This window comes from Coregonus clupeaformis, unplaced genomic scaffold, assembly GCF_020615455.1.
Source record: "Coregonus clupeaformis isolate EN_2021a unplaced genomic scaffold, ASM2061545v1 scaf1853, whole genome shotgun sequence".
In the NCBI taxonomy this organism is placed as follows: Eukaryota; Metazoa; Chordata; class Actinopteri; order Salmoniformes; family Salmonidae; genus Coregonus; species Coregonus clupeaformis.
The window spans coordinates 1-101166 of NW_025535307.1; the positions used below are offsets into that span (position 1 = coordinate 1).

At 38.2% G+C, this 101166-nt stretch overlaps 1 protein-coding gene, 11 non-coding genes and 3 pseudogenes across 12 annotated transcripts; all 15 read right to left on the reverse strand.

The window, feature by feature from the left end:
- Positions 1-43240: 43240 nt before the first annotated feature.
- Positions 43241-43359, reverse strand: LOC123487879. The gene has a single exon (XR_006659888.1). It is a non-coding gene; the product is annotated as a 5S ribosomal RNA (ribosomal RNA).
- A 4405-nt stretch (positions 43360-47764) lies between these two features.
- Positions 47765-47882, reverse strand: LOC123487880. Its single transcript, XR_006659889.1, has one exon. It is a non-coding gene; the product is annotated as a 5S ribosomal RNA (ribosomal RNA).
- Positions 47883-49041: 1159 nt separating this feature from the next.
- Positions 49042-49153, reverse strand: LOC123487885 (annotated as a pseudogene).
- A 1162-nt stretch (positions 49154-50315) lies between these two features.
- On the reverse strand, positions 50316-50434 carry LOC123487886. Its single transcript, XR_006659892.1, has one exon. It is a non-coding gene; the product is annotated as a 5S ribosomal RNA (ribosomal RNA).
- A 1163-nt stretch (positions 50435-51597) lies between these two features.
- LOC123487883 lies at positions 51598-51706 on the reverse strand (annotated as a pseudogene).
- A 1160-nt stretch (positions 51707-52866) lies between these two features.
- LOC123487884 lies at positions 52867-52975 on the reverse strand (annotated as a pseudogene).
- A 10195-nt stretch (positions 52976-63170) lies between these two features.
- On the reverse strand, positions 63171-63289 carry LOC121562272. The gene has a single exon (XR_005999469.2). It is a non-coding gene; the product is annotated as a 5S ribosomal RNA (ribosomal RNA).
- A 1203-nt stretch (positions 63290-64492) lies between these two features.
- On the reverse strand, positions 64493-64611 carry LOC123487877. The gene has a single exon (XR_006659886.1). It is a non-coding gene; the product is annotated as a 5S ribosomal RNA (ribosomal RNA).
- A 1155-nt stretch (positions 64612-65766) lies between these two features.
- LOC123487878 lies at positions 65767-65885 on the reverse strand. The gene has a single exon (XR_006659887.1). It is a non-coding gene; the product is annotated as a 5S ribosomal RNA (ribosomal RNA).
- A 1161-nt stretch (positions 65886-67046) lies between these two features.
- LOC123487887 lies at positions 67047-67165 on the reverse strand. Its single transcript, XR_006659893.1, has one exon. It is a non-coding gene; the product is annotated as a 5S ribosomal RNA (ribosomal RNA).
- A 1178-nt stretch (positions 67166-68343) lies between these two features.
- LOC123487876 lies at positions 68344-68462 on the reverse strand. Its single transcript, XR_006659885.1, has one exon. It is a non-coding gene; the product is annotated as a 5S ribosomal RNA (ribosomal RNA).
- A 1170-nt stretch (positions 68463-69632) lies between these two features.
- On the reverse strand, positions 69633-69750 carry LOC123487881. The gene has a single exon (XR_006659890.1). It is a non-coding gene; the product is annotated as a 5S ribosomal RNA (ribosomal RNA).
- A 1171-nt stretch (positions 69751-70921) lies between these two features.
- LOC123487882 lies at positions 70922-71039 on the reverse strand. Its single transcript, XR_006659891.1, has one exon. It is a non-coding gene; the product is annotated as a 5S ribosomal RNA (ribosomal RNA).
- A 1168-nt stretch (positions 71040-72207) lies between these two features.
- LOC121562261 lies at positions 72208-72326 on the reverse strand. Its single transcript, XR_005999458.1, has one exon. It is a non-coding gene; the product is annotated as a 5S ribosomal RNA (ribosomal RNA).
- A 332-nt stretch (positions 72327-72658) lies between these two features.
- LOC121563919 (serine/threonine-protein phosphatase 6 regulatory ankyrin repeat subunit A) lies at positions 72659-78932 on the reverse strand. The gene is made up of 5 exons (XM_045218852.1): positions 78923-78932; positions 78714-78784; positions 78386-78586; positions 73301-73388; positions 72659-72891 (listed from the first exon to the last, which is right to left on the reverse strand). Exons 4-5 carry the CDS (start codon positions 73386-73388, stop codon positions 72659-72661), a joined length of 321 nt encoding a protein of 106 aa, XP_045074787.1. The 5' UTR covers positions 78386-78586; positions 78714-78784; positions 78923-78932.
- Positions 78933-101166: the final 22234 nt, after the last annotated feature.

Sequence of the window (101166 nt, forward strand, 5' to 3'; positions counted from 1 at the left end):
TACAGTGGGGGAAAAAAGTATTTAGTCAGCCACCAATTGTTGCAAGTTCTCCACACTTAAAAAGATGAGAGAGGGCCTGTAATTTTCATCATAGGTACACGTCAACTATGACAGACAAAATAGAAAAAAATCCAGAAAATCCCACATTGTAGGATTTTAATGAATTTATTGGCATATGATGGTGGAAAATAAGTATTTGGTCAATAACAAAAAGTTTCTCAATACTTTGTTATATACCCTTTGTTGGCAATGACACAGGTCAAACGTTTTCTGTAAGTCTTCACAAGGTTTTTCACACACTGTTGCTGGTATTTTGGCCCATTCCTCCATGCAGATCTCCTCTAGAGCAGTGGATGTTTTGGGGCTGTCGCTGGGCAACACAGACTTTCAACTCCCTCCAAATATTTTCTATGGGGTTGAGATCTGGAGACTGGCTAGGCCACTCCAGGACCTTGAAATGCTTCTACGAAGCCACTCATCGTTGCCCGGGCGGTGTGTTTGGGATCATTGTCATGCTGAAAGACCCAGCCACGTTTTCATCTTCAATGCCCTTGCTGATGGAAGGAGGGTTTCACTCAAAATCTCCACGATACATGGCCCCATTCATTCTTTCCTTTCACGGATCAGTCGTCCTGGTCCCTTTGCAGAAAAACAGCCCCAAAGCATGATGTTTCCAACCCATGCTTCACAGTAGGTATGGTGTTCTTTGGATGCAACTCAGCATTCTTTGTCCTCCAAACATGACGAGTTGAGTTTTTACCAAAAGTTATATTTTGGTTTCATCTGACCATATGACATTCTCCCAATCCTCTTCTGGATCATCCAAATGCACTTCAGACGGGCCTGGACATGTACTGGCTTAAGCAGGGGGACACGTCTCGCACTGCAGGATTTGAGTCCTGGCGGCGTAGTGTGTTACTGATGGTTGGCTTTGTTACTTTGGTCCCAGCTCTCGGCAGGTCATTCACTAGGTCCCCCCCGTGTGGTTCTGGGATTTTTGCTCACCGTTCTTGTGATCATTTTGACCTTACGGGGTGAGATCTTGCATGGAGCCCCAGATCGAGGGAGATTATCAGTGGTCTTGTATGTCTTCCATTTCCTAATAATTGCTCCCACAGTTGATTTCTTCAAACCAAGCTGCTTACCTGTTGCAGATTCAGTCTTCCCAGCCTGGTGCAGGTCTACAATTTGTTTTTGGTGTCCTTTGACAGCTCTTTGGTCTTGGCCATTGTGAAGTTTGGAGTGTGACTGTTTGAGGTTGTGGACAGGTGTCTTTTATACTGATAACAAGTTCAAACAGGTGCCATTAATACAGGTAACGAGTGGAGGACAGAGGAGCCTCTTAAAGAAGAGTTACAGGTCTGTGAGAGCCAGAAATCTTGCTTGTTTGTAGGTGACCAAATACTTATTTTCCACCATAATTTGCAAATAAATTCATTAAAAAATCCTACAATGGGATTTTCTGGATTTTTTTTTCTCAATTTGTCTGTCATAGTTGACGTGTACCTATGATGAAAATTACAGGCCTCTCTCATCTTTTTAAGTGGGAGAACTTGCACAATTGGTGGCTGACTAAATACTTTTTTGCCCCACTGTATGTCCTTCTAGTCCTAGTGCTGAACGTTAAAAAAATATTTTAGACCCTTTTCATGCAAAATGTATAACAAATATTTTTCTCGTTTGTTATAAAGAACTTTGTATCCCGTCATATGCGAACTAGTTGCATTGTGGATTTTGCCTAAAACATGATTTTAGAAAATATTCATTGAAAAAAAGCTTTTTAAAAAACCACATTCGAAAACCTTTGTATTTTGAATTCTACATATGTCCTTCTAGTCCTAGTGCTGAGCGTTAAAAAAATATTTTAGACCCTTTTCATGCAAAATGTATAACAAATATTTTTCTCGTTTGTTATAAAGAACTTTGTATCCCGTCATATGCCGAACTAGTTGCATTGTGGATTTTGCCTAAAACATGATTTTAGAAAATATTCATTGAAAAAAGCTTTTTAAAAAACCACATTCGAAAACCTTTGTATGTTGAATTCTACATTTGTCCCTAGTGCTGAGCGTTAAAAAAATATTTTAGACCCTTTTCATGCAAAATGTATAACAAATATTTTTCTTGTTTGTTATAAAGAACTTTGTATCCCTTCATATCCTGAACTAGTTGCATTGTTGATTTTGCCTAAAACATGATTTTTTTGAAAATATTCATAGAAAAAAGCTTTTTAAAAAACCACATTTGAAAACCTTTGTATGTTGAATTCTACATTTGTCCTCGTGCTGAACGTTAAAAAAATATTTTAGAACCTTTTCATGCAAAATGTATAACAAATATTTTTCTCGTTTGTTATAAAGAACTTTGTATCCCGTCATATGCCGAACTAGTTGCATTGTGGATTTTGCCTAAAACATGATTTTAGAAAATATTCATTGAAAAAAGCTTTTTAAAAAACCACATTCGAAAACCTTTGTATTTTGAATTCTACATATGTCCTTCTAGTGCTGAACGTTAAAAAAAATATTTTAGACCCTTTTCATGCAAAATGTATAACAAATATTTTTATCGTTTGTTATAAAGAACTTTGTATCCCTTCATATGCCGAACTAGTTGCATTGTGGATTTTGCCTAAAACATGATTTTAGAAAATATTCATTGAAAAAAGCTTTTTAAAAAACCACATTCGAAAACCTTTGTATGTTGAATTCTACAGATGTCCTTCTAGTCCTACTGCTGAACGTTAAAAAAATATTTTAGACCCTTTTCATGCAAAATGTATAACAAATATTTTTCTCGTTTGTTATAAAGAACTTTGTATCCCGTCATATGCCGAACTAGTTGCATTGTGGATTTTGCCTAAAACATGATTTTAGAAAATATTCATTGAAAAAAGCTTTTTAAAAAACCACATTCGAAAACCTTTGTATGTTGAATTCTACATTTGTCCTAGTGCTGAACGTTAAAAAAATATTTTAGACCCTTTTCATGCAAAATGTATAACAAATATTTTTCTCGTTTGTTATAAAGAACTTTGTATCCCTTCATATGCCGAACTAGTTGCATTGTGGATTTTGCATAAAACATGATTTTTGAAAATATTCATTGAAAAAAGCTTTTTAAAAAACCACATTCGAAAACCTTTGTATGTTGAATTCTACAGATGTCCTTCTAGTCCTAGTGCTGAACGTAAAAAAAATATTTTAGACCATTTTCATGCAAAATGTATAACAAATATTTTTCTCGTTTGTTATAAAGAACTTTGTATCCCGTCATATGCCGAACTAGTTGCATTGTGGATTTTGCCTAAAACATGATTTTAGAAAATATTCATTGAAAAAAGCTTTTTAAAAAACCACATTCGAAAACCTTTGTATTTTGAATTCTACATATGTCCTTCTAGTCCTAGTGCTGAACGTTAAAAAAATATTTTAGACCCTTTTCATGCAAAATGTATAACAAATATTTTTCTCGTTTGTTATAAAGAACTTTGTATCCCGTCATATGCCGAACTAGTTGCATTGTGGATTTTGCCTAAAACATGATTTTAGAAAATATTCATTGAAAAAAGCTTTTTAAAAAACCACATTCGAAAACCTTTGTATGTTGAATTCTACATTTGTCCTTCTAGTCCTAGTGCTGAACGTTAAAAAAATATTTTAGACCCTTTTCATGCAAAATGTATAACAAATATTTTTCTCGTTTGTTATAAAGAACTTTGTATCCCGTCATATGCCGAACTAGTTGCATTGTGGATTTTGCCTAAAACATGATTTTAGAAAATATTCATTGAAAAAAGCTTTTTTAAAAAACCACATTGAAAACCTTTGTATGTTGAATTCTACATTTGTCCTTCTAGTGCTGAACGTTAAAAAAATATTTTAGACCCTTTTCATGCAAAATGTATAACAAATATTTTTCTCGTTTGTTATAAAGAACTTTGTATCCCTTCATATGCCGAACTAGTTGCATTGTGGATTTTGCCTAAAACATGATTTTAGAAAATATTCATTGAAAAAAGCTTTTTAAAAAACCACATTCGAAAACCTTTGTATGTTGAATTCTACAGATGTCCTTCTAGTCCTAGTGCTGAACGTTAAAAAAATATTTTAGACCCTTTTCATGCAAAATGTATAACAAATATTTTTCTCGTTTGTTATAAAGAACTTTGTATCCCGTCATATGCCGAACTAGTTGCATTGTGGATTTTGCCTAAAACATGATTTTAGAAAATATTCATTGAAAAAAGCTTTTTAAAAAACCACATTCGAAAACCTTTGTATTTTGAATTCTACATATGTCCTTCTAGTCCTAGTGCTGAACGTTAAAAAAATATTTTAGACCCTTTTCATGCAAAATGTATAACAAATATTTTTCTCGTTTGTTATAAAGAACTTTGTATCCCTTCATATGCCGAACTAGTTGCATTGTGGATTTTGCCTAAAACATGATTTTAGAAAATATTCATTGAAAAAAGCTTTTTAAAAAACCACATTCGAAAACCTTTGTATGTTGAATTCTACATATGTCCTTCTAGTGCTGAACGTTAAAAAAATATTTTAGACCCTTTTCATGCAAAATGTATAACAAATATTTTTCTCGTTTGTTATAAAGAACTTTGTATCCCGTCATATGCCGAACTAGTTGCATTGTGGATTTTGCCTAAAACATGATTTTAGAAAATATTCATTGAAAAAAGCTTTTTAAAAAACCACATTCGAAAACCTTTGTATTTTGAATTCTACATATGTCCTTCTAGTGCTGAACGTTAAAAAAAATATTTTAGACCCTTTTCATGCAAAATGTATAACAAATATTTTTCTCGTTTGTTATAAAGAACTTTGTATCCCTTCATATGCCGAACTAGTTGCATTGTGGATTTTGCCTAAAACATGATTTTAGAAAATATTCATTGAAAAAAAGCTTTTTAAAAAACCACATTTGAAAACCTTTGTATGTTGAATTCTACATTTGTCCTAGTGCTGAACGTTAAAAAAATATTTTAGACCCTTTTCATGCAAAATGTATAACAAATATTTTTCTCGTTTGTTATAAAGAACTTTGTATCCCTTCATATGCCGAACTAGTTGCATTGTGGATTTTGCCTAAAACATGATTTTAGAAAATATTCATTGAAAAAAGCTTTTTAAAAAACCACATTTGAAAACCTTTGTATGTTGAATTCTACATTTGTCTCTAGTGCTGAACGTTAAAAAAATATTTTAGACCCTTTTCATGCAAAATGTATAACAAATATTTTTCTCGTTTGTTATAAAGAACTTTGTATCCCTTCATATGCCGAACTAGTTGCATTGTGGATTTTGCCTAAAACATGATTTTAGAAAATATTCATTGAAAAAAGCTTTTTAAAAAACCACATTCGAAAACCTTTGTATGTTGAATTCTACAGATGTCCTTCTAGTCCTAGTGCTGAACGTTAAAAAAATATTTTAGACCCTTTTCATGCAAAATGTATAACAAATATTTTTCTCGTTTGTTATAAAGAACTTTGTATCCCTTCATATGCCGAACTAGTTGCATTGTGGATTTTGCCTAAAACATGATTTTAGAAAATATTCATTGAAAAAAGCTTTTTAAAAAACCACATTCGAAAACCTTTGTATGTTGAATTCTACATTTGTCCTAGTGCTGAACGTTAAAAAAATATTTTAGACCCTTTTCATGCAAAATGTATAACAAATATTTTTTCTCGTTTGTTATAAAGAACTTTGTATCCCGTCATATGCCGAACTAGTTGCATTGTGGATTTTGCCTAAAACATGATTTTAGAAAATATTCATTGAAAAAAGCTTTTTAAAAAACCACATTCGAAAACCTTTGTATGTTGAATTCTACATATGTCCTTCTAGTCCTAGTGCTGAACGTTAAAAAAATATTTTAGACCCTTTTCATGCAAAATGTATAACAAATATTTTTCTCGTTTGTTATAAAGAACTTTGTATCCCTTCATATGCCGAACTAGTTGCATTGTGGATTTTGCCTAAAACATGATTTTAGAAAATATTCATTTAAAAAAAGATTTTTAAAAAACCACATTCGAAAACCTTTGTATTTTGAATTCTACATATGTCCTTCTAGTGCTGAACGTTAAAAAAATATTTTAGACCCTTTTCATGCAAAATGTATAACAAATATTTTTCTCGTTTGTTATAAAGAACTTTGTATCCCGTCATATGCCGAACTAGTTGCATTGTGGATTTTGCCTAAAACATGATTTTAGAAAATATTCATTGAAAAAAGCTTTTTAAAAAACCACATTCGAAAACCTTTGTATTTTGAATTCTACATATGTCCTTCTAGTCCTAGTGCTGAACGTTAAAAAAATATTTTAGACCCTTTTCATGCAAAATGTATAACAAATATTTTTCTCGTTTGTTATAAAGAACTTTGTATCCCGTCATATGCCGAACTAGTTGCATTGTGGATTTTGCCTAAAACATGATTTTAGAAAATATTCATTGAAAAAAGCTTTTTAAAAAACCACATTCGAAAACCTTTGTATGTTGAATTCTACATTTGTCCTTCTAGTGCTGAACGTTAAAAAAATATTTTAGACCCTTTTCATGCAAAATGTATAACAAATATTTTTCTCGTTTGTTATAAAGAACTTTGTATCCCTTCATATGCCGAACTAGTTGCATTGTGGATTTTGCCTAAAACATGATTTTAGAAAATATTCATTGAAAAAAGCTTTTTAAAAAACCACATTCGAAAACCTTTGTATGTTGAATTCTACATATGTCCTTCTAGTCCTAGTGCTGAACGTTAAAAAAATATTTTAGACCCTTTTCATGCAAAATGTATAACAAATATTTTTCTCGTTTGTTATAAAGAACTTTGTATCCCTTCATATGCCGAACTAGTTGCATTGTGGATTTTGCCTAAAACATGATTTTAGAAAATATTCATTGAAAAAAGCTTTTTAAAAAAACCACATTCGAAAACCTTTGTATTTTGAATTCTACATATGTCCTTCTAGTCCTAGTGCTGAACGTTAAAAAAATATTTTAGACCCTTTTCATGCAAAATGTATAACAAATATTTTTCTCGTTTGTTATAAAGAACTTTGTATCCCTTCATATGCCGAACTAGTTGCATTGTGGATTTTGCCTAAAACATGATTTTAGAAAATATTCATTGAAAAAAGCTTTTTAAAAAACCACATTCGAAAACCTTTGTATTTTGAATTCTACATATGTCCTTCTAGTGCTGAACGTTAAAAAAATATTTTAGACCCTTTTCATGCAAAATGTATAACAAATATTTTTCTCGTTTGTTATAAAGAACTTTGTATCCCTTCATATGCCGAACTAGTTGCATTGTGGATTTTGCCTAAAACATGATTTTAGAAAATATTCATTGAAAAAAGCTTTTTAAAAAACCACATTCGAAAACCTTTGTATTTTGAATTCTACATATGTCCTTCTAGTGCTGAACGTTAAAAAAATATTTTAGACCCTTTTCATGCAAAATGTATAACAAATATTTTTCTCGTTTGTTATAAAGAACTTTGTATCCCTTCATATGCCGAACTAGTTGCATTGTGGATTTTGCCTAAAACATGATTTTAGAAAATATTCATTGAAAAAAAGCTTTTTAAAAAAAACCACATTCGAAAACCTTTGTATGTTGAATTCTACATTTGTCCTAGTGCTGAACGTAAAAAAAATATTTTAGACCCTTTTCATGCAAAATGTATAACAAATATTTTTCTCGTTTGTTATAAAGAACTTTGTATCCCTTCATATGCCGAACTAGTTGCATTGTGGATTTTGCCTAAAACATGATTTTAGAAAATATTCATTGAAAAAAAGCTTTTTAAAAAACCACATTTGAAAACCTTTGTATGTTGAATTCTACATTTGTCCTAGTGCTGAACGTTAAAAAAATATTTTAGACCCTTTTCATGCAAAATGTATAACAAATATTTTTCTCGTTTGTTATAAAGAACTTTGTATCCCTTCATATGCCGAACTAGTTGCATTGTGGATTTTGCCTAAAACATGATTTTAGAAAATATTCATTGAAAAAAGCTTTTTAAAAAACCACATTCGAAAACCTTTGTATTTTGAATTCTACATATGTCCTTCTAGTCCTAGTGCTGAACGTTAAAAAAATATTTTAGACCCTTTTCATGCAAAATGTATAACAAATATTTTTCTCGTTTGTTATAAAGAACTTTGTATCCCGTCATATGCCGAACTAGTTGCATTGTGGATTTTGCCTAAAACATGATTTTAGAAAATATTCATTGAAAAAAGCTTTTTAAAAAACCACATTCGAAAACCTTTGTATTTTGAATTCTACATATGTCCTTCTAGTCCTAGTGCTGAACGTTAAAAAAATATTTTAGACCCTTTTCATGCAAAATGTATAACAAATATTTTTCTCGTTTGTTATAAAGAACTTTGTATCCCGTCATATGCCGAACTAGTTGCATTGTGGATTTTGCCTAAAACATGATTTTAGAAAATATTCATTGAAAAAAGCTTTTTAAAAAACCACATTTCGAAAACCTTTGTATGTTGAATTCTACATTTGTCCTAGTGCTGAACGTTAAAAAAATATTTTAGACCCTTTTCATGCAAAATGTATAACAAATATTTTTCTCGTTTGTTATAAAGAACTTTGTATCCCTTCATATGCCGAACTAGTTGCATTGTGGATTTTGCCTAAAACATGATTTTAGAAAATATTCATTGAAAAAAGCTTTTTAAAAAACCACATTTGAAAACCTTTGTATGTTGAATTCTACATTTGTCCTAGTGCTGAACGTTAAAAAAATATTTTAGACCCTTTTCATGCAAAATGTATAACAAATATTTTTCTCGTTTGTTATAAAGAACTTTGTATCCCTTCATATGCCGAACTAGTTGCATTGTGGATTTTGCCTAAAACATGATTTTAGAAAATATTCATTGAAAAAAGCTTTTTAAAAAACCACATTTGAAAACCTTTGTATTTTGAATTCTACATATGTCCTTCTAGTGCTGAACGTTAAAAAAATATTTTAGACCCTTTTCATGCAAAATGTATAACAAATATTTTTCTCGTTTGTTATAAAGAACTTTGTATCCCTTCATATGCCGAACTAGTTGCATTGTGGATTTTGCCTAAAACATGATTTTAGAAAATATTCATTGAAAAAAGCTTTTTAAAAAACCACATTCGAAAACCTTTGTATGTTGAATTCTACATATGCTTGTCCTAGTGCTGAACGTTAAAAAAATATTTTAGACCCTTTTCATGCAAAATGTATAACAAATATTTTTCTCGTTTGTTATAAAGAACTTTGTATCCCTTCATATGCCGAACTAGTTGCATTGTGGATTTTGCCTAAAACATGATTTTAGAAAATATTCATTGAAAAAAGCTTTTTAAAAAACCACATTCGAAAACCTTTGTATGTTGAATTCTACATTTGTCCTAGTGCTGAACGTTAAAAAAATATTTTAGACCCTTTTCATGCAAAATGTATAACAAATATTTTTCTCGTTTGTTATAAAGAACTTTGTATCCCTTCATATGCCGAACTAGTTGCATTGTGGATTTTGCCTAAAACATGATTTTAGAAAATATTCATTGAAAAAAGCTTTTTAAAAAACCACATTCGAAAACCTTTGTATGTTGAATTCTACATATGTCCTTCTAGTCCTAGTGCTGAACGTTAAAAAAATATTTTAGACCCTTTTCATGCAAAATGTATAACAAATATTTTTCTCGTTTGTTATAAAGAACTTTGTATCCCGTCATATGCCGAACTAGTTGCATTGTGGATTTTGCCTAAAACATGATTTTAGAAAATATTCATTGAAAAAAGCTTTTTAAAAAACCACATTCGAAAACCTTTGTATTTTGAATTCTACATATGTCCTTCTAGTCCTAGTGCTGAACGTTAAAAAAATATTTTAGACCCTTTTCATGCAAAATGTATAACAAATATTTTTCTCGTTTGTTATAAAGAACTTTGTATCCCTTCATATGCCGAACTAGTTGCATTGTGGATTTTGCCTAAAACATGATTTTAGAAAATATTCATTGAAAAAAGCTTTTTAAAAAACCACATTCGAAAACCTTTGTATTTTGAATTCTACATATGTCCTTCTAGTGCTGAACGTTAAAAAAATATTTTAGACCCTTTTCATGCAAAATGTATAACAAATATTTTTCTCGTTTGTTATAAAGAACTTTGTATCCCGTCATATGCCGAACTAGTTGCATTGTGGATTTTGCCTAAAACATGATTTTAGAAAATATTCATTGAAAAAAAGCTTTTTAAAAAACCACATTCGAAAACCTTTGTATGTTGAATTCTACATATGTCCTTAGTCCTAGTGCTGAACGTTAAAAAAATATTTTAGACCCTTTTCATGCAAAATGTATAACAAATATTTTTCTCGTTTGTTATAAAGAACTTTGTATCCCGTCATATGCCGAACTAGTTGCATTGTGGATTTTGCCTAAAACATGATTTTAGAAAATATTCATTGAAAAAAGCTTTTTAAAAAACCACATTTGAAAACCTTTGTATGTTGAATTCTACATTTGTCCTAGTGCTGAACGTTAAAAAAATATTTTAGACCCTTTTCATGCAAAATGTATAACAAATATTTTTCTCGTTTGTTATAAAGAACTTTGTATCCCTTCATATGCCGAACTAGTTGCATTGTGGATTTTGCCTAAAACATGATTTTAGAAAATATTCATTGAAAAAAGCTTTTTAAAAAACCACATTCGAAAACCTTTGTATGTTGAATTCTACATATGTCCTTCTAGTCCTAGTGCTGAACGTAAAAAAAATATTTTAGACCCTTTTCATGCAAAATGTATAACAAATATTTTTCTCGTTTGTTATAAAGAACTTTGTATCCCGTCATATGCCGAACTAGTTGCATTGTGGATTTTGCCTAAAACATGATTTTAGAAAATATTCATTGAAAAAAGCTTTTTAAAAAAACCACATTCGAAAACCTTTGTATTTTGAATTCTACATATGTCCTTCTAGTCCTAGTGCTGAACGTTAAAAAAATATTTTAGACCCTTTTCATGCAAAATGTATAACAAATATTTTTCTCGTTTGTTATAAAGAACTTTGTATCCCTTCATATGCCGAACTAGTTGCATTGTGGATTTTGCCTAAAACATGATTTTAGAAAATATTCATTGAAAAAAGCTTTTTAAAAAACCACATTCGAAAACCTTTGTATGTTGAATTCTACATATGTCCTTTCCTAGTGCTGAGCGTTAAAAAAATATTTTAGACCCTTTTCATGCAAAATGTATAACAAATATTTTTCTCGTTTGTTATAAAGAACTTTGTATCCCGTCATATGCCGAACTAGTTGCATTGTGGATTTTGCCTAAAACATGATTTTAGAAAATATTCATTGAAAAAAGCTTTTTAAAAAACCACATTCGAAAACCTTTGTATTTTGAATTCTACATATGTCCTTCTAGTGCTGAACGTTAAAAAAATATTTTAGACCCTTTTCATGCAAAATGTATAACAAATATTTTTCTCGTTTGTTATAAAGAACTTTGTATCCCTTCATATGCCGAACTAGTTGCATTGTGGATTTTGCCTAAAACATGATTTTAGAAAATATTCATTGAAAAAAGCTTTTTAAAAAACCACATTTGAAAACCTTTGTATGTTGAATTCTACATTTGTCCTAGTGCTGAACGTTAAAAAAATATTTTAGACCCTTTTCATGCAAAATGTATAACAAATATTTTTCTCGTTTGTTATAAAGAACTTTGTATCCCTTCATATGCCGAACTAGTTGCATTGTGGATTTTGCCTAAAACATGATTTTAGAAAATATTCATTGAAAAAAGCTTTTTTAAAAAACCACATTCGAAAACCTTTGTATTTTGAATTCTACATATGTCCTTCTAGTGCTGAACGTTAAAAAAATATTTTAGACCCTTTTCATGCAAAATGTATAACAAATATTTTTCTCGTTTGTTATAAAGAACTTTGTATCCCTTCATATGCCGAACTAGTTGCATTGTGGATTTTGCCTAAAACATGATTTTAGAAAATATTCATTGAAAAAAGCTTTTTAAAAAACCACATTCGAAAACCTTTGTATGTTGAATTCTACATATGTCCTTCTAGTCCTAGTGCTGAACGTTAAAAAAATATTTTAGACCCTTTTCATGCAAAATGTATAACAAATATTTTTCTCGTTTGTTATAAAGAACTTTGTATCCCTTCATATGCCGAACTAGTTGCATTGTGGATTTTGCCTAAAACATGATTTTAGAAAATATTCATTGAAAAAAGCTTTTTAAAAAACCACATTCGAAAACCTTTGTATGTTGAATTCTACATATGTCCTTGTCCTAGTGCTGAACGTTAAAAAAATATTTTAGACCCTTTTCATGCAAAATGTATAACAAATATTTTTCTCGTTTGTTATAAAGAACTTTGTATCCCGTCATATGCCGAACTAGTTGCATTGTGGATTTTGCCTAAAACATGATTTTAGAAAATATTCATTGAAAAAAGCTTTTTAAAAAACCACATTCGAAAACCTTTGTATTTGAATTCTACATATGTCCTTCTAGTCCTAGTGCTGAACGTTAAAAAAATATTTTAGACCCTTTTCATGCAAAATGTATAACAAATATTTTTCTCGTTTGTTATAAAGAACTTTGTATCCCGTCATATGCCGAACTAGTTGCATTGTGGATTTTGCCTAAAACATGATTTTAGAAAATATTCATTGAAAAAAGCTTTTTAAAAAACCACATTCGAAAACCTTTGTATTTTGAATTCTACATATGTCCTTCTAGTCCTAGTGCTGAACGTTAAAAAAATATTTTAGACCCTTTTCATGCAAAATGTATAACAAATATTTTTCTCGTTTGTTATAAAGAACTTTGTATCCCGTCATATGCCGAACTAGTTGCATTGTGGATTTTGCCCAAAACATGATTTTAGAAAATATTCATTGAAAAAAGCTTTTAAAAAACCACATTCGAAAACCTTTGTATTTTGAATTCTACATATGTCCTTCTAGTCCTAGTGCTGAACGTTAAAAAAATATTTTAGACCCTTTTCATGCAAAATGTATAACAAATATTTTTCTCGTTTGTTATAAAGAACTTTGTATCCCTTCATATGCCGAACTAGTTGCATTGTGGATTTTGCCTAAAACATGATTTTAGAAAATATTCATTGAAAAAAGCTTTTTTAAAAAACCACATTCGAAAACCTTTGTATTTTGAATTCTACATATGTCCTTCTAGTCCTAGTGCTGAACGTTAAAAAAATATTTTAGACCCTTTTCATGCAAAATGTATAACAAATATTTTTCTCGTTTGTTATAAAGAACTTTGTATCCCGTCATATGCCGAACTAGTTGCATTGTGGATTTTGCCTAAAACATGATTTTAGAAAATATTCATTGAAAAAAGCTTTTTAAAAAACCACATTCGAAAACCTTTGTATTTTGAATTCTACATATGTCCTTCTAGTCTAGTGCTGAACGTTAAAAAAATATTTTAGACCCTTTTCATGCAAAATGTATAACAAATATTTTTCTCGTTTGTTATAAAGAACTTTGTATCCCTTCATATGCCGAACTAGTTGCATTGTGGATTTTGCCTAAAACATGATTTTAGAAAATATTCATTGAAAAAAGCTTTTTAAAAAACCACATTCGAAAACCTTTGTATGTTGAATTCTACATTTGTCCTAGTGCTGAACGTTAAAAAAATATTTTAGACCCTTTTCATGCAAAATGTATAACAAATATTTTTCTCGTTTGTTATAAAGAACTTTGTATCCCTTCATATGCCGAACTAGTTGCATTGTGGATTTTGCCTAAAACATGATTTTAGAAAATATTCATTGAAAAAAGCTTTTTAAAAAACCACATTCGAAAACCTTTGTATGTTGAATTCTACATATGTCCTTCTAGTCCTAGTGCTGAACGTTAAAAAAATATTTTAGACCCTTTTCATGCAAAATGTATAACAAATATTTTTTCTCGTTTGTTATAAAGAACTTTGTATCCCGTCATATGCCGAACTAGTTGCATTGTGGATTTTGCCTAAAACATGATTTTAGAAAATATTCATTGAAAAAAGCTTTTTAAAAAAACCACATTCGAAAACCTTTGTATTTTGAATTCTACATATGTCCTTCTAGTCCTAGTGCTGAACGTTAAAAAAATATTTTAGACCCTTTTCATGCAAAATGTATAACAAATATTTTTCTCGTTTGTTATAAAGAACTTTGTATCCCTTCATATGCCGAACTAGTTGCATTGTGGATTTTGCCTAAAACATGATTTTAGAAAATATTCATTGAAAAAAGCTTTTTAAAAAACCACATTCGAAAACCTTTGTATGTTGAATTCTACATTTGTCCTAGTGCTGAACGTTAAAAAAATATTTTAGACCCTTTTCATGCAAAATGTATAACAAATATTTTTCTCGTTTGTTATAAAGAACTTTGTATCCCTTCATATGCCGAACTAGTTGCATTGTGGATTTTGCCTAAAACATGATTTTAGAAAATATTCATTGAAAAAAGCTTTTTAAAAAAACCACATTTGAAAACCTTTGTATGTTGAATTCTACATTTGTCCTAGTGCTGAACGTTAAAAAAATATTTTAGACCCTTTTCATGCAAAATGTATAACAAATATTTTTCTCGTTTGTTATAAAGAACTTTGTATCCCTTCATATGCCGAACTAGTTGCATTGTGGATTTTGCCTAAAACATGATTTTAGAAAATATTCATTGAAAAAAGCTTTTTAAAAAACCACATTCGAAAACCTTTGTATGTTGAATTCTACAGATGTCCTTCTAGTCCTAGTGCTGAACGTTAAAAAAATATTTTAGACCCTTTTCATGCAAAATGTATAACAAATATTTTTCTCGTTTGTTATAAAGAACTTTGTATCCCGTCATATGCCGAACTAGTTGCATTGTGGATTTTGCCTAAAACATGATTTTAGAAAATATTCATTGAAAAAAGCTTTTTAAAAAACCACATTCGAAAACCTTTGTATTTTGAATTCTACATATGTCCTTCTAGTCCTAGTGCTGAACGTTAAAAAAATATTTTAGACCCTTTTCATGCAAAATGTATAACAAATATTTTTCTCGTTTGTTATAAAGAACTTTGTATCCCTTCATATGCCGAACTAGTTGCATTGTGGATTTTGCCTAAAACATGATTTTAGAAAATATTCATTGAAAAAAGCTTTTTAAAAAAACCACATTCGAAAACCTTTGTATGTTGAATTCTACATATGTCCTTCAGTCTAGTGCTGAACGTTAAAAAAATATTTTAGACCCTTTTCATGCAAAATGTATAACAAATATTTTTCTCGTTTGTTATAAAGAACTTTGTATCCCTTCATATGCCGAACTAGTTGCATTGTGGATTTTGCCTAAAACATGATTTTAGAAAATATTCATTGAAAAAAGCTTTTTAAAAAACCACATTCGAAAACCTTTGTATTTTGAATTCTACATATGTCCTTCTAGTCCTAGTGCTGAACGTTAAAAAAATATTTTAGACCCTTTTCATGCAAAATGTATAACAAATATTTTTCTCGTTTGTTATAAAGAACTTTGTATCCCTTCATATGCCGAACTAGTTGCATTGTGGATTTTGCCTAAAACATGATTTTAGAAAATATTCATTGAAAAAAGCTTTTTAAAAAACCACATTCGAAAACCTTTGTATGTTGAATTCTACATTTGTCCTAGTGCTGAACGTTAAAAAAATATTTTAGACCCTTTTCATGCAAAATGTATAACAAATATTTTTCTCGTTTGTTATAAAGAACTTTGTATCCCTTCATATGCCGAACTAGTTGCATTGTGGATTTTGCCTAAAACATGATTTTAGAAAATATTCATTGAAAAAAAGCTTTTAAAAAAACCACATTCGAAAACCTTTGTATGTTGAATTCTACATATGTCCTTGTCTAGTGCTGAACGTTAAAAAAATATTTTAGACCCTTTTCATGCAAAATGTATAACAAATATTTTTCTCGTTTGTTATAAAGAACTTTGTATCCCTTCATATGCCGAACTAGTTGCATTGTGGATTTTGCCTAAAACATGATTTTAGAAAATATTCATTGAAAAAAGCTTTTAAAAAAACCACATTCGAAAACCTTTGTATGTTGAATTCTACATATGTCTTAGTCCTAGTGCTGAACGTTAAAAAAATATTTTAGACCCTTTTCATGCAAAATGTATAACAAATATTTTTCTCGTTTGTTATAAAGAACTTTGTATCCCGTCATATGCCGAACTAGTTGCATTGTGGATTTTGCCTAAAACATGATTTTAGAAAATATTCATTGAAAAAAAGCTTTTTAAAAAACCACATTCGAAAACCTTTGTATTTTGAATTCTACATATGTCCTTCTAGTCCTAGTGCTGAACGTTAAAAAAATATTTTAGACCCTTTTCATGCAAAATGTATAACAAATATTTTTCTCGTTTGTTATAAAGAACTTTGTATCCCGTCATATGCCGAACTAGTTGCATTGTGGATTTTGCCTAAAACATGATTTTAGAAAATATTCATTGAAAAAAGCTTTTTAAAAAACCACATTCGAAAACCTTTGTATTTTGAATTCTACATATGTCCTTCTAGTCCTAGTGCTGAACGTTAAAAAAATATTTTAGACCCTTTTCATGCAAAATGTATAACAAATATTTTTCTCGTTTGTTATAAAGAACTTTGTATCCCTTCATATGCCGAACTAGTTGCATTGTGGATTTTGCCTAAAACATGATTTTAGAAAATATTCATTGAAAAAAGCTTTTTAAAAAACCACATTCGAAAACCTTTGTATTTTGAATTCTACATATGTCCTTCTAGTCCTAGTGCTGAACGTTAAAAAAATATTTTAGACCCTTTTCATGCAAAATGTATAACAAATATTTTTCTCGTTTGTTATAAAGAACTTTGTATCCCGTCATATGCCGAACTAGTTGCATTGTGGATTTTGCCTAAAACATGATTTTAGAAAATATTCATTGAAAAAAGCTTTTTAAAAAACCACATTCGAAAACCTTTGTATGTTGAATTCTACATTTGTCCTAGTGCTGAACGTTAAAAAAATATTTTAGACCCTTTTCATGCAAAATGTATAACAAATATTTTTCTCGTTTGTTATAAAGAACTTTGTATCCCTTCATATGCCGAACTAGTTGCATTGTGGATTTTGCCTAAAACATGATTTTAGAAAATATTCATTGAAAAAAGCTTTTTAAAAAACCACATTCGAAAACCTTTGTATGTTGAATTCTACATATGTCCTTCTAGTCCTAGTGCTGAACGTTAAAAAAATATTTTAGACCCTTTTCATGCAAAATGTATAACAAATATTTTTCTCGTTTGTTATAAAGAACTTTGTATCCCGTCATATGCCGAACTAGTTGCATTGTGGATTTTGCCTAAAACATGATTTTAGAAAATATTCATTGAAAAAAGCTTTTTAAAAAACCACATTCGAAAACCTTTGTATTTTGAATTCTACATATGTCCTTCTGTCCTAGTGCTGAACGTTAAAAAAATATTTTAGACCCTTTTCATGCAAAATGTATAACAAATATTTTTCTCGTTTGTTATAAAGAACTTTGTATCCCTTCATATGCCGAACTAGTTGCATTGTGGATTTTGCCTAAAACATGATTTTAGAAAATATTCATTGAAAAAAGCTTTTTAAAAAACCACATTCGAAAACCTTTGTATGTTGAATTCTACATTTGTCCTTCTAGTGCTGAACGTTAAAAAAATATTTTAGACCCTTTTCATGCAAAATGTATAACAAATATTTTTCTCGTTTGTTATAAAGAACTTTGTATCCCTTCATATGCCGAACTAGTTGCATTGTGGATTTTGCCTAAAACATGATTTTAGAAAATATTCATTGAAAAAAGCTTTTTAAAAAACCACATTCGAAAACCTTTGTATGTTGAATTCTACAGATGTCCTTCTAGTCCTAGTGCTGAACGTTAAAAAAATATTTTAGACCCTTTTCATGCAAAATGTATAACAAATATTTTTCTCGTTTGTTATAAAGAACTTTGTATCCCTTCATATGCCGAACTAGTTGCATTGTGGATTTTGCCTAAAACATGATTTTAGAAAATATTCATTGAAAAAAGCTTTTTAAAAAACCACATTCGAAAACCTTTGTATTTTGAATTCTACATATGTCCTTCTAGTCCTAGTGCTGAACGTTAAAAAAATATTTTAGACCCTTTTCATGCAAAATGTATAACAAATATTTTTCTCGTTTGTTATAAAGAACTTTGTATCCCTTCATATGCCGAACTAGTTGCATTGTGGATTTTGCCTAAAACATGATTTTAGAAAATATTCATTGAAAAAAGCTTTTTAAAAAACCACATTCGAAAACCTTTGTATGTTGAATTCTACATATGTCCTTGTCCTAGTGCTGAACGTAAAAAAATATTTTAGACCCTTTTCATGCAAAATGTATAACAAATATTTTTCTCGTTTGTTATAAAGAACTTTGTATCCCTTCATATGCCGAACTAGTTGCATTGTGGATTTTGCCTAAAACATGATTTTAGAAAATATTCATTGAAAAAAGCTTTTAAAAAAACCACATTCGAAAACCTTTGTATGTTGAATTCTACATTTGTCCTAGTGCTGAACGTTAAAAAAATATTTTAGACCCTTTTCATGCAAAATGTATAACAAATATTTTTCTCGTTTGTTATAAAGAACTTTGTATCCCTTCATATGCCGAACTAGTTGCATTGTGGATTTTGCCTAAAACATGATTTTAGAAAATATTCATTGAAAAAAGCTTTTTAAAAAACCACATTTGAAAACCTTTGTATGTTGAATTCTACATTTGTCCTAGTGCTGAACGTTAAAAAAATATTTTAGACCCTTTTCATGCAAAATGTATAACAAATATTTTTCTCGTTTGTTATAAAGAACTTTGTATCCCTTCATATGCCGAACTAGTTGCATTGTGGATTTTGCCTAAAACATGATTTTAGAAAATATTCATTGAAAAAAGCTTTTTAAAAAACCACATTCGAAAACCTTTGTATGTTGAATTCTACATACAGTGGGGAAAAAAAGTGTTTAGTCAGCCACCAATTGTGCAAGTTCTCCCACTTAAAAAGATGAGAGAGGCCTGTAATTTTCATCATAGGTACACGTCAACTATGACAGACAAATTGAGGAAAAAAAATCCAGAAAATCCCATTGTAGGATTTTTAATGAATTTATTTGCAAATTATGGTGGAAAATAAGTATTTGGTCACCTACAAACAAGCAAGATTTCTGGCTTTCACAGACCTGTAACTTCTTCTTTAAGAGGCTCCTCTGTCCTCCACTCGTTACCTGTATTAATGGCACCTGTTTGAACTTGTTATCAGTAAAAAATACACCTGTCCACAACCTCAAACAGTCACACTCCAAACTTCACAATGGCCAAGACCAAAGAGCTGTCAAAGGACACCAAAAACAAAATTGTAGACCTGCACCAGGCTGGGAAGACTGAATCTGCAATAGGTAAGCAGCTTGGTTTGAAGAAATCAACTGTGGGAGCAATTATTAGGAAATGGAAGACATACAAGACCACTGATAATCTCCCTCGATCTGGGGCTCCACGCAAGATCTCACCCCGTGGGGTCAAAATGATCACAAGAACGGTGAGCAAAAATCCCAGAACCACACGGGGGGACCTAGTGAATGACCTGCAGAGAGCTGGGACCAAAGTAACAAAGCCAACCATCAGTAACACACTACGCCGCCAGGGACTCAAATCCTGCAGTGCAAGACGTGTCCCCCTGCTTAAGCCAGTACATGTCCAGGCCCGTCTGAAGTGCATTTGGATGATCCAGAAGAGGATTGGGAGAATGTCATATGGTCAGATGAAACCAAAATATAACTTTTTGGTAAAAACTCAACTCGTCATGTTTGGAGGACAAAGAATGCTGAGTTGCATCCAAAGAACACCATACCTACTGTGAAGCATGGGGTTGGAAACATCATGCTTTGGGGCTGTTTTTCTGCAAAGGGACCAGGACGACTGATCCGTGTAAAGGAAAGAATGAATGGGGCCATGTATCGTGAGATTTTGAGTGAAACCCTCCTTCCATCAGCAAGGGCATTGAAGATGAAACGTGGCTGGGTCTTTCAGCATGACAATGATCCCAAACACACCGCCCGGGCAACGAAGGAATGGCTTCGTAAGAAGCATTTCAAGGTCCTGGAGTGGCCTAGCCAGTCTCCAGATCTCAACCCCATAGAAAATCTTTGGAGGGAGTTGAAAGTCTGTGTTGCCCAGCGACAGCCCCAAAACATCACTGCTCTAGAGGAGATCTGCATGGAGGAATGGGCCAAAATACCAGCAACAGTGTGTGAAAACCTTGTGAAGACTTACAGAAAACGTTTGACCTGTGTCATTGCCAACAAAGGGTATATAACAAAGTATTGAGAAACTTTTGTTATTGACCAAATACTTATTTTCCACCATAATATGCAAATAAATTCATTAAAAAATCCTACAATGTGATTTTCTGGATTTTTTTTCTCATTTTGTCTGTCATAGTTGACGTGTACCTATGATGAAAATTACAGGCCTCTCTCATCTTTTTAAGTGGGAGAACTTGCACAATTGGTGGCTGACTAAATACTTTTTTTCCCCACTGTATGTCCTTCTAGTGCTGAACGTTAAAAAAATATTTTAGACCCTTTTCATGCAAAATGTATAACAAATATTTTTCTCGTTTGTTATAAAGAACTTTGTATCCCTTCATATGCCGAACTAGTTGCATTGTGGATTTTGCCTAAAACATGATTTTAGAAAATATTCATTGAAAAAAGCTTTTTAAAAAAACCACATTCGAAAACCTTTGTATGTTGAATTCTACATATGTCCTTTAGTCCTAGTGCTGAACGTTAAAAAAATATTTTAGACCCTTTTCATGCAAAATGTATAACAAATATTTTTCTCGTTTGTTATAAAGAACTTTGTATCCCTTCATATGCCGAACTAGTTGCATTGTGGATTTTGCCTAAAACATGATTTTAGAAAATATTCATTGAAAAAAGCTTTTTAAAAAAACCACATTCGAAAACCTTTGTATGTTGAATTCTACATATGTCCTTCTAGTCCTAGTGCTGAACGTTAAAAAAATATTTTAGACCCTTTTCATGCAAAATGTATAACAAATATTTTTCTCGTTTGTTATAAAGAACTTTGTATCCCGTCATATGCCGAACTAGTTGCATTGTGGATTTTGCCTAAAACATGATTTTAGAAAATATTCATTGAAAAAAGCTTTTTAAAAAAACCACATTCGAAAACCTTTGTATGTTGAATTCTACATATGTCCTTTGTCCTAGTGCTGAACGTTAAAAAAATATTTTAGACCCTTTTCATGCAAAATGTATAACAAATATTTTTCTCGTTTGTTATAAAGAACTTTGTATCCCGTCATATGCCGAACTAGTTGCATTGTGGATTTTGCCTAAAACATGATTTTAGAAAATATTCATTGAAAAAAGCTTTTTAAAAAACCACATTCGAAAACCTTTGTATGTTGAATTCTACATTTGTCCTAGTGCTGAACGTTAAAAAAATATTTTAGACCCTTTTCATGCAAAATGTATAACAAATATTTTTCTCGTTTGTTATAAAGAACTTTGTATCCCTTCATATGCCGAACTAGTTGCATTGTGGATTTTGCCTAAAACATGATTTTAGAAAATATTCATTGAAAAAAGCTTTTTAAAAAACCACATTCGAAAACCTTTGTATGTTGAATTCTACATATGTCCTTCTAGTCCTAGTGCTGAACGTTAAAAAAATATTTTAGACCCTTTTCATGCAAAATGTATAACAAATATTTTTCTCGTTTGTTATAAAGAACTTTGTATCCCTTCATATGCCGAACTAGTTGCATTGTGGATTTTGCCTAAAACATGATTTTAGAAAATATTCATTGAAAAAAGCTTTTTAAAAAACCACATTCGAAAACCTTTGTATTTTGAATTCTACATATGTCCTTTTAGTCCTAGTGCTGAACGTTAAAAAAATATTTTAGACCCTTTTCATGCAAAATGTATAACAAATATTTTTCTCGTTTGTTATAAAGAACTTTGTATCCCTTCATATGCCGAACTAGTTGCATTGTGGATTTTGCCTAAAACATGATTTTAGAAAATATTCATTGAAAAAAGCTTTTTAAAAAACCACATTCGAAAACCTTTGTATTTTGAATTCTACATATGTCCTTCTAGTCCTAGTGCTGAACGTTAAAAAAATATTTTAGACCCTTTTCATGCAAAATGTATAACAAATATTTTTCTCGTTTGTTATAAAGAACTTTGTATCCCGTCATATGCCGAACTAGTTGCATTGTGGATTTTGCCTAAAACATGATTTTAGAAAATATTCATTGAAAAAAGCTTTTTAAAAAACCACATTCGAAAACCTTTGTATTTTGAATTCTACATATGTCCTTCTGTCCTAGTGCTGAACGTTAAAAAAATATTTTAGACCCTTTTCATGCAAAATGTATAACAAATATTTTTCTCGTTTGTTATAAAGAACTTTGTATCCCGTCATATGCCGAACTAGTTGCATTGTGGATTTTGCCTAAAACATGATTTTAGAAAATATTCATTGAAAAAAGCTTTTTAAAAAACCACATTCGAAAACCTTTGTATGTTGAATTCTACATTTGTCCTAGTGCTGAACGTTAAAAAAATATTTTAGACCCTTTTCATGCAAAATGTATAACAAATATTTTTCTCGTTTGTTATAAAGAACTTTGTATCCCTTCATATGCCGAACTAGTTGCATTGTGGATTTTGCCTAAAACATGATTTTAGAAAATATTCATTGAAAAAAGCTTTTTAAAAAACCACATTCGAAAACCTTTGTATGTTGAATTCTACATTTGTCCTAGTGCTGAACGTTAAAAAAATATTTTAGACCCTTTTCATGCAAAATGTATAACAAATATTTTTCTCGTTTGTTATAAAGAACTTTGTATCCCTTCATATGCCGAACTAGTTGCATTGTGGATTTTGCCTAAAACATGATTTTAGAAAATATTCATTGAAAAAAGCTTTTTAAAAAACCACATTCGAAAACCTTTGTATGTTGAATTCTACATATGTCCTTCGTCTAGTGCTGAACGTTAAAAAAATATTTTAGACCCTTTTCATGCAAAATGTATAACAAATATTTTTTCTCGTTTGTTATAAAGAACTTTGTATCCCTTCATATGCCGAACTAGTTGCATTGTGGATTTTGCCTAAAACATGATTTTAGAAAATATTCATTGAAAAAAGCTTTTTTAAAAAAACCACATTCGAAAACCTTTGTATGTTGAATTCTACATATGTCCTTCTAGTCCTAGTGCTGAACGTTAAAAAAATATTTTAGACCCTTTTCATGCAAAATGTATAACAAATATTTTTCTCGTTTGTTATAAAGAACTTTGTATCCCTTCATATGCCGAACTAGTTGCATTGTGGATTTTGCCTAAAACATGATTTTAGAAAATATTCATTGAAAAAAGCTTTTTAAAAAACCACATTCGAAAACCTTTGTATTTTGAATTCTACATATGTCCTTCTAGTCCTAGTGCTGAACGTTAAAAAAATATTTTAGACCCTTTTCATGCAAAATGTATAACAAATATTTTTCTCGTTTGTTATAAAGAACTTTGTATCCCTTCATATGCCGAACTAGTTGCATTGTGGATTTTGCCTAAAACATGATTTTAGAAAATATTCATTGAAAAAAGCTTTTTAAAAAACCACATTCGAAAACCTTTGTATTTTGAATTCTACATATGTCCTTCTAGTCCTAGTGCTGAACGTTAAAAAAATATTTTAGACCCTTTTCATGCAAAATGTATAACAAATATTTTTCTCGTTTGTTATAAAGAACTTTGTATCCCTTCATATGCCGAACTAGTTGCATTGTGGATTTTGCCTAAAACATGATTTTAGAAAATATTCATTGAAAAAAGCTTTTTAAAAAACCACATTCGAAAACCTTTGTATTTTGAATTCTACATATGTCCTTCTAGTCCTAGTGCTGAACGTTAAAAAAATATTTTAGACCCTTTTCATGCAAAATGTATAACAAATATTTTTTCGTTTGTTATAAAGAACTTTGTATCCCTTCATATGCCGAACTAGTTGCATTGTGGATTTTGCCTAAAACATGATTTTAGAAAATATTCATTGAAAAAAGCTTTTTAAAAAACCACATTCGAAAACCTTTGTATGTTGAATTCTACATTTGTCCTAGTGCTGAACGTTAAAAAAATATTTTAGACCCTTTTCATGCAAAATGTATAACAAATATTTTTCTCGTTTGTTATAAAGAACTTTGTATCCCTTCATATGCCGAACTAGTTGCATTGTGGATTTTGCCTAAAACATGATTTTAGAAAATATTCATTGAAAAAAGCTTTTTAAAAAACCACATTCGAAAACCTTTGTATGTTGAATTCTACATATGTCCTTCTAGTCCTAGTGCTGAACGTTAAAAAAATATTTTAGACCCTTTTCATGCAAAATGTATAACAAATATTTTTCTCGTTTGTTATAAAGAACTTTGTATCCCTTCATATGCCGAACTAGTTGCATTGTGGATTTTGCCTAAAACATGATTTTAGAAAATATTCATTGAAAAAAGCTTTTTAAAAAACCACATTCGAAAACCTTTGTATTTTGAATTCTACATATGTCCTTCTAGTCCTAGTGCTGAACGTTAAAAAAATATTTTAGACCCTTTTCATGCAAAATGTATAACAAATATTTTTCTCGTTTGTTATAAAGAACTTTGTATCCCTTCATATGCCGAACTAGTTGCATTGTGGATTTTGCCTAAAACATGATTTTAGAAAATATTCATTGAAAAAAGCTTTTTAAAAAACCACATTTGAAAACCTTTGTATGTTGAATTCTACATATGTCCTTCTAGTGCTGAACGTTAAAAAAATATTTTAGACCCTTTTCATGCAAAATGTATAACAAATATTTTTCTCGTTTGTTATAAAGAACTTTGTATCCCTTCATATGCCGAACTAGTTGCATTGTGGATTTTGCCTAAAACATGATTTTAGAAAATATTCATTGAAAAAAGCTTTTTAAAAAACCACATTCGAAAACCTTTGTATGTTGAATTCTACATATGTCCTTCTAGTCCTAGTGCTGAACGTAAAAAAAATATTTTAGACCCTTTTCATGCAAAATGTATAACAAATATTTTTCTCGTTTGTTATAAAGAACTTTGTATCCCGTCATATGCCGAACTAGTTGCATTGTGGATTTTGCCTAAAACATGATTTTAGAAAATATTCATTGAAAAAAGCTTTTTAAAAAACCACATTCGAAAACCTTTGTATTTTGAATTCTACATATGTCCTTCTAGTCCTAGTGCTGAACGTTAAAAAAATATTTTAGACCCTTTTCATGCAAAATGTATAACAAATATTTTTCTCGTTTGTTATAAAGAACTTTGTATCCCTTCATATGCCGAACTAGTTGCATTGTGGATTTTGCCTAAAACATGATTTTAGAAAATATTCATTGAAAAAAGCTTTTTAAAAAACCACATTTGAAAACCTTTGTATGTTGAATTCTACATATGTCCTTCTAGTGCTGAACGTTAAAAAAATATTTTAGACCCTTTTCATGCAAAATGTATAACAAATATTTTTTCTCGTTTGTTATAAAGAACTTTGTATCCCTTCATATGCCGAACTAGTTGCATTGTGGATTTTGCCTAAAACATGATTTTAGAAAATATTCATTGAAAAAAGCTTTTTAAAAAACCACATTCGAAAACCTTTGTATGTTGAATTCTACATATGCCTTCTAGTCCTAGTGCTGAACGTTAAAAAAATATTTTAGACCCTTTTCATGCAAAATGTATAACAAATATTTTTCTCGTTTGTTATAAAGAACTTTGTATCCCTTCATATGCCGAACTAGTTGCATTGTGGATTTTGCCTAAAACATGATTTTAGAAAATATTCATTGAAAAAAGCTTTTTAAAAAACCACATTCGAAAACCTTTGTATGTTGAATTCTACATATGTCCTTCTAGTCCTAGTGCTGAACGTTAAAAAAATATTTTAGACCCTTTTCATGCAAAATGTATAACAAATATTTTTCTCGTTTGTTATAAAGAACTTTGTATCCCGTCATATGCCGAACTAGTTGCATTGTGGATTTTGCCTAAAACATGATTTTAGAAAATATTCATTGAAAAAAGCTTTTTAAAAAACCACATTCGAAAACCTTTGTATGTTGAATTCTACATATGTCCTGTCTAGTGCTGAACGTTAAAAAAATATTTTAGACCCTTTTCATGCAAAATGTATAACAAATATTTTTCTCGTTTGTTATAAAGAACTTTGTATCCCTTCATATGCCGAACTAGTTGCATTGTGGATTTTGCCTAAAACATGATTTTAGAAAATATTCATTGAAAAAAGCTTTTTAAAAAACCACATTCGAAAACCTTTGTATGTTGAATTCTACATATGTCCTTCTAGTCCTAGTGCTGAACGTTAAAAAAATATTTTAGACCCTTTTCATGCAAAATGTATAACAAATATTTTTCTCGTTTGTTATAAAGAACTTTGTATCCCTTCATATGCCGAACTAGTTGCATTGTGGATTTTGCCTAAAACATGATTTTAGAAAATATTCATTGAAAAAAGCTTTTTAAAAAACCACATTCGAAAACCTTTGTATGTTGAATTCTACATATGTCCTTCTAGTGCTGAACGTTAAAAAAATATTTTAGACCCTTTTCATGCAAAATGTATAACAAATATTTTTCTCGTTTGTTATAAAGAACTTTGTATCCCTTCATATGCCGAACTAGTTGCATTGTGGATTTTGCCTAAAACATGATTTTAGAAAATATTCATTGAAAAAAGCTTTTTAAAAAACCACATTCGAAAACCTTTGTATGTTGAATTCTACAGATGTTGTCCTAGTGCTGAACGTTAAAAAAATATTTTAGACCCTTTTCATGCAAAATGTATAACAAATATTTTTCTCGTTTGTTATAAAGAACTTTGTATCCCTTCATATGCCGAACTAGTTGCATTGTGGATTTTGCCTAAAACATGATTTTAGAAAATATTCATTGAAAAAAGCTTTTTAAAAAACCACATTCGAAAACCTTTGTATGTTGAATTCTACATATGTCCTTCTAGTCCTAGTGCTGAACGTTAAAAAAATATTTTAGACCCTTTTCATGCAAAATGTATAACAAATATTTTTCTCGTTTGTTATAAAGAACTTTGTATCCCTTCATATGCCGAACTAGTTGCATTGTGGATTTTGCCTAAAACATGATTTTAGAAAATATTCATTGAAAAAAGCTTTTTAAAAAACCACATTCGAAAACCTTTGTATGTTGAATTCTACATATGTCCTTCTAGTCCTAGTGCTGAACGTTAAAAAAATATTTTAGACCCTTTTCATGCAAAATGTATAACAAATATTTTTCTCGTTTGTTATAAAGAACTTTGTATCCCTTCATATGCCGAACTAGTTGCATTGTGGATTTTGCCTAAAACATGATTTTAGAAAATATTCATTGAAAAAAGCTTTTTAAAAAACCACATTCGAAAACCTTTGTATGTTGAATTCTACATATGTCCTTCTAGTCCTAGTGCTGAACGTTAAAAAAATATTTTAGACCCTTTTCATGCAAAATGTATAACAAATATTTTTCTCGTTTGTTATAAAGAACTTTGTATCCCTTCATATGCCGAACTAGTTGCATTGTGGATTTTGCCTAAAACATGATTTTAGAAAATATTCATTGAAAAAAGCTTTTTAAAAAACCACATTCGAAAACCTTTGTATGTTGAATTCTACATATGTCCTTGTCTAGTGCTGAACGTTAAAAAAATATTTTAGACCCTTTTCATGCAAAATGTATAACAAATATTTTTCTCGTTTGTTATAAAGAACTTTGTATCCCTTCATATGCCGAACTAGTTGCATTGTGGATTTTGCCTAAAACATGATTTTAGAAAATATTCATTGAAAAAAGCTTTTTAAAAAACCACATTCGAAAACCTTTGTATGTTGAATTCTACATATGTCCTTCTAGTCCTAGTGCTGAACGTTAAAAAAATATTTTAGACCCTTTTCATGCAAAATGTATAACAAATATTTTTCTCGTTTGTTATAAAGAACTTTGTATCCCTTCATATGCCGAACTAGTTGCATTGTGGATTTTGCCTAAAACATGATTTTAGAAAATATTCATTGAAAAAAGCTTTTTAAAAAACCACATTCGAAAACCTTTGTATTTTGAATTCTACATATGTCCTTCTAGTCCTAGTGCTGAACGTTAAAAAAATATTTTAGACCCTTTTCATGCAAAATGTATAACAAATATTTTTCTCGTTTGTTATAAAGAACTTTGTATCCCTTCATATGCCGAACTAGTTGCATTGTGGATTTTGCCTAAAACATGATTTTAGAAAATATTCATTGAAAAAAGCTTTTTAAAAAACCACATTCGAAAACCTTTGTATGTTGAATTCTACATATGTCCTTGTCCTAGTGCTGAACGTTAAAAAAATATTTTAGACCCTTTTCATGCAAAATGTATAACAAATATTTTTCTCGTTTGTTATAAAGAACTTTGTATCCCTTCATATGCCGAACTAGTTGCATTGTGGATTTTGCCTAAAACATGATTTTAGAAAATATTCATTGAAAAAAGCTTTTTAAAAAACCACATTCGAAAACCTTTGTATTTTGAATTCTACATATGTCCTTCTAGTCCTAGTGCTGAACGTTAAAAAAATATTTTAGACCCTTTTCATGCAAAATGTATAACAAATATTTTTCTCGTTTGTTATAAAGAACTTTGTATCCCTTCATATGCCGAACTAGTTGCATTGTGGATTTTGCCTAAAACATGATTTTAGAAAATATTCATTGAAAAAAGCTTTTTAAAAAACCACATTCGAAAACCTTTGTATTTTGAATTCTACATATGTCCTTCTAGTCCTAGTGCTGAACGTTAAAAAAATATTTTAGACCCTTTTCATGCAAAATGTATAACAAATATTTTTCTCGTTTGTTATAAAGAACTTTGTATCCCTTCATATGCCGAACTAGTTGCATTGTGGATTTTGCCTAAAACATGATTTTAGAAAATATTCATTGAAAAAAGCTTTTTAAAAAACCACATTCGAAAACCTTTGTATGTTGAATTCTACATATGTCCTTCTAGTCCTAGTGCTGAACGTTAAAAAAATATTTTAGACCCTTTTCATGCAAAATGTATAACAAATATTTTTCTCGTTTGTTATAAAGAACTTTGTATCCCTTCATATGCCGAACTAGTTGCATTGTGGATTTTGCCTAAAACATGATTTTAGAAAATATTCATTGAAAAAAGCTTTTTAAAAAACCACATTCGAAAACCTTTGTATGTTGAATTCTACATATGTCCTTCAGTCCTAGTGCTGAACGTTAAAAAAATATTTTAGACCCTTTTCATGCAAAATGTATAACAAATATTTTTCTCGTTTGTTATAAAGAACTTTGTATCCCTTCATATGCCGAACTAGTTGCATTGTGGATTTTGCCTAAAACATGATTTTAGAAAATATTCATTGAAAAAAGCTTTTTAAAAAACCACATTCGAAAACCTTTGTATGTTGAATTCTACATATGTCCTTCTAGTCCTAGTGCTGAACGTTAAAAAAATATTTTAGACCCTTTTCATGCAAAATGTATAACAAATATTTTTCTCGTTTGTTATAAAGAACTTTGTATCCCTTCATATGCCGAACTAGTTGCATTGTGGATTTTGCCTAAAACATGATTTTAGAAAATATTCATTGAAAAAAGCTTTTTAAAAAACCACATTCGAAAACCTTTGTATGTTGAATTCTACATATGTCCTTCTAGTCCTAGTGCTGAACGTTAAAAAAATATTTTAGACCCTTTTCATGCAAAATGTATAACAAATATTTTTCTCGTTTGTTATAAAGAACTTTGTATCCCTTCATATGCCGAACTAGTTGCATTGTGGATTTTGCCTAAAACATGATTTTAGAAAATATTCATTGAAAAAAGCTTTTTAAAAAACCACATTCGAAAACCTTTGTATTTTGAATTCTACATATGTCCTTCTAGTCCTAGTGCTGAACGTTAAAAAAATATTTTAGACCCTTTTCATGCAAAATGTATAACAAATATTTTTCTCGTTTGTTATAAAGAACTTTGTATCCCTTCATATGCCGAACTAGTTGCATTGTGGATTTTGCCTAAAACATGATTTTAGAAAATATTCATTGAAAAAAGCTTTTTAAAAAACCACATTCGAAAACCTTTGTATGTTGAATTCTACATTTGTCCTAGTGCTGAACGTTAAAAAAATATTTTAGACCCTTTTCATGCAAAATGTATAACAAATATTTTTCTCGTTTGTTATAAAGAACTTTGTATCCCTTCATATGCCGAACTAGTTGCATTGTGGATTTTGCCTAAAACATGATTTTAGAAAATATTCATTGAAAAAAGCTTTTTAAAAAACCACATTCGAAAACCTTTGTATGTTGAATTCTACATATGTCCTTCTAGTCCTAGTGCTGAACGTTAAAAAAATATTTTAGACCCTTTTCATGCAAAATGTATAACAAATATTTTTCTCGTTTGTTATAAAGAACTTTGTATCCCTTCATATGCCGAACTAGTTGCATTGTGGATTTTGCCTAAAACATGATTTTAGAAAATATTCATTGAAAAAAGCTTTTTAAAAAACCACATTCGAAAACCTTTGTATGTTGAATTCTACATATGTCCTTCTAGTCCTAGTGCTGAACGTTAAAAAAATATTTTAGACCCTTTTCATGCAAAATGTATAACAAATATTTTTCTCGTTTGTTATAAAGAACTTTGTATCCCTTCATATGCCGAACTAGTTGCATTGTGGATTTTGCCTAAAACATGATTTTAGAAAATATTCATTGAAAAAAGCTTTTTAAAAAACCACATTCGAAAACCTTTGTATTTTGAATTCTACATATGTCCTTCAGTCCTAGTGCTGAACGTTAAAAAAATATTTTAGACCCTTTTCATGCAAAATGTATAACAAATATTTTTCTCGTTTGTTATAAAGAACTTTGTATCCCTTCATATGCCGAACTAGTTGCATTGTGGATTTTGCCTAAAACATGATTTTAGAAAATATTCATTGAAAAAAGCTTTTTAAAAAACCACATTCGAAAACCTTTGTATGTTGAATTCTACATATGTCCTTCTAGTCCTAGTGCTGAACGTTAAAAAAATATTTTAGACCCTTTTCATGCAAAATGTATAACAAATATTTTTCTCGTTTGTTATAAAGAACTTTGTATCCCTTCATATGCCGAACTAGTTGCATTGTGGATTTTGCCTAAAACATGATTTTAGAAAATATTCATTGAAAAAAGCTTTTTAAAAAACCACATTCGAAAACCTTTGTATGTTGAATTCTACATATGTCCTTCTAGTCCTAGTGCTGAACGTTAAAAAAATATTTTAGACCCTTTTCATGCAAAATGTATAACAAATATTTTTCTCGTTTGTTATAAAGAACTTTGTATCCCTTCATATGCCGAACTAGTTGCATTGTGGATTTTGCCTAAAACATGATTTTAGAAAATATTCATTGAAAAAAGCTTTTAAAAAACCACATTCGAAAACCTTTGTATGTTGAATTCTACATATGTCCTTCTAGTCCTAGTGCTGAACGTTAAAAAAATATTTTAGACCCTTTTCATGCAAAATGTATAACAAATATTTTTCTCGTTTGTTATAAAGAACTTTGTATCCCTTCATATGCCGAACTAGTTGCATTGTGGATTTTGCCTAAAACATGATTTTAGAAAATATTCATTGAAAAAAGCTTTTTAAAAAACCACATTCGAAAACCTTTGTATGTTGAATTCTACATATGTCCTTCTAGTGCTGAACGTTAAAAAAATATTTTAGACCCTTTTCATGCAAAATGTATAACAAATATTTTTCTCGTTTGTTATAAAGAACTTTGTATCCCTTCATATGCCGAACTAGTTGCATTGTGGATTTTGCCTAAAACATGATTTTAGAAAATATTCATTGAAAAAAGCTTTTTAAAAAAACCACATTCGAAAACCTTTGTATGTTGAATTCTACATATGTCCTTCTAGTCCTAGTGCTGAACGTTAAAAAAATATTTTAGACCCTTTTCATGCAAAATGTATAACAAATATTTTTTCGTTTGTTATAAAGAACTTTGTATCCCTTCATATGCCGAACTAGTTGCATTGTGGATTTTGCCTAAAACATGATTTTAGAAAATATTCATTGAAAAAAGCTTTTTAAAAAACCACATTCGAAAACCTTTGTATGTTGAATTCTACATATGTCCTTCTAGTCCTAGTGCTGAACGTTAAAAAAATATTTTAGACCCTTTTCATGCAAAATGTATAACAAATATTTTTCTCGTTTGTTATAAAGAACTTTGTATCCCTTCATATGCCGAACTAGTTGCATTGTGGATTTTGCCTAAAACATGATTTTAGAAAATATTCATTGAAAAAAGCTTTTTAAAAAACCACATTCGAAAACCTTTGTATGTTGAATTCTACATATGTCCTTGTCTAGTGCTGAACGTTAAAAAAATATTTTAGACCCTTTTCATGCAAAATGTATAACAAATATTTTTCTCGTTTGTTATAAAGAACTTTGTATCCCTTCATATGCCGAACTAGTTGCATTGTGGATTTTGCCTAAAACATGATTTTAGAAAATATTCATTGAAAAAAGCTTTTTAAAAAACCACATTCGAAAACCTTTGTATGTTGAATTCTACATATGTCCTTCTAGTCCTAGTGCTGAACGTTAAAAAAATATTTTAGACCCTTTTCATGCAAAATGTATAACAAATATTTTTCTCGTTTGTTATAAAGAACTTTGTATCCCGTCATATGCCGAACTAGTTGCATTGTGGATTTTGCCTAAAACATGATTTTAGAAAATATTCATTGAAAAAAGCTTTTTAAAAAACCACATTCGAAAACCTTTGTATTTTGAATTCTACATATGTCTCTAGTGCTGAACGTTAAAAAAATATTTTAGACCCTTTTCATGCAAAATGTATAACAAATATTTTTCTCGTTTGTTATAAAGAACTTTGTATCCCTTCATATGCCGAACTAGTTGCATTGTGGATTTTGCCTAAAACATGATTTTAGAAAATATTCATTGAAAAAAGCTTTTTAAAAAACCACATTCGAAAACCTTTGTATGTTGAATTCTACATATGTCCTTGTCCTAGTGCTGAACGTTAAAAAAATATTTTAGACCCTTTTCATGCAAAATGTATAACAAATATTTTTCTCGTTTGTTATAAAGAACTTTGTATCCCGTCATATGCCGAACTAGTTGCATTGTGGATTTTGCCTAAAACATGATTTTAGAAAATATTCATTGAAAAAAGCTTTTTAAAAAACCACATTCGAAAACCTTTGTATGTTGAATTCTACATATGTCCTTCTAGTCCTAGTGCTGAACGTAAAAAAAATATTTTAGACCCTTTTCATGCAAAATGTATAACAAATATTTTTCTCGTTTGTTATAAAGAACTTTGTATCCCGTCATATGCCGAACTAGTTGCATTGTGGATTTTGCCTAAAACATGATTTTAGAAAATATTCATTGAAAAAAGCTTTTTAAAAAACCACATTCGAAAACCTTTGTATGTTGAATTCTACATATGTCCTTCTAGTCCTAGTGCTGAACGTTAAAAAAATATTTTAGACCCTTTTCATGCAAAATGTATAACAAATATTTTTCTCGTTTGTTATAAAGAACTTTGTATCCCTTCATATGCCGAACTAGTTGCATTGTGGATTTTGCCTAAAACATGATTTTAGAAAATATTCATTGAAAAAAGCTTTTTAAAAAACCACATTCGAAAACCTTTGTATTTGAATTCTACATATGTCCTTCTAGTCCTAGTGCTGAACGTTAAAAAAATATTTTAGACCCTTTTCATGCAAAATGTATAACAAATATTTTTTCTCGTTTGTTATAAAGAACTTTGTATCCCTTCATATGCCGAACTAGTTGCATTGTGGATTTTGCCTAAAACATGATTTTAGAAAATATTCATTGAAAAAAGCTTTTTAAAAAAACCACATTCGAAAACCTTTGTATGTTGAATTCTACATATGTCCTGTCCTAGTGCTGAACGTTAAAAAAATATTTTAGACCCTTTTCATGCAAAATGTATAACAAATATTTTTCTCGTTTGTTATAAAGAACTTTGTATCCCTTCATATGCCGAACTAGTTGCATTGTGGATTTTGCCTAAAACATGATTTTAGAAAATATTCATTGAAAAAAGCTTTTTAAAAAACCACATTCGAAAACCTTTGTATTTTGAATTCTACATATGTCCTTCTAGTCCTAGTGCTGAACGTTAAAAAAATATTTTAGACCCTTTTCATGCAAAATGTATAACAAATATTTTTCTCGTTTGTTATAAAGAACTTTGTATCCCTTCATATGCCGAACTAGTTGCATTGTGGATTTTGCCTAAAACATGATTTTAGAAAATATTCATTGAAAAAAGCTTTTTAAAAAACCACATTCGAAAACCTTTGTATTTTGAATTCTACATATGTCCTAGTGCTGAACGTTAAAAAAATATTTTAGACCCTTTTCATGCAAAATGTATAACAAATATTTTTCTCGTTTGTTATAAAGAACTTTGTATCCCTTCATATGCCGAACTAGTTGCATTGTGGATTTTGCCTAAAACATGATTTTAGAAAATATTCATTTAAAAAAGCTTTTTAAAAAACCACATTCGAAAACCTTTGTATGTTGAATTCTACATATGCCTTTAGTCCTAGTGCTGAACGTTAAAAAAATATTTTAGACCCTTTTCATGCAAAATGTATAACAAATATTTTTCTCGTTTGTTATAAAGAACTTTGTATCCCTTCATATGCCGAACTAGTTGCATTGTGGATTTTGCCTAAAACATGATTTTAGAAAATATTCATTGAAAAAAGCTTTTTAAAAAACCACATTCGAAAACCTTTGTATTTTGAATTCTACATATGTCCTTCTAGTCCTAGTGCTGAACGTTAAAAAAATATTTTAGACCCTTTTCATGCAAAATGTATAACAAATATTTTTCTCGTTTGTTATAAAGAACTTTGTATCCCGTCATATGCCGAACTAGTTGCATTGTGGATTTTGCCTAAAACATGATTTTAGAAAATATTCATTGAAAAAAGCTTTTTAAAAAACCACATTCGAAAACCTTTGTATTTTGAATTCTACATATGTCCTTCTAGTCCTAGTGCTGAACGTTAAAAAAATATTTTAGACCCTTTTCATGCAAAATGTATAACAAATATTTTTCTCGTTTGTTATAAAGAACTTTGTATCCCTTCATATGCCGAACTAGTTGCATTGTGGATTTTGCCTAAAACATGATTTTAGAAAATATTCATTGAAAAAAGCTTTTTAAAAAACCACATTCGAAAACCTTTGTATGTTGAATTCTACATATGTCCTTCCTAGTGCTGAACGTTAAAAAAATATTTTAGACCCTTTTCATGCAAAATGTATAACAAATATTTTTCTCGTTTGTTATAAAGAACTTTGTATCCCTTCATATGCCGAACTAGTTGCATTGTGGATTTTGCCTAAAACATGATTTTAGAAAATATTCATTGAAAAAAGCTTTTTAAAAAACCACATTCGAAAACCTTTGTATTTTGAATTCTACATATGTCCTTCTAGTCCTAGTGCTGAACGTTAAAAAAATATTTTAGACCCTTTTCATGCAAAATGTATAACAAATATTTTTCTCGTTTGTTATAAAGAACTTTGTATCCCTTCATATGCCGAACTAGTTGCATTGTGGATTTTGCCTAAAACATGATTTTAGAAAATATTCATTGAAAAAAGCTTTTTAAAAAACCACATTCGAAAACCTTTGTATGTTGAATTCTACATATGTCCTTTTCCTAGTGCTGAACGTTAAAAAAATATTTTAGACCCTTTTCATGCAAAATGTATAACAAATATTTTTCTCGTTTGTTATAAAGAACTTTGTATCCCTTCATATGCCGAACTAGTTGCATTGTGGATTTTGCCTAAAACATGATTTTAGAAAATATTCATTGAAAAAAGCTTTTTAAAAAACCACATTTGAAAACCTTTGTATGTTGAATTCTACATATGTCCTTCTAGTCCTAGTGCTGAACGTTAAAAAAATATTTTAGACCCTTTTCATGCAAAATGTATAACAAATATTTTTCTCGTTTGTTATAAAGAACTTTGTATCCCTTCATATGCCGAACTAGTTGCATTGTGGATTTTGCCTAAAACATGATTTTAGAAAATATTCATTGAAAAAAGCTTTTTAAAAAACCACATTCGAAAACCTTTGTATGTTGAATTCTACATATGTCCTTCTAGTCCTAGTGCTGAACGTTAAAAAAATATTTTAGACCCTTTTCATGCAAAATGTATAACAAATATTTTTCTCGTTTGTTATAAAGAACTTTGTATCCCTTCATATGCCGAACTAGTTGCATTGTGGATTTTGCCTAAAACATGATTTTAGAAAATATTCATTGAAAAAAGCTTTTTAAAAAACCACATTCGAAAACCTTTGTATGTTGAATTCTACATATGTCCTTCTAGTCCTAGTGCTGAACGTTAAAAAAATATTTTAGACCCTTTTCATGCAAAATGTATAACAAATATTTTTCTCGTTTGTTATAAAGAACTTTGTATCCCTTCATATGCCGAACTAGTTGCATTGTGGATTTTGCCTAAAACATGATTTTAGAAAATATTCATTGAAAAAAGCTTTTTAAAAAACCACATTCGAAAACCTTTGTATGTTGAATTCTACATATGTCCTTAGCTAGTGCTGAACGTTAAAAAAATATTTTAGACCCTTTTCATGCAAAATGTATAACAAATATTTTTCTCGTTTGTTATAAAGAACTTTGTATCCCTTCATATGCCGAACTAGTTGCATTGTGGATTTTGCCTAAAACATGATTTTAGAAAATATTCATTGAAAAAAGCTTTTTAAAAAACCACATTCGAAAACCTTTGTATGTTGAATTCTACATATGTCCTTCTAGTCCTAGTGCTGAACGTTAAAAAAATATTTTAGACCCTTTTCATGCAAAATGTATAACAAATATTTTTCTCGTTTGTTATAAAGAACTTTGTATCCCTTCATATGCCGAACTAGTTGCATTGTGGATTTTGCCTAAAACATGATTTTAGAAAATATTCATTGAAAAAAGCTTTTTAAAAAACCACATTCGAAAACCTTTGTATGTTGAATTCTACATATGTCCTTCTAGTCCTAGTGCTGAACGTTAAAAAAATATTTTAGACCCTTTTCATGCAAAATGTATAACAAATATTTTTCTCGTTTGTTATAAAGAACTTTGTATCCCTTCATATGCCGAACTAGTTGCATTGTGGATTTTGCCTAAAACATGATTTTAGAAAATATTCATTGAAAAAAGCTTTTTAAAAAACCACATTCGAAAACCTTTGTATGTTTGAATTCTACATATGTCCTTCTAGTCCTAGTGCTGAACGTAAAAAAAATATTTTAGACCCTTTTCATGCAAAATGTATAACAAATATTTTTCTCGTTTGTTATAAAGAACTTTGTATCCCGTCATATGCCGAACTAGTTGCATTGTGGATTTTGCCTAAAACATGATTTTAGAAAATATTCATTGAAAAAAGCTTTTTAAAAAACCACATTTCGAAACCTTTGTATTTTGAATTCTACATATGTCCTTCTAGTCCTAGTGCTGAACGTTAAAAAAATATTTTAGACCCTTTTCATGCAAAATGTATAACAAATATTTTTCTCGTTTGTTATAAAGAACTTTGTATCCCTTCATATGCCGAACTAGTTGCATTGTGGATTTTGCCTAAAACATGATTTTAGAAAATATTCATTGAAAAAAGCTTTTAAAAAACCACATTCGAAAACCTTTGTATTTTGAATTCTACATATGTCCTTCTAGTCCTAGTGCTGAACGTTAAAAAAATATTTTAGACCCTTTTCATGCAAAATGTATAACAAATATTTTTCTCGTTTGTTATAAAGAACTTTGTATCCCGTCATATGCCGAACTAGTTGCATTGTGGATTTTGCCTAAAACATGATTTTAGAAAATATTCATTGAAAAAAGCTTTTTAAAAAACCACATTCGAAAACCTTTGTATGTTGAATTCTACATATGTCCTTCTAGTCCTAGTGCTGAACGTTAAAAAAATATTTTAGACCCTTTTCATGCAAAATGTATAACAAATATTTTTCTCGTTTGTTATAAAGAACTTTGTATCCCGTCATATGCCGAACTAGTTGCATTGTGGATTTTGCCTAAAACATGATTTTAGAAAATATTCATTGAAAAAAGCTTTTTAAAAAACCACATTCGAAAACCTTTGTATGTTGAATTCTACATATGTCCTTACTAGTGCTGAACGTTAAAAAAATATTTTAGACCCTTTTCATGCAAAATGTATAACAAATATTTTTCTCGTTTGTTATAAAGAACTTTGTATCCCTTCATATGCCGAACTAGTTGCATTGTGGATTTTGCCTAAAACATGATTTTAGAAAATATTCATTTAAAAAAGCTTTTTTAAAAAACCACATTCGAAAACCTTTGTATGTTGAATTCTACATATGTCCTTGCCTAGTGCTGAACGTAAAAAAATATTTTAGACCCTTTTCATGCAAAATGTATAACAAATATTTTTCTCGTTTGTTATAAAGAACTTTGTATCCCTTCATATGCCGAACTAGTTGCATTGTGGATTTTGCCTAAAACATGATTTTAGAAAATATTCATTGAAAAAAGCTTTTTAAAAAACCACATTCGAAAACCTTTGTATTTTGAATTCTACATATGTCCTTCTAGTCCTAGTGCTGAACGTTAAAAAAATATTTTAGACCCTTTTCATGCAAAATGTATAACAAATATTTTTCTCGTTTGTTATAAAGAACTTTGTATCCCTTCATATGCCGAACTAGTTGCATTGTGGATTTTGCCTAAAACATGATTTTAGAAAATATTCATTGAAAAAAGCTTTTTAAAAAACCACATTCGAAAACCTTTGTATGTTGAATTCTACATATGTCCTTCTAGTCCTAGTGCTGAACGTTAAAAAAATATTTTAGACCCTTTTCATGCAAAATGTATAACAAATATTTTTCTCGTTTGTTATAAAGAACTTTGTATCCCTTCATATGCCGAACTAGTTGCATTGTGGATTTTGCCTAAAACATGATTTTAGAAAATATTCATTGAAAAAAGCTTTTTAAAAAACCACATTCGAAAACCTTTGTATGTTGAATTCTACATATGTCCTTCTAGTCCTAGTGCTGAACGTTAAAAAAATATTTTAGACCCTTTTCATGCAAAATGTATAACAAATATTTTTCTCGTTTGTTATAAAGAACTTTGTATCCCGTCATATGCCGAACTAGTTGCATTGTGGATTTTGCCTAAAACATGATTTTAGAAAATATTCATTGAAAAAAGCTTTTTAAAAAACCACATTCGAAAACCTTTGTATGTTGAATTCTACATATGTCCTTCGTCTAGTGCTGAACGTTAAAAAAATATTTTAGACCCTTTTCATGCAAAATGTATAACAAATATTTTTCTCGTTTGTTATAAAGAACTTTGTATCCCTTCATATGCCGAACTAGTTGCATTGTGGATTTTGCCTAAAACATGATTTTAGAAAATATTCATTTGGAAAAAGCTTTTTAAAAAACCACATTCGAAAACCTTTGTATTTGAATTCTACATATGTCCTTGTCCTAGTGCTGAACGTTAAAAAAATATTTTAGACCCTTTTCATGCAAAATGTATAACAAATATTTTTCTCGTTTGTTATAAAGAACTTTGTATCCCTTCATATGCCGAACTAGTTGCATTGTGGATTTTGCCTAAAACATGATTTTAGAAAATATTCATTGAAAAAAGCTTTTTAAAAAACCACATTCGAAAACCTTTGTATGTTGAATTCTACATATGTCCTTAGCCTAGATGCTGAACGTTAAAAAAATATTTTAGACCCTTTTCATGCAAAATGTATAACAAATATTTTTCTCGTTTGTTATAAAGAACTTTGTATCCCTTCATATGCCGAACTAGTTGCATTGTGGATTTTGCCTAAAACATGATTTTAGAAAATATTCATTGAAAAAAGCTTTTTAAAAAACCACATTCGAAAACCTTTGTATGTTGAATTCTACATATGTCCTTCTAGTCCTAGTGCTGAACGTTAAAAAAATATTTTAGACCCTTTTCATGCAAAATGTATAACAAATATTTTTCTCGTTTGTTATAAAGAACTTTGTATCCCGTCATATGCCGAACTAGTTGCATTGTGGATTTTGCCTAAAACATGATTTTAGAAAATATTCATTGAAAAAAGCTTTTTAAAAAACCACATTCGAAAACCTTTGTATGTTGAATTCTACATTTGTCCTAGTGCTGAACGTTAAAAAAATATTTTAGACCCTTTTCATGCAAAATGTATAACAAATATTTTTCTCGTTTGTTATAAAGAACTTTGTATCCCTTCATATGCCGAACTAGTTGCATTGTGGATTTTGCCTAAAACATGATTTTAGAAAATATTCATTGAAAAAAGCTTTTTAAAAAACCACATTCGAAAACCTTTGTATGTTGAATTCTACATATGTCCTTCTAGTCCTAGTGCTGAACGTTAAAAAAATATTTTAGACCCTTTTCATGCAAAATGTATAACAAATATTTTTCTCGTTTGTTATAAAGAACTTTGTATCCCGTCATATGCCGAACTAGTTGCATTGTGGATTTTGCCTAAAACATGATTTTAGAAAATATTCATTGAAAAAAGCTTTTTAAAAAACCACATTCGAAAACCTTTGTATTTTGAATTCTACATATGTCCTTCTAGTCCTAGTGCTGAACGTTAAAAAAATATTTTAGACCCTTTTCATGCAAAATGTATAACAAATATTTTTCTCGTTTGTTATAAAGAACTTTGTATCCCTTCATATGCCGAACTAGTTGCATTGTGGATTTTGCCTAAAACATGATTTTAGAAAATATTCATTGAAAAAAGCTTTTTAAAAAACCACATTCGAAAACCTTTGTATTTTGAATTCTACATATGTCCTTCAGTCCTAGTGCTGAACGTTAAAAAAATATTTTAGACCCTTTTCATGCAAAATGTATAACAAATATTTTTCTCGTTTGTTATAAAGAACTTTGTATCCCTTCATATGCCGAACTAGTTGCATTGTGGATTTTGCCTAAAACATGATTTTAGAAAATATTCATTGAAAAAAGCTTTTTAAAAAACCACATTCGAAAACCTTTGTATGTTGAATTCTACATATGTCCTTCTAGTGCTGAACGTTAAAAAAATATTTTAGACCCTTTTCATGCAAAATGTATAACAAATATTTTTCTCGTTTGTTATAAAGAACTTTGTATCCCTTCATATGCGGAACTAGTTGCATTGTGGATTTTGCCTAAAACATGATTTTAGAAAATATTCATTTAAAAAAGCTTTTTAAAAAACCACATTCGAAAACCTTTGTATGTTGAATTCTACATATGTCCTTCTAGTGCTGAACGTTAAAAAAATATTTTAGACCCTTTTCATGCAAAATGTATTACAAATATTTTTCTCGTTTGTTATAAAGAACTTTGTATCCCTTCATATGCCGAACTAGTTGCATTGTGGATTTTGCCTAAAACATGATTTTAGAAAATATTCATTGAAAAAAGCTTTTTAAAAAACCACATTCGAAAACCTTTGTATGTTGAATTCTACATATGTCCTTCTAGTCCTAGTGCTGAACGTTAAAAAAATATTTTAGACCCTTTTCATGCAAAATGTATAACAAATATTTTTCTCGTTTGTTATAAAGAACTTTGTATCCCTTCATATGCCGAACTAGTTGCATTGTGGATTTTGCCTAAAACATGATTTTAGAAAATATTCATTGAAAAAAGCTTTTTAAAAAACCACATTCGAAAACCTTTGTATTTTGAATTCTACATATGTCCTTCTAGTCCTAGTGCTGAACGTTAAAAAAATATTTTAGACCCTTTTCATGCAAAATGTATAACAAATATTTTTCTCGTTTGTTATAAAGAACTTTGTATCCCTTCATATGCCGAACTAGTTGCATTGTGGATTTTGCCTAAAACATGATTTTAGAAAATATTCATTGAAAAAAGCTTTTTAAAAAACCACATTCGAAAACCTTTGTATTTTGAATTCTACATATGTCCTTCTAGTGCTGAACGTTAAAAAAATATTTTAGACCCTTTTCATGCAAAATGTATAACAAATATTTTTCTCGTTTGTTATAAAGAACTTTGTATCCCTTCATATGCCGAACTAGTTGCATTGTGGATTTTGCCTAAAACATGATTTTAGAAAATATTCATTGAAAAAAGCTTTTTAAAAAACCACATTCGAAAACCTTTGTATGTTGAATTCTACATATGTCCTTCTAGTGCTGAACGTTAAAAAAATATTTTAGACCCTTTTCATGCAAAATGTATAACAAATATTTTTCTCGTTTGTTATAAAGAACTTTGTATCCCTTCATATGCCGAACTAGTTGCATTGTGGATTTTGCCTAAAACATGATTTTAGAAAATATTCATTGAAAAAAGCTTTTTAAAAAACCACATTCGAAAACCTTTGTATGTTGAATTCTACATTTTAGTCCTAGTGCTGAACGTTAAAAAAATATTTTAGACCCTTTTCATGCAAAATGTATAACAAATATTTTTCTCGTTTGTTATAAAGAACTTTGTATCCCTTCATATGCCGAACTAGTTGCATTGTGGATTTTGCCTAAAACATGATTTTAGAAAATATTCATTGAAAAAAGCTTTTTAAAAAACCACATTCGAAAACCTTTGTATGTTGAATTCTACATATGTCCTTCTAGTCCTAGTGCTGAACGTTAATTTGATCAGGCAGGGCAGCACACACAAACTGCATTTAGTCCAATAACAATCCATGATATTATTAGGGTGATAAATAAAAGGCAGTTGCTCCATGACACAAGAGCACGCTCTACTGGGACAAAAAGCTTACAGCACCTGGTATTCCCAGGCGGTCTCCCATCCAAGTACCAACCAGGCCCGACCCTGCTTTGCTCCCGAGATCAGACGAGATCGGGCGTATTCAGGCTGGTATGGCCGTAAGCAAGTGAACAACTCTTGGTACACTATATAAAGTCAATGTGTCACTCACTCTGAAAGGGACACAGAAACGTATCCACTTTGTGACACAAACTGAAGAAGCTCAACCCTTGCTTACATTTCCAATATATATATATATATATATATATTGTGATGTCACGAGAGGCTACACAGCTTTCAGCGGGATTGCTCAAGTAGTGCAAGGAGACCAGGTTCAACCAAAACAAGGATTTTATTAAAGGTCTTGGGAAACTAACGAAAGTATAACACAATACTGTTCTCTGGTGGCTCTTAAGGGTTAACAGTTCAGGGATGTCTCTTCCACATCCAAAATCATAACTCTCCCTCGCTCAAATAACTTTTCCCCAGTCTTACTGTATTCCACGTTGCAGCTAGTGGCCAACCCAGCAAAACGTCCTTCCAAATGTCCCACACGTATTTCCACCGGTGCATATATCCAAAGGTGAGTATTTCCCCAAAGGTAAGTATCTCCAAATCCTTATATTCCTCATGGAAGTGGACGTGCAGCACTCTTGTCCTCCAGAGAGCCCAGCCTGGAGACTGTCTCTTCCCTTCCCAAACCTTCAGCTCATCAGCTCCTCATTTGTTTCAGCTGCGTGGGAAGATTGGCCATAGAGGGGTGGAGTTCCCGACCATACCAGCAGATGGAGCCATAGCTGTCTGGGTTTGCAGCCATCTCAGGGGATGTAACGTCCCTCCAGGACACAGCCTCTCGTGACATCACACATCCCCCTCCTCGGGACCGACGTCCTCGTCGGGTAAAGGCAGCGAAGAAGGCATCACGCCGGGAGAGGGCGTCCGCATTGCCGTGGTGCTTGCCAGACTGCTCTCTCTTCAACTCCTCCAACTCTAGGACCAGGGACTCAGCCTCCTGTTGTCTCTCCTTGAGTTTCTTACTGAACGCATCAGCCTTGGTTTTAGCAGAGTTTAGCTTCTGTTGAGCAGCTTTCAGTTCCTTCTCTCTCTCTGCCTCCGCATTCTTCATCTTGTTCTCCAACACCTTGTACTTCTCCTCTGCCTTCTTCTGGACCTCCTTACTACTGCGCAGGGTCTCCTCACACTCCTCGATGGTCCTGCGCAGCCTCTCCAGCTCCTCCTGTTGCTTATGGGAAGGAGCTCTGTTGGAGTTTAGCCTGGAGGATATCTAACTCTTCTGTCTTCATGTCTAACTGTTGCTTTAACAAACGATACCTCTCAGCGGTCGCCTTCAGACCAGACAGTTCCTTGTCCAGATTCTGTAGCTCCGTCTCTGTGTCGGTCTGGGCACCTGCCATCCCTATCAGAGCCCGGGCGGGAGTGAGTAATTCGGAGGATTGCACCGGAGCCTTCCCAGGATGAGTCTTGCCTCTCCGTTTCCGAGGTACTCCGGGTTATCCTCTCCTGAGACTCTCTCCAGAGTGGGTAAAAGGCTGGGCAGTCTCGTCCAATTAGGACAGGGACGGGGAGGGAATCAACCACCCCCGCCGTCGTGTGTATGGTTCCCGTGTGCTGGTCATTGTAAGTTCAGTAATGGGGTATTCTCTGGTGTCCCCATGGACACAGGAAACTGGGAGGACTTTCCCCGGGGTCAGACACGTTGGGCCCACCAAATCCTTACGCACCAGGGTGGCCCGGCTACCAGAATCCAGTAAGGCCTCCACATCATGGTGATTCACAGTTACCGGGCAGGTGGGGGTCGATCTGGGCCGCCATCTACGACTCCCAAGAGCGAGGCAAACGGTGTGTGGGTGCTGAGCTGGAGGACTCGCAGTGGGCATAGGTTCATCGGCTGGTTTCCCACACTGCCAGGAGATATGTCCCATCTCCCCACACCGGTAACACTGTCGAGTTTCCCCCTCCTGGTGTACTCTTCTTGGACCCGCCTGGTTTCTGGCTCCCCCTGGAGCCGGGATAAGTCCTGACGTGGCTGGGTTCGAGACCTTGGGGTCCTTTGGACGGGTTCTTCCCATTTGTGGTGGGGCCGCCCTCCTGGGGTCTTTTCGGAAGCATTCAGCATCTCCGCTGTGGCCTGGTACTTTTCCACAGCTTCCACGGTCAGATCAGCCGTGGTCAAGGCCTGTTGACTGATGAACCGTTTTTGCCTCATAAGGCAGGGCGCGTAGGTAACGATCCACCACAACGGCCTCCACCACCGCCGCTGCTGTATTCCTCTGCGGATCCAGCCATTTCCTTGCGATTCGGACAAGTTCATGCATCTGCGCCCGAGGAGGTTGGTCTGGTTGGAAGGTCCAACTGTGAAAGCGCTGGGCCATACCAAACTTTGTGAGTCCATATCTGCTGAGGATCTCAGACTTCAGGGCATCATAGTCAGTAACCTGGTCAGGGCCCAGGTCCCGGACAGCATTCAGCGATTCCCCGGTTAGAAAGGGGGCTAACAGACCAACCCACTGTTGCTTGGGCCAGGCTTCCCTAGTGGCCGTGGCCTCAAATGCATGCAGGTATGCCTCAATGTCATCGGTAGCTCCCATCTTAGATATAAAGTCACTTGCCTTTATTGGGCGGGTATTTTGGACAACCCTCTGTCTCTGCAACTGCAATTCCTCTGCCTTCAGAAGGTTGGCTTTCTTTTGCTCCTCCAAGAGAGCCACGTTTGCTTGCATCTGGGCTTGCTGGCCAGCAACAAGGGCTTTCAATATGTCCTCCATTTCAGTTGGCGGGGAGCCTACGGCCAACTTGGAAAACTGGGTGATCAAACCTTCGGTATCCTCCTCTGACATGCACTATTAACGCTTCAGCTTGCCTGTATTCTCCACCATCTGTGACGTCACGAGAGGCTACACAGCTTTCAGCGGGATTGCTCAAGTAGTGCAAGGAGACCAGGTTCAACCAAAACAAGGATTTTATTAAAGGTCTTGGGAAACTAACGAAAGTATAACACAATACTGTTCTCTGGTGGCTCTTAAGGGTTAACAGTTCAGGGATGTCTCTTCCACATCCAAAATCATAACTCTCCCTCGCTCAAATAACTTTTCCCCAGTCTTACTGTATTCCACGTTGCAGCTAGTGGCCAACCCAGCAAAACGTCCTTCCAAATGTCCCACACGTATTTCCACGGTGCATATATCCAAAGGTGAGTATTTCCCCAAAGGTAAGTATCTCCAAATCCTTATATTCCTCATGGAAGTGGACGTGCAGCACTCTTGTCCTCCAGAGAGCCCAGCCTGGAGACTGTCTCTTCCCTTCCCAAACCTTCAGCTCATCAGCTCCTCATTTGTTTCAGCTGCGTGGGAAGATTGGCCATAGAGGGGGTGGAGTTCCCGACCATACCAGCAGATGGAGCCATAGCTGTCTGGGTTTGCAGCCACCTCAGGGGATGTAACGTCCCTCCAGGACACAGCCTCTCGTGACATCACAACATATATATATATATATATATATTTGAGTCTTGTTGGGGGGGCATATCCTATGTTGATTTATGACAAGTTCATTGACTAGGGCCCTATAAAATAGGCGTTGCGGACCGAATCACGGAATCCAGACATTAAACCGAAATGCAACAATATTCAAACATTTATTGAACTTAGTAAGAAATCAACTAAATCTATTCAACTTGTTAGAAAACGCATTCATTCGCCCAAGTCAATCATAAGACATGAACAAAATGCATCAGTGATTAGTATTTCCATGAACTTTCTGAAACGGCACAGGAATGCCCCTGTCTGTGTGCATGTGTGCGGTGCGCGCGTATATCTACACTTTGTGTAGCCGTTAGCGATGATGCTAATGATAACCTTCTTCTGGTAGGGAAGGAATGGCTTTCCCCAAAACCTTCGCAAGTAAATGTTAACTACAAAGTAGCCTATGCCTGCCTGGCAGAATTATACCGTGATCATTTGCATCACTCCAGTGGCCATTTGTTCTACAGCAACACCGCTTAACCAAACAAAGGTCTCTTCCTGGTGCACTCTTGCATTTAAAGGTAACTACACCCCAAAATCTAAATGTCTTACATTTTTCCCAGACCTCACAAATGGTCACCTGATAGGGTTTAAACATTGTTGTGGACATAGAACATCCAATTGTGCTGTTTTGCTATTAAAAAGGTGTACTTTTGAGAGCGAAAACCTGCCAAAACAGGGACAAACGGTCAACGGGGAAATCTAAACGGAGAAAAGGGAACTTGGGAATTAACGGAATCAGGCAAAAACATTGAAGGGATTTTATAGTGCCCTAATGGACTACAGATATTGACTGTCTCCTAGACTAAAAACAAAGGCTGCTTGTACTGCCTATATTTTGAGGGAAACGCACTGTCCATTATTTGATTTGATCAGGGCAGGGCAGCACACACAAACTGCATTTAGTCCAATAACAATCCATGATATTATTAGGGTGATAAATAAAAGGCAGTTGCTCCATGACACAAGAGCACGCTCTACTGGGACAAAAAGCTTACAGCACCTGGTATTCCCAGGCGGTCTCCCATCCAAGTACCAACCAGGCCCGACCCTGCTTAGCTTCCGAGATCGGCGAGATCGGGCGTATTCAGGCTGGTATGGCCGTAAGCGAGGAACAACTCTTGGTACACTATATAAAGTCAATGTGTCACTCACTCTGAAAGGGACACAGAAACGTATCCACTTTGTGACACAAACTGAAGAAGCTCAACCCTTGCTTACATTTCCAAATATATATATATATATATATATTTGAGTCTTGTTGGGGGGGGAAGAGGGCATATCCTATGTTGATTTATGACAAGTTCATTGACTAGGGCCCTATAAAATAGGCGTTGCGGACCGAATCACGGAATCCAGACATTAAACCGAAATTCAACAATATTCAAACATTTATTGAACTTAGTAAGAAATCAACTAAATCTATTCAACTTGTTAGAAAACGCATTCATTTGCCCAAGTCAATCATAAGACATGAACAAAATGCATCAGTGATTCGTATTTCCATGAACTTTCTGAACGGCACAGGAATGCCCCTGTCTGTGTGCATGTGTGCGGTGCGCGCGTATGTCTACACTTTGTGTAGCCGTTAGCGATGATGCTAATGATAACCTTCTTCTGGTAGGGAAGGAATGGCTTTCCCCAAAACCTTCGCAAGTAAATGTTAACTACAAAGTAGCCTATGCCTGCCTGGCAGAATTATACCGTGATCATTTGCATCACTCCAGTGGCCATTTGTTCTACAGCAACACCGCTTAACCAAACAAAGGTCTCTTCCTGGTGCACTCTTGCATTTAAGGGTAACTACACCCCAAAATCTAAATGTCTTACATTTTTCCCAGACCTCACAAATGGTCACCTGATAGGGTTTAAACATTGTTGTGGACATAGAACATCCAATTGTGCTGTTTTGCTATTAAAAAGGTGTACTTTTGAGAGCGAAAACCTGCCAAAACAGGGACAAACGGTCAACGGGGAAATCTAAACGGAGAAAAGGGAACTTGGGAATTAACGGAATCAGGCAAAACATTGAAGGGATTTTATAGTGCCCTAATGGACTACAGATATTGACTGTCTCCTAGACTAAAAACAAAGGCTGCTTGTACTGCCTATATTTTGAGGGAAACGCACTGTCCATTATTTGATTTGATCAGGGCAGGGCAGCACACACAAACTGCATTTAGTCCAATAACAATCCATGATATTATTAGGGTGATAAATAAAAGGCAGTTGCTCCATGACACAAGAGCACGCTCTACTGGGACAAAAAGCTTACAGCACCTGGTATTCCCAGGCGGTCTCCCATCCAAGTACCAACCAGGCCCGACCCTGCTTAGCTTCCGGCGAGATCGGGCGTATTCAGGCTGGTATGGCCGTAAGCGAGGGAACAACTCTTGGTACACTATATAAAGTCAATGTGTCACTCACTCTGAAAGGGACACAGAAACGTATCCACTTTGTGACACAAACTGAAGAAGCTCAACCCTTGCTTACATTTCCAAATATATATATATATATATATATATATATTTGAGTCTTGTTGGGGGGGAGAGGGCATATCCTATGTTGATTTATGACAAGTTCATTGACTAGGGCCCTATAAAATAGGCGTTGCGGACCGAATCACGGAATCCAGACATTAAACCGAAATGCAACAATATTCAAACATTTATTGAACTTAGTAAGAAATCAACTAAATCTATTCAACTTGTTAGAAAACGCATTCATTTGCCCAAGTCAATCATAAGACATGAACAAAATGCATCAGTGATTCGTATTTCCATGAACTTTCTGAAACGGCACAGGAATGCCCCTGTCTGTGTGCATGTGTGCGGTGCGCGCGTATGTCTACACTTTGTGTAGCCGTTAGCGATGATGCTAATGATAACCTTCTTCTGGTAGGGAAGGAATGGCTTTCCCAAAACCTTCGCAAGTAAATGTTAACTACAAAGTAGCCTATGCCTGCCTGGCAGAATTATACCGTGATCATTTGCATCACTCCAGTGGCCATTTGTTCTACAGCAACACCGCTTAACCAAACAAAGGTCTCTTCCTGGTGCACTCTTGCATTTAAGGGTAACTACACCCCAAAATCTAAATGTCTTACATTTTTCCCAGACCTCACAAATGGTCACCTGATAGGGTTTAAACATTGTTGTGGACATAGAACATCCAATTGTGCTGTTTTGCTATTAAAAGGTGTACTTTTGAGAGCGAAAACCTGCCAAAACAGGGACAAACGGTCAGCGGGGAAATCTAAACGGAGAAAAGGGAACTTGGGAATTAACAGAATCAGGCAAAACATTGAAGGGATTTTATAGTGCCCTAATGGACTACAGACATTGACTGTCTCCTAGACTAAAAACAAAGGCTGCATGTACTGCCTATATTTTGAGGGAAACGCACTGTCCATTATTTGATTTGATCAGGGCAGGGCAGCACACACAAACTGCATTTAGTCCAATAACAATCCATGATATTATTAGGGTGATAAATAAAAGGCAGTTGCTCCATGACACAAGAGCACGCTCTACTGGGACAAAAGCTTACAGCACCTGGTATTCCCAGGCGGTCTCCCATCCAAGTACTAACCAGGCCCGACGCTGCTTAGCTTCCGAGATCGGACGAGATCGGGCGTATTCAGGATGGTATGGCCGTAAGCGAGGAACAACTCTTGGTACACTATATAAAGTCAATGTGTCACTCACTCTGAAAGGGACACAGAAACGTATCCACTTTGTGACACAAACTGAAGAAGCTCAACCCTTGCTTACATTTCCAATATATATATATATATATATATCTATTTGAGTCTTGTTGGGGGGGGAAGAGGGCATATCCTATGTTGATTTATGACAAGTTCATTGACTAGGGCCCTATAAAATAGGCGTTGCGGACCGAATCACGGAATCCAGACATTAAACCGAAATTCAACAATATTCAAACATTTATTGAACTTAGTAAGAAATCAACTAAATCTATTCAACTTGTTAGAAAACGCATTCATTTGCCCAAGTCAATCATAAGACATGAACAAAATGCATCAGTGATTCGTATTTCCATGAACTTTCTGAAACGGCACAGGAATGCCCCTGTCTGTGTGCATGTGTGCGGTGCGCGCGTATATCTACACTTTGTGTAGCCGTTAGCGATGATGCTAATGATAACCTTCTTCTGGTAGGGAAGGAATGGCTTTCCCCAAAACCTTCGCAAGTAAATGTTAACTACAAAGTAGCCTATGCCTGCCTGGCAGAATTATACCGTGATCATTTGCATCACTCCAGTGGCCATTTGTTCTACAGCAACACCGCTTAACCAAACAAAGGTCTCTTCCTGGTGCACTCTTGCATTTAAAGGTAACTACACCCCAAAATCTAAATGTCTTACATTTTTCCCAGACCTCACAAATGGTCACCTGATAGGGTTTAAACATTGTTGTGGACATAGAACATCCAATTGTGCTGTTTTGCTATTAAAAAGGTGTACTTTTGAGAGCGAAAACCTGCCAAAACAGGGACAAACGGTCAACGGGGAAATCTAAACGGAGAAAAGGGAACTTGGGAATTAACGGAATCAGGCAAAACATTGAAGGGATTTTATAGTGCCCTAATGGACTACAGATATTGACTGTCTCCTAGACTAAAAACAAAGGCTGCTTGTACTGCCTATATTTTGAGGGAAACGCACTGTCCATTATTTGATTTGATCAGGGCAGGGCAGCACACACAAACTGCATTTAGTCCAATAACAATCCATGATATTATTAGGGTGATAAATAAAAGGCAGTTGCTCCATGACACAAGAGCACGCTCTACTGGGACAAAAAGCTTACAGCACCTGGTATTCCCAGGCGGTCTCCCATCCAAGTACCAACCAGGCCCGACCCTGCTTAGCTTCCGAGATCGGGCATATTCAGGCTGGTATGGCCGTAAGCGAGGGAACAACTCTTGGTACACTATATAAAGTCAATGTGTCACTCACTCTGAAAGGGACACAGAAACGTATCCACTTTGTGACACAAACTGAAGAAGCTCAACCCTTGCTTACATTTCCAATATATATATATATATATATATATTTGAGTCTTGTTGGGGGGGGAGAGGGCATATCCTATGTTGATTTATGACAAGTTCATTGACTAGGGCCCTATAAAATAGGCGTTGCGGACCGAATCACGGAATCCAGACATTAAACCGAAATGCAACAATATTCAAACATTTATTGAACTTAGTAAGAAATCAACTAAATCTATTCAACTTGTTAGAAAACGCATTCATTTGCCCAAGTCAATCATAAGACATGAACAAAATGCATCAGTGATTCGTATTTCCATGAACTTTCTGAACGGCACAGGAATGCCCCTGTCTGTGTGCATGTGTGCGGTGCGCGCGTATGTCTACACTTTGTGTAGCCGTTAGCGATGATGCTAATGATAACCTTCTTCTGGTAGGGAAGGAATGGCTTTCCCCAAAACCTTCGCAAGTAAATGTTAACTACAAAGTAGCCTATGCCTGCCTGGCAGAATTATACCGTGATCATTTGCATCACTCCAGTGGCCATTTGTTCTACAGCAACACCGCTTAACCAAACAAAGGTCTCTTCCTGGTGCACGCTTGCATTTAAGGGTAACTACACCACAAAATCTAAATGTCTTACATTTTTCCCAGACCTCACAAATGGTCACCTGATAGGGTTTAAACATTGTTGTGGACATAGAACATCCAATTGTGCTGTTTTGCTATTAAAAAGGTGTACTTTTGAGAGCGAAAACTTGCCAAAACAGGGACAAACGGTCAACGGGGAAATCTAAACGGAGAAAAGGGAACTTGGGAATTAACGGAATCAGGCAAAACATTGAAGGGATTTTATAGTGCCCTAATGGACTACAGATATTGACTGTCTCCTAGACTAAAAACAAAGGCTGCTTGTACTGCCTATATTTTGAGGGAAACGCACTGTCCATTATTTGATTTGATCAGGGCAGGGCAGCACACACAAACTGCATTTAGTCCAATAACAATCCATGATATTATTAGGGTGATAAATAAAAGGCAGTTGCTCCATGACACAAGAGCACGCTCTACTGGGACAAAAAGCTTACAGCACCTGGTATTCCCAGGCGGTCTCCCATCCAAGTACCAACCAGGCCCGACCCTGCTTAGCTTCCGAGATCGGGCATATTCAGGCTGGTATGGCCGTAAGCGAGGGAACAACTCTTGGTACACTATATAAAGTCAATGTGTCACTCACTCTGAAAGGGACACAGAAACGTATCCACTTTGTGACACAAACTGAAGAAGCTCAACCCTTGCTTACATTTCCAATATATATATATATATATATTTGAGTCTTGTTGGGGGGGGAGGGGAAGAGGGCATATCCTATGTTGATTTATGACAAGTTCATTGACTAAGCCCCTATAAAATAAGCGTTGCGGACCGAATCACGGAATCCAGACATTAAACCGAAATTCAACAATATTCAAACATTTATTGAACTTAGTAAGAAATCAACTAAATCTATTCAACTTGTTAGAAAACGCATTCATTTGCCCAAGTCAATCATAAGACATGAACAAAATGCATCAGTGATTCGTATTTCCATGAACTTTCTGAAACGGCACAGGAATGCCCCTGTCTGTGTGCATGTGTGCGGTGCGCGCGTATATCTACACTTTGTGTAGCCGTTAGCGATGATGCTAATGATAACCTTCTTCTGGTAGGGAAGGAATGGCTTTCCCCAAAACCTTCGCAAGTAAATGTTAACTACAAAGTAGCCTATGCCTGCCTGGCAGAATTATACCGTGATCATTTGCATCACTCCAGTGGCCATTTGTTCTACAGCAACACCGCTTAACCAAACAAAGGTCTCTTCCTGGTGCACTCTTGCATTTAAGGGTAACTACACCCCAAAATCTAAATGTCTTACATTTTTCCCAGACCTCACAAATGGTCACCTGATAGGGTTTAAACATTGTTGTGGACATAGAACATCCAATTGTGCTGTTTTGCTATTAAAAAGGTGTACTTTTGAGAGCGAAAACTTGCCAAAACAGGGACAAACGGTCAACGGGGAAATCTAAACGGAGAAAAGGGAACTTGGGAATTAACGGAATCAGGCAAAACATTGAAGGGATTTTATAGTGCCCTAATGGACTACAGACATTGACTGTCTCCTAGACTAAAAACAAAGGCTGCGTGTACTGCCTATATTTTGAGGGAAACGCACTGTCCATTATTTGATTTGATCAGGGCAGGGCAGCACACACAAACTGCATTTAGTCCAATAACAATCCATGATATTATTAGGGTGATAAATAAAAGGCAGTTGCTCCATGACACAAGAGCACGCTCTACATTTACATTTACATTTACATTTAAGTCATTTAGCAGACGCTCTTATCCAGAGCGACTTACAGGAGCAATTAGGGTTAAGTGCCTTGCTCAAGGGCACATTTACGTCATTTAGCAGACGCTCTAGTCCAGAGCGACTCACAAATTGATGCATTCACCCTATAGCCAGTGGGATAACCACTTTACAATTTTTTGGGGGGTAGAAGGATTACTTTATCCTATCCCAGGTATTCCTTAAAGAGGTGGGGTTTCAAATGTCTCCGGAAGGTGGTGGCGACTCCGCTGTGTGTGTGGGGGGGGTGAAGGATTGCTTTATCCTATCCCAGGTATTCCTTAAAGAGGTGGGGTTTCAAATGTCTCCGGAAGGTGGTGAGTGACTCCGCTGTCCTGGCGTTGTGAGGGAGCTTGTTCCACCATTGGGGTGCCAGAGCAGCGAACAGTTTTGACTGGGCTGAGCGGGAACTATGCTTCCGCAGAGGAAGGGGAGCCAGCAGGCCAGAGGTGGATGAACGCAATGCCCTCGTTTGGGTGTAGGGACTGATCAGAGCCCGAAGGTACAGAGGTGCCGTTCCCCTCGCTGCTCCAAAGGCAAGCACCATGGTCTTGTAACGGATGCGAGCTTCAACTGGAAGCCAGTGGAGTGTGCGGAGGAGGGGGTGACGTGAGAGAACTTGGGAAGGTTGAACACCAGACGGGCTGCGGCATTCTGGATGAGTTGTAGGGGTTTAATGGCACATGCAGGGGAGGCCAGCCAACAGCGAGTTGCAGTAATCCAGACGGGAGATGACAAGTGCCTGGATTAGGACCTGTGCCGCTTCCTGTGTGAGGCAGGGTCGTACTCTCCGAATGTTGTAGAGCATGAACCTGCAGGAGCGGGTCACCGCCTTGATGTTAGCGGAGAACGACAGGGTGTTGTCCAGGGTCACGCCAAGGCTCTTCGCACTCTGGGAGGAGGACACAACGGAGTTGTCAACCGTGATGGCGAGATCATGGAACGGGCAGTCCTTCCCGGGAGGAAGAGCAGCTCCGTCTTGCCAGGGTTCAGCTTGAGGTGGTGATCCGTCATCCATACTGATATGTCTGCCAGACATGCAGAGATGCGATTCGCCACCTGGTTATCAGAAGGGGGAAAGGAGAAGATTAGTTGTGTATCGTCAGCGTAGCAATGATAGGAGAGGCCGTGTGAGGATATGACAGAGCCAAGTGACTTGGTGTATAGGGAGAAAAGGAGAGGGCCTAGAACTGAGCCCTGGGGGACACCAGTGGTGAGAGCACGTGGTGCGGAGACAGCTTCTCGCCACGCCACTTGGTAGGAGCGACCGGTCAGGTAGGACGCAATCCAGGAGTGAGCCGCGCCGGAGATGCCCAGCTCGGAGAGGGTGGAGAGGAGGATCTGATGGTTCACAGTATCAAAGGCAGCAGACAGGTCTAGAAGGACAAGAGCAGAGGAGAGAGAGTTAGCTTTAGCAGTGCGGAGAGCCTCCGTGACACAGAGAAGAGCAGTCTCAGTTGAATGACCAGTCCTGAAACCTGATTGGTTTGGATCAAGAAGGTCATTCTGAGAGAGATAGCAAGAGAGTTGGCTAAAGACGGCACGCTCAATAGTTTTGGAAAGAAAAGAAAGAAGGGATACTGGTCTGTAGTTGTTGACATCAGTGGGGTCGAGTGTTGGTTTTTTTGAGAAGGGGAGCAACTCTCGCTCTCTTGAAGACGGAAGGGACATGGCCAGCGGTCAAGGATGAGTTGATCAGCGAGGTGAGGTAGGGGAGAAGGTCACCGGAGATGGTCTGGAGAAGAGAGGAGGGGATGGGGTCAAGCGGGCAGGTTGTTGGGCGGCCTGCAGTCACAAGTCGCAGGATTTTATCTGGAGAGAGAGGGGAGAAAGAAGTCAAAGCATAGGGTAGGGCAGTGTGAGCAGGACCAGCAGTGTCATTAGACTTAACAAACGAGGATCGGATGTCGTCAACCTTCTTTTCAAAGTGGTTGACGAAGTCATCCACAGAGAGAGAGGGGGGATTCAGGAGGGAGGAAAATGTGGCAAAGAGCTTCCTAGGGTTAGAGGCAGATGCTTGGAATTTAGAGTGGTAGAAGGTGGCCTTAGCAGCAGAAACAGATGAAGAAAATGTAGAGAGGAGGGAGTGAAAAGATGCCAGGTCGGCAGGGAGTTTAGTTTTCTTCCATTTCCGCTCCGCTGCCCGGAGCTCTGTTCTGTGAGCTCGCAATGAGTCATCAAGCCACGGAGCTGGAGGGGAGGACCGAGCCGGCCGGGAGGATAGGGGACACAGAGAGTCAAAGGATGCAGAAAGGGAGGAGAGGAGGGTTGAGGAGGCAGAATCAGGAGATTGGAGGGAGAAGGATTGAGCAGAGGGAAGAGATGATAGGATGGAAGAGGAGAGAGTAGTGGGAGAGAGAGAGCGAAGGTTGCGGCGGCGCATTACCATCTGTGTAGGGGCAGAGTGAGTAGTGTGGGAGGAGAGCGAGAGAGAAAAGGAAACAAAGTAGTGGTCGGAGACATGGAGGGGAGTTGCAGTGAGATTAGTAGAGGAGCAGCATCTAGTGAAGATGAGGTCAAGCGTATTGCCTGCCTTGTGAGTAGGGGGGACGGTGAGAGGGTGAGGTCAAAAGAGGAGAGGAGTGGAAAGAAGGAGGCAGAGAGAAATGAGTCAAATGTGGACATAGGGAGGTTGAAATCCCCCAAAACTGTGAGGGGTGAGCCATCCTCAGGAAAGGAACTTATCAAGGCGTCAAGCTCATTGATGAACTCTCCAAGGGAACCTGGAGGGCGATAGATGACAAGGATATTAAGCTTAAATGGGCTAGTGACTGTGACAGCATGGAATTCAAATGAGGAGATAGACAGATGGGTTAGGGGAACAATTGAGAATGTCCACTTGGGAGAGATGAGGATTCCTGTACCACCACCCCTCTGACCAGATGCTCTCGGGGTATGCGAACACATGGTCAGACGAGGAGAGAGCAGTAGGAGTAGCAGTGTTTTCAGTGGTAATCCATGTTTCCGTCAGCGCCAGGAAGTCGAGGGACTGGAGGTTGGCATAGGCTGGGATGAAGTCAGCTTTGTTGGCAGCAGAACGGCAGTTCCAGAGGCTGCCTGAGACCTGGAACTCCAGGTGTGGGGTGCGTGCAGGGACCACCAGGTTAGAGAGGCAGCAGCCACGCGGTGTGGTGCGTTTGTGTAGCCTGTGCAGAGAGGAGAGAACAGGGATAGGCAGAGGCATAGTTGACAGGCTGTAGCAAATGGCTACAAAAATGCAGAGGAGATCGGAATGAAATGAGCTAAGCATCTGGGAGAGGAGAGAGCAGGGCCTCCCTCACCAAAAACTTCTACCTCAGAAACTAAAATTGTTTCACTGAACCACCCGAACAAAAACTCTCCCAACTTCCACCTTTAGAAATCAGAATTGTTGTGAACCACAGCGGTTCAATGTTTAAAGGAATAGACTCAACCCACTTTATTCAGCTAGCTAACTATGACACCATAGCTAACTAGCATGATAGCATCCAATAACAATAACACACAGTTTAGCACCAACACTTGGTCACAACAAACCACCAATAGTGTGTTAACTAGCTAACTAGCATGCTAGCATCCAGTAACACACAGTTTAGCACCAACACTTGGTCACAACAAACCACCAATAGTGAGTTAACACACTAAACAGATCATTCGTGTCTGTGTCAAGTTCCTTTCATGACGCAGCAATGATTAAACGTTGGCTAGCTAGGACAAGTATATTGTATTTAGCTACTACAGTACAGTTAGCTGGTCGTGTTGGGTAGCTAGCAATGGCCACTGTGTTGACTTTGTTTGGAGAACGGCTAGCTAGCTAGCTTCGTGCTACACCCGGCACACAATGGCTACTGTGTTGACTCTGACTCTGTTCGAAAAAACGGCTAGTTAGCTCGCTCCGTGCTACAGCCGGCACGGCCGAAGACACTGCCAACCTACAGTAACTACCCACAACAACCCACGATGCCTAGCTATGACGCCATAGCTAACTAGCATGCTAGCATCCATTAACACACAGTTTAGCACCAATACTTGGTTACAACAAACTGCCAAGAGTGTGTTTTTATTTATTTTATTTTATTTCACCTTTATTTAACCAGGTAAACCAGTTGAGAACAAGTTCTCATTTACAACTGCGACCTGGCCAAGATAAAGCATAGCAGTGCGATAAAAACAACAACACAGAGTTACATATGGGGTAAAAACAAAACAAAAATCAAAAAAATACAACAGAAATACAATTAATATACAGTGTGCAAATTTAGCAAGTTATGGAGGTAAGGCAATAAAATAGGCTATAGTGCAAAATAATTACAATTTAGTATTAACACTGGAATGATGTGCAAGAGATGATGTGCAAATAGAGATACTGGGGTACAGATGAGCAAAATAAATAACAATATAGGGATGAGGTAGTTGGGCGGGCTAATTTCAGATGGGCTGTGTACAGGTGCAGTGATCGGTAAGGTGCTCTGACAACTGATGCCTAAAGTTAGTGAGGGAGATAAGCGTCTCCAGCTTCAGAGATTTTTGCAGTTTGTTCCAGTCATTGGCAGCAGAGAACTGGAAGGAATTGCGGCCAAAGGAGGTGTTGGCTTTGGGGATGACCAGTGAGATATACCCGCTGGAGCGCAGACTACGGGTGGGTGTTGCTATGGTGACCAATGAGCTAAGATAAGGCGGGGATTTGCCTAGCAGTGATTTATAGATGGCCTGGAGCCAGTGGGTTTGGCGACGAATATGTAGTGAGGACCAGCCAACAAGAGCGTACAGGTCACAGTGGTGGGTATTATATGGGGCTTTGGAGACAAAACGGATGGCACTGTGATAGACAACATCCAATTTGCTGAGTAGAGTGTTGGAGGCTATTTTGTAAATGACATCGCGAAGTCAAGGATCGGTAGGATAGTCAGTTTTACAAGGGCATGTTTGGCAGCATGAGTGAAGGAGGCTTTGTTGCGAAATAGGAAACCGATTCTAGATTTAACTTTGGATTGGAGATTCTTAATGTGAGTCTGGAAGGAGAGTTTACAGTCTAACCAGACACCTAGATATTTGTAGTTGTCCACGTACTCTAGGTCAGACCCGTCTAGAGTAGTGATTCTAGTCGGGTGGGCGGGTGCAAGCAGCGTTCGGTTGAAGAGCATGCATTTTGTTTTACTAGTGTTTAAGAGCAGTTGGAGGCTACTGAAGGAGTGTTGTATGGAATTGAAGCTCGTTTGGAGGTTTGTTAACACAGTGTCCAATGAAGGGCCAGATGTATACAAAATGGTGTCGTCTGCGTAGAGGTGGATCTGAGAGTCACCAGCAGCAAGAGCGACGTCATTGATATACACAGAGAAAAGAGTTGGCCCAAGAATTGAACCCTGTGGCACCCCCATAGAGACTGCCATAGGTCCAGACAACAGGCCCTCCGATTTGACACATTGAACTCTATCTGAGAAGTAGTTGGTGAACCAGGCGAGGCAGTCATTAGAGAAACCAAGGCTATTTAGTCTGCCAATAAGAATGCGGTGGTTGACAGAGTCGAAAGCCTTGGCCAGGTCAATGAAAACGGCTGCACAGTACTGTCTATTATCGATCGCGGTTATAATATCATTTAGGACCTTGAGCGTGGCTGAAGTGCACCCATGACCAGCTCGGAAACCGGATTGCATAGCAGAGAAGGTACGGTGGGATTCGAAATGGTTGGTGATCTGTTTGTTGACTTGGCTTTCAAAAACTTTTGAAAGGCAGGGCAGGATGGATATGGGTCTGTAACAGTTTGGATCTAGAGTGTCACCCCCTTTGAAGAGGGGGATGACCGCGGCAGCTTTCCAATCTCTGGGGATCTCAGACGTTACGAAAGAGAGGTTGAACAGGCTAGTAATAGGGGTTGCGACAATTTCGGCGGCTAGTTTTAGAAAGAAAGGGTCCAGATTGTCTAGTCCAGATGATTTGTAGGGGTCCAGATTTTGCAGCTCTTTTAGAACATCAGCTGTCTGGATTTGTGTGAAGGAGAAGCGGGGGGCATGGGCAAGTTGCAGCGGAGGGTGCAGAGCTGGTGGCCGGGGTAGTGGTAGCCAGGTGGAAAGCATGGCCAGCCGTAGCAAAATGCTTGTTGAAATTCTCGATTATTGTAGATTTATCGGTGGTGATAGTGTTTCCTAGCCTCAGTGCAGTGGGCAGCTGGGAGGAAGTGCTCTTATTTTCCATGGACTTTACAGTGTCCCAAAACTTTTTGGAGTTAGTGCTACAGGATGCAAATTTCTGTTTGAAAAAGTTAGCCTTTGCTTTCCTAACTGCTTGTGTATATTGGTTCCTAACTTCCCTGAAAAGTTGCATATCACGGGGCTATTTGATGCTAATGCAGTACGCCACAGGATGTTTTTGTGCTGGTCAAGGGCAGTCAAGTCTGAGGAGAACCAGGGGCTGTATCTGTTCTTAGTTCTGTATTTTTTGAATGGGGCATGTCTATTTAAGATTGAGAGGAAATTACTTTTAAAGAACAACCAGGCATCCTCTACTGACGGAATGAGATCTATATCCATCCAGGATACCTGGGCCAGGTCAATTAGGAAGGCCTGCTCGCTGAAGTGTTTTTGGGAGCGTTTGACAGTGATGAGGGGTGGTCGTTTGACCGCGGACCCGTTACGGACGCAGGCAATAAGGCAGTGATCGCTGAGATCCTGGTTGAAGACAGCGGAGGTGTATTTAGAGGGTAAGTTAGTCAGGATGATATCTATGAGGGTACCCATGTTTACGGATTTAGGGTTGTACCTGGTAGGTTCGTTGATAATTTGCGTGAGGTTGAGGGCATCTAGCTTGGATTGTAGGATGGCTGGGGTATTAAGCATATCCCAATTTAGGTCACCAAGCAGTACGAACTCTGAGGATAGATGGGGGGCAATCAGTTCACATATGGTGTCCAGGGCACAGCTGGGGGCTGAGGGGGGTCTGTAGCAAGCGGCAACAGTGAGAGATTTATTTCTGGAAAGGTGGATTTTTAGAACTAAAAGCTCAAACTGTTTGGGCACAGACCTGGATAGTATGATAGAGCTCTGCAGGCTATCTCTACAGTAGATTGCAACTCCACCCCCTTTGGCAGTTCTATCTAGACGGAAAATGTTATAGTTGGGGATGGAAATTTCAGAATTTTTGGTGGCCTTCCTAAGCCAGGATTCAGACACTGCTAGAACATCAGGGTTGGCGGAGTGTGCTAACGCAGTGAATAACTCAAACTTAGGAAGGAGGCTTCTGATATTTATGTGCAGAAAACCAAGACTTTTACGGTTACAGAAGTCAATAAATGATAGCTCCTGGGGAGTAGGAGTGATACTGGGGGCTGCAGGGCCTGGGTTAGCCTCTACATCACCAGAGGAACAGAGGAGGAGTAGAATAAGGATACGACTAAAGGCTTTAAGAACTGGTCTTCTAGTGCGTTGGGTACATAGAATAAAGGGGGCAGTTCTCCGGGCGTTGTAGAAAAGATTCAGGGCATTATGTACAGAAAAGGATATGGAAGGATATGAGTACAGTTCAGGTAATCCTAAGTGTTGGGTAACAATGAAAGAGATAGCATCATTGGAGGCATCGATTGAGCCGGTCTCGCGTGTATGGGGGGAACAAAGGAGCTATATGAGACAGTTTGAGAGGGACTAGGGGTTCTACATTGAAATTGTATAATAAGAACTAACCCAAACAGCAATAGGCAAGGCATAATTGACATAGGAGAGAGGCATAAAGCAGTCACGTGTTATTAGAGAGAGCTAAGACACAACTGGAAATAGCGATAACGTTTGGGCTAAGACTAAACAGAAAAAAACAGGACAGAGTACCGTGTAAAGGAACAGTCCAGCAGGCATCAGCTGTGCAGCTGAGTGATCATAAGGTCCAGTGAACAGCAATATGTGAGTCCGAGAGCAGTTCAAATTGGTGCTTCAGCACAGCTAGCAGGGAGCTAGCAGGCTAGCTCAAGGCTAACTGGTGCTTGCTATATGGCAATGGTATCAGCCAGCAACAGGTTGCAGCTAGCTAGCTGGTTGTGATGATCCGGCGCTAGGGTCCAGTGATTCCGGCAGAAAGTCCAATAAGCTATGGGTCGATAGCACGCTGGGTCGATAGCACGCTGTGCAGACTGGCCGACGAATTGTCCAGGCTAGCTAGAGCTGGCTGGTGGATAGTGTAGGCCACGGACAAAGATGAAGACGCTAACAGTGACTAATAACACGTAGCCATTTAGTTGCAGCTAGCTAGCTGGTTGTGATGATCCGGCGCTAGGGTCCAGTGATTCCGGCAGAAAGTCCAATAAGCTATGGGTCGATAGCACGCTGGGTCGATAGCACGCTGTGCAGACTGGCCGACGAATTGTCCAGGCTAGCTAGAGCTGGCTGGTGGATAGTGTAGGCCACGGACAGTGGTGGAGACGCTAACGGTAACTAATAGCAGGTAGCCAATTCAGATTGCGGCTACACACGTTTCAGCTTACGGTTCTTGATGAAAGTTATAAAGAAATAATAGAATCCTTTCCACGTTGGGTGAGGCGGGTTGCAGGAGAGTATATTTAGTTAAAGAGTGAAAGTAAAAAATTTAGAAATATAGACAAAAAAAACAAGAAACGGGATATTTACACAGGACGAAAAATAAAAGCGACCGTACTGCTACTGTCCGTGTCTAGTTCCTACTGTCCGTGTCTAGTTCCTTTCATAACGCATAACGCAGCAAAAATTAAACGTTGGCTAGCAGCACATTAACATTGGAAACAGCTCTCCACCGTACCTAAACGTTACCAGTAGCTACCCGCTAGCTAGCTAGCCTCGTGCTTCGATACTAACCTACAATAATTACCTACGGAAACCTACAATAACAACAATACTAACCTACAATAACTACAATACCTAACTACAACTAACTACCTACCTACGATCTAATACATGGTTTAAGCTTTACTCAACACCATATGAGAAGCTTACCTCCTGCTAGAGAAAAACACAACCTCTCCCGATGGCTCTCTCACATCGGGCTCTACTGGGACAAAAAGCTTACAGCACCTGGTATTCCCAGGCGGTCTCCCATCCAAGTACTAACCAGGCCCAACCATGCTTAGCTTCCGAGATCGGACGAGATCGGGCATATTCAGGCTGGTATGGCCGTAAGCGAGGGAACAACTCTTGGTACACTATATAAAGTCAATGTGTCACTCACTCTGAAAGGGACACAGAAACGTATCCACTTTGTGACACAAACTGAAGAAGCTCAACCCTTGCTTACATTTCCAAATATATATATATATATATATATATATATATATATATATATATATATATATATATATATATATATTTGAGTCTTGTTGGGGGGGGAAGAGGGCATATCCTATGTTGATTTATGACAAGTTCATTGACTAGGGCCCTATAAAATAGGCGTTGCGGACCGAATCATGGAATCCAGACATTAAACCGAAATGCAACAATATTCAAACATTTATTGAACTTAGTAAGAAATCAACTAAATCTATTCAACTTGTTAGAAAACGCATTCATTTGCCCAAGTCAATCATAAGACATGAACAAAATGCATCAGTGATTCGTATTTCCATGAACTTTCTGAAACGGAACAGGAATGCCCCTGTCTGTGTGCATGTGTGCGGTGCGCGCGTATATCTACACTTTGTGTAGCCGTTAGCGATGATGCTAATGATAACCTTCTTCTGGTAGGGAAGGAATGGCTTTCCCCAAAACCTTCGCAAGTAAATGTTCACTACAAAGTAACCTATGCCTGTCTGGCAGAATTATACCGTGATCATTTGCATCACTCCAGTGGCCAGTTGTTCTACAGCAACACCGCTTAACCAAACAAAGGTCTCTTCCTGGTGCACGCTTGCATTTAAGGGTAACTACACCCCAAAATCTAAATGTCTTACATTTTTCCCAGACCTCACAAATGGTCACCTGATAGGGTTTAAACATTGTTGTGGACATAGAACATCCAATTGTGCTGTTTTGCTATTAAAAAGGTGTACTTTTGAGAGCGAAAACCTGCCAAAACAGGGACAAACGGTCAACGGGGAAATCTAAACGGAGAAAAGGGAACTTGGGAATTAACGGAATCAGGCAAAACATTGAAGGGATTTTATAGTGCCCTAATGGACTACAGACATTGACTGTCTCCTAGACTAAAAACAAAGGCTGCATGTACTGCCTATATTTTGAGGGAAACGCACTGTCCATTATTTGATTTGATCAGGGCAGGGCAGCACACACAAACTGCATTTAGTCCAATAACAATCCATGATATTATTAGGGTGATAAATAATAGGCAGTTGCTCCATGACACAAGAGCACGCTCTACTGGGACAAAAAGCTTACAGCACCTGGTATTCCCAGGCGGTCTCCCATCCAAGTACTAACCAGGCCCGACCATGCTTAGCTTCCGAGATCGGACGAGATCGGGCGTATTCAGGCTGGTATGGCCGTAAGGGAGGGAACAACTCTTGGTACACTATATAAAGTCAATGTGTCACTCACTCTGAAAGGGACACAGAAACGTATCCACTTTGTGACACAAACTGAAAAAGCTCAACCCTTGCTTACATTTCCATTATATATATATATATATTTGAGTCTTGTTGGGGGGGAAGAGGGCATATCCTATGTTGATTTATGACAAGTTCATTGACTAGGGCCCTATAAAATAGGCGTTGCGGACCGAATCACGGAATCCAGACATTAAACCGAAATTCAACAATATTCAAACATTTATTGAACTTAGTAAGAAATCAACTAAATCTATTCAACTTGTTAGAAAACGCATTCATTTGCCCAAGTCAATCATAAGACATGAACAAAATGCATCAGTGATTCGTATTTCCATGAACTTTCTGAAACGGCACAGGAATGCCCCTGTCTGTGTGCATGTGTGCGGTGCGCGCGTATATCTACACTTTGTGTAGCCGTTAGCGATGATGCTAATGATAACCTTCTTCTGGTAGGGAAGGAATGGCTTTCCCCAAAACCTTCGCAAGTAAATGTTAACTACAAAGTAGCCTATGCCTGCCTGGCAGAATTATACCGTGATCATTTGCATCACTCCAGTGGCCATTTGTTCTACAGCAACACCGCTTAACCAAACAAAGGTCTCTTCCTGGTGCACGCTTGCATTTAAGGGTAACTACACCCCAAAATCTAAATGTCTTACATTTTTCCCAGACCTCACAAATGGTCACCTGATAGGGTTTAAACATTGTTGTGGACATAGAACATCCAATTGTGCTGTTTTGCTATTAAAAAGGTGTACTTTTGAGAGCGAAAACCTGCCAAAACAGGGACAAACGGTCAACGGGGAAATCTAAACGGAGAAAAGGGAACTTGGGAATTAACGGAATCAGGCAAAACATTGAAGGGATTTTATAGTGCCCTAATGGACTACAGACATTGACTGTCTCCTAGACTAAAAACAAAGGCTGCATGTACTGCCTATATTTTGAGGGAAACGCACTGTCCATTATTTGATTTGATCAGGGCAGGGCAGCACACACAAACTGCATTTAGTCCAATAACAATCCATGATATTATTAGGGTGATAAATAAAAGGCAGTTGCTCCATGACACAAGAGCACGCTCTACTGGGACAAAAAGCTTACAGCACCTGGTATTCCCAGGCGGTCTCCCATCCAAGTACTAACCAGGCCCGACCATGCTTAGCTTCTGAGATCGGACGAGATCGGGCGTATTCAGGCTGGTATGGCCGTAAGCTAGGGAACAACTCTTGGTACACTATATAAAGTCAATGTGTCACTCACTCTGAAAGGGACACAGAAACGTATCCACTTTGTGACACAAACTGAAGAAGCTCAACCCTTGCTTACATTTCCAATATATATATATATATATATATATTTGAGTCTTGTTGGTGGGGGGAGAGGGCATATCCTATGTTGATTTATGACAAGTTCATTGACTAGGGCCCTATAAAATAGGCGTTGCGGACCGAATCACGGAATCCAGACATTAAACCGAAATTCAACAATATTCAAACATTTATTGAACTTAGTAAGAAATCAACTAAATCTATTCAACTTGTTAGAAAACGCATTCATTTGCCCAAGTCAATCATAAGACATGAACAAAATGCATCAGTGATTCGTATTTCCATGAACTTTCTGAACGGCACAGGAATGCCCCAGTCTGTGTGCATGTGTGCGGTGCGCACGTATGTCTACACTTTGTGTAGCCGTTAGCGATGATGCTAATGATAACCTTCTTCTGGTAGGGAAGGAATGGCTTTCCCCAAAACCTTCGCAAGTAAATGTTAACTACAAAGTAGCCTATGCCTGCCTGGCAGAATTATACCGTGATCATTTGCATCACTCCAGTGGCCATTTGTTCTACAGCAACACCGCTTAACCAAACAAAGGTCTCTTCCTGGTGCACGCTTGCATTTAAGGGTAACTACACCCCAAAATCTAAATGTCTTACATTTTTCCCAGACCTCACAAATGGTCACCTGATAGGGTTTAAACATTGTTGTGGACATAGAACATCCAATTGTGCTGTTTTGCTATTAAAAAGGTGTACTTTTGAGAGCGAAAACCTGCCAAAACAGGGACAAACGGTCAACGGGGAAATCTAAACGGAGAAAAGGGAACTTGGGAATTAACGGAATCAGGCAAAACATTGAAGGGATTTTATAGTGCCCTAATGGACTACAGACATTGACTGTCTCCTAGACTAAAAACAAAGGCTGCATGTACTGCCTATATTTTGAGGGAAACGCACTGTCCATTATTTGATTTGATCAGGGCAGGGCAGCACACACAAACTACATTTAGTCCAATAACAATCCATGATATTATTAGGGTGATAAATAATAGAAAGTTGCTCCATGACACAAGAGCACGCTCTACTGGGACAAAAAGCTTACAGCACCTGGTATTCCCAGGCGGTCTCCCATCCAAGTACTAACCAGGCCTGACCCTGCTTAGCTTCCGAGATCGGACGAGATCGGGCATATTCAGGCTGGTATGGCCGTAAGCGAGGGAACAACTCTTGGTACACTATATAAAGTCAATGTGTCACTCACTCTGAAAGGGACACAGAAACGTATCCACTTTGTGACACAAACTGAAGAAGCTCAACCCTTGCTTACATTTCCATTATATATATATATATATATATATATATATATATATATATATTTGAGTCTTGTTGGGGGGGAGAGGGCATATCCTATGTTGATTTATGACAAGTTCATTGACTAGGGCCCTATAAAATAGGCGTTGCGGACCGAATCACGGAATCCAGACATTAAACCGAAATTCAACAATATTCAAACATTTATTGAACTTAGTAAGAAATCAACTAAATCTATTCAACTTGTTAGAAAACGCATTCATTTGCCCAAGTCAATCATAAGACATGAACAAAATGCATCAGTGATTCGTATTTCCATGAACTTTCTGGCACGGCACAGGAATGCCCCTGTCTGTGTGCATGTGTGCGGTGCGCGCGTATGTCTACACTTTGTGTAGCCGTTAGCGATGATGCTAATGATAACCTTCTTCTGGTAGGGAAGGAATGGCTTTCCCCAAAACCTTCGCAAGTAAATGTTAACTACAAAGTAGCCTATGCCTGCCTGGCAGAATTATACCGTGATCATTTGCATCACTCCAGTGGCCATTTGTTCTACAGCAACACCGCTTAACCAAACAAAGGTCTCTTCCTGGTGCACGCTTGCATTTAAGGGTAACTACACCCCAAAATCTAAATGTCTTACATTTTTCCCAGACCTCACAAATGGTCACCTGATAGGGTTTAAACATTGTTGTGGACATAGAACATCCAATTGTGCTGTTTTGCTATTAAAAAGGTGTACTTTTGAGAGCGAAAACCTGCCAAAACAGGGACAAACGGTCAACGGGGAAATCTAAACGGAGAAAAGGGAACTTGGGAATTAACGGAATCAGGCAAAACATTGAAGGGATTTTATAGTGCCCTAATGGACTACAGACATTGACTGTCTCCTAGACTAAAAACAAAGGCTGCATGTACTGCCTATATTTTGAGGGAAACGCACTGTCCATTATTTGATTTGATCAGGGCAGGGCAGCACACACAAACTGCATTTAGTCCAATAACAATCCATGATATTATTAGGGTGATAAATAAAAGGCAGTTGCTCCATGACACAAGAGCACGCTCTACTGGGACAAAAAGCTTACAGCACCTGGTATTCCCAGGCGGTCTCCCATCCAAGTACTAACCAGGCCCGACCCTGCTTAGCTTCCGAGATCGGACGAGATCGGGCGTATTCAGGCTGGTATGGCCGTAAGCGAGGGAACAACTCTTGGTACACTATATAAAGTCAATGTGTCACTCACTCTGAAAGGGACACAGAAACGTATCCACTTTGTGACACAAACTGAAGAAGCTCAACCCTTGCTTACATTTCCAAATATATATATATATATATATATATATATATATTTGAGTCTTGTTGGGGGGGAAGAGGGCATATCCTATGTTGATTTATGACAAGTTCATTGACTAGGGCCCTATAAAATAGGCGTTGCGGACCGAATCACGGAATCCAGACATTAAACCGAAATTCAACAATATTCAAACATTTATTGAACTTAGTAAGAAATCAACTAAATCTATTCAACTTGTTAGAAAACGCATTCATTTGCCCAAGTCAATCATAAGACATGAACAAAATGCATCAGTGATTCGTATTTCCATGAACTTTCTGAAACGGCACAGGAATGCCCCTGTCTGTGTGCATGTGTGCGGTGCGCGCGTATGTCTACACTTTGTGTAGCCGTTAGCGATGATGCTAATGATAACCTTCTTCTGGTAGGGAAGGAATGGCTTTCCCCAAAACCTTCGCAAGTAAATGTTAACTACAAAGTAGCCTATGCCTGCCTGGCAGAATTATACCGTGATCATTTGCATCACTCCAGTGGCCATTTGTTCTACAGCAACACCGCTTAACCAAACAAAGGTCTCTTCCTGGTGCACGCTTGCATTTAAGGGTAACTACACCCCAAAATCTAAATGTCTTACATTTTTCCCAGACCTCACAAATGGTCACCTGATAGGGTTTAAACATTGTTGTGGACATAGAACATCCAATTGTGCTGTTTTGCTATTAAAAAGGTGTACTTTTGAGAGCGAAAACCTGCCAAAACAGGGACAAACGGTCAACGGGGAAATCTAAACGGAGAAAAGGGAACTTGGGAATTAACGGAATCAGGCAAAACATTGAAGGGATTTTATAGTGCCCTAATGGACTACAGACATTGACTGTCTCCTAGACTAAAAACAAAGGCTGCATGTACTGCCTATATTTTGAGGGAAACGCACTGTCCATTATTTGATTTGATCAGGGCAGGGCAGCACACACAAACTGCATTTAGTCCAATAACAATCCATGATATTATTAGGGTGATAAATAAAAGGCAGTTGCTCCATGACACAAGAGCACGCTCTACTGGGACAAAAAGCTTACAGCACATGGTATTCCCAGGCGGTCTCCCATCCAAGTACTAACCAGGCCCGACCCTGCTTAGCTTCCGAGATCGGAGAGATCGGGCGTATTCAGGCTGGTATGGCCGTAAGCGAGGGAACAACTCTTGGTACACTATATAAAGTCAATGTGTCACTCACTCTGAAAGGGACACAGAAACGTATCCACTTTGTGACACAAACTGAAGAAGCTCAACCCTTGCTTACATTTCCAATATATATATATATATATATATATATATATATATTTGAGTCTTGTTGGGGGGGAAGAGGGCATATCCTATGTTGATTTATGACAAGTTCATTGACTAGGGCCCTATAAAATAGGCGTTGCGGACCGAATCACGGAATCCAGACATTAAACCGAAATTCAACAATATTCAAACATTTATTGAACTTAGTAAGAAATCAACTAAATCTATTCAACTTGTTAGAAAACGCATTCATTTGCCCAAGTCAATCATAAGACATGAACAAAATGCATCAGTGATTCGTATTTCCATGAACTTTCTGGCACGGCACAGGAATGCCCCTGTCTGTGTGCATGTGTGCGGTGTGCGCGTATGTCTACACTTTGTGTAGCCGTTAGCGATGATGCTAATGATAACCTTCTTCTGGTAGGGAAGGAATGGCTTTCCCCAAAACCTTCGCAAGTAAATGTTAACTACAAAGTAGCCTATGCCTGCCTGGCAGAATTATACCGTGATCATTTGCATCACTCCAGTGGCCATTTGTTCTACAGCAACACCGCTTAACCAAACAAAGGTCTCTTCCTGGTGCACGCTTGCATTTAAGGGTAACTACACCCCAAAATCTAAATGTCTTACATTTTTCCCAGACCTCACAAATGGTCACCTGATAGGGTTTAAACATTGTTGTGGACATAGAACATCCAATTGTGCTGTTTTGCTATTAAAAAGGTGTACTTTTGAGAGCGAAAACCTGCCAAAACAGGGACAAACGGTCAACGGGGAAATCTAAACGGAGAAAAGGGAACTTGGGAATTAACGGAATCAGGCAAAACATTGAAGGGATTTTATAGTGCCCTAATGGACTACAGACATTGACTGTCTCCTAGACTAAAAACAAAGGCTGCATGTACTGCCTATATTTTGAGGGAAACGCACTGTCCATTATTTGATTTGATCAGGGCAGGGCAGCACACACAAACTGCATTTAGTCCAATAACAATCCATGATATTATTAGGGTGATAAATAAAAGGCAGTTGCTCCATGACACAAGAGCACGCTCTACTGGGACAAAAAGCTTACAGCACATGGTATTCCCAGGCGGTCTCCCATCCAAGTACTAACCAGGCCCGACCCTGCTTAGCTTCCGAGATCGGAGAGATCGGGCGTATTCAGGCTGGTATGGCCGTAAGCGAGGGAACAACTCTTGGTACACTATATAAAGTCAATGTGTCACTCACTCTGAAAGGGACACAGAAACGTATCCACTTTGTGACACAAACTGAAGAAGCTCAACCCTTGCTTACATTTCCAATATATATATATATATATATATATATATATTTGAGTCTTGTTGGGGGGGGAAGAGGGCATATCCTATGTTGATTTATGACAAGTTCATTGACTAGGGCCCTATAAAATAGGCGTTGCGGACCGAATCACGGAATCCAGACATTAAACCGAAATTCAACAATATTCAAACATTTATTGAACTTAGTAAGAAATCAACTAAATCTATTCAACTTGTTAGAAAACGCATTCATTTGCCCAAGTCAATCATAAGACATGAACAAAATGCATCAGTGATTCGTATTTCCATGAACTTTCTGGAACGGCACAGGAATGCCCCTGTCTGTGTGCATGTGTGCGGTGTGCGCGTATGTCTACACTTTGTGTAGCCGTTAGCGATGATGCTAATGATAACCTTCTTCTGGTAGGGAAGGAATGGCTTTCCCCAAAACCTTCGCAAGTAAATGTTAACTACAAAGTAGCCTATGACTGCCTGGCAGAATTATACCGTGATCATTTGCATCACTCCAGTGGCCATTTGTTCTACAGCAACACCGCTTAACCAAACAAAGGTCTCTTCCTGGTGCACGCTTGCATTTAAGGGTAACTACACCCCAAAATCTAAATGTCTTACATTTTTCCCAGACCTCACAAATGGTCACCTGATAGGGTTTAAACATTGTTGTGGACATAGAACATCCAATTGTGCTGTTTTGCTATTAAAAAGGTGTACTTTTGAGAGCGAAAACCTGCAAAAATAGGGACAAACGGTCAACGGGGAAATCTAAATGGAGAAAAGGGAACTTGGGAATTAACGGAATCAGGCAAAACATTGAAGGGATTTTATAGTGCCCTAATGGACTACAGACATTGACTGTCTCCTAGACTAAAAACAAAGGCTGCATGTACTGCCTATATTTTGAGGGAAACGCACTGTCCATTATTTGATTTGATCAGGGCAGGGCAGCACACACAAACTGCATTTAGTCCAATAACAATCCATGATATTATTAGGGTGATAAATAAAAGGCAGTTGCTCCATGACACAAGAGCACGCTCTACTGGGACAAAAAGCTTACAGCACCTGGTATTCCCAGGCGGTCTCCCATCCAAGTACTGACCAGGCCCGACCCTGCTTAGCTTCCGAGATCGGACGAGATCGGGCGTATTCAGGCTGGTATGGCCGTAAGCGAGGGAACAACTCTTGGTACACTATATAAAGTCAATGTGTCACTCACTCTGAAAGGGACACAGAAACGTATCCACTTTGTGACACAAACTGAAGAAGCTCAACCCTTGCTTACATTTCCAATAAATATATATATATATATATATATATATATATATATTTGAGTCTTGTTGGGGGGGGAGAGGGCATATCCTATGTTGATTTATGACAAGTTCATTGACTAGGGCCCTATAAAATAGGCGTTGCGGACCGAATCACGGAATCCAGACATTAAACCGAAATTCAACAATATTCAAACATTTATTGAACTTAGTAAGAAATCAACTAAATCTATTCAACTTGTTAGAAAACCACTGGCTCTAACCTCTCTCTCTTCATTACTATTATGAAAACCCCCTACACATTTGAATGCGTGTTGACTCACATCCACACCAAGGTCCAGGAGGTACTTGACCACACTGATCATTCCACTGGAGGCTGCAGAGTGGAGAGGGGTGTAGGCCTTCTTGTTTTTACAGGACACCTCTGATCCATGAGAGGCCAGCAGTTTCACCACCTCAATGTGCCCTATGGTAGAGAGAGAAGGGGAGGGATAAATAGAGAGAGAGAGAGAGAGAGAGAGAGAGAGAGAGAGAGAGAGAGAGAGAGAGAGAGAGAGAGAGAGAGAGAGAGAGAGGGGAGGGAGATAGTAAGGGGGTTAAGAGAGAAACAGAGATACAAACACAGAGAGATAGGCAGAGAGAGGGAGAGATAGATTAGTTTACAGTGGTACACAGCACCATAAGCAACACCTACATCATGTTAGTACAACTGAAAACATCTAATCAACCTACTTAGTACATGATTCTGACATAATAACACACTAGACGTGGCTCATACAGCTGAGCTGTGAGACTAACACACAGTCCATTCATTCATTCATTCATTGGTATAAAGGACATTAGTCAGAATGTAAATGATGTGGTAAACTCATCACCCATGTAAGCAGCCCAGTGGATTGCTCGGCGATCCTTCTTGTCAAAGGCATTAATGTTGGCTCCTCTGGAGAGAAGCAGCCTCACCATCTAACAGGGAGAGGAGAGAGAAACAAAACACAGGTTGAGGAAAACTAAACAGCAAAATCCGCTAAATCTGGCTTCAAAGCCTTCCCTTTAAAATTATATATTTTGTATTCACAATGAATGAAAGATAACATGTAAAGACATGGTACATTTCTCCCCTTTTAGTCCCCCCTTTGACCTCCCCTCCCCCCAGAATGCCTCCAAACACATTTAAAAAGAAAGGGAAAGTAATTGAGTTACATGTCAGAAAACAAAACAAAAGTATACAACAACGTTACTTCAAGCAAAAATGTAATAGCCTAACAATTTCAGGTGATTAAGTGATTTTATAGGCCTATATAGCAGTAATCTCAAGGTGGGGCCAAGAGTACTAATCTGGAGGAAGTGTTTGGAGCTGTTCAAAATAGGATATCATCGGGTCCCAGGAGGAATAAAATGAGTTGGTTGACCCTCGAATGGTAACTTCATTTTTTCTCATTTTAGGAACAGCTTCAGATCTTTGAGCCAAAGAGAGGCTAAGGGAGGATTGATAGATTTCCAATCCAATAAAATCCTTCTGCGGGCTAACATGGAGGCAAAGGCAATGGCATCTAGCTGTCTATTGGTCAGAGAAGGATTGTTGTTTGGTACTCCAAAAATAGCAATTTCTGCACTAGGCTGCAACTTTATATCAAATGCTTCAGAAAGGGTTTTAAATAGTGGACAAATAATCTGCCAGACGGGGACAGGACCAGAACATGTGGGTCAAGTCCGCCAAGGAGCTTTTACACCTGTCACATGTACCATCAATATTTGGGTAGAATTTGGACAATCTGGCCTTACTGAAATGGATACGGTAAAGTACCTTAAACTGTATAAGGCTGAGCCGGGCACAAGAGGAGCTTCCATTTACCCTCAGTAAGGCATTTCACACTCAGATCGGATTTTATTCAAAGCCTCCTCTGAACAAACTCAAGCATACAACTAGGGCTGTGATGGTCATGGAACTTCAGGTGTCGGTGATTGGCGTGTCTTATGTACGTGGTCATCGACAAAACTGACAGCTGACAGGGGGGCGGGACGGACATTAGCAAAGGAAAACATTAGCGCGTTTAGGCCAGTCTTGCTCTCAAGTTTGGGGAAGCTAATTTTCTCCATGAAAAATATCAAGCATTCCATGCATCATCACATTTGCAAACTTATAAAAAAAAAAAAATTGTTCACCTTTATTTAACCAGGTAAGCCAGTTGAGAACAAGTTCTCATTTACAACTGCGACCTGGCCAAGATAAAGCAAAGCAGTGCGATAAAAACAACACAGAGTTACATTTGGGGTAAAAAAACATAAAGTCAAAAATACAACAGAAAATATATATACAGTGTGTGCAAATGTAGCAAGTTATGGAGGTAAGGCAATAAATAGGCTATAGTGCAGAATAATTACAATAGTATTAACACTGGAATGCTAGATGTGCAAGAGATTATGTGCAAATAGAGATACCGGGGTGCAAAAGAGCAAAATAAATAACAATATAGGGATGAGGTAGTTGGGTGGGCTAATTTCAGATGGGCTGTGTACAGGTGCAGTGATCGGTAAGGTGCTCTGACAACTGATGCTTAAAGTTATTGAGGGAGATAAGAGTCTCCAGCTTCAGAGATTTTTGCAATTCGTTCCAGTCATTGGCAGCAGAGAACTGGAAGGAATGGCGGCCAAAGGAGGTGTTGGCTTTGGGAATGACCAGTGAGATATACCTGCTGGAGCGCAGACTACGGGTGGGTGCTGCTATGGTGACCAATGAGCTAAGATAAGGCGGGGATTTGCCTAGCAGTGATTTATAGATGGCCTGGAGCCAGTGGGTTTGACGACGAACATGTAGTGAGGACCAGCCAACAAGAGCGTACAGGTCACAGTGGTGGGTAGTGTATGGGGCTTTGGAGACAAAACGGATGGCACTGTGATAGACTACATCCAGTTTGCTGAGTAGAGTGTTGGAGGCTATTTTGTAAATGACATCGCCGAAGTCAAGGATCGGTAGGATAGTCAGTTTTACGAGGGCATGTTTGGCAGCATGAGTGAAGGAGGCTTTGTTTGCGAAATAGGAAGCCGATTCTAGATTTAACTTTGGATTGGAGATTCTTTATGTGAGTCTGGAAGGAGAGTTTACAGTCTAACCAGACACCTAGGTATTTGTAGTTGTCCACATACTCTAGGTCAGACCCGTCGAGAGTGGTGATTCTAGTCGGGTGGGCGGGTGCCAGCAGCGTTCGATTGAAAAGCATACATTTAGTTTTACTAGTGTTTAAGAGCAGTTGGAGGCTACTGAAGGAGTGTTGTATGGCATTGAAGCTCGTTTGGAGGTTTGTTAACACAGTGTCCAATGAAGGGCCAGATGTATACAAAATGGTGTCGTCTGCGTAGAGGTGGATCTGAGAGTCACCAGCAGCAAGAGCGACATCATTGATATACACGGAGAAAAGTGTCGGCCCAAGAATTGAACCCTGTGGCACCCCCATAGAGACTGCCATAGGTCCAGACAACAGGCCCTCCGATTTGACACACTGAACTCTATCTGAGAAGTAGTTGGTGAACCAGGCGAGGCAGTCATTTGAGAAACCAAGGCTATTTAGTCTGCCAATAAGAATGCGGTGGTTGACAGAGTCGAAAGCCTTGGCCAGGTCGATGAAGACGGCTGCACAGTACTGTCTATTATCAATTGCGGTTATAATATCGTTTAGGACCTTGAGCGTGGCTGAAGTGCACCCATGACCAGCTCGGAACTTATGTAAAATAGCTGACTATTCCTAATGTGATTAGTAAATTGGATAGTCATAATTTAGGCTAATAATATAACTCAATCACAGGCTGTTCAATGCAGCGGGTGGTGGAGTAGGTTTCTTTTCACTGGAAAAATGTGGCCTTTTATTATTTTAAAATCACGCAATTCTACTACACTTTATATGACTAGAGAGATTAGCAGAATCTTTTTCAACACGACTTTCAAGTGGCACTGACCCAGTGATAAAGACAGTGAATATGCACACTCACCGGGGATATAGCCGATGCCAATAATACTGTTCCCTCAATTAAGTTGAGGATTTTGATCATTAAAAAGACATTAGTATTTTCATCTTCTTCTCTTTGAAGCAATAAGCCAATTGCTTTCCAAACTGTTTTCCCTCCATTGTATTTTGAAAAATTGCGATATGCCTGGTTGAGCCTCTCTTTCACTGACATTCACAACTCAACAGTCATCTATTTGGAAGCCTATTCGCCGCACTCCGCTGCCTTCCGACAGGCTACGCGATTTAAAACAATCCAGAAGAAGCTAATGATCATGCTTTCTGGTATAGTATACACACGTAACATGTAGGATTCCCAGAATATGTTCTATATTCTCATTATTAACTCATTATAATCAGTGGTTTAATTAGAGTATGATTGGCTAAATAAAACAATGGGCCTATGGTAATGCAACATTAAGTGATTCAAGGAAACTAGCCTATTTTGTTTGTTTATTTGCTCGGGCATCTGAATTACAATTATTCATGAACAATAATTTTGCATAGCTTATTCTTTTAACATTGAATAGCCTATAAATGGTTATTACAGCTTAGTTATTAAAACTTCATTTCTCACAAGAATGAGGTTGTGAATTGGGAGGTTCAGCTCGGTCTGGGCCTTACTAGGTCCCTCTTTTAAATCGCCAGCTCTGCTAAAAAGTGCCCACCAGAGTTCTACATAGGCCTAGAACACGGCCTGTGCTCTGGCTTCACATTGATGGTGACAGCGAGATGGAGATTGTGGCCAAAGCAATTTAGCCAAGGCCAGTTCAGTTGCCTCACTTCAGCCACAATGTTGGCCCTGTTGTCTGTGGCGATACAGGACATTAGATTTTCGTCAAGGGCCCAGTCAAGGAATTCCGGAATGTAGGTTGTTTCCAAACAGTTGGATTTCAGTGTCCAGTCTTTCGTCAGATAGTGCACTGTTAGGTTCATGTAAGGAGTCATATTTACACTTGACCACATGTCCATATTCAGTGCAAAAATAAACAAATCTACGTCCTTTAGCTCTGCCTGAACCTCCCCCTTCACCTTGTTGAACAAGGTAGGGACCGCTGTTTGAGACAAATACTTTCTCCCCGGTAACTCGTATAGTCTGTCAAATTTCCAGAGCATTTATTTGAAGGCGGGTTTCTCCACCGTTCGTAAAGGCACCATTCCTATGACTAAATAACGAGTTCCAGTGTCTGGCAGTGCTCGCCACTTATCGGTGTCCCGTTTGTGGTGCTGGAATTCTTAGTAGGTAGCCTATGGGTTTTGCGCATATTCTGCAAACAGGCTGGCCAAGTCATCTGGTTCTCCATCGTCGTTAGGTGTGAAACTGAAATGTGCCCAAACAGGTTGTTATGGGGTTTTTTTTGCAATGAGAGCCATCTTTTTCACCTCACTCCTCTGATCTACTGTAACAATGAAAAAGGTCAGAGGTGAAGGTCAGAGGTCAGAGGCTACCCACCCACCCCCCAGCCTGTAGGCTATAGATCTAGAGGTACTATAGTTACCCCCGGTCCCCACTTTTCACCCCCCCCCCCCCCTCTTCAATTAACCTGAATTGACCTTCAAAGATTCTCTCCTATTCGCGCATAGAGCAGATTTGGTGATTGCGGTGCATCAAAAGATAGTCCATCTATTAAACTGTCTATATCTCCTCCAACTAAGTCAGCAAAACAATACCATATAATCAATAGTTAACACTCCCGCTATGGATAAAGTATATCTACATTAAAATAAAGGTGATAAAACATTTTATGGAGAGAAAATCATACTTCTTTTTGGTTTTGACGGTAATTTTATTTTCATGGTGTTCTTCATCCAAAACCGTCAATGTCACGGTTATCCAATTACCGTCACAGCCCTACATACAACCATTGTAAGTAATCGGATGCACAGTAAGCTCAACGTGGGGATAGGGCAGGTATAAAGTGTAGACTACAGTGTGTAATCATGTCCATGCTAATTGCTAACCTCCTGGTGTCCACTGAAGGCTGCATGGTGCAGCGCCGTGCGCCCGGCCCGGTCTGACACGTTCACGTTGCTGAGGAGAGGGACCAGGGCCTCGGCACAGCGGACTGCCTTATTGGCCGCAGCGATGTGGAGCGGCGTTTGCCAGTTCTTGTCCCTGGCGTTCACGTCAGTAGAGTGTTTCAATAACACCTGGACAGCCTCCTACAGGAACACAGTTCAAATCATGTTCAACTTTGTTTAAAGTGCATTTAAAAATCACAACACACTTAACAGTCAAACACATATGCACAGGAGTGTGTGTGAGGGCTGACAGTATCACTACACGTACCTCACTGCAGGAAGCCAAGGCCCGGTGCAGAGGAGTGAGCCACTTGTTGTCTTTGGCATTTACTCTGGCTCCTGGGACACAGACAGAAAAACAGGTGACAGACCGACAGGGGGACAGACCGACAGGGGACACATTCAGTGCCTAACAACACACTATACAATACAAGTAAAATGATATACAACATAATTCTGACAAAATAAATGACATACCTGTACACGAAGAGACAACACACAATAGCTTAGCCCTTGGTGCAGCCACAGCTCTCGGGCACCTGCGTGAGCACATAGAAACTCACTGTCTAATCAGAGACTTCAACACATTAGTTCCCACAATGAGTTCATCAACCTGCCCATCAACAATAAGCACTGGGACTACATAACAGAAGCCATAAAGTTGAATTTTTAAGTCACACATGCCCACTGGGCTAGTTTGTTCCCACCACAACCCACCAGGATGATGTCTGAAGGAGCTAGAAAGTTCCCCTCTACCACTCCTGCCTCCCTCAACCGAGGTACAATATCTGCGCGCAGAGTAGTAGCCATGGACCCACTATCTAACATCCCCTTCAGCTCAACTTTATCCTGTACTAGCACAGTGGTGTAAAACAAACTGTCATTCTGAGTAATTCTCATTGTGTTCTGAAAAATGACTGTGTTGTTCTTGGGTACTGACTCACAAAAGTAAGAATAAACAGATTGGATATCATCATCAGTGGAGGAAAAATAAGAATGCCCCACATTGCCCTCCTCAGAACGGAGGCTTTCTAGTTTTCCTGAGACCTGCCAGTCTGTCCACATCCAGGGTTCTGTCGCTGCCCAGCCTCACTACAGTCAAAGCTCATGTGGCCCGGAGAAAAGCACTTGACGCACAGCTGGTGCATCTGACACTGAGCTTTGGTCCAGTGATTAGTGCTTCCACAGTCAGCGCACTCATGCTGAAGTTTGTGGAACTGTTTACGGGGCCCTCTACATTTAACATGTTTAAGTCATTTAGCAGACGCTCTTATCCAGAGCGACTTACAGTTAGTGCATACGTTACTTTTTTTTTTCATACCCCCGTGGGAATCGAACCCACAACCCTGGCGTTGCAAACACCATGCTCTACGAACTGAGCCGGCCATTCCCTCCACTACCCTAGGCGACGCTGGTCCAATTGTGTGCCGCCCCATGGGTCTCCCGGTCGCGGCCGGCTACGACAGAGCCTGGATTCAAACCAGGATCTCTAGTGGCACAGCTAGCACTGCGATGTAGTGCCTTAGACCACTGTGCCACTCACAGACTGAGTATTGCTGAGTATTGCTGACCAGAGCCTTCTCTAACAAAGTCAAAACTTTCTTTAATGTCCCACCCTCAGATACAGATGATGCCTGGTCTGGTTCACGGCCACATTGAGAAAAAAGATGACACATTAGGTCTTTTCACAGGACCCACTCCCTCCTGAGGGCAGTCAAAAACAGCAGCAACCTGCTGTGAAAGTTGTGTTCTACATGCTTTACGTTCCCTTAACAGTTCATCCAACCGATCCTGTACCTCACTGGCTGTCCAGTCACGAATGGGTTTGCTCTTGAACACTTGGGCCAACTCTTTATCAGGACAGTTGCGTACAAACATGACTGCCAATTCTGAGCACTGATTGGGTAAGGTCCTGCCCTCACTCACAAGGTACTGTTCGGCTGCCTCTGCAGCTTTGTTAAGCCTAATCCAGAAATCTATTGGACCCTCATTAGCATATGGTTTGATTGAATAGAAATCAGCTAATGGCATACCTGAGCAGACAGTATCCCCAAAGTGTTGCTTGAAAACACTGAACACCGCCTTAACATCTGTGACAACAAGGTTGTTACGCTTCCAGACTTTGGTCACATCCCGTGCTCTCCCCATGAGCCTAGACATCACCTCCCCAACATTCCCAGACCCAGTGTAACCCCTCTTCTCTAGGTAGACTTCCATTAACTCCTCCCACTCCAGGACAGAGTACTTATCTGAGCCATCACCCCTAAAAAGAGGTGGAGCACTAACATCTGACTTCACAACCAGATTCAGCTTGGACGCATCAATAAAGGTTGACCCACACTGCTCAGGCAGGGGAAACTGCTGGGGTTGGTGAGGGGGACGGGCAGGAGAAAGACTTGAAACCCCAGGCTGCAGTAAACTCGCTCTGATAGATTCTCCTATCTCTGAACCAATCTGCTTAATAAGGTCACTAAGCTGACTCGGAGGCGTCCCATTATCACCGAGTACTGTGGATGATGGTACATCAAAAGACAGAGGTGGGATACCCTGGTCAGGTGGAACAAACAGCCTACCCCTCCCAGTGCTTGCAAACTCAGGACAAGCAAACGCTCTACTCCCAGGAGCTGACTGTACAATTGGTGTAAATGGAAGGACACCCCTCCCTCTACCCACACTAAAATCCACAGCATAACACGTCTTATGGATTTGAGAATCTTCCATGGCTCAACAGAGCACTAAAATACAATGTAATTTAGTGCATTCAAATACCAAAAAAAATTAATGCAATAAACAAATTCATCCAAAACATACAAATAAGCACGAATACCTGTATCTAATGAATATTCTACATTCACTTTCACTGTTTACAGTATATATTCACTTACAGTAAGCCATCAACAAATTCACATGCGCAGGTCGTGCACCTCATCCACATGCACAGCTCCGGCGGTCGGCTTGAGCTGACCAGTCGGCAGGTCACGTAATTAGGACACTGCCACAACTGGAATTCTGATGGTTGGATAATTTTTATTCGACCTGCACACGAAGAGACAACACACAATATGTTAGCTCTTGGTGCAGCCACAGCTCTCGGGCACCTTGCTAGTTGAAGGTCAGGCAAAAATGAACAGGTGCTGCATGCACACATTCAGTGCCTAACAACACACTATACAATACAAGTAAAATGATATACAACATAATTCTGACAAAATAAATGACATACCTGTACACGAAGAGACAACACACAATAGCTTAGCCCTTGGTGCAGCCACAGCTCTCGGGCACCTGCGTGAGCACATAGAAACTCACTCAAACACTGACCCAAATACTCCCGAGTTACAATAGGTACCCTAATTAGCGAGCTCGGTGAAAGTTGTTAACATACATCTTTATATTGTCCACATTGTAACAAAACCTGTAGTTGCGTAACAGCACTTTGTGTAACTTTACCACAGTTTTATATCGACAAATTACGGCGCCAAGGACAACATACCTTGCTAGTTGAAGGTCAGGCAAAAGAGAACAATAAGAGGGTACATAAATACAGATAACCCGCGATGGACCAAACCAAAATATACACAACTTTTACAATTAGGTCTATTTGCAATATAGATACATAAAAATGTTTGTACACCAAAAAATAACATTAGCTATGCAGCTGTAATTAAATAAAGAAACCACATTGAATTATTATTATTATTAACTTATTAACATCCCCTCTTGACCTGGCCTACTTGAACTGTCCTTGTGTGCAATTTGGTGCATAATCTAGGGGAACAACATCACACTACTACACATATAATTCAAGTCATACCTTTATTGTCATTCATGCTCTTATTTTTAACCTAGTAGTTTTGCAAAAGTGTAACCTGCGTCAATTCTAGGAAATATTGGAATAACGTGCTTAAGAGGAGCCCTGACACGCACAACAGGATAACACAACTACCACATTTTCAATTGACAATCATTGATTTAAATGGATGTGGTCAATAGATTTGTATAGGCATATATACTAATTTAATTTAACTTGTAAGCCAAGGTTGGATTAGTAGGTCTATGCAACATGCACCTGGATAACCGCGTCATGAATCGGAACGGGCTCCAACGTCCTCATATACACATTATGACAAAATAAAGATCTTAATATTTCACGAAATAAAGACATAGAAGAAAACAGGTTCTAGAAACTCAATTTCTCCATGGCAATAGAATGTAAACATGTAAATTGCGCCAAACATATCCAAATATCGTCTACAACTCAATTCTCAGCGCAGCATATTGGACGACTCCACAGGCATTGATCATTCGCGACTTTAAGTCATTCCTGTTATCTCTAGAGCATCCCGTATATTTATAGCGCTGCATTTCGTCCCCCTCTGACCATGGATAGGGTTGGGAGCATTCCTGAGTTCACTTATGGTCCCACTAAGGTAATCTTAGGAGATATTCCTTTTGGCATACTGTAAATGCCTGTGCATAATGTACCTAATAAAGCATAATTGTTTTAATTATCTTCAAAGGAATTCTGTAGAAGCAGCCTTTATTTTCAGACTCTGCAGGCCTGCTGGGAGGAAGCATATTACAATAAACAGGTAAGATTCATCCCACAAAAAAAGTAACCACAGAAAAAAAAGAGATAGATTTAATCCCAAAACAAGAGTTTTATTTCAAGACAGTTTAGAGAAGATGGTCATAAGAGTTTTTAATATCACTTGCAAATTGTGAGACATGAGCAGTTGTGAAATGTTGCGAGAGGCCCTTCTGAAAGCACATTATATGGTCTTTAGTGGCACGGTCTCACACCTTACCTCATCTTGCAGAAGAAGTTCATGGTCCACTATCTGCTGCTCCAGAGTCGAGGCCAGGTCTCGCCCCATGTCACCATGGAGCACATGAGCGACTGGCTGGTGTCTCAGGGCAAAAAATCCCTTAGGGAGAGGTGAGTACCACGTCAGCTCTCACCTTCACTGCCATTCTCTGTCACCAGCAGCACTCCAGGAGGTGTGGGTAAAATAAACAACAGATAAATAGGAAGCCAGGAAAGTTGAAATGCTTTGTGTTTTATTTGAAGGGTGTGGAAGGAAACCCTGGAGGAGGGGAACGAACTCGCTCGGCTGGTAAGAGAATGAGAGTTAGAGACTTAGACTATCAGTCAGTGAGCTCCTTTCTAGCCTTTCAACAACTAGTCAGTACAGCAGAATATATCTGTTGTGAAATTACACTAATGGGACTTCCTGTTTCCTACGGCAGACCTGGGAAGTAAACACCTGCCTAAAAATGATTGACATGGAGCACAAGGCTGTCTGCAAGCTCCGCCGCTCTATGCACACCACCTCTCCAGCTGGCGCTGACATGTGAGTTCCATGTACTGCCCTGCATACAGCTTGCTCCATTCATCTACACATCTGGAGCTATGCAGAAAATAACTAGGGCAGTGTTCTCTGTGTGAACATTGCACATCGTTTAGCTTTCTCTGCTGCTTTTTGTTGATTTCAGCGACCCCAAGGTCCACATCATCGTGGAGAGAGCTGTGAGGAGCATTCTGGACAAGCTGTCCAATAAGCCCTGTAGCAACCTGCTCAGCCCATCCCAGGTGGTGGTGGAGCTGGTGCCCAGGATCCTCCTGGCCCTGTGGCTTCAGCCAGAGGAAGGCCATTCAGATCACCCCATCCTCCTAAGCGGGATGGCTGTGAGTATGGTGGTGGCCGTAGGGGAGAAGCTCTCCAACACGTTGAAGGCCTCTTCTCCTCACACCCCTTTCTCCCGGGCTGCTGCTTTTGACTCTGTGAGGTCGATCCTCGGGAGAATCAGCCAGTCCTTCTCCCTGGATGACCTCAAGACCCCCTTTTTTATGAGCTCTGTCTGTGCCTTTGTGGCGGACGAGGTGAAAAGCTACTTCCAGCCTACTGCAGACACCCTGCGAGTTCCCCCTGTCCTAGTGGTGGCCTTCTCCGCCACACTACCAGCTGATATCCAAGCAGGTGAGTAGCACTCATAGAAAGCACTCTGACAGATGCCTTTTGTCATGACATCCTGGTGCCTTGTAGTAGTAGAGCCAATCAGGATTTTAATTGTCACCCCTAACACAGATGCAGACCAGGCTTCTTCCCACCTGGAGGTTGTGGAAATCCCCGATAACAAAGAGGCAGACCCAGCTTCTTCCCACCCGGAGGTTGTGGACATCACCCCTAACACAGAGAAAGACCCGGCTTCTGCCCACCTGGAGGTTGAGGGATTCACCCCTAACACAGAGTTTGACCCAGCTTCTCCCCACCTAGATGTTGTTGACATCACCCGTAGCAGAGAGGAAGACCCGGCTTCTTCCCACATAGTGGTTTTGGACATCACCCCTAACACAGAGGCACACCTGGCTTCTTCCCACCTGGAGGTTGCTGACAAAACCCGTAGCACAGAGGCAGACCCGGTATCTTACCACCTGGAAGTTGAGGACATCACCCCTAACACAGAGGCACACCTGGCTTCTTCCCATCAGGAGCTTGTGGACATCACCCCAAACACAGAGGCAGACCCGGGTTCTTCCCACCTAGAGATTGCGGTCATCAACCCTAACAAAGAGATACACCTGGCTTCTTCCCACCTGGAGGTTGTGAACGTCACCCCTAACACAGAGGCTGAGACGGTTTCTACCCACCTGAAGTTTGTGGACATCACCCCTAACACAGAGTCAGACCCTGCTTCTTCCCACCGTATGGTTGTTGACATCACCCATAACTCAGAGGCAGACCCAGCATCTTCCCACCTGGAGGTTGTGGACATCACCCCTAACACAGAGGCAGACCCGGCTTCTTCTCACCTGGAGGTTGTGGACATCACCCCTAACAAAGAGGCACACCTTGCTTCTTCCCACCTGGAGGTTGTGGACATCACCCCTAACAAAGAGGCACACCTGGCTTCTTCCCACAAGGAGCTTGTGGACATCACCCCTAACACAGAGGCTGAGACGGCTTCTACCCACCTGAAGTTTGTGGTCATCACCCCTAACACAGAGTTAGACCCGGCTTCTTCCTATCAGGAGGTTGTGGAAACCACCCCTAACACAGAGACAGACCCGGCTTCTTCCCACCTGGAGCTTGTGGACATCACCCCAAACACAGAGGCAGACCCGGCTTCTTCCCACCTAGAGATTGCGGACATCAATTCTAACAAAGAGGCACACCTGGCTTCTTCCCACCTGGAGGTTGTGAACATCACCCCTAACAAAGAGGCAGACCCGGCTTCTTCCCACCTGAAGGTTGTGGACATCAACCCTAACACAGAGGCAGATCCTGCTTCTTCCCACCTGGAGTTTGTGGACATCACCCCTAACACAGATGCAGACCCGGCTTCTTCCCACCTAGAGGTTGTGGACATCACCCCAAACACAGAGGCAGATCCTGCTTCTTCCCACCTGGAGCTTGTGGACCTCACCCCTAACACAGATGCATACCCTGCTTCTTCACTCTTGGAGGTTGTGGACGTCACACCTGAAGAAAAGCCTCTCATGGTGGCCGTCTACGCCACTCTGCCATCTGACATCCAAGCAGGTGAGTAAGACTTATAGAAAGCACTCTGACAGGTGCCGTTCATCATGATAACATGTAAAGTGTTGGTCCCATGTTTCATGAGCTGAAATAAAAGATCCCATTCAACTGGCCAGTGTTTAGAACCTACGGTTTGCATTTATTTACATTCTGTCCCGCTTTTGTCCCTTTCCAGAGGATGTTGCTGTGGTCACCCTGGACGTCACCCCACACGTCACCAAGGACGTGACCCTGGATGTTCCATCCAGGGCGAGGAAAGGGGCAGTCCAGCGTTTTTTTGCAGGCTTTGGAGGGCAGTGTGCTGCTGCGCTTGCCACAAGGAAGAGGAGGAACAATATTAACTATTCATTAGACCAGAAACAGGATTGAACCATATACCATTAAATTCTTTGCATTATAGTTGCCTTCAATTCTGATTTTCTTCTGTTTAATTCTTAATTAATTTCAGAACATTTCTCTAAACTTTGTGGAGTAGGTTGTATAAATAGGTGGGAAACATCCCAATCCCAATTTTAATGCTTTTAATAATTAACTTATTACATTTTTTTTAGATGTATTATTTGACAAAAAAGTGGAGGGCGCGACAAAAAAACTTTAATCATCATAGAAAACTCTTGCTCACTATTAAAAATGCATTGTTTTATTTAAGCAAGGTTAAAAGATTAACGTTTCGGCCTAGTCTATGACAATATGCAAGTTGTGTTTGCCCAGTTAAAGGGGGACCCAGACTCACCCTGGTTCTTGAGGGTTGCAGACACTGAATAATTATCATTTGAAATAAATGGCACTTTTCAAGTCTTGACTAAAAATCTTTAATGAATATGAATTTAAATACAATTGACTTGAGGATCAGAGCAGGCAGGCTGACTGGCTTGCCCTGAAGGCCCTCTGCCTCTACCTCTGTGTGGTTAATCTCAGCCAAGAGGTTGTATGGGTTGTCTGTCTCTCTCTGGGTGTGAATCACTATCACTATGACCTCTCGCTCCGCCTGCCCGTTGGCCTGATTAGAAGGCTTCCCCTCTCATTCCTTGCTCACAGGAGCAGGGGTGATGGCATCCGGGGTAACCTCCTCCTCTCCTGTATCTAACCCATCTTTCTGGCTGTGAGTTCGACTGAGGTCACTCGTTCTCTCTCCCAGGGTGTTGGATAGTTTCTCCTCCTCTGTGTCTTGTGTATTTTCTACATTGTAGAATAATAGTGAAGACATCAAAACTATTAAATAACACATATGGCATCATGTAGTAACCCAAAATGTGTTACACATATCAAAATATATTTCAGATTTGAGATTCTTCAAAGTAGCCACCCTTTGCCTTGATCACAGCTTTGTACATACAGAATAATACGAAATGTTCTGAGACCAGGTTGCGCTTTCACCTCCCCCGGTAAGAGGGGAATAAGGCAACCTCAGAGTTACATTCAAGGATACTTTATTGACACACACGGATGAAATGGACATGGAAAGGTAGTGGAATGATAGTGGTCCTGTAATGGACAGATAACAGGGGTAATGAATATGCACAATAACTGATAGCACAAGTAGAGCAACAACGCTATTAACAAAGGAAGGGCTGTATTAATGGCATAATGCTACCTGCGGAGTATTACACAACACAGTAAAACACAGAGAGGCAACTTACAATAGGCAATGGTAGTAAATATAAAGAACAACAAGTAAGAATGATATACATGTTACAAACTCACTTTGTGCACGTACACTATCCCACGGTATATCTGTGCATTCAAATTGTCATCGATAAATGCAATTGTGTTCATTGTCCGTAGCTTATGCCTGCCCATACCATAACCCCACTGCCACCATGGGGCATTCACAACGTTGACATCAGCCAACAGCTCGCCCATACGCTGCTTTACAAGTGGTCTGAAGTCGTGAGGCCAGTTAGAAGTACTGCCAAATTCTCTAAAGCCGCCTTGGCTTATGGTTGAGAAATTAACATAAACGTATCTGTTAACAGCTCTGGTGGACATTCCTGCAGTCCGTAAGCCAATTGCACGCTGCCTCAAAACTTGAAACATCTGTGCATTGTGTTGTGTGACAAAACTGCACATTTTAGAGTGGCATTTTATTATCCTCAGCACAAGGTGCACCTGTGTAATTATCATGCTGTTTAATCAGCTTCTTGATATGCCATATTTGTCAGGTGGATGGATTATCTTGGCAAAGGAGAAATGCTCGCTTACAGGGATGTAAACAAATTTGTGCACACAATTTGAGAAAAATAAGCTTTTTGTGCGAACAAAATATTTCACGCTTTTATTTCAGCTCATGAAACATGGGACCAACACTTTACATATTGCGTTAATATTTTTGTTCAGTGTAGTTATTAGGTTGGGAGAATGGGATCCTATCTGGGCTAGCTAAAGCCAACTTCATGGTTAGTAGTATGACAGAGAAAAAATAACAAGACAAATTTAAACATCACAAATCTGAGGGGGTAGGTGACCCTGTGCCCCCTTTGGGCATGACGTCTCTGCTATCAACCACATCATTCTGTCTCCGTGAATATTCAAAACAGACACATTCATTCAGGTCTGGTACAGTTCCTACCATATAGATCAAGGATGGACAATTCCTGTCCTTGGGGGGCCGGAGTGGTGTCACACTTTTTCCGCGACACTCTAGGAGCTCAGATGCAATAATTTAATAACCTAATAACCAAAGTTTCGACAGACAAGCTGTCTTCATCAGGGTATCCTGACGTTGGTTATTAAGTTATTAAATTATTGCATCTGAGCTCCTAGAGTGTGCGGCTCTCCTTTTCTTTTTCAAGTGTTCTACTCCGATAGCCAGCACCTCGCCTAAATAGGTGTGCGTTTCTTTCGCCTCCATATTAATCTGGTACTGGTCCTACCATATAGATCAGGCATGGACAATTCCAGTCCTTGGGGGTCGGAGTGGTGTCACACTTTTTCCCCATCCCTAGCAAACACAGCTGATTAAACTTATTGCATTCTAAACTGAAGCCCATGAGTACTTGATTATTAGAGTCAAATGTGTTAGCTGGGGCTGGGGAACAAGTGTAACACCAATCAGGTCCCGAGGACTGGAGTTGCCCATCCCTGATATAGATGCTCTGTTTGCACACATCGAGGGATGTGGTGACAGTGCAGACAAGGGAACACACATAAACAGCTTTGTCCTTTTAGAAGGTCGTCATAATCCTTACATAAATATGATGTGTATGCAAGAAATGCAGAGCCACTTCCAAAAACATATTGACAGAGTCTAGTATCTAGTAATCTAATCAATTAGTTTTCGACCCCTTTGTTATGGCAAGCCTAAATAATCTCAGGAGTAAAAATGTGCTTAACAAGTCACATAATCAGTTAGATGGACTCACTATGTGTGCAATAATAGTGATTTTCAAATGACTACATAATCTCTGTACCCCACACATACAATTATCTATAAGGTCCCTCAGTCCAGCAGTGAATTTGAAACATAGATTCAACCACAAAGACCAGGGAGGTTTTCCAATGCCTCGCAAAGTAGGGCACCTTTTGGTAGATGGGTACAATTAAAGCAGACATTGAATATTCCTTTGAGCATGGTGAAGGTATTAATTACGCTTTGGATGGTGTATTAATACACCCAGTCACTACAAAAATACAGGCGTCCTTCCTAACTCAGCTGCCGGAGAGGAAGGAAAACTATCAGGGATTTCACCATGAGGCCAATGGTGGCTTTAAAACAGTTAGAAAGTTTAATGGCTTTGATAGGAGAAAACTGAGGATGAATCATCAACATTGTAGTTACTCCACAATACTAACCTAATTGACAGAGTATGCACTCACTAACTGTAAGTCGCTCTGGATAAGAGCGTCTGCTAAATGACTAAAATGTAAATGTAAAAGAAGGAAACCTTACATGCATTGTGTTTGCAATAAGGCACTAAAGTAAAACTGCAAATAATGTGGCAAAGAAATTAACTTTATGTCCTGAATACAAAGTGTAATGTTTGGGGCAAATCCAACACAACACATCACTGAGTACCACTCTTCATATTTCCAAGCATGGTGGTGGCTGCATCATGTTATGGGTATGCATGTCATTGGCAAGGACTAGAGACTTTTTTAGGATAAAAAGAAACAGAATAGAGCTAAGTACAGTCAGAATCCTAGAGGAAAACCTGGTTCAGTCTGCTTTCCAACAGACACTGGGAGACAAATTCCCTCTTCAGCAGGACAATAACCTAAAACACAAGGCCAAATATTCACTGGAGTTGCTTACCAAGATGACATTGAATGTTCCTGAGTGGCTTAGTTACAGTTTTGACTTAATTCGGCTTGAAAACTTATGGCAAAAAAAAAAATGGCTGTCTATATAATGTATATTGCATATATTTTACAATCCAGTTGTGCAAAGCTCTTGGAGACTTACCCAGAAAGACACAGCTTTAATCGACTCAGGGGTGTGAATACTTATATAAATGAGATATTTCTATATTTCATTTCCAATACATTTGCAAAAATTTCAAAAACGTGTTTTCACTTTGTCATTATGGGGTATTGTATGTAGCTGCGTGAGAGAAAATATTATAATTGAATCCATTTTGAATTCAGGCTGTAAGAAAACAACATGTGGAATAAGTTAAGGGGTATGAATACTTTCTGAATGTACTGTATATCTGCAAGAAAATGATAAATATGTGAATGTTTGAAAGGGGGGTCATATAAACATTGCCTTATTTATATTTTTACAGACAATATTAAGTGAATTCTGTCTGAAATAGTCATGCTATAATGGGCATAGTTTCTCAGACCAAATTTCCATTCTGGCTGAAACAAAGCAATCTGATCATGCTCCAGTCAAATACAGCTATAGGGAATGCCTATACATTGTCCAATCTCCTTCCACACATTGATTTCATTCTTCGCATCTTTATTCAGAAACAAACAAACTTGAAATTAAGTGTTGTTTCAGTGTCTTGTTGCAGGTTGTGCAATGTTCAAAAGTGTGTGTGATATTAGCATTAACTTGTGTGTGTGGTGTCAAGTGTGGATGGTCCTATGTATGCAAATAGCCGAGATTGGATATTTCAGCACCATGGACAGCAGCGACATTGGGATAGCGAGATCTGTAATTCAGCAACACATGACACTGGATAGCGGCTGTCTCAGGTGAACTTGGCATTGGGAAAATCCCATCTAATAGGAAACGAGGCATAGGAGTCAAAAAGACTGAAGGAGAAGACTCCCACAGGAACTCTATGCTTAACTGTTCTGCCACATTCATTTCAAATGTTACATTTTTCGATTTGTAAATAAAAGGGAACACATCTGCAAATAATGTAAATTGACTTTTCTAACTACACTGTACAGCTTTAGTGTGTCTGTGTGTCATAGGTACAACTGCAAGCAATTCGCTTCTCAAATCCTTCTCAAATGTCTGTTTAATGTGAGAAACTAAATTAAAAACAACCGTTAGACTAATACAATGCGTACTGTCACAAATTATTACTATTCCCAACAAGACAACGAAGTGATGGTCTTTACCCACCATGGAGACTCATAAAGGCTACTTCCCCCCCACCAAAAGTTCCCACGCAGAGCGATGTTGTTTACTACATCATTATGCATATGTAGCGTGGTTCGTTCTGCGTTGTGTACTTTTAATTAGGACACTGCCACAACTGGAATTCTGATGGTTGGATAATTTTTATTCGACCTGCACACGAAGAGACAAAAAAATTATGTTAGCCCTTGGTGCAGCCACAGCTCTCGGGCACCTTGCTAGTTGAAGGTCAGGCAAAGAGAACAGGTGCTGCATGCACACATTCAGTGCCTAACAACACACTATACAATACAAGTAAAATGATATTCAACATAATTCTGACAAAATAAATGACATACCTGTACACGAAGAGACAACACACAATAGGTTAGCCCTTGGTGCAGCCACAGCTCTCGGGCACCTGCGTGAGCACATAGAAACTCACTCAAACACTGACCCAAATACTCCCGAGTTACAATAGGTACCCAAATTAGCGAGCTTGGTGAAAGTTGTTAACATAAATCTTTATATTGTCCACATTGTAACAAAACCTATAGTTGCGTAACAGCACTTTGTGTAACTTTACCACAGTTTTATATTGACAAATTACGGCGCCAAGGACAACATACCTTGCTAGTTGAAGGACAGCCAAAAGAGAACAATAAGAGGGTACATAAATACAGATAACCCGCGATGGACCAAACCAAAATATACAAAACTTTTACAATTAGGTGTATTTACAATATAAATATATAAAAATGTTTGTACACCAAAAAATTACATTAGCTATGCAGCTGTAATTAAATAAAAACCACATTGAATTAATATTATTATTATTATTATTATTAACTTATTAACATCCCCTCTTGACCTGGCCTAGTTGAACTGTCCTTGTGTGCAACTTGGTGCATAATCTAGGGGAACAACATCACACTACTACATTCACCCCTACTGTTTTACACTATATTATAAACACAAAACAAAACACATTACCTCGAAGGTAACAAAGCAAAGAAAGAAAAAAACATTCCACACCCACAGGGCGACAGAGTAACCCAGTGTAGTCCCTTAATTCTAGACCCACAAATGGTCGATCAGCTGGAAAGCTATCCCGTGAAGGATTAGGAAAAATAAGAGGTAGCTAATCCCTTATTCAACCCTATACAAAAAATGCCAAATACATTTTATGCTGATGAACTACACACAAAGTTACATGAATTGTCAAAAATATTAGACAAACCCACAAATCACTCTAAGACCCACTTAGATTACCACATACACATAACAAAGAAAAGGTAGGCAATATCCTACCGTCACTGAGAAACCAAGAATTGTTTCATTTCCTGTGTAGACATAGTTTGGATTAGCCTATTCACTGGATTAATAAATCTACCTAGTCTAGTCCGAACACCCTCACCCAAAAACCTAGCAGGAATGTCACGGACAGCACCAACCGTGCTCAAAGGTCTAACCTCAGGTTGGGGAGTACTACAGATCAGCATATCCGGAGCCAGCACACTTTCAATTTCCGACTCAACACTAGTAGTGTCAGACGACTGATCAGAATCCTGGTAGATTGTCACAGACCAGACTGACAAAGCATCTTCAACCAAGTTAACAACATCAGGCACAGCACCATCCCAGCTGAGTGGAGTTTCACTATCAGAATTCTTGTAGGCTTTGGGGATCTCAGCCCCGAAACCTGAAGGATCTGGAGAAGGTCTGTATGGAGGAGCGGGCCAAAATCCCTGCTGCAGTGTGTGCAAACCTGGTCAAGACCTACAGGAAACGTATGATCTCTGTAATTGCAAACAAAGGTTTCTGTACCAAATAATAAGTACTGCTTTTCGGATGTATCAAATACTTATGTCATGCAATAAAATGCAAATTAATTACTTAAAAATCATACAATGTGATTTTCTGGATTTTTGTTTTACATTCCGTCTCTCACAGTTGAAGTGTATGTATGATAAAAATTACAGACCTCTACATGCTTTGTAAGTAGGAAAACCTGCAAAATCAGCAGTGTATCAAATACTTGTTCTCCCCACTGTATGTACTGGATATCATTTTTATTTTACATTTTTAGTCATTTAGCAGACGCTCTTATCCAGAGCGACTTACAGTTAGTGAGTGCATACATCATTTTTATTTTTCATACTGGCCCCCCGTGGGAATCGAACCCACAACCCTGGCGTTGCAAACGCCATGCTCTACCAACTGAGCAACATCCCTGCCGGCCATTCCCTCCCCTACCCTGGACAACGCTGGGCCAATTGTGCGGCGCCCCATGGGTCTCCCGGTCGCAGCCGGCTACGACAGAGCCTGGATTCGAACCAGAATCTCTAGTGGCACAGCTAGCACTGCGATGCAGTGCCTTAGACCACTGCGCCACTCAAAGGGTGCCAGCTTTGCAACCCATCTCTGCTCGCATGCATCGTCTCGGCTTTGTAAGAATATATTTGAGTGGATCGTTGTCGGTCCACACAGTAAACTTATGCCCTCGCAGCCAATGGCTGAATTTATCATGAATGGCCCATTTCATGGCTAGAAATTCCAGCCGGTGAGCAGGATACTTGGATTGTGCATGATTAAGAGATTTACTAGCAAAAGCTATCGGTCTGGCTATGTCCTTCCCATCTTGCACTTGTGATAGTACAGCTCCCAAACCACTAGTAGATGCATCCACGGAAAGTAGAAATGGCTGAGAAAAATCTGGATGAACCAGCAGTGCCTGGTCAACTAGTGCTGATTTCAAAGCTTCAAAAGCGAGTCGACATTCGGCAGTCCAGTCTGCAGCAGTGAGCCTGCGAGGGGGACCAGGCCTCTTCCTACCCTTGCCTCTCCTAGGCTTCTTCTGACCTGTAGTTAGCTGAAACAATGGCCTAGCAACCATGGAACAATTCTCAATGTAGTGCTAATAGTATACTACCATACCAAGGAAAGAACCTATTTTGATAGGAGACGGTGTGACACCATCAGCTTCACTCTCAGCTTCACTCTCAGTCACATTCAAAATGGTTTGAACTTTAGCAGGGTCAGTGGCTACACCCTCCTGAGAAATGATGTGGCCCAAAAACTTTACAGACCTCCTCAGAAACTTGCACTTAGACGGAGACAGTTTAAGGTTGTGCTCCTGCAACCGCTGAAAAACCATCTCAAGTCTCTGCAGACTCTCTTCCTCCGTCTTAGCAAAAACCATCAGGTCATCCAAGTAACAAAGGAGACTTAGAACGTTTTGGTCACCAAAGATGGTCAGCATCATTCTCATAAAAGTAGCCGGGCTGTTGCAGAGGCCCTGAGGTAACCGATTGTACTCGTGCAGACCTAAAGGGGGAGGAAAAGGCAGTGTATTTCTTGTCCACTTCATGCAGTGGCACGTTGTAATACCCTGACGTCAAATCCATTGTGCTGAAGAAGGCATTACCTCCCAGCGCGGCCAGTACATCAGCATGATGAGGCAGGGGATGAGCATCCTTTACTGTGCGGGCATTTAACCACTTTTTCCATACCAGCACCAATGGTGAGGCATACTCGCTGCTGGATTTTCTGACGATTTCCTTTTCCTCCATATCATCCAGTGTTTCCCTGAGTTTTTGGTAATGAGCTGGAGACAGCCTACGATAAGGTCATCGAAATGGGCGGTCATCAGTCAGCCGTATGCGAAGGCAGAACTCCTTTGCCTCGCCACAATCTAGGCTATGTCTAGAGAACACTGTGTCATACTTCCCAATTAAGTTGACAAGTTTATCTTTCCAGAACTGTGAAACTGGACACTCCTCAACAGACAGGCCTTGAAGTCCAAGATTCCTCAGTGTACTGTTGCCATTATCTACACTGCCACCAACTGAACTCTTAGCTGTCAGACTGCCATGTGATCTGTCACATTGAGCCTTTGCCACATTCTGATGAGCTGCTTGCTGCTTGACATCATTAAAATACTCCAATGCAATGCAAGGGTACACATCCGCCACTTTAGCATTTCGTCTCAGGGTAACTGGCGATGTTGTTGGATTCACAATCTTCACAGGGAGCCATCCATCCCCCCACAGAGGCGTAACTACTCTCCCCACTAGTATGTGTCGATTCACACAACGAGACGTGCTGGGCTCGACAACAACAGTACTGCCCACAGAGAGTTTTGTCTTTGGCGGTAGGCGGCCCCACACCAGATGCTCACTCATGGGTTGGAGCGTTACTGCTATCTTCAACTTAATGGTGCCCACTTTATCTGGGATGGAGTCTCCTCTCCATCTCTCCAGATTTGACATCACACTGGCTAGAGGAACCTGGTGTACCCGCCACCCGCCAGTAGCTGTCATTTGATTTGAACTGTCTAATCAGAGACTTCAACACATTAGTTCCCACAATGAGTTCATCAACCTGCCCATCAACAATAAGCACTGGGACTACATAACAGAAGCCATAAAGTTGAATTTTTAAGTCACACATGCCCACTGGGCTAGTTTGTTCCCACCACAACCCACCAGGATGATGTCTGAAGGAGCTAGAAAGTTCCCCTCTACCACTCCTGCCTCCCTCAACCGAGGTACAATATCTGCGCGCAGAGTAGTAGCCATGGACCCACTATCTAACATCCCCTTCAGCTCAACTTTATCCTGTACTAGCACAGTGGTGTAAAACAAACTGTCATTCTGACATTGTGTTCTGAAAAATGACTGTGTTGTTCTTGGGTACTGACTCACAAAAGTAAGAATAAACAGATTGGATATCATCATCAGTGGAGGAAAAATAAGAATGCCCCACATTGCCCTCATTTAGCAGACGCTCTTATCCAGAGCAACTTACAGTTAGTGCATACGTTATTAATTTTTTTCATACCCCCTTGGGAATCGAACCCACAACCCTGGCGTTGCAAACACCATGCTCTACGAACTGAGCCGGCCATTCCCTCCACTACCCTAGGCGACGCTGGTCCAATTGTGCGCCGCCCCATGGGTCTCCCGGTCGCAGCCGGCTACGACAGAGCCTGGATTCGAACCAGGATCTCTAGTGGCACAGCTAGCACTGCGATGTAGTGCCTTAGACCACTGCGCCACTCACAGACTGAGTATTGCTGACCAGAGCCTTCTCTAACAAAGTCAAAACTTTCTTTAATGTCCCACCCTCAGATACAGATGGTGCCTGGTCTGGTTCACGGCCACATTGAGAAAAAGATGACACATTAGGTCTTTTCACAGGACCCACTCCCTCCTGAGGGCAGTCAAAAACAGCAGCAACCTGCTGTGAAAGTTGTGTTCTACATGCTTTACGTTCCCTTAATCAATCAATCAATCAATTTTATTTTATATAGCCCTTCTTACATCAGCTAATATCTCGAAGTGCTGTACAGAAACCCAGCCTAAAACCCCAAACAGCTAGTAATGCAGGTGTAGAAGCACGGTGGCTAGGAAAAACTCCCTAGAAAGGCAAAACCTAGGAAGAAACCTAGAGAGGAACCAGGCTATGAGGGGTGGCCAGTCCTCTTCTGGCTGTGCCGGGTGGAGATTATAACAGAACCATGCCAAGATGTTCAAAAATGTTCATAAGTGACAAGCATGGTCAAATAATAATCAGGAATAAATCTCAGTTGGCTTTTCATAGCCGATCATTAGAGTTTAAAACAGCAGGTCTGGGACAGGTAGGGGTTCCATAACCGCAGGCAGAACAGTTTAAACTGGAATAGCAGCAAGGCCAGGCGGACTGGGGACAGCAAGGAGTCACCACGGCCGGTAGTCCCGACGTATGGTCCTAGGGCTCAGGTCTCTCAGTTGGCTTTTCATAGCCGATCATTTAGAGTTGAAAACAGCAGGTCTGGGACAGGTAGGGGTTTCGTAGCCGCAGGCAGAACAGTTGAAACTGGAATAGCAGCAAGGCCAGGCGGACTGGGGACAGCAAGGTGTCATCATGCCCGGTAGTCCTGACGTATGGTCCTAGGGCTCAGGTTCTCAGAGAGAAAGAGAGAACGAGAGAATTAGAGAGAGCATACTTAAATTCACACAGGACACTGGATAAGACAGGAGAAGTACTCCAGGTATAACCAACTAACCCCAGCCCCCGACACATAAACTACTGCAGCATAAATACTGGAGGCTGAGACAGGAGCGGTCCGGAGACACTGTGGCCCCATCCGAAGAAACCCCGGACAGGGCCAAACAGGAAGGATATAACCCCACCCACTCCGCCAAAGCACAGCCCCCGCACCACTAGAGGGATATCCCCAACCACCAACTTACAATCCTGAGACAAGGCCGAGTATAGCCCACAGAGGTCTCCACCACAGCACAAACCAAGGGGGGGCGCCAACCCAGACAGGAAGATCACGTCAGTAACTCAACCCACTCAAGTGACGCACCCCTCCCAGGGACGGCATGAAAGAGCACCAGCAAGCCAGTGACTCAGCCCCTGCAACAGGGTTAGAGGCAGAGAACCCCAGTGGAGAGGGGAACCGGCCTGGCAGAGACAGCAAGGGCTGTTCGTTGCTCCAGCCTTTCCGTTCACCTTCACACTCCTGGGCCAGACTACACTCAATCATATGACCTACTGAAGAGATAAGTCTTCAGTAAAGACTTAAAGGTTGAGACCGAGTCTGCGTCTCTCACATGGGTAGGCAGACTGTTCCATAAAAATGGAGATCTATAGGAGAAAGCCCTGCCTCCCGCTGTTTGCTTAGAAATTCTAGGGACAATTAGGAGGCCTGCGTCTTGTGACCGTAGCGCACGTATTGGTATGTACGGCAGGACCAACTCGGAAAGATAGGTAGGAGCAAGCCCATGTAACGCTTTATAGGTTAACAGTAAAACCTTGAAATCAGCCCTTGCCTTAACAGGAAGCCAGTGTAGGGAAGCTAGCACTGGAGTAATATGATCAAATTTCTTGGTTCTAGTCAGGATTCTAGCAGCCGTATTTAGCACTAACTGAAGTTTATTTAGTGCTTTATCCGGGTAGCCGGAAAATAGAGCATTGCAGTAGTCCAATCTAGAAGTAACAAATGCATGGATCAATTTTTCTGCATCATTTTTGGACAGAAAATTTCTGATTTTTGCAATGTTACGTAGATGGAAAAAAGCTGTCCTTGAAACAGTCTTGATATGTTCGACAAAAGAGAGATCAGGGTCAAGAGTAACGCCTAGGTCCTTCACAGTTTTATTTGAGACGACTTTACAACCATCAAGATTAATTGTCAGATTTAACAGAAGATCTCTTTGTTTCTTGGGACCTAGAACAAGCATCTCTGTTTTGTCCGAGTTTAAAAGTAAAAAGTTTTCAGCCATCCACTTCCTTATGTCTGAAACACAGGCTTCTAGCGAGGGCAATTTTGGGGCTTCACCATGCTTCATTGAAATGTACAGCTGTGTGTCATCCGCATAGCAGTGAAAGTTAACATTATGTTTTCGAATAACATCCCCAAGAGGTAAAATATATAGTGAAAACAATAGTGGTCCTAAAACGGAACCTTGAGGAACACCGAAATGTACAGTTGATTTGTCGGAGGACAGACCATTCACAGAGACAAACTGATATCTTTCCGACAGGTAGGATCTAAACCAGGCCAGAACTTGTCCGTGTAGACCAATTTGGGTTTCCAGTCTCTCCAAAAGAATGTGGTGATCGATGGTGTCAAAGGCAGCACTAAGGTCTAGTAGCACGAGGACAGATGCAGAGCCTCGGTCTGACGCCATTAAAAGGTCATTTACCACCTTCACAAGTGCAGTCTCAGTGCTATGATGGGGTCTAAAACCAGACTGAAGCATTTCGTATACATTGTTTGTCTTCAGAAAGGCAGTGAGTTGCTGCGCAACAGCTTTTTCTAAAATTTTTGAGAGGAATGGAAGATTCGATATAGGCCGATAGTTTTTTATATTTTCCGGGTCAAGGTTTGGCTTTTTCAAGAGAGGCTTTATCACTGCCACTTTTAGTGAGTTTGGTACACATCCGGTGGATAGAGAGCTGTTTATTATGTTCAACATAGGAGGGCCAAGCACAGGAAGCAGCTCCTTCAGCAGTTTAGTAGGAATAGGATCCAGTATGCAGCTTGAAGGTTTAGAGGCCATGATTATTTTCATCATTGTGTCAAGAGATATAGTACTAAAACACTTAAGTGTCTCTCCCGATCCCAGGCCCTCGCAGAGCTGTGCAGATCCAGGACAGCTAAGCCCTGGAGGAATACGCAGATTCAAAGAGGAGTCCGTAATTTGCTTTCTAATGGTCATGATCTTTTCCTCAAAGAAGTTCATGAATTTATCACTGCTGAAGTGAAAACCATCCTCTCTTGGGGAATGCTGCTTTTAGTTAGCTTTGCAACAGTATCAAAAAGAAATTTTGGATTGTTCTTATTTTCCTCGATTAATTTGGAAAAGTAGGATGATCGAGCAGCAGTGAGGGCTCTTCGGTACTGCACGGTACTGTCTTTCCAAGCTAGTCGGAAGACTTCCAGTTTGGTGTGGCGCCATTTCCGTTCCAATTTCCTGGAAGCTTGCTTCAAAGCTCGGGTATTTTCTGTATACCAGGGAGCTAGTTTCTTATGACAAATGTTTTTCGTTTTTAGGGGTGCAACTGCATCTAGGGTATTGCGCAAGGTTAAATTGAGTTCCTCAGTTAAGTGGTTAACTGATTTTTGTCCTCTGACGTCCTTGGGTAGGCAGAAGGAGTCTGGAAGGGCATCAATGAATTTTTGTGTTGTCTGAGAATTTATAGCACGACTTTTGATGCTCCTTGGTTGGGGTCTGAGCAGATTATTTGTTGCGATTGCAAACGTAATAAAATGGTGGTCCGATAGTCCAGGATTTTGTGGAAAAACATTAAGATCTACAACATTTATTCCATGGGACAAAACTAGGTCCAGAGTATGACTGTGGCAGTGAGTAGGTCCAGAGACATGTTGGACAAAACCCACTGAGTCGATAATGGCTCCGAAAGACTTTTGGAGTGGGTCTGTGGACTTCTCCATGTGAATATTAAAATCACCAAAAATTAGAATATGATCTGCTATGACTACAAGGTCTGATAGGAATTCAGGAAACTCAGAGAGGAACGCTGTATATGGCCCAGGAGGCCTGTAAACAGTAGCTATAAAAAGTGATTGAGTAGGCTGCATAGATTTCATGACTAGAAGCTCGAAAGATGAAAACGTCATTTTTTTTTTTGTAAATTGAAATTTGCTATCGTAAATGTTAGCAACACCTCCGCCTTTGCGGGATGCACGGGGAATATGGTCACTAGTGTAACCAGGAGGTGAGGCCTCATTTAACACAGCAAATTCATCAGGCTTAAGCCATGTTTCAGTCAGGCCAATCACATCAAGATTATGATCAGTGATTAGTTCATTGACTATGACTGCCTTTGAAGTGAGGGATCTAACATTAAGTAACCCTATTTTGAGATGTGAGGTATCACGATCTCTTTCAATAATGGCAGGAATGGAGGAGGTCTTTATCCTAATAAGATTGCTAGGGTGAACACCACCATGTTTAGTTTTGCCCAACCTAGGTCGAGGCACAGACACAGTCTCAATGGGTATGGCTGAGCTGACTACACTGACTATGCTATTGGCAGACTCCACTAAGCTGGCAGGTTGGCTAACAGCCTGCTGCCTGGCCTGCACCCTATTTCACTGTGGGGCTAGAGGAGTTAGAGCCCTATCTATGTTGGTAGATAAGAGGAGA

Bases quoted from the DNA above. Each gene is read 5' to 3' on its own strand.
- LOC121563919 (XM_045218852.1), bottom strand. From the start codon at position 73,388: ATGGTGAGGCTGCTTCTCTCCAGAGGAGCCAACATTAATGCCTTTGAC. The intron at 72,892-73,300 runs GTGATGAGTTTA...TCTCTACCATAG, and splicing joins CCACTGGGCTGCTTACATGG to GGCACATTGAGGTGGTGAAA.